The sequence below is a fragment of the Paroedura picta genome, chromosome 2, assembly GCF_049243985.1.
Source record: "Paroedura picta isolate Pp20150507F chromosome 2, Ppicta_v3.0, whole genome shotgun sequence".
In the NCBI taxonomy this organism is placed as follows: domain Eukaryota; kingdom Metazoa; phylum Chordata; class Lepidosauria; order Squamata; family Gekkonidae; genus Paroedura; species Paroedura picta.
In genome coordinates, this window is record NC_135370.1 from 136,397,696 (window position 1) to 136,541,874 (window position 144,179).

The window sequence follows — 144,179 nt, forward strand, 5'->3', positions numbered from 1 at the left end:
AGCAGCCCAAGTCAAAACAATTTTATTCCAGATAAATTTTGGAGGTGACCTGAGTATTGATAGAACTAAACTTTGAAGTTGGTTCCCTTCCATATTTCTCTTGCTTGGTAGCTTGTTGCTTTAATTGATTTAATTATCGTTCTGTTACCTACATACATAAAAATATTGTACTTCTGATGTAACCAATTAAACATTTTAAATAAATAATTCTATGCATTGCTGATACGACTGAACAGCTTCCTCATCTTATTCTTAACATTCACAATAAAGCGGGGGGGGGGGGAAGGTAGGAAATCATGACATGGTATGTTTTAATTTCATGATAAGTTTTAATCAGGTAATTGCAGGAAAACACTGAAACTTAAAACTGTTTATGATAGTATCCAGTATGACAACTTACAAGGGTATGATAACAGTTAAACTTGTATGCATATTTACATTATGTACTCAAGGTAACCAGCTATATTCTTATACATAAAAGAAATACATCTATGTCATGGAATTAAAACTAAAATCTACGTCATTTAGTAGAAAGATATAGCATTTTAGATTTTAATGGAAATAATATACAAGTGAGGCACTTCTTGAGGTCAATAGGGCAGAAAGCAAATGGCACAAAGCAAAAAGAGGCAGTGTTCACAAACAAAAGAGGAAAAAAAACCCTCTATGTACAGGTTATACTGTAGCGCCCAATACAAAATTTTTCTATGTGTTTTTGAGTTATCAAAGCTAACCACAACTATTGCAATTAAGAAGCTTTCAGGAAAAGAAAAATGCCATTGAATGCAGTGCACCAAAAAGCATATGGAAGTCTTAACCATGAGGCTGCTGATTGTAATAGTACAATTGGACTAGTTAACCCTTCTTTGTTTATTCTACTCCCAGAACAGCATATGAGCCACTGGGATATTCCATATAGAGTTTTATATTATCATGGGAGACTGAAAGTGTAATGCAAACAACTGTGCATTATTTACATAGGAGTTTAAGAGTTTACTCCACTATACACAAGGAAATATTACCCAAGGAAGAGACTGCAGGAAGAAAAACTGGAATGTCACATTCCACTGTGCAAAACATGTCATGTGCATTTTGTAATAGCTTAACTTGGCTAATGGAACAGGAGAACACAAACTCTGTGCTCTAGAACAGTGTTTCTCAAACTTTTCAAATGACTGTATTTTCCCAGATCCCACAAAAATCCAAATACAGTGTTGTGATACAAAGCCAAAGGTGCACTTAGAAACAGAACAGGATCTTTCTGAACTTTAAAAAAATCCATGCACAAGGAACCAACTTGAGGACAAAACAGCAGCTGTGTCTGAAACCCTTTCTTCCCAAATCATTTTGCTGTGACGAGGCAGTGAGGGTGCAGATCACGGAAGGACATTTAGTCCACTCAGGCCATGGAAGGTGGGGAGGAAAGCTCAATACGCCTCAGAACCCCATCCTTCTTTTTAAGTTCTGATGCATATGCCACGGTGCTTGCCATACCTAAAAAATCCCACCACAGAGTTTGACAACTACTATTCTAGGTATTTCTGCATTAAATAGCCACATATTTATTTTTTGTCACTTCAAGAATGGCCACTTTTTATAATTTATTTTTAAAGGGCGAAGTAGATCAGAAAGACAACTTCTAATTATATTGTTTTTAGACTGAAGTGTTCATATTTCAGCCAGATTGTAAATACTTCTCATGTTATGGTCTTGCACTTCCATTACAACACAACTACTTTCAGTTTAGTGGTATACGGACAGAACACTTGTAAATGGGCAAAGCAACTGTAAATGTCAAAGGATTTCTATCCCACTCCTATTCTGAAAATTTTTAAATCTAATACCAGAATGAAACTTGTTGGCTACAGATCATACCAACATACATTTTAAAATGCAATTAATTCTTAAGCTACATGATAGAAGTAATTATTTCTAAATCATTTTTGTCCAGTAGGTGGTACCCAAGTGTTTTAGCTGTTTCACCTCACATCAAGCACTCCCCCCCCCCCCCAGAATAGCCGCTTTGACCAGTCTGGGAAGAGAACATCCTCTATTTATCTTCATGCCTCCCATTACTATATCCCCTGAAAGGAATCTGAATTTACATGCCTAGAAGTAACTCTTGGTCTGTTGAACTTCCTTCTTTCCTTTCTAAAAGAGAGGATGAAAGACAAAATATGCACAAACACTACAGTCCCATTTAGAGACAAACACATGAATCCTCAATGAAATCAATGAGATTAAGTACACAATTCTGCCCAATGTCAGGAATAAGAATCAATGAAGTGAGAAATGAAGATCCAATAGTTGGCTCCAGGGATGAGAGACAACAGGTTGATGGTAGAGCTCACATTTTGTACGCTGAAAGTCCTAGGCTCAACCTCTGGGATTTCTATAAAGAAATTCAAATACTGGCTGAACCGAGAGCTTTATCCAATAGAACGTATTTTATCAGATGCGTGATTTTCCCACACAAGGATGACAGCACATCCATAGGAAAGTGGTACTTTTTTACAGCTTGATTTTTAACAGGAACACTGTGTGTGTGTGTGTGTTTGTAGACTGGGCCCATGCTGTGATCTGAAAAGTTAAAACCCAAACTTTAAAATGATACTACGTCCCCATGATAGATTCCAGGATGAAGTCTCATTCAGTTTGGCCCTTATTTAAGAACTTTAAACCAGCAATCTCGGTCTATATCACACAACTCATGTGACTAGATACTAAACCAATGCATTTTTAAAAAAAGGTAATTTGTATCTTTTGTTTTGTTTTAACAAATCAGGAATAACATTTTTCCTTAATAAAGAATAGAATTTAGCAACAAAAGGGTTAAAATACAGACTGAAAATATTAATGCACATAGTCAGTAAAATATTGACGTGTATACAATTTCATATGAAATACACTATAGAACCCATAAGTAGCACTATACTGGTTAGTGCTTGTAGGAAACTGTTAGACTTGCCTCTTCCCAAAGCACACACTCACACGCATGCACGCGCACACACACTGGTACATACATACACACTTAATACAATTCTACAGGACTTTTCTGTACAGCCAGCAAGTTCTTTTCTGGGGTTGTTTATACCATACTTATTTTGAATTAAGAATAAAACATTTTAATAACTATTATTGACAAGATACAGTTCTTAAGCCACCAAAAATGCAGGTTATTTTCCTCTATTTTTTAAAAAAGTTAACAGTCTGTCTAGGTAACCAAGTTTAGCTGAATCTATGAAGCATGAAAATCAACTAGTAGCAGCTTTCAAACATATAAACGGCAAAAAGAAACTGCTGAAGACTGCTACTGCAAGTATCATAATTGCTGACTTAGGTTATTATCCATTCAGGTTTTTTTTAAGTACAAAACTAGAAAGAAGCTCTCAACTTCTATAGTTATCAATATATTTGTCTTCTTTTCAATGTGAAATAATACTTCATGATGATCTATGTACACAATTTTGTCAGTTCAAGCTGTCATATAAATATAAATGCTTTTCTTTTAAAAAGTATTTTACAGATAGTGTTATATACAGCTGTTTAGTGTTTGATCTGGGCTTGAGAAAAGGAAGTACAGGTGAAACTCTATGAGCCATAATGCATTCAGAAAAAAAACAATACATATATAACTTTGCTAAAAATGCATAGAAATAAAAAGGTAGTGTGAGATTAACTATATAATAGTTTTAATAACAAAAGCATATTAAGGACATTTTCTAATCCCCTCCCGCATTTGCCTTCTAGAATGAAAGACTGCTTCACTGCTTTAAAGTTTTATTAATTAAAAACTTTTGTGTTCAACTATGCTATACCATGTAATAGATGACATTTACGAATTCCCCAAGATGGCAAAACACAGCCAACTGTTAAGTTAAACATACATTATTAAAATATGCTACAGTGATTTAGTAACAAAGTGAAACCCCTTTCAGTTACACAGTATGTACTCAATTTTCCCTTCCTGTGCTACAATTTTTCCTGTGGAATAGTTTTTGCTAGGCAAAACCTAACAAGACTAAAATTAATGGAAATACTTTTGCTCCCATTGCAGTTTGATGAAAAAACTGACAGCAAGTTTAACAGAATGGTGAATATGATCTTTATGACAATTACCATGTGATATTTTTTTCCTTCCCAAAATATTTGTCACCGACAATGATTTGGGGAAGAACCCTAGAAAAAAATTTGCTGGGGGGGGGGAATCCTTTTGCTATTTCAGAAGCATATATATATATATATATATTTATAAAAATAAAATGTTATGTTCTCATAACAGCATTAGACAGTTATACCTGTGCTTAACAAAACATTGGTCACTCAAGACTATATTATTTTAAAGGTTTCCTGATTACCAGAATGTATAGAGGGAACTCGATACAAAAATGTAGTTGAAGGGGAAACGAGATTGAAAATACTGATTTGTCTATGTTGAATAGAAATGCTACTAACGTGAGTAGTTAAAGATGAGGAATACTATCACGGAATGTGACTGGAAATACAGCCCATAACTGCTTTGCAATTGGAAAGGGGAAAAAAGGGTTTAATAATTCGTACCATATATTTAGTTAAATATAAACATTTGTTATTTGTACATAAAGTTGCTTCAAAAACTATTTATAAGCAATTTAGTTGCACTTAAAATCAATTTTAGTTTCTTGCAGTCACCATATTAACTTTCCTTAGTTTTAAATCAGCTTTCACTAGTGCAGGTTTAGTTGAACTTTCTGTCAAATCAATTATTTCAAAAAGCTCCACCACAATCATCTATACCACAAAATGTACACATTGAAGAAGTTGATCCCTTCTAGTTCTGACTGCAGTTCATACTGATTTCAGCTACCAATCATAAGAAAAAGGTGTTCCTTTTGCAAGAACTCCCTCACATCTTGCACCATGCATTTAAAATCAGATCATTCTTAAGTTGCATTCTTAACAGCATTCTTAAGTTGCAACAAGTTCCGCTGCTTCTTCCACAACAGGCCCCTCATCCATGATAGGTTATCCCTTCAGCTTGCCACATGTTTCCATGAGTTAGACGTATCCTGAAAATAAAGACTGGTCAGCCCAATATAGCTTCAGGCCGATTCATCCTGCAGCTTTATGCTTTCCTCCACAACATCCACAGACCTCGCCACAGTGGTGGCATGCTCTCAGCGGGAGATAGCAGCACATACATGGTGCAATGAATGACAAAGCGACAAGGGCGAGCCATCGTAAGCAGAACTTGTCATCGCTCGTGTCACATGAACAAGGGTCAGAGAAATCCCCTTCAGAGTCCGACATGCAGTGATAGAGCATGCTCTCAGCACAAAGCATGCAACTAACTTGGTATATGCATCTCTTAATAGGATCTGGAGCATCCTGACATTTGCCTCGACCATTCTCTTCGTGATTAAACCTTTCCTGGCAGTATACGCAGCGGGAACGCTCACCATCCTCTTTCCTCCGTTTTGATTTTTTTAATTTGAAAGAAGAAGGCTGAGTTTTAAGTACCACAGAACTCTTGGAGTCTTTGAGTGAATTCAACTTAGTCCCATCACCAGATGGGTACAAATAGTCTGATTTTTTATGGTCTGCTTTAGGGCACTGCAGTGATGAGTCTGCATCCTCCCTGTCCAAGTCATTTTTCCACATGTCAGGGTGCCTATAGTCTGCATAGCGGCGTATTAAAATATCACGAGGGTTTATTCGAACAATTTCCTCTTCATCCCGAAAACTGACGTTCCTAACTGACTTCAGGGGTACCTGAAAAGGAAGAAACAGAAAAACTTGGTCTTGTTTGAAGGAGCAAGAGAAATCTCTACACAAGTTGGTGATAATTCAGTAGTTCATTACGATCAAGCTAACAAACAACAATATTTCATTATTCTATTAGGTGGAATGAAAAAGTTTGTGACAAAGAAGTTCTATGAAATATATTGATATAACATAGTTGCTTACCAGTAGCTGTTGTTCATCAACAGCTTCTGTGCAGACATACATTGGGACTGTCCTTGCACAGCCCAGTCACAGACATTTTCATCCTAGCTTCGCCAAGCTAGTTCATGTATGACTTTTTGCACTTTAAGCATTATGAGTAGGAGCACCCATTTCCCTCAGTTCCCCCATGCCATTGGAAGCTCTCGTTTCACAATACACAACAGCAAACTTCTATTTACTATTATTTTAATAAATATTTTTCTTTCCCCTTTTCTGGCGAGTTCACAGAGGGATAAGAAGGAGGGAGTGTATGTCTGCATAGAAGATGTCAATGAACAACTGTTACTGGTAAGCAACTATGTTTTCATCTTCCGTCTTCCAGTGCAGCCCCACACTGGGACCATTAGTGAGCTATAACCCTTGCCTGGAGGAGAGGTGAGACTCTCATCGAAAAAGCGCATGCAGAACTGCTTTCCCCATGTCAGCCTCCTTTCTTGATATCTGGTCCAACCAAGTGTCTAATGAAGGTCTTTTCCTTTGACCTGGTCGCAGCTTTATAAATGTCCAGCAATGGGACCTTGCAATGGAATGCTGCAGATGCTTCAATCACTCAGGTCAAATAAGCATGACACCTTTCCAGACACTCAATACCGGCTACTGAATAACAAAACCTTATGGCTGATACCATCCACTGTTATACTGTCTGTGCTGATGCTGCTTTCCCCTTCTTTGGGCCCCAATAACAGATAAAAAAGGCCTAAGTCCTTTTAAATGACTTTGTTCTATTTAAATAATAATGTACAGCACATCTAACATGAGCAATTCTTTCACTGAAGGGGTCAGGAAAACCACTGGAAGAACCATTTCTTAGGATAAATGAAATGTAGACATTACCTTGGGTAGGAACTCCACACTGGTATGCAATCTATTATCAAACACCTTTTAAAAAGGAAGGTCCACTCATAGGGTGGCCAGTTCACTAATTCTCCTGGCCAATGTTATCACCACCAAAAATGCTACTTTCTTAGTTAACAGAGCTAGTACAACCAATGCTAATGGTGATTCTTCATTAAATGAGCAGGATGAAACAATAAGGACCATTGTGGGACCACCTGAGGGGTTGGAGGAAACACAAGTACCAAGAAAATTTATTATTGAATGCAGCTAATGCTGCCAAATGCATTCTGACAGAGGAGTCTGCTAACCCAGAATGCATCCAAATTAACAAATATTCAAATATTTTTCCCAGTTCACAGGTGGAAGGATACTGCTGTTTATCTCAACCCAAGTCTCAAACCTACTCGATTTACATTCATAAAAATAACATGTATAAGCTTTCCTACTCTGGCAGAGGACATGAGGAACCTCTCTAGAAAAAACACCCTCTAGGGTTGATTTTCCAGGCTGAGTGGTGTAGCTAAGCCAAATTGCAATGCCAAATGTACACTTGGAGCAAAAGGTCTGGTGTTGCTGTAACCAAATCTGGCATGGCCATAAGAATGTCCTTGGTCCTCTTGCTTTTCATTTCCCCTATCACTCTGCTGAGAACTGAGAATGGAAGAAAGGCATAGAACAACATTCCTGACTACTGGAACTAAATCGTCTCCTACTGAATCTGGACCCCTCCATGCCAGGGAGCAAAAAAATTGGAGCCTTTGTTAATTCCCCTTTAGCAAATAGGTTTACACGCGGATACCCCCACTTGTTGAAAATTTCTCTTGAGGTTAATAGGATTAATGGCCCATTGTAGTTTGTGCCATACACTCTGCTCAGAGTTTGTGCCATGGTATTGAGGATCCTGCAAAATGTATGACTGTCAGTTTGGTGCCCATGCTTAAGGTTTCTGAACAGAGGGCCCTCAAACCTGTGCCCCCATTTGTTGAAATAGTACATTGTGGCCAAGTTGTCTGTCTGTATGAGTACTGTCTTGCTATGAACCATTTTGGTAAGAAAGTAAGGGATAAATGCTAGAGGGCGTCATCCCAAGGGTCAGACATGATCCGGTGCTTGCACAGGGGATACCTTTACCTTATGAAGTACCAAAATCTTAACGTGTACAGCCCCTTGGGTTCGGATCCAGTGACTCTGGGGAGCCATCTAGAGCCAGCAGGAATGACTGCTGTGGTTGAAGTTATTAATCCTAGTAAGTGTTGGATGCTCTTCACTGACTGCCTACACTGTCCCAAGAATTGTTGTTGTTAGTTGAGAAATCATGTCCGACCCATCGCGACCCCATGGACCTTCCTGTCCTCTACCATTCCCCGGAGTCCATTTAAGTTCGCACCCACTGCTTCAGTGAGTGCATTCAGCCACCTCATTCTCTGTCATCCCCTTCTTCTTTTGCCCTCAGTCGCTCTCAGCATTAGGCTCTTCTCCAGGGAGTCCTGTCTCATAAGGTGGCCAAAGAGTTTTATCTTCAGGATCTGGCCTTCTAAAGAGCAGTCAGGGCTGATCTCCTCTAGGACTGATCAGTTTGTTCGCCTTGCAGTCCAAGGGACTCACAAGAGTCTGCTCCAGCACCAGAGTTCAAAAGCCTCAATTCTTTGACGCTCAGCCTTCCTTATGGTCCAACTTTCGCAGCCATACATTGCAACTGGGAATACCATAGCCTTGACTAGACGCACTTTTGTTAGCAGGGTGTTGTCTCTGCTTTTTAGGATGCTGCCTAGATTTGCCATAGCTTTCCTCCCAAGGAGCAAGCGTCTTTTAATTTGTTTGCTGCAGTTCCCATCTGCAGTGATCTTGGAGCCCAGGAAAATAAAATCTGTCACTACCTCCATTTCTTCCCCATCTATCTGCCAGGAATTGAGAGGGCTGGATGCCATGATCTTAGTTTTCTTGATTTTGAGTTTCAAGCCAACTTTTGCACTCTCCTCCTTTACCAGCAACAAGAGGCTCTTTAGTTCCTCTTCGCTTTCTGCCATTAGAGTGATTATCATCTGGATAACTGAGGTTGTTGATATTTCTCCCTGCAATCTTAATCTTAATCCCAATTTGTGACTCAGCCTTTTTGAGCATCCAAATTGAATAGGCAAGGTGACAGTATATAGCCTTGCCGAACTCCTTTCTCAAACAGCCCATTTCCTTAAGATAAGCAACCAGTTGCATGGAGCCAGCTTGGTGTAATGGTTAGGAGCACGGACTTCTTATCTGGCAAGCTGGGTTTGATTCTCCACTCTCCCACATGCAGCCAGCTGGTCTTGGGCTTGCCACAGCACTGATAAAACTGTTCTGACTGAGCAGTAATATCAGGGCTTTCTTATCCTCACCTACCTCACAGGGTGCCTGTTGTGGGGAGAGGAAAGGGAAGGTGATGATAAGCCACTTTGAGACTCCTTCTGGTAGAGAAAAGTGGCATATAAGAACCAACTCTTCTTGTTCTTCTACTGCCATAAATGTCTACATAAAAACAGTCTTTTCTTTAGACACTGGTACTGTAAGTTATATTACTAATAACAGAATATGTTTATAAATATAAACTTCAGACAAACGTTTTAACTTTAAAAACATTTTTCTTCTTCAGATAAAAGTTCCCTCATAGTTTCATTTGAATTCTCTTTTAAAATGTTTATATAGGCTCATAATAACATTAAAGTTTAATTTATATATATATATATATATATATATATATATATATATATATATATATATATATATATATATAACATTTACTCTCAAGACAACTTATTGACTTGCCTATGCTTTAACCCATTCTATAGTTTCTCTGCTTCTTTTCATAACACTTATGATTGTTTCTCTTCTACTTTTATGTACTCATTTTATACAATAGTACTTTGTTTACTGAGGATTTCAGGACATATGGTTTCCCATTCCTTTTTTCGAAAAATTATATGAACCTTTATGCATATTTGTATTTTGTTATTGAATTGTCTTCGGTTTGTATGAATTCATTATACCCAATGACCTTCTGAATACTATTGCTGATATTTATACACAGTGGATCTTGCCTCTTTTTCCTGTCCTATATACTGTGCATCTGCCCTGACTGCCACGAGGCTGCCAACAGCTTGGCGATTCGGCCAAATTGATTCAATCGAATCTCTTCAATTCGGCCATTTTAAAAGTAGTGACGGTCTGATTCAGACCGTTTTTGATTTGGAAACATCTGAATCGGCCCCGATTCAGACGTTTCCGAATCCTAACCGCTCATCCCTAAACTGAACACTGAACCAACTAGGAATTTCCCTGAATTGAACTGGCCAGTTAAGATCCTCCTTTCTTCCAGCCACAGCAAGCTTGTGAAGGATTAAACAGCTGGCAGCCATTAAACATGTGCATTTCACTTTCCCTCGCTTCAATGTGTGTGTGTGTGGGGGGGGGGAAGGAAGTGAAATTGATATGTTTAATGGCTTGCAGCCATTTAAATGTAACAGCTGATGGGTGAACCTGCCCCACTGTTTTAGGATGAAATGGGTGTGAGCCATTTCACCATTCTGTTTTTGTTTCCCCTGACAAGGAAGGGGGGGGGGAATGAACGGACAGGTTAAATAGCTCACAGCTATGTATATCTTGCAGCTGATGGATGGACCTATTTCATTTCCCTGTGTCCCTAACCTCTGCTCTCTATGCTCCCACCTGCAAAGGTGACAATGACAATAGGATAGTGCTTCTGCTGTGTTGGCTGCTCACCTGCAGAATATTCTTCCTTATTTTCCAACATCTCTTTTAATTTCTACTTTTAACTCGGCTTCCAGCTTTAGAAATGTTGTGTGATTATTGTTATAGGCTGAATGTTTTATGCTATTTTATGTACCGCCCAGGGTTTTGCATGGTTTGTTAGTTTTCATGATTAAATGTAATTTTATGATTTTTATCATGTTTCAACTTTGCGAGCCACCTCAAGCACAGCTCTGAAGAGACGGCACATATATGTTCTAAATATAAAAACAAAGAACATTTTGAAAAAGTGCAGAAACAAAAGATATCTTTAAATCCAGGGCCGAATTATTTCAAAACATTTTATGAAGGAGCAATATGATTACTGAAGTACCTGACGAACAAATTCATTTGTATTAAACTTCATGGGATGGAATTCATAGCCAATTACCAAAGAAGGTGCTCAGTTCACTGGCAACTAAAAGCAAATCCACAAAACCAAAGCAGAACTAACTTTTCCATAGCCGTCTAAAGCATTAGCTTATGATGACAGAAACATCTTTCACTACTAATGAAAATAAGTTTGCTATAAACTTTTAGTTTATGAGCAAAGATTAAAAAGCAAACAATCCTTTCCCATCGCTGCCAAGGGCAAAAACAAGACACTCCATTATAAGGCAGAGCAAACTTCTGCTGTAATGTTTGAGATTCATGAGTTACTTGGCTCTAAGCAATAAAAATTGTAATCGGTCACCTTTGTCAATTACCAAAATTATATAAATAGCAGGAGCATGTTCAATAGAGAAATTATGAAATACTTACATATACTTACATGTCAATTAAACAGCTATATAAACCTAAAGCTTTTGTAATTAAATGCTCTGAATTTTGGTGTAATTTGGTGTAACTCAAGCTTCTCAACACAGAAAGAAAAATGCTGGGAAAGGGAGATACAACATAATTAAACCTGGGGTGTGTTATATCTGCCTTTCCGCTTATGAGTGAACACTTGAGCTGGCAAAAGCCAAACAAAGTCTGCTGTCCTGTTTTGTGGTGGGTGTACATTTGACAATGGTAGCAGACATGGTAGTTTTCAAGGCAAGAGAATAACAGAGGTGATTTGCCATTGCTTGCCACTGAATAACAACCCTAGACTTCCTTCACGATCTCTTATCCAACCAATAACCAGAGCTGACTCTGCTCACTTTCTGAGATCTGATGAGATCTGGCAAGCTTGGGACATCCAGGCTAGCGCAGTAGCACATGGGTGATTTATATACCTAACTCTATCCACCAGTGTACATCACAGGTGAGCTATCTCAGGATAACCAAGAGAACTGTGTAGCAGTTAAAAGCACATCAGGGATGTTTCAGATTTATGACAGTATTATAGTATGTTTAAAGTTCTAAAATATTTTGAGAGAATTTTAGGGAAGGGAAACTCATTGCTTTAAATGCCTGCCTGCATTTTAGTTCCTGAAACATGCAAAATCCAATTTACCAATTATATATACGCATAACACAGAGATTTGCATTTACTTTCATTTATATTTTAGCAGCTTTTGGGCACAAGCACTGTTCAATGTTGCTTCCCGTAAAATCCTGTGTTATAGAATCAAAAGTCCACAGGTTTTGGCTTGGCTTACTGGCCAAACATAATTTGTGGTTATCAGTGAGCCCTTTGCTCCCACAAGTCCACTGCTCATGCCAAAGAACTCAGAGGAGTTTCTCACACTGCTTCTGAATACATAACATCTGCCAGGTCCAAAGCTCAGATAGTATGAGAAAGCTATTCCCAAGTTTGATGTGAGAGTAAGATTTTTTCATGTTGTGTTAAGCACCACAAACACATTTATGAAGTTCCCATAAAATACTACTTGATTGTCAAATACTGATTGAAAAGCTGTTGGCAGAGCTGCTGTGAGGTCTTGGTATGTTTATAAACATTCTAACTTCTCAGGAGGAAAGCTGAGCATAACTCCTATGAAGTGAAGGACTGTTTGACTGGTAAAAGCTCATACAATGTCTAACCCAGGAAAGGAATAGGTTGGACACAGAGTCAGAGGTTCTGGGTTGTTTAATACTGGTAATTTTATAAAGTCAATGGAGACAAGGAATCTCAATGTGCTGCTATAGCACTGAGGTGCGATATTAGTTTAGCACTACAGTGCTCAATTTAGAACGTTAAAAAAAGCCCTCCAAGGAAGATTGTGTGGCGAAAAAGGATGGGGGAAAATGGTACTGTTTTAATGGCTCATTAATGGAGGGAAATTTGCTGTATGAAGCCCCTGCCTCTGTTTCACTTTACTCAAAATGAAGCTAACAAAAAAATAACATCCGGTGTAGAATGGCAATGTGAAAATCTTCTAGGAAAAGGTAACAAAACGAAAAGTAGGAGAAATTAAATTAGGTGCAAGCCAGCATCAGAAATTAAGCAAGGGCAAATTCATGCGGAACTTATTCACAAGAGAAATCTCAATGTTGGAGTAGATGGAAAGGCAATGGGGCATTGGGAAGCAAGGTCATACAAGGTAAGAAGTTGAATGAAATTAAACACATTGAAACAAGAAATAAAATTTCTATTAAATAGTTTTCTTACTCTGGAACACACAGTAAAAATAAATCTGCGTTTCAAATTGAAGATTCATTACCTGGTTTGGCTGGCTGTGGAAGTAGGATGTTCTTGAATTCAAATCTTCAAATGCTGAGGGTCTTATACATGAACCTTTGTAAAGATCATTACTTGCTATAGATTCATGCTGGAAAAGATGATCTTTCAATAGCAAACTAGATGTATTTTCTGGAATTGCCTGGAAACAATAAACATATTTTTTGCTGTAGTTCTGATAGATCCCTATTTAAAGACATACAATTAAATTAAAATTAAAATCAAACAAATGGTACAAATATTTTAGTATAACTGTCACAAAATATATATTAGATGTAACACTGCTGTAAAATCAAAACAAGGGTTTTTTGTTGGTACAAATACGCTGGAAGACAGGACTCCTTAAAGAAATTTACTTAATGTATAGATCATAAAGACACAAATACATCCTGGTTGAGAATCAACATTGACACTAACATTGACATAGCTTTATACTTTCCATGATTACATGGTGTGAATACGGGACCACATAAAATCCATCTTTTCCTGGTTGCCTACTTATACATTTCAAAAACAGTGATGTGCAGGGAACTACATATGATCCCTTTTTCAAAAGTGGCAAGCAACAACTAGTACTAAAGCAATCTTGCAATTGGTCAGTCTCTTGGACACCAACCAACAGTAGCAATTGCTCCTGGCAGATCCCCTGAAACAATCTAAAATTCCACACGGGCAGGGCATATGTTACAGTCCCCCATCTGCCTTAAAGGTCCATCACAGCAGGCAGTGTGTAAACACTCCAACCCTTACTTGTAAACGACACTTAGGGCAAGGAGTTAACGCTTCACAAAGGCCAGAAGAGAGATTTTTAGGCCACATCTGATGCTACTACAGATGTTTATGGGTATTGCCATACCTAATGAGCAAAAAATGAATGTACAAAATCAGCTTCGCAGAAAAGATACTCATTCTATCAACTGTGCAGGTACAAACTGTAACTTTTCTTGTGCCCACCAAGTGTTTTTAGGAAGTAGGTGGTACCAGGCAAGCTTTTGCCCAGGAAGGCTTCTAGCTGACTATTGGAAATCTGATTGGTGTACAGGTTAAAACTGTTGTTTTGACAGCAGCTGCCTCCATAGCACAAGGATCTACACTGGGTGGGTTACTGATGTTAAACTGTGACAATCATTTTGAGGTTTGTTCTGCTTTCTGTGGCAGCCATTTGGTGGCAGCTATTATACTTCTATGCTCACTATGCCATGTCAGAATTAAAATTGTGCCCACAGCCTCAAAAAGATTGAGGACCTCTGACCTAGAAAATAGTTGAGCAGTGGTCACCAAGAAGACAATCTTGTACACCCTGAGCTTCTCTGAGGAAGAGTGGGATGAAAGAGACACCAGCTGTTTTGGAATGAAGAACATTCTCTCTGGGAGCATTTACAAATGCATTGGCTTAACTTTTATTTCAAACAGGATTGACTAGTAATTTCATTTCGTGCAAAATCATCTTGCATATTTGGAAAATGCTATCTACTTTGAGTATTTTCTTTTTCTCATCACCTTCTACACTATTCTCTTGCTACTAAAATTTAATGGGGAAAACCCCTTCAAAGTTGAAGCGTAAGGTATCTAAGTAAAAATTATAGATGGGGATATTAATCCATGTTGTACGAGGGAAAATGGCTGTACATTTTGGAATATCATATACCAGATTAAGTGTAGCTGTCAGATCTAACAAAGTTAAACTGTCTCCTCAAAATTAGGCTTTTCAAATAAAAGAGAAGAATTAAAAAAAATAGTGGACAAAATGCCTTTAAGTATGTGGCAGCAAAAGGTAAGTGTATATTCTTTTATATTAGACCACAAAAATGCATATGAGTTATTTGTTCATCTGCTACCTTTACTTCTCTATAATACTTGAATTTCCCTCAGTAACTGCATAAAAGTTGCCTAACTAATGTATATTCTAGTTGCATATCAGAGGAAACCTGCTTAAAACATGTATGTGCTTGTTTTTGCTATCCTAGTTCCAGAAAGTATTACAATAACAGTCAAAATTCTACTTACATATAATTTAGTAGAAGAAAGGTTAATGACACATAACTGCTTTGAACATTCAATTTAAGAGCCTGTCTTCTGAGCACCAAAAGCTTTACTTCAGATAAAGTTAGTTATTCTTAATCTACAAAAATAATATTTAAAGTATCAGATAGAATCATAGAGTTGGAAGGGACCTCCAGGGTCATCTAGACCAACTCCATGCACAATGCAGGAAATCATAACTACCTGCCTACCCACAGTGATCCCAATCTCATGCCCAAATGATCCCCCACACACACCAAAAATCTCCAGAATCCAGCCTGACCTGGAGATGCCAAATTGTATACTTCCGATTTTATTTATAAATGAATTCCCTCTGCCAAGAAATAGTGAATGGTGAGAGTCACAATTGTGCTGAACTGCAATATGGGGGACCAATTTTAACTGCCCAAACGAGCACTTGTATACTAATTATTCTGGAGACCAGAGAACACATTCTTCTGTTGGCATATAAACATGAACAATGCTGTGTGATCAGCTGAGGGCTACTGCAGGAAGTCAAAGCACTCTTGCAAAATGGTAAGCAGTTGCTGAACTATATAATCTCCAGACCCAGCAATGCTTGGGATTTGTTAAGGTTTGGTTGTCTGAGCTGACACATGGATAAAAAGATGACACCAGATCACTTAAAATAATGTGGACCTGGTTTGGTTTTGGTGAGGTGACCTTGTTATCAGTGAAATTCTGAATTCAGAATTTGACACACTTGAATACATATTTTACAATGCTTTGATAGGTTATATTAATACCATGTTTAGTTCAGCATGCATTTTCATACGACATTTTTAAGACCAGAAGAACAGCTCTGAAAAACCTGAGACACATTAAAAGGTCTCAACAGAAGCTACTGAAAAAAAGACTAAAAGAAAAAAATATGAAGCCAAATATTTGTAGAATAGATGACATTGCTAGATTAAATACTATTATATATGGTCTCTATGGTATAAACACAGAGACAGACATATATGAATCCATGCTTCTTTTGTACTGCCAAAGCAATTATGCACTGCCCACATTCAATATCCTTCAACCACAGGACTGGCATAGACTAGCCAGTATCATCTGTAAAGTAACCTACGCCAGTTTTTAATGCACAACGGAAATCTGGTTTGCTCCCAGCTGCTGGTATAATAATTACTGTCCTATGGTTGCTAAGAGATATTCTGACTTTTTTCCAAGACTATTAAAACATTTCTGTGTGCACAAGCAAAAGGATGCTGGGTAAAAGCAATAAAATGACTCCAGCTGTAGCAGTCCAGAACTCAAAGCCAGATGACAGCTGTAGAGAAAATAAAAACCAGACTGAGATTCTCTCTTCTTCAAAAGCTCTTCTCACTTTTCCCAGTTTTACCAGGATGAGGTTGGCAAGACACCCAGCTGTATGCTTCTGCAAGCATTGTTAAAACCATCCTCTCTCACGGAGTTTGTGATCTGACAGAAGGCTAAGAAGACGATACTCTCCCATGTCTCAGAGGACTCTACATATTTTCTGTCCTTTTGCTTGTTAGTACCTTTCACTAGTTTCTTTTTAAAAGCTGCCCTGTCTCCCACTCAAATTATGCAAAAATTCCCAAACAACCTTTTGTTTTAGTGATTTTTGCAGAACAGAGCAATTACTTTCAGATCTGACAGCTGTTTCCCACAATTAGTTGCACACTTTCTGCCCTACATCCTGAATGCCTTTAGAGGCAGCCCAGAATCTACAACATATTTTCCAGCCATTTAAGACAGAAAAAATTAATGAATACAAACAGCCAAAACAAGCAGAGAGTCCCTTCTGAAGGGGGGGGGGAGGGGGATGCAACTAGGGTTGGGCGCTTCGGCACCCAAAACAGTTATTTGCTCCCGACGCCATGGGGGGGGGGGAGGGAAGGACCTCCGATGCCCGCTCCCCCCCACGGTGCAGCACTGGCTGCGTTGGGAGCAAACGGCTGCTTCGGGCACCAAAGCGCCCAACCCTAGCTGCCACCCTTACACAGTTTACCCCTATGAATTCAATTCAACCAGACTTCCTACAAACTTAGGTGCTGTCATCCTCATATAAAATTTATCTATTAACTTAAACAGCAATGATAAGAGTACTGTCTTCAGACACTAAAGATTAGACACTGCTTACAACAGCAGCTAAACATAAAATATTTGTACAGATAATGTGGTGCTTTTAGACTATTGTGGCATGGATTTTTACAGGTCTGTATATGGATCAACCATCCTGTATCTAGGATTTAATGTTGGATAGGAGGCCTATGCATCACAAAGGTCATGGTGAGTGAAAGAGGCAAGGCAGCTTTCTTTCCTTTGCCTGATACAACATCCACCTAAACTTGATGGAAAGACACTGATTCCCATGGTCCACTGGGAATTGTGGCACTCACCAAGTGACTGCAGCTTACACCCATGGCATTTATACTATGGGTTCCCACAGGGATTCATTTTATCCCCCTGTACTGGTTAAAAAAAGGTACATGGAATTGCCAGATGGCACTGCCAACAGACAGATGACTCCAAGCTCTATTTCTCCCTCACAGTTGAGTTGGTAGGGTCAGGCCTGTGGAAGTTCTCAGAAAAAGCCTTGAGAAGTTTATGAATTGGTTAAGAGGCAATAAACTAAAGCTCATTCAAGACAAGACCAAACAGTATCATGGAAAAGTCTAGTAAAAGTAGAACCGCCGGGTGGGGGGGGGAGGTCCTAAGGCACATAACCTGCCATTCCAACTTCTCTCTCCCACAACACACCCACACACCATTGGGAAGGAGAGGTTAAGATCATGCCTGCATTGCTCATCCAATCCTACATCTCATCATCAATCAACATTATAGGGAGGTTATAGCAATGAGGTTCAGGACAAAGTGGGCAGAAAGCAATTAATCTCTTCCTGGAGTTCTGCAGTCTCAACTTGTGCATTGTTGAGGGAATGATCGGACTTTTATCCCTCTGTGTATCACAGTTCCAGCATAACAAAGAAGCAAAGAGGCACCAGTTAGCTTGGAATGTATTGCTATAGTGTATTAAAAACAATGATGCTAGATCAGTGTAGCAGTGCCCATCTCTTCTATCCTAAATAGTAAATAAATTTTAACAAGAACTTAAAAAAATGATATGGCTCAATTTTATGGATAAAACTGAACTCCTGTGGGAATTACATTGTTCCTATCATTCAATTCAAGGTACTATTCTCTACAAAGCCCTTCATGGCCTAGCGAGCCATGGTGTCTAAAGGACTGCCTTCTCTCAATATGCCTCACTGTGATAGCTGTGCTTGGCTCGCTCAACGTGCCACCCCAAAAGGGTAAGCAGCTGCCCACCCCAAAGCATTCTCTGCTGTGGGAGCATTATTCCAAGTTAGGAAGACGCCCATACGTCTTGCATTTCGCAGAATGTACAAAAGGGTGGGCCTTTTAAACAAGAGATCAGTGCTGTAGTAAAATGGCTGCTGTAGTTGATTTCGTTCATTTATACCCTGTGCCTTTCTCTCAAACGGATACCCCAAAGTGGCTTACATCATTCCCCCACTTTATTGTCACAATTCTGTGAGGTAAGTGAGGATGAGAGAGAGCGCAACTGGCCCAAGATCACCCAGTGAACTTCCATGACACAAATAAGGATCTGAACTGGGGTCCTCCCAGATACTAGTCCAACATTAACTGCTACTCTACTCGCTCGCTACTGTTTATTTCACTGTTTACTCTCTGCATTATCTTATTCTCACTACATAGTTTTCCAATTTCTGTAAGTTATTTAAATATTTCTAGGTTTCCTCTTCACAGTACTGTTTGAGGCGGCTTACGATTAATAATCTGTATTTCTTATATGTCATGCCTTATGCTGTTTCTATTGCATTGTTTTATATTTTTACATGAATTATTGGTATCCAACATGGGCAAGAAAGAATCAGGAATTTCAAATACAGACCATAATTTGTAAACACTGTTATGAAAACGCTGCCAAACTGCCTTGACTTTATTATCGGATAAAGAGATTAAAAGATCCTAATTAATCCTTCTACTTTTAGTAGAAAAAACTTAATCAGTTTGGTTAAGCTGAATCTTTCAAAGCGCTTTCTGTACAAAGTCCTAAAGATAGGATTGTCTTTGCTCAGAGAACTGACATACTTTTTACAAATCACCAAACTTTGTGTTTTCAATGGCACAATGTTTGCAGTGGGAAAAACAGGTCTTACAGGTCTTCCTACAATTAAGTCAGCATAACAACTAGCACCTACATGGTTTCCGGTGAGCTGCACGTGTTACATGAAAACCAGGAGATTTTTAGAAAATGATTTGTCAGTATTGGGGGGGGGGGGGCAGGTCTCCGGCTATAGTGGTAGACCTCAGCCTGGCCCCCTCCCCCCTGCCGGCCACTACACAGCAAGCTAGCAGGAAGAAATGGATATGTGTGTTCTTTGGTGTTGCACTAATGCCCTATGATTCACCACAAACTACATGGTTTAACCAGTTTTGTGCCAGCAGTCAAACTGCAAATTGGAGGAACACTGAAGATCATGTCTCTGGCTCCTAAATACTCCTGCCGGGATTCCAGTAATGGCTGGTAACCCTAGTGAAGATGCAAGTAAAGATAAGATGATGAAACAAAATAGTCATTCCATATTGGCATACCTCTTTATCTAGGATTAGCAAGGGATGTTCTACTTTATAATTTCTTTACTACTGAAATTCAAAAAAACAGAACCTTCTGGGTAATGGTGTCTTTTTTCGTGGAACAAAAAAGAGTCCTGTCAATTGAAATCTAATTTTAAAAAATGGGAAATTACTGTAAACATTTATTTTCTTACAGGCATTTGGAAACTTTTGATCACATTGGGGCAGCCATACCAAAATAAAATAAATACACTCAGGAAACTTATCCCAACATGTTCCTGAAATCACTGGCATCTTTACTCCCAACATTTTTAAGGTACATGGCTTCTGAATTTCATGCCTCCAACAGATTATAATCTTATTTTGATTTTCAGTCTAACCCAATCTATAATCATTAGCTTTAATTTAAAACCTGCTTTATCTCATCATATTCAAGGCTGCTAACAAAATAGCAAAACCTACAAGGGCAAAAATGTAAGTGTCCAGCAACCAATTAAAACTAGCACAAAATTAAAACTCATAAACAGTTTATCCCCCCATCAAATGCCCTCTTGGATAGTATTAAGGATACTTTCCTGAGTAAGGAAGCCATTTCAAAGTAGTGGTCTTACCACAAAAAAAACCTTTGCTGCCCAACAGTCTATCTAGCCGAGATTACCACCAGGACATGGCACAACTGAGGCATAGGAGTGTCACAGGAGATGTGAGTGCCCTAGGCCATGAAGTTTTTATCTTCTCCAGTCTTATTCAGTCTTATACAGGTTATACAGCTATACAGTCTTATTCAGCTTAGGGCCCTACTGATACATACGACGGCATCATTGAGGATATACCACTGTAACGTGCTCTACATGGGACTATAATTTGTCCAAAACATGGCAGCTCACATTATGTAGAGTCAATCACCATTCACATATCACATGCCAAAACCCTTTTACCAACAAACAGCTCATCTTTCTGGAACTCATGACACTTTGAATTCTAGTAGGCAATAGTAAAGGAATCTGTATATGCTCAAGGGCCATGTCTCAAATCTTTCCCAAATTTCAAAAGTCTGAGGCTTGGCTTTGAAAGTAGGTTCTGGGGTTATGTCCTAACTGAATTGTACCCCCATATGCTATAAAGTTACTCTGTATAGTTAGGTTAGCTAGACTTACAACATGGTATAGAAATTATAGTGTTGAAATATGATCTGGAAGTACGAATCCCCACACTGTCATGGAAGCCTGCTGGGTGACCCAGGGCCAGTTACACATACTCAGCCTAACCTACCTCTTAGGGCTGTTGTGAGGACAAAATGGAGGAGTGAAGAACAATATAAACTCTTTTAAGTTCCCACTGGACAGAAAGGCAGGGCATAATAAACAAAGAATAAACAAGTAAATAAGTAATAAAGAAGTAAATAAATCTAGCACTGTAGCATTCTGTTTTCCAAACATCATTGTGTAGCAGACCTATTCATACATTCACTGGGCTGGATTCAAAGGTTGTCTTCTGTTAACTGTGGAGCCTTCCTCTGATATAAGGTGCCTTCCATAAACACAAGGAAAAAGGTTTTTTGCTTTGGAAGAAGACACCACCATTAGCAGAAGGGATACCAGGTACCTGCCTAGATACTTAGACCTCACATGTCCTGAGACTGAGCCTTGATGCTGAAAACCAAGCTCCAAGTTTAAATGTTGATCATGCATAGAAGAAATGAAGCTGCACTCAGCTCTTATTCAGAGCATTTGTCTTTTTGTGTTATGCTAGAAATCTACTACCATGAATTCTGGGAATGAACTAAAGACAATAAGTTTCCTTCCATCACTCACTCCCAATGGCATTCATGCTGAGGTTCATTAGTACAGCTAGGAAAAATAACATGGATTTCACCCTTAAAATAGGCAAGTTTACAGCCCTGAGAATCAAGCAAAAACGCAGACGTCATCTCATACACACTATTATCACAAAGCAAACTTGTCTCCCTATTCAATTCCAAAAGGTTTGCAGCTCAAAAATGCAAATAAGACCATCTTCAGAATTCCTGTCATGTCTTCCAATGTAATTAATATAATGGAAGTCTAAAGCACTTACTGGAAAGCCATCTGCAGGCACTTCAATTTCATCATGTGATGTCAGACAACCTGAGATGAGAATAAGGCAAAAATAAAACCAAGAACTGTTAGGAGTTTCTGGAGTGATAGCAGTGTCCAAATAATCATTAATGTTCCATAATTGTACATAAAAGGATCTCAACTGTAAGCACTAACTGATGATGAACAGACACCAAGACTGTCCTATTAGTAGAACGCCACTATGTTAATTGCGATTTCATAGTATCTTCGTAATGATATTCTAATACCATGTTCATGCTGTGATATAATATAGAATTTTATTTTAGCTGTTTATATTGTCCCAATTAAAAAAAGACCAGTCTGGAGTCTTTCATTTGTATACTTTTCATCAGACCTCTGTCTGGTTACTGCAATACTGAACATTCATGGTGTGTCTGATACTAAATAGTTACATTACACAAAATGGGCATGATCCACGATGCATATTTCAAACTGCATCATTTCCCATACCCTTAACTGCTGCTACTGCTACTGTCGAGCATGACGGAATGGTGCTGGTACAACTACGACTTTCTTTTACTGATGGTTCAAAGTTGTATGTGCCTTACAATTCTAGAGTGAGAAAAACAGTAACAGCTACTAGAGAAGGGGGAGCCAGAACAGAACAGAACATGGATCACTCTTTAGAAAGCCCTGGATAACTTTATTATTATAGCTGATATTTATTTATTAACTCCATTATAGCTGATAAATTTTAACATCCATACCTTGAGAGATATCTTCTACAGCCCTCCTAATACCTCTATCAAATGCTCTTGCATCAGCAGGACTCTGAAATGTGAGGCCAAATTTTTTGTCATCAATCTTCCAGTGGTGAAAAGTTGGCGTAACCTTATTGTAAATAAGGTCCTTCTTCAGCGTACATTCCAAAACCACCTGGGAGGAGAGAAGAGGTGATTTCAGAGTAAAGTTTAGCAGATAGCCACACTTTATGTATTTATACAACTAGTTTATTCAACTGCTAAAACTAGTATGACACACTCCTGTTTATAAAAGTTCACGTTACCAATAAATTCAATAGTTTTTAAGGAATCAATGGATTCTTAAGCAAAAATTTTAGTTTATATAGGGTAGCTACATGTTACATGTAAATGCAAGGAATGGCACTCAAGTGCCTATTTAAAGAAACATTGGAAGAAATTTGTACCAGAGAGCCAGCATGGGACGTGAACACTTAATGCATGACCTGGTCCCTCCTCACTTTACACTGTCCTCTCCACAGATGATTTCCCCTCTCCGAGGTTCCAAATGTGTGTGTGAATAATCTTCCTTGTTTGTTAGGGTTGCCAGGTCCCCCCTCTGACCACCAGTGGGGGAATGGGGGAAGGAGCAGGGTTGCCTGTTCCAGGTTGGGAAACTCCAGCAGATTTGGGGATTGAGCATGGGAAGGACATTTACCTCAGTAGGGTACAATGTCATAGAGTCCACCCTCCAAATAAGTCATTGTCCCCCAAGGGAATTTCTGTGTAGTCTTGAAATTAGGTGTTTCTAGGGGATCCCCAGGTCCCACCTGGAGGCTGGTATCCCTATTGTTTGTCTAGAAGCATCCTGGATCTACAATCAGAGAAGGACTGGGACGTGGCCTTCAATTGCAAATTCAGTGATCATCTTGCCCCTCTGTCAAGTTTACCTACCCTTCACTTCCTCATCCCAATTTCCAATCACATTCTTTTTCCCAGCTCCTCTCTTTGCTACAATTCAGAATGACTTGAAGAATGATACCAAGCAAATAAACAGAAACATTTAGAGTACACGATTCCTTTTAAAAGTAGCATTCAAGTTCCTTTGGTATGAAAGTCCCAATAGAGAGTTTCACTTGTCTTGTTGTGGTTAAGCTGGAATATTAGACAATTAGATGTACAAGTCTCCATAGAATAAGCATGTCATTATTAAGCCAAAAAGCAAAATAAATACCACTTAAAGCCTTCTGCATATGGGTATCTAAAATACTGGAGGCTCACATGTATGCGTAATGCTGCATATGAAAGGAACTCTCCTCCTATGTTTACTTAGTTTAAAAAAGCAGCAGACCTGTCCAGGTTAGAGTGGAAGGTAATTGTTCCAAGTAGACTGGCTGGAGCCAGATCTCGGAAGGGAAGTATAATAAAGGAGGAAGCGTGCAATTATGTCAAGGGTGCTTTGTGAAGAGAAAGGGAGGGGGAACCCTTTACATTCCAACAGAGATCTAAACAAGCTGGGTAAACAAGTCTAGAAATAGTCTGTCACTCTAAAATGAAATCCATATCCTGGATGCTATCACTTTTCAAGATACCTGACAGGCTCTTTGTCAGGAATACGTCAAGCAAACATTCTCATTCATGAAGCAATACCCAGCTTTCTGCTGCAAAGTATATTCAACTAAAATAAGGTGATTAAAGGACTTGACTATGTATCATAACAATAGTTCTTTTCCACACTGGACAAATAAATCGTATGTTTGAATTGCAATTCATTTCCTTCCTTGGTCTAATCCAAATTATTTAGTTCAGTCCATGGGCTCTTATTTACACCTGGATAAATGTCACTTTAAGCTTTATTTTTAATGCTTTGAGTAGCCATGACAGCAAAGGAGCTGCTGCAAGATGCAGTGCCGTGTGTTTAAGAGGCTGAAAAAGCAAGTAAAATCATTTCCAAACACGTTATCTTAAAACTCATTTGAAAGAGAATGCACCACAGTTTTGAAGTTAACTGATACTATCAACAGAGGAACACAGCAGTACAGGCAGTCCTGCAGGTACATGGATCCAATGTCATCAAGTGAAGATAATAATTAGAACCCTAAATTGAATCTGGCACCTGAATAGTAAACCAATGGAGTGTTGGGAGAGTGGAAGTGATATATGGATTCTGCCAGGTTGCATTGCTTTGTACCAAGTGAAGTTGTCATTATGAACAGGCTAATATGGAGTGTATTACAATAGCCCAGGCTTAAGGAAACTGCAGCATAGAATCATGAGGTAAATCCAGCTGCTCTAAAGGCCATCTTTTGTCTCTTACTTAAGTTGGTAGAATGTCTTTTTTGCTGCTTGCTTCTCCAGTAATAAAGATGGATCCAGAATCACCCCAGTTTCTTAACCACATCAGTGCGATACAAATGGACCCCACGAAAATTAGGAAGCATCATGTCTTTCAGGGCCTCGGCCTTCCAAATCAACTTTACCTTCATCTTTCAGGACTCATTTCCAGATTGCTTATTCTTAGCCATTCAATTATAGCAGTTAGACATAGTTCAGAGAACCTAGCAGTAACAAAGCCAAGAAGTTTCGATTTTCAAACTGAAAACTAAAGGATTTTTAGGACTGAGATGAGAATCTGCTCTGTTAAAAATTTCCAGTTCTACCTCAAAGAAGCTTAACTGACCACAATGTTCATTTGAAGTATATCTTCATAACCTGTGTTATTTTGACTGCTGAATTTGAACAGCTTTAAGGAGGTTGTGGCTTTTTCAGCTGTTGTTGGAAACAAAGGGAAGAACGGATATGTTGCTGGAAGGAGATGAGGTATATATGGCTCTGAAGAAAAGATGGCATGAAATGAGGAACTGAAGCCAAAGACTAAATGATCCAGGCAGTATCTTTTCACTGTGCCAACAGCTCCTAAGGTGTCCCACTTTGGAAATATGATGCAGACAGACTCCCTACTTATCATAATGAAGCTAAGCTAGGCTGGCTGAAGCTGCCCTAGGGCCAAACTCAACATAATGGCATCCTTGTGGCTGCTGCCATTTAAAAATCATTTTAAAAATGGCACAAGGGTCCTATCCTGATCAGGTTCACAGCACAGCTGACTGAGGCCCTCTTGTCTCTGCCCATCATGTAACTTATCAAATGCTGAAATAGCTGTAACTTTGCTGTGGCTGTTTTGGCACCAGAAATGTTTTTTTTTTTGGGGGGGGGGAAACAATAGTGCTATGCTGCTGGCCTTATCAGGATTGGGCCCCCAATGGCATTTTAAAAAAATAGAGCTTAAAAGGGCAGCAGTGTCTTTGTGGTGGCCACAAGGATGCTGCCACATCTGGTTTGGCTCTTAGAGGTTGTCCTTTCTTCAGTAGAAAGCAAAGCCAGGAAAGTATTGGTCATCTCTTATTGTAAAAGAAGCCAGACAGAGAATCTTCATACAGAGCACATATGGAGAAACTAATTACCACTTCCTAAATTTTCCTGAAACTTCTCTTTCTCACTTAAGAAGCCAAATACAACAAAGCAAATGCTAAAAAAGACCGTATGAGGGCGGCAGCAACTTGAGACATCCATCCATTAAAACTATGAAATGTGCATTGTCATAAGCTTGGATCTTATTTTCATTGGCAAAGGGGTTTCTGTGCATGGAGTAGCATTTTCCTGTCTCCCTATCCCATTTTAGCCCAACATTACTCCTGAAATCATGTTGCAGTGGAGACCCTGTGCCTGGTTTGGGGGAAGGGTCCCATGGGAGGGGGAAAATGTATGTTTCCCATGTGTAAGTACTAGTAAAAACTCTAGTCAGGAACTAACTCATAAACTATATCTGTATTCAGGATTTTCTCAAATGCTTATTTTTACACATATCACAATTGTCATAATTCCTGTTTACATTGAGCCCTCTTTCTAACTGTGCTCTTTTCTTATCCAAGTTCAGCAGCTATTGTGGACTGCTTAAACACTATTATAAGAAACATTTGAAACATTTGAATGGGATAGTTAAGACATGCTTTATCCATTAATTCAACCTAACAGGCTTATAGTTAAGACATCCGGTTCATTTTTAATAGGGATCTGATAAAAGGTGGTTTCTCCTTTTTTTTCTGTTTTGCAAGGTACTTTCCAGCAGCACTTGAAACCATGAAAACTCTTCCCAGGCACTCTACTATTTCATCTATCCACCCTTTATCACTGTATCACTCGATACTCTACAGAAAAGAAAACTGGGGAAGTTTCCAGAGAAGCAACCATGCTACCCTGGCCATAGTGTTGTTTCTGGTGTCAACACTACATATACAAGACTGACTACTAAAGTTCCCACTGCAGGTCCACCCACTCTGTGAATCATGACAATTCAGGGCAGTGTGGGCAGAGCCAGAACAGGTGATAGGATCCAGATGGAAAACTCCCAATGAGTGGTTTCCGGTAGTTTCAAAAGATGGAAATGAAAGACATGACAAATATCACATATCTAAAACCGGCTGCCTCCACATCTTTCTCCCCCTTTGCTGATGGCTTGATACCTTTTACTACTATTTACAGATATAGACTATATATGCAGCAGCAGAACGTGGTATAATCCTGAGGGAATAGAATGGGCTGAACCACATCAGGTTGCAGATGAAGAATACTAATTTCTCCCGACATTAAAAAAAAATCCTTGAAAACCTGAAATGAGTATATCAAAACAAAAATTTCTAGCATACCCCTCTTCCTGTTTTGCTAGTGTTCTACTTGCAGGGAGCTTTCTCCAGTCAGGGGGTGCTACAAATGTGAGTCAGTACTGCAGCCTGAAGTGACACAATCTACTGGACCACCACACCAGTCTACTGCCAATGTAGGTCTGGTCTCAATTTCTACTGGCATTGTGTCCCAGCTGCCATATTATTTTTGATATTTTACATGCATGTACACATGTGAAATAACACAAACGACAGCATCTGCATCTCTGAAAGCTGAAACTATTTTAGGCAGCAAGTAATGTGCAGTGGGCCTGAGGGGCAGCAGGACTATTATACAAACTGAGTTGACTTTTAGTCTGGAAAGCAGTTCCAAAGGTAAGTTCTTATAGAACATTTCCATTTACAGCAGATAGGAAGAACTAGTGGCATGTACTCAGAAGGGCTAACAATACCTAGAATGTATGATCAGATATCACACATTCAAGAATACCAATGGGGAAAAATTATATTGTGATCTGTCTCTTCAATGGCATTACTGCAAAATAAGAGGATAAGGTGTTTTTTATGAGGGAATATGTACTAAGCTCCCAATCTGCAGTTTTACGCTCCATCAGATCATTTAGATATAAACTGCTTCAGCAGGAGAGCATGTACAATACTTCCTTCCTTCCACTGCTTGCAGTAAACAGAGCACTCCTACACACCTGAGACAGCAGTTATCCTTGGCTTGGTAGAGGGAACAAGCTAACCATCCAAGGTCTTTCTATCCTTCTCATTTGTCCAGCAGCAGCTTCTCTCCCCTGCACTTTTCTCTCTAAATTGTTAAGGTAAAAGGAAATGCTGCCCCAAGAAGGGGGAGAAAGGAAAAATCCAGAAAAACAACATGCTTTTCTTTGACATGGAAATACTCAATGCTGCTATTAGGGTGACTAAGAGATGGCTGTTGGGTGTTCTCTTGACTGTGTACATGGAACTAAGGAAGCACTGCAAGCACCTGTGAAGGACTACAAAATTGGGTTTGAGTCAACCTACAGTGCAAAACAAGACAAAAAAATATGTTTGTATCCACTGGGAGTCCTGGTAGGATCTTACAATATGCATTTACATAAATCGTATTTGATAACCACCAGGTTTTTTTGTCCGTATAAGCAGCCATTTCACTGCTAAATCTTAATGTATAGGCAGTCATTTCACTGCTAAACCTTGTTGTGCATACAGAGACCAAACAGGAACAGGCTGCTCCATGTCATGGAACAGGACTTTGGAAAATTCACTGGGGAAAGTAAATCTAACAATTCATAGCTCTAATGAAAAATCATCAGTCCCATATCGTTATAAAGATAACATCATTTAGGAGTTGCTGTACTGGGACAACAAACACAGGAAACACTCTCACAGGATAGCTCTACAAAATAAAAAAAAGATTTCTAATCCAATTTAGCTTCCATGGGGAAGAGATTATTTAGGCGATAAATTATGCCATTTGCTAGGTAGCTGGGGGACCTTTAAAAAGTTATATTCTTTGGGACCTGTTTTTCTGTGTGGGTTTTTTTTTTTTTTTTGGTGTGAAATGCATGCCAGCAGGGTCTGATTTTTTCCGTGGGAAATACCCGCCTAATAAGCCTCTGCCCATGTGGCTAGGTCATTTACTCAAGCCATGTGGGAGCCATTCACGGAAAAATGACTCCCTTGCAGTAAGGATAATATTTAAAATGCCAGTGACTCTGTTGGTAGTTGTATCCAATTGCATAAGAAGCAAGAATGGCTAAAGAACAGTAATTGGAATCACATTTATGAACAATTCCACACCAAAGCAATAATTGGCACAATTGTGTTGGATTCCTGGAACTACCCATTTCATCTTTCACTCTGGCAGAAAATCTTTTTCCACAAAAAATTAATCTCATAGGCATGTTCTATTTCCCACCATGCAGTTTTAAACCTGGAGATTATACTTAAATTTCCCCAAATAATTGAAAGCTTAATTTGAAGTAGTCTAGACTCAAAAATCTAGCCTGGCATAACAATATTGCAGTTTAATATTAGCTTCTTATGGAATGTATATTGTAAAATTATTGGGAGGTTCTGTAAGATGCTTTGGCACCTCTTAAAACTCTGAAATGGAACATATATTTTTTAAATTAAATGAAATATTCTTTATTGCCACAGTTATTTGCTACTTTTAAGGATATTACCAAGCAACATGAAGCTGTATCGTAAAGGGATCGTCATTGCCACCACAATCAGAATGTATATATGTATTTGTTTCCAAATGCTAATCCATTTCACATTTTTTTAAAAGACATAAATAAATCAACTAAATTTAGAACACTCCCATCATAAGTTTGTTTAGAAGATTAACAGGGAAACTGTAAACAGTCATGCCCTTCTAAGGCCAGTGAAATCGATAAGTATAGAAGGGTGTAACTGTTGAGGACTGTAGGGTAGTTCTCAAGAATATGGATTTTCACTTACACTACAAAAATATATAGTCGCTTTTTTACCGTTTTATCCCTGAGACGCTCCCCATGTACAAGAAAATCAGCACAGCCATTTTCTTCCTGGTGGATGACTTTGAAAACGGTGACACAGCTTAGTCCACCCCCTCCAAGTGGTAACCATCCACCACTTGAATCATCACGGGTCATCACCACTGCTCGCACACGGGCATAACTATTACTGAAACAGAGGAGAAAGGGAAAGCAAAGAAATTAATTTTTCCCAAGCTATACTGAGCCACAGTGCTATCATTTGCATTATTCACTTTCTTCAGCCAATCTTGCTAAGTGCATGATCCTCAACAATGTTTAATTTACATTCTACACTTCTTCCAACAACTTCAGTTGGAGTCTATCTGGCACATGTGATTATGCAACAGCCCAAAATTCTATATGATTATAGTATGCCAAAATCTAGGTGACAGACAACAGAGGATGAGTTTTCAAGAGACCACACTAGGTAAGTAAAAAGAAAAAAAATCAAAATTTTTCAGTTCAGGTCAACTGGATCTGAAAAAATTCTGTAAGTCTGAAAAATCCCAGATCCCAATACTGATATGGTATTTGGACTGTGGATTTTTGTGAAATACCGATTTTTTCAAGTCCAATAGATCTGAGAAGAAAAACACTGTTTTTAGAAAGCCTGGAACTGGTTTGGCTTTTCCTGCAGTACAGTTCAAACTATATTTCAGGAGAAGCTAGCCACAGGATCTGTGTGCAGCAAGGAGGTCTCCTCGCTGTGCACAGACATGGCTGGGAGGGCTTCTCTTGTGGAATGGTTCACATTCCCAGGTTCTCAGTTCCCACCTCCCCAGCCAATCTTGGGCTGGCTCCTCTCGCAGTTCAGTTTAAACAGAGCTGTAAAAGGAGCCAGCCCCAACAGAGGTGGTGTGGAGCTCTCATTGACACCCCAACTGATCTTCTTTTGCAGTTTGGTTTGAACCCCAGCCCAAATCGAGGTGGTGTGAAACTGTCAGCTCCCACTTCCCCAGCTGATTAGTATAACTGAATATCTCCAATTTAAGCAAAAAAGGCTTTTATTTGTGCTCAGCTATATCGGTAGCTGATCAGATTCTCTGTTCTGTAATTGGCTTAAATAATACCCAAAGATTTACCAGTTAAGTATTTTTTTCAGCTTGGTTTGTGCCAAATGCCCACCCATATGTGGCACTTATTCTAAATGTGCAGCAGAGATAAAGCCAAACAATTTATTGACTTAAAAGTCAGAACACTGTGACAAATCTAGTCTGCCTAAATTTGGCTGCAACTGTCTCACATTAGAATGTGTGGCAAGGCAGTATTGCTCAGTTCTGGTAACCATGGCAACAGCAGTGCCTGAAATGGTCTTGTTTGCATTCAACTGCACACTGTCTAATCTGGTGTGAATGGGTCCAGATTGGAGCCCATTACCCTACCACGCAAAAACATGAACTAAGTAGATGACCATGATTTTTTTTATTTGTTTCTCAAAAGCAGACACTTAATCTTCCCAGTACGCTTATTGTTACTTGCACTTCTGTTTTGAGAAATAATTACGGAGTTCCATGTCCAGAACAATGAAACACAGTAACCGTTGGAACTACCACTGATTAAAGAAATTTTAGGCAATTAATTGCATGATTTTTAACCAATTATCCATCCTTAGAGTTTGCACATGAATAAAATAACAGTTCTGAGGGAGAAAAGCATTATGTTAAGCATTCTGCTAAGATGGGATATGCATTTGTAATTGTCTGCAGGCACCACTTTAGAAGATGCATTCCTTAAGGCATCAGAGAAGGAATACCTCTTCTCCCAATATACATTCCACCCAGAAACTGATTCCTGCCCCCCCAAACATCTCCAATTAAGAAGAATTTTTCTAATATTTTAAATGATTTTTAATGAATTAAGCATTGATTCATTGATGAAATACCACTGTAAATATCTGAGGCCACTTTCAGGATAGATGTCACAAACATCCAACATTCAGGCAAAGGATGGTTAATGGGCTCTCCAATAGTACCCTTACTCCACAGGAGATCACTAGTGCTTTTATCTGCACAGCAGCAATTCTGATGAGTTAAGAGCACCTTAGCACCAAGCCAGCATGGTGATGGTTAGAGTGTCAGACTAGGATCTGAGACTAGGCTTGAATTCCCACTCTGCCATGGAAGCTTGCTGGGTGGCCTGGGCCAACACACATACTCTCAGTTTAACCTACCCTGGAGGGGTATTGTGAAGAAAAAATGGAGGAAATAAGAACTATACAAGTCAATCTGAGATTCCATAATGGTATAGTATATATGAAGTCACTAATTAAAAGATGCTTGCTTGCATATTGTGGAAGCCCCTCCCAAGCACAGGTCCTGTGCATTACAGCCAGTGAGGTCATGCATGCTACAAGCAGAAGAGGAGTTGTTTTTTATACCCCACTTTTCACTATCAAAAGGAATCTCAAAGAGGCTTACAATCACCTTCCTTTCCTCTTCTCACAACAGACACACTGTGAGGTAAGTGAGGCTGGGAGAGCTCTGACAGGAATGATCTGTGAGAACTGGAAATGCACAAAACTCACATGAGCAAGTCAGTTGAGCCAAACACCACCAGCCAACTCCAAAAGTATGCATTTCCTAGCTCTACAATGTGCCTTTTTATTACACACCACTGCAAACAAAACTTCAGTATTCTGTACTCATCACTGAAACTGTGATATCTAATTTCCAAGACAGTCTAGCTATTGCTGGAAGGTAAAATCTAGAATCAGGTTCTGAACATTCTAGACAGAATGTCATCCCTGATCCATGTCTATTATTATCAGGAAATTTTTCCAGGTCAAAATAAATATTTGAGGTAAAAAAGCCTAACACTCTCCTTTATTCCTCATGCAAGATTAGAAATGGGAAACATGTTGAGATCATAGTATAAGACATCATGGGCTAGAGCAGTGGTCTCCAACCCCCGGTCCGGAGACCGGGACCAGTCTGTGGATCAGTCAGTACCGGGCCGCGGCTCCACCTCGTCCTCCTCCTCGGCTGCTACTTTGGGGGCTGCCCTGCCACTCTGCCGCCAGCTCACCTTTGGTGCTCTCCAGCAGCTGCCATGGCTGGGGCTTCCCCCTTGGCGTGGCACTGCGCAGCTGCTGCTGACAGCACCCCCCAGTGGGCGGCGGAAAGTCAGGGGCACTGGCAGGAAAGCAAGTGGAGCAGGGGCTCAGGTGGCGGTGGCAATATCCCTCGGCAAAAGACTACCCCCCCCCGGGCCTCAGTAGAATTGTCAAGCGTTGACCGGTCCCTGGTGATAAAAAGGTTGGGGACCACTGGGCTAAAGCATTGATGAAACAGTTAACTGTTCATTTACAGTGCTTGAAATCTCATTTACAGTTTGATATGTTAACATTCTTGATAACTGAAGTCCTGATATTGTTAGACCTACTTCAAACATAAAATCTTTTTGGACAGACACTGTTACTAGTTAATTGGAAATGCCAGGTGCTTTAAAGATATATATATATACTAGTAAATAAGCCCGCTGCAGGCTTAATGCAGCGGGCGCTAGCGGGACTGGCGAGGAATGTCAGCGTGGAAATGGGGCATGTAAGCGCGGAAATGGCAGCGGGCGGCGTCAGGTAGGCAAGCAGGAAGGGGGGGTGGGGCGGGAGGAGCTTTGCGCCTTCCGATTAGTGAGGCCGGGGACAAGGGACCAATTGCGACCGCACTGCGCGTGGCTCACAATTGGTCCCTTGCCGCCGGCCTGACACTCGGAGGTGCCGCCGGCCTGACACCTCCGAGTGTCAGTCCGGGAGAAGGGGCCTATGGGCACCCTTCCCCATCACGGACAGGGTCCACCCTCGGGGCCCTTAACCGATTATTTAATCCGCTCCGCTAGGAGCGAGTTAAAGATTCTTATTTCAACTTTAGATTACAGCTAAATGTTTGGAATTATGTTCTGTAAAAAAACGTAAGCAATGTTTTAATTTTTCTTGTGCATTCAATAGTCATGGCAATACTTGTTGATGTTTACTTTGTCATCTGGTAGGTTCCTAACCAGAATATTAAAAAAAAAATTAGTGACAGCCCGACTCTCACAAGTTATGTGGAACACATATCTGCCCAGGAGTTCCTTGGACCCCTTTCCCCGTCTCTCAGACACACAAATACACAAACTCCCCCCCACCATTTCCCCTTGCCCTCGGCCCCCTTACCTCTCGCTTGCTTGATCTCTTCCCTGCCCCCCCTCTAAGACACACACGCACACACACACAAAACTCCTTAACCCCCTCATTCATCCCCCACCCTTACCTCTTTCTTACCTGAAATTCTTCTTAGTCCCTTGCCCCTTCCTCAGAGACACACTCAGACTCATTTCTCCCACTTCCTACAGCTGACAGTAGGCAGCTAAACGTCTGATCTGCCTCTTCATACCTCACCTTCACTGACAGAGGTACCAGGAATGCTGAAATGTTCATTTGCAGGTTTTTATTGTATTACTGATTATAAGTACTAATTTTTAATTAAAGCATCCCAAACTACTGCCCTTGATTTTAGGATGACTGTTGGACAGTGAACGTTAAGAAGACAAAAATCAGGGAAAGAGTTCATTAGAGGTTAGGCTTTTTTTTTTGGGGGGGGGGGGTGCCATCAAACCATCTCACAAATGGCCCAGAAATGGTGTTAAGAAGCCGAAGTCAGATACTTCAGTTTATATGAAGTTGTAGGCTTTAGTACACAAAAGCTTATCCTGAAATAAAGTTTTGTTATTAAGGGGCTCCAAGACTTCTATTTATTTTTCTAACCACTTCCCTGGAACTCTTACTACTACTTCAAAAATGCATGGACATAGTTAAATACATGAAGTGCCTGCCAAGGAGAAATATGTGGGATGATGTAACGTTGCATGTGTGTTGAGGTTCATGCTTGATGACCAGTCACCAAAAATCAATCCAGCGTTAGATACTGCAATCATTAAGTGCATATCTAAGGATAACTAGAATTTATCTTCTGGAATATGTTCACAGTTAAATACTGCCACTTCTTGGAAAACAAAAACTGTCCCTAAATGTTTATTAATTTGAACTACATGCTTAATTTTGTATACCCTTCTGACATCACCACAAACTGAAGAGGAACTCAACAATCCATAACAACAGAAACATGAATCTTTGAACAAATGAAACACTAAAGGCTTCTTCTCTAATTAAATCCTGCTAATTAAATTCATCATTGTGTAGAATTAGCTTACATTTAAAGTAGGCACTTCCTTTAAGGAACAGTAAAAGAACTGTAGTCTGTATCTTTAAATATTTGGACTGTCAAGAGAGTAAGGAGAAAAGGAGGAACAGAGTAATTCAATGGCTTGGTAGAGCTTTAGAGAAAATTCAAATTTGTACCAAGAGACTTCAAACACCATGTGTTCTTGGCAAGTTTCCCTTTGCCTTACTTTTCTATGAAGAGAATGGTTTCTCTTCTTCTAGGTTTGCTACTCTACCACACTATACAAAATCACTAAAGAATCTCCATGAGCTTGCAGTTCAGAATCCAATACAAAGTCAGCTCTATATTGAGCAAGATTAGAGAAGACACTATGTTCAAAGAATATCAGATCCCCCAATCCCCCACAAAAAGTTATCAACTATACAGTTTCCAAAACAATACTAACAAAACAATACAAAACCTGAAGCATATCATTAACTGATTAGTCTGTATGAATAATTTCAAATAAACTTACAGAGGAAAAATAGTAGGAACAATGGTAAACATTAAAGTGTAACACACCTCTTAGATCAATTAAAATAATGTTATTATTTTAAAGGAAAGTTTCAGTTTTTGTTGACAATTACTTCAATACAATGAATTAAAATACATTTTAATTTCTATATGTCTATGTTTAGTTAACAATACCAATAAAGGTATTTTGAGTTGTTTTGAAATTTTAATTGATATGAATAAATAAACTTTATTTTTATGTCCCGCCCTTCATAACTCATAGAATAACAGAATAACGGAAATAGAAGGGTCCTTCTGGGTCATCTAGTAAGTCTCCGCACAATAAAGGACACTCACAACCCTATTGCTCATCCACTGTAACCTGCCCCCCCAACCTTCACAGAATCAGCCTCTCCGTCAGATGGCTACCCAGCCTCTGTTTAAACATTTCTGAAAACATGGAGAACCCACCACCTCCTGAGGAAGCCTGATCCACTGAGAAACCACTCTAACTTTCAGGAATTTCAGGAACTTCTTCTGGATGTTTAGACGGAATTTCTTTTGAATTAATTTCATCCTATTGGTTCTGGTCCGTCCCTCCAGGGCAAGAGAGAACTACTCTGCTCCATTCTCTATATAGCAGCCTTCACTGCCATCTCATAAGCATTCATAAGTGACTTATATGATGCTCTTGACACATAATCACAGGCTTCTCACAAGAGTCACTCTAGATGTCTCCAACTTCTCATTCTGCTTCCACAGCTCTGGTGTTTACCAAGGAGCTGGCTATGGATGGGAGAAGAGAGGGTATTGGGGAGTGTTTTTGTCAATGGCTTCTGAGAGTCAGCAGCATCAACCCTCCACTAAAACACTGATTAAATTGCAAGGGGGGACAGCTGGTTCCCACAGAGCATTCTAGAAACCATTTGGATCCATAAGTCTGCTCTCCACCTATCCAGGGAGGGGGCAGCATATCAACACAGGGTTGCAATGTGAAATGGTCCGACTAGTAACTCAGAAAGTAAATTTTCTGATTAGTAACTCAGAAAATAAATTCAGGTGGATAGACATGTTCGTCTGAAGCAAAAAAACAAAACAAAAAACCAAAAAAACAAAGTCTGATTTCATTAGCACCTTTAAGAACAACAAAGTTTAATTCTGGGAATAAGCTTTCATTTCTTAAGTATGTAAGAAACACAAAGTTCTTTGAATATAAATTAACAAATCACTAAACATTATAAAATTGAACTTGTGTGCAGCAAATTCACTGATTGGTGACATACCCCAAGGGATTGCCAATCAGTCAAATTGCACTCTGCCAATGAGGGCTAATCAGGTCAAATTGTGTGCAGAAAGCATAAGAATACAGAACACAACTCTCAGTAGTCCCCACATCTTTTCTCCTTTTTATTATTTTTTCTAGGGATGATTAGACAAGCTATTCTTAGTTTTTTAAAAAATGAATAAAAACACAATAACAGATGCCAACCACCATGAATGAAGAAATATGATTTGCAGTTCAGGTCCAAATGGCCACATATTCTTCTATGCAAGAATACTAATTTAGTGAGATTCATTTCTGAACTTTTGGAATCAGTCTTTTAAAAAGTAGACTACTAATTCTCCTTTTCTAATCCATACTGCTTAACAAAAAGGACATGCTCCCAGTTCCTCTCTGGCAGAATGCTGCAAACCAACATCAAGGAAGTGGGACAGGTTTAAGTACAATATGTTCTACTAGCAGTGACCTAACAATACTTGCCAAAAGGAAATTCTAACCTCTGACCAGAAAATGACAATCCCCTCAAAAAGATAAACAATGCAACTTCTATTTAAGAAAACAAGACATTTATTTAAGGAAGATGAAAGATGCATCCACTGGCAGCCTTGCAACAACAGAAAAAAAGCCATCTATAAACCTGCATATTTGGACAAAATAGGTTTGTGTTAGCTGTTGGTGGGGGCTTTTTATTGTACAACTCCAAGTTCAACATTAAATGCTTTTAAAAACAATAAATCTTGAGAAAACAATTCCCAATCACATTCTAGTGTGACCAAGGCTACACTTAGGTATCTCAATGAATCCTACTTTGCTTAAACCAAGGTTTGTGTAGCAATATGTTATCAGCCTAAGAGATATAAGCAACACTTTTGAATATAAGATTAAGTATGATGACTGATCAATATTATTTTAGAATCTTTTTGCTTATTTTATGCTGCTTTTTCTCCTGGCACATTTTTTGGCCTTGTTTTACTGCTGTTGTAGGCTGTCAGAAGCAGGTGTTGGATGTGACATATACGCTTTCTGAATGAACAAATAAGTAAATGGCTATCATCCTTGGCTTCAAAAAATTGGGACAGCCACTGGAGCAGCTTGTTGGAACTTTAAGCAAAGATCACTTAAAATCCAATGCTAGGCATGTTAATTTGAATTAAATGCAATTCACTGCCATATTCCTAAGTAAGGACGGCAATCTTATCTATTTATTAAGACAAATTGTACCCCGCCCTTCCAAATCTGCAAGGAATCTCAGGGTGGTCTACAAACATAATTAAAATCTGTACATCACAATATTAAAAACAGCAATTACACTGACAGATCACAAACATAAAAATCAGACAGAAAATCGAATAAGCAACCCAATCCCACCAGCGTAAGAAATTCAAACTACAGAAGCCCACTGAAACAGAACATTTTTAAGCTGACAGTGGGACGTGTACAAAGAAAGTGCAAGGACACTTCTCTTAGAAGGGCATTCCCACAAATCCTATTTTACTTCTGAGCACATATGCGTCTGAGAAGCAATTGTTTTAAAATAATATCATTACTTTCTATTTCTCTTCCTGTCAATGAACTCTGAATTTTATAAGTCTTATTACCATCATAAAGTTTTATTATGGTTCTATGTACTATAGATCACTTATCTCCAATATAAAGAGTGGCTCCTGTTCCAATATGGCTGCTGCTATGGCAGCAAGGCTACACCCAAACATGGCCAATGTAGATTAAACTTGCAGCTATGCTTGCACACTACCCTTGTTCTTCTCATTGCTTGACGTGCACAGAGCTCCATTCAAAGCCTCTTAAATTGATCAAGCTCCACGTCACTGTGGCATCTGACTATAAGTTTCTCAGCAAACTGCTGTTTGTTTCCACTTCACAAACTGGAATTCTAAACGGGGATAAACTGAGGTTTGGAATTCTGGCTTATGGAGACTCATGTCCAATGAAGGTTTGATGAAACCAGCAAGTTTTGAATCTAACACTGTGTATAGAGGAGGATTAGAGAGGAGTGAGGGGAGAATGCTAGCAAGCTGTTTCTCACAATATATGTCTATAGGTAGAAATAAAGGTGACAGCATCTTCTCGACTAATATAATCAGCCAAGTACAAGTATAGTTTGCTGTAAGTAAGACCAGAGGAAGTAAACCAAACTATTTAAGAGATGTGTTTCTTAAAAGGTTTCCTTTTACCTTTTAGCATAAGCTTTCTTGTTATGCCTCCTAATTAAAATATCCTTTTAAAATACTGACAGTTCTGACCAGTTATTCTGGAAAAACTTGCCCAGTAATTTACCACTATGCAATCAGTATAATTACTCCACTTGTACCTCCACTTCTGATTTGCCTGAATAAAGAAAAAAAAGAGATCAGTAGTAAGAGTAGAACCCCAGATTTAGAAACTGCTTTAAGATTCAGTTGTTCCCCAATTCTTGGCCAATATGAAGTTAAATGGACACATGCAGATCTGAATGCAAACTGAAGAAAATGAAAACCTTGTCTTTATCAGGGGTGTGAATGTGGCACAGCGGTAGAACATTCAATCCCTGACACCTTCAGTTTAGGATCAGGTAGTAGATGACGTAAAAGACCTTGAGATGAAACCCTGCCAGTGCTATTGCGAGTGAGGACAGATAATCCTGACTCAATATAAAGCGGCTTCATGTGTTCAACTTGTGATCAGCCTACTCCTCCGATGGAACATGATATAGGACTTAAAAAAAAGGATATTCCTGATCTTAATGGATATCCCTGATCCTAATGACTCAATTTATCAGTTCAAGCCTACTTAATCTGCCCTTTTAGTGAAGCACTTGCACATATGCAACTTGTATAGGAAAACAAAATAAATGAAAAGTCACTCAGAACACATCACAAAAATATTTTAAAGCTCTTCCCAAGCCAACAGCCCAGCAAGACAGGCCGGCAAAAGTAGCTTTTCTAGCCAATTCACCTAGTTGATGACAAGTACAGGAATGCAGCCTTAGGCAGATTTAACTGAAATTAAAGCGAGTTGACATTTTAAAAAAATGTAGTTAAACTCCACCCAGCATGGAAGGAAAAATACAATATTCTCCCAGACCTGGATGGAGGGAGAACTCCCTTCCCTCTACTTTTGATGGGAGGAAGTCTAACTTTTTGGTTCCAGAGGGGAGGAATTCTCTCATCTCCCCTTCAGTTCAGAAACTTCCTTAGGTCCCATGGCCCACATGATCTGAAAAACTTAGAAAACACAGCAGCATAACTCAGCACAGACTAACACCCCATCTCCCCTCTTTTTTTATTATTATGTATATATTTGATTTCTATACCATCCTCCCAGTGGACTGGCTCAGGGTGGTTTTCTGTAACTCCTGTATCTCTGTGATTCCTTTTCTGGGGGTGGGCCTGGATCTCCACACCACCTCCAAGGAGAATGGGCCTTCATGGTAAGTATCAATGTGCCAGTCTCACTTGAAAGGATGTGGAGACCTGAATGAGTGGGGATATAACAAAGCATATTATCCTCAAAGTGAGTTAAAAGCCCCCACCCTTAATTTTCTTGCACTCTGATGCAGGATTCGGTAGCCAAGGGCTACTTTGTAGTACTTGACTACTTTGTAGTAAATGTAAAGGTAGAGAAGCCTTCAGTACAAAGCTTCAAGAGTCATGAAGGGGTCAAAACTTCACCTACAAAACATAAAAGCAGATTACATTCAGGACTTGGCCAACAGGGAAGCAGATTGGCTTTCCAGATTGATCCTGGATTTGAATGGTCTTTGAAGACATGAGCCTGTAACCAGTTGATAGATTCAGTGGTTTTGGACTTATTTGGTTTCAGGAGCAATGAGATTTTTTCCAGGTACCTCTGTCCCCAGGCAGATATGTACACCTTCCACCAATCCTCACAGAGGGCTTTTTCTATCCATCCCCTCTAATACCAGCTCTAACTTGATGCCTTCACATTGAAGCCTTCTTAACCTGACGCCCCCCTGTGTGTACATGGGTCTTGACTCACACTTGGGCCTTGTCTGACATATTGTCACTTCTGATGCCCACAGATGAGAATTCAATTACTGAAGGAAAAATGATGGTCAACAAAATGGTTCTCAAATGTAACCAATTTCTTGGCTTGGAAAAATTCCTAAGGGGCCATATCCCTCACACACAAGTTGACTCCATGTGAGTTCCTCATCCTCTTGGCTGTCATCCATCATTACCACCAGCTCTGGTGTAGGAAGAACAGATTTGCCTCTCAAAAGGTTGCAGGGGTTGGTCGACCAAATTAAGGATGATCTCACTGGTTCAAAATCAGAATTTTCCAATGATGCTTTACTAATATTGTTGTCTTCCTGGGAAGAATGAGACACTGCAGATCTCTCAAGTGTGGTTTCACCCATGGGGCCATCTCAATGGTAGAGATCATATGGTCCAGGAGATTCAAAAGGAATAAGATGCTCAGGTAAAGGTAAAGGTAAAGGTATCCCCTGTGCAAGCACCGAGTCATGTCTGACCCTTGGGGTGACGCCCTCTAGCGTTTTCATGGCAGACTCAATACGGGGTGGTTTGCCAGTGCCTTCCCCAGTCATTACCGTTTACCCCCCAGCAAGCTGGGTACTCATTTTACCGACCTCGGAAGGATGGAAGGCTGAGTCAACCTTGAGCCGGCTGCTGGGATTGAACTCCCAACCTCATGGGCAAAGCTTTCAGGCGGCTGCCTTACCACTCTGCGCCACAAGAGGCTCTATAAGATGCTCAAGATATGCTAAAATTTGCTGAGCCATGGCAGTTATTCCTTGCGCCTAGTCCAGTGGAAGGAAACATTTGCCCTCTGATTTGTCTATCACTGCCTCAAAATGAAGTAATACTGGTGTGGCTAACAAGTAGCTCTTCTCAAAGTTCAGTGAACTCATGTCATCGAAGAAGCATTATTGTTTGCAGCAGGTCCTTGGCTCCCTTCTCTGTGAACAGAGAGCTCAGCCAAAGGTTATATAGATAAAGGTAATGATAGAGGCCACTCCTCTGAAGAGTTGCCACTAATGATACCATCAATTTGGAAGACCTGGGAGCTGATGACAGATCCAAATAGCATAATCTGAAATTGGAAGTGCAGGTCCCAAACTGAGAATCTTAAAAATTTCCAATGTAAAAGTCAATGTAAAAGTGAACATTCAGGATTTCCACAATGGATTTGAAAGGCCCCATTTGGTGATCAGTCTAGAAACTGTGGGCCCAGAATAGGTTGCCATTTCATGTTCCTCTTTGGAAATCTGAAAAAGATTTGACTAAATATGTATACCATACTGATTTAGATAGTGGCTTCTATTGTCCCAGTTCCAGAAGCTGTTAGAACTTGAAGAACTCATTCAAATATGGCTGATTGGAAGGAGGTTGCAGGACCCTCTTGGAGGAGGTGAGGTGAACTTAAGTTGAAGATCCAAGAAACTGTCCAGATGACCCACTGATTCTGAATACTATACCCACTAAATCAGCTTCCCATCCCCTTGGGAGAGGCATCTGATCTAACTTGTGCATCTGGTTTTAGCCTTGGAAGGTCTTTACTGGGTATCAACTGAATGGAAACTAGATGGTGAAGTTTGAAACCTGTAGGAGGTCTGTAGTGATTCCAGAAAAATCTGCTGTAGATCTATGGGTTCCTAGAAGATCCAAATGCCCTAGAGCACGGGTAGTCAACCTGTGGTCCTCCAGATGTTCATGGACTACAATTCCCATGAACACATGCCAGCAAACGCTGGCAGGCTCATGGGAATTGTAGTCCATGAACATCTGGAGCAGTGGTCCCCAACCTTTTAATCACCAGGGACCGGTCAACGCTTGACAATTTCACTGAGGCCCGGGGGGGCGGGGTAGTCTTTTGCCAAGGGATGTCGCTGCTGCCGCCTGAGCCCCTGCTCCACTTGCTTTCCTGCCAGCGCCCCGTCTTCCCGCCACCCGCTGGGGGGGCTCTGCCAGCAGCAGCTGCACAGTGCCACGCTGAGGGGGAGCCCCAGCCATGGTGGCCGCTGGAGAGCACCAAAGGTGAGCCGTGGCAGAGTGGCAGGGCAGCCCCCGAGGCTGGATATATATTGGATATATATATATATAGGATGATATGCTCATATATGCTCATGTCGACCTGCCCCCCTCACAAAATGGCCAATGATGGGCCTGGAGGGGGTGGGAAGGGGAGGGGTCCCAGGTGGATATGTATACAGCTATGCATCCCAGCTATATTTTGCATGATCACACCACTTCTACGGGTTCTTGAAGTCTGAAGAATGTTTCTGGGGTTTCTCAATGGAAAAAAAGTTGAGAAAGGCTACCCTAGAGCCAAAAAGAAGGAGCCTGAAGTACTCTGAAGGCCTCCTTTGGATTAAATCAATTCATTCCTAATATTAATGTGTTAAAATCTTTATAACATAAATTACCAACCAAGACTACTTCTACACTTGGAAACTTTTGTGCAAGTGAGCCATTTCTTTTTTTGCATTCAGCTGAAAATGAAACAAACAAAAAAAGGGGGGGTCACGAAGTACTAAGTATAGCATGATATTCTTCATAACAATATACCAATGTCCATCTCAATTAGCAAAATTGCACCAATATGTTTATTAAGAAGTCCCACATTTCACTGCAGTTTTCTTTTTGTTCATTGGTGTCGCAGCCTAATTAGTTAATTCCTGTTCTCTGCATTCTTCAATCAAGTGCTAATCACCAGTTCTTACTTATTTTGGGTAAAAGAGGGATTAAGTACTGCTTTTCACTTTGCAGGCAAAGCCACTTTTTATTTATTATTTTTGTGGTGCTATTTTGAAATTACATTTGGTGCTATTTTGGTGCTATTTTGAAATTACAACCATAAAAAAAATCTGATGGTGGTTTTGTTTGAAAAGTTTTAAATAGCTGTATTTTAACATGCTTCCCATCCCCCCAACCCCATGAAAAACAGGGAATTAAGAATGAATGCAATGCCTGGAACTGTGTAGAATGAATAGGAAGTAATTAATTAAACTGGACAGAAGGTGGGTAAAGTTAAAGGAACAGCAACTCCAGAAAATCTCTGTTCTGACTGTAACCTGATGCGAGACAGTCTCTGATAGCACTGGGAGATTAGACAGACAGACAGACAGAAAGAAGTGGCTTGACAATCTATAAATGTATAAATTACTGGTTAGCATTGCAAATTCATTTTATTTTATTGTTTAACTTTTTTTAAAGTCACAAATTAGGACTAAAAGATAACAAAAGGTAGTGGAATGTGTTATCTATACTATCTGCTGATTTTTTCCCCATTAGAAAACAGGGTTGCACTTACCTGTAACTGTTGTTCATTGATGCCTTGTGTGCAGACACACATTGGGACTGCACACATATAGGCCTGCCATGGAAGAATTCTCCAAGCAAGCTCCAGTAGGGAGCGCTTGCATCATCTAAACTAAGCATGTGCCCCCAGTTCCCCCAATCCAAATCCATGGTTCCTTTTGGCTGAAGCCCACAACAGGGTCAATTGGAGAGAATGTATGTCTGCACACAAAATGTCAATGAACAACAATTACAGGTAAGCGTAATCCTATTGTCATTTTGCATCTTGTAATGCAGCTCCACACTAGGACCATTCCAAATTGACCCTCTTTTCTGTCCTGTAGGTCCAGAGTATAATTGCTTGATAAAAAATATCCTTGGAGGACCAAGTCGCTACCCTGCAAATCTCATCCAACAGCAGCTGGTGAAGAATGCAACAGACACACCCTAAGCTCATAAGGAGCAGGCCTTCGCCTTTAAGGGGCACAGGAGGATCACTGCTCTATGTGGTTCTAACAGCTGCACCACTCATCTGGCTATTGATTGTGGTGATGATGCTTTGCCCTTGCTTGGACCCCAATAACAAATAAAGATCATTGTTTTCCTAAACTGTTTCATATAGGCTTGATATCAGGAAAAAAGTTTTCACAGTCAGAGTAGTTCAGCAGTGGAATAGGCTGCCTAAGGAGGTGGTGAGCTCCCCCTCACTGGCTGTCTTCAAGCAAAGGTTGATTACACACTTTTCTTGGATGCTTTAGGATGCTTAGGGCTGATCCTGCGTAGACCAGGGGGTTGGACTAGATGGCCTGAATGGCCCCTTCCAACTCTATGATTCTATGATTCATATTGTCTAAACCAGTGTTCCCCAATCCCTGGGCTGCAGCCCAGTACCGGGCCATGGAGCCCTCGGTACTGGGCCTCGGGGGGGGGGGGGAGGGAGGCACAGGTGCGCCTCCCCCCCCCCCTGCAGCACTCACTGTGCCAGGAGCAATTGGCTGCTTTGGCGGCCAAATTTCTCAAGCCTAGAGGAGAGGCCCAGGGACTACGGGGGGGGGGGGAGAACGGGGCGAAGAGGGAGAGCGGCACTCACCAGCGGGAGCAGGTGCAGAGCTGCCACGCCTGTGCATTTATGCCCACGCCTCCCCCCCTGCAGCACTAGCATGTATGTGAAGATCAAAGCCCCTTGTGAAAAGAAGCTAGTATTGCCAGATGCATTTTAACTGACACTATTGAAGAACCAGGGTAATAGATATTCTAGGATTTCTCCTATAGGACAAAAGAAGGGGGCAATCCCTCTGACTCTCACCCAATTCTCAAAGTGTACCCATTCCAGATTGTATGCATATCTAGTCAACCCCTTATTGGATTGTATTAAGACTTCTCGTATTCCCCTGCACAAGGGTTTAGGCTTGGCAAGATTCCCCATGTGCTAGGTAAAATCATGCCAAGTCTACCTGATCTGGTGACCTAAATTCTATCAAGTTGGGGAAGAACCCAATACCTGATGCCTCACTTGTCTGTGTAAATGCATGTACCAGTGTTGGTGGGGCCATCTCAATGCTACTAGGATGGCATTGGATCAATCTAGGTGTAGTTTCCGTATCGCTCATGGAAGCAACTGGAGTGGTGGGAATGCACAGAAATTGGACCCTGCCAATATGAACTGGAATGCATCTCCCAGCAATACCTCACCCCTTCAACCCAGGGAACAAATATTCAAGACTCTTACAAGCTGGCAGAGGCACACAGATCTCTCTCAGGAACTCCCCAATTATCGAAGACCTGCCCTAGATACACTGGATTTAGGACCCATTCATAGGAAAGAAGTTCCCCTTTGCTCAATCTGTTGGCTTCCACATTTGAGTTTCCTGCTGTGTATAGCTCTCAGGTCTAACCCTAACCAAAACGCCTTCTCCCAATTTTGGAGAGCCTTTTAGCATAAGAGGTTCCCCATTGTTTTTTCAAATAGAAGACTATATAATGCTTAATTCCGAAAGGTTGACATGACATTCTTTGTCTCAATGGTTCCAAAGCTCTTGGACCAACTGACCCTTACAATGTGCACCCTAAACCCAACAGGGAAGAATCTGCAATTAGACTACCTGGGGAAACTAGATCCTGAAGAGTATTCCCTTAAATAGATTAGAATCCCTTCACTACCAATGCAGAGATTGAATAATGACTCTTGGGACAGAAAACCTCTTAAAGGGGCTATGTCAACGGGGATCGAACTGACTAGGATCCATCCCTGTAAGCTTCTCATATGTCATCCAGCTTACTGTACTACCACTGTCATTAAGGCTATGAGGCCCAATAGGTGTTGAAGGAAATGGACCAGTTTCGGTCCATCTGTGGCACCATAGAACTAATTGCTATCCTCTTATCCCTAGGAAGGTGGCCTTAGAATCTAGAAAAGCTCCAATAAATTTTGCTGATTGAGCTGGAACCAACTTAGATTTACTTCCAATGTGGGGATGGACTACAAGACCAAAAATGAACTGCGTAAAGTAACCATGACAGGGCCAGACTTAAATGGATAGTGTGAAAACAGGTGAAGTCAGCTGTGTTGGCCCAAGTAAAATCCATACAAAACACAAAATTGTGTTATAACACAATCAAAATACAGATATTTTCAGGTCATGCAAGCATTAGGTGTAAAATATTATGGAGGTTTGTCATTTTGAATTGTCAAGGGATTTTCATCAGCTTTTTAAGAATCTGCTTCTGTTTCTACCTTTCCAGCAGACCTTTCAAGAGATTCTCCATTGGTACTGGTGACAACCTACACCAAGGTCCACACTGAAGTTTAAATTCTCAGATCAGTCTCCCTGTTTTATTACCTTTATTACATCAATTTATCTAAGAAAGGCTGACTCCTTCCTTTATACAAGTAGAAGAAACTTCAGAGCTCTTACCTCTTTGTAAAGTGGATTTCAGTTATCACTAACTTGTATAACAGCAAGGGCTGATCTAAGCACCAAATATACCTGATTAAACAAGAATCATGCACCACTGTAAAGACTAACACAATTTTATTCCTTCACTAGCCTGAAAGCCCACTGCATCCAGGAATGCAATGGACGCTAGCAGTGGGAACTCCCAGAAGGGGCTGCCGCTGTCCGACCTACCCTTGTGGCTTGCGGCAGGGCCGACAGCTCGGCAGGTGGGTGGCAGGGTGGTCAAGCGGGGCATCAGGCTGCTGGCTAGGGCGACAGCTGCACTGAGGGCCATGACTTACTCATGAGTAAACATTCCCAGGGCAGGAGCCATGACTTCGTCTTATTCCCAGGGTAGAGGCTTTTTCTGGCTGTCTGCAAGCAATTTGACCTGATTGGCCCCCATTGGCAGATTGCTCTCTCCTTATTGGCAGAATACCCCAAAGAAGGGTCAATCAGGTAGGGAGTGAGTTGGCTGCATGTGAGTTCAACTTTATAACGTTTAGTGATAGTGATAAGCCTACTTTGTCAGATGCTTCTACTGGATCTTCACTAGGCAGTCATTTATCTATGAGGCTATGAGAAAAAAAGAAAACTGTTCAATGATGAGGATCCATAATATGCACCTGAAAAATTGGACTCTAGTTCATAAATGTTTACATTCAAATGAAATACCATTAGTCTTTATGGTACCATGAGACTCCTGTGTGTTTTTCAGCAACATACTAACATACTACTTGAGGATTATTAAAAAGAGAAGGGGGAGTGCAGAAAAAGGAGAACTAATTATTTAGATGATAATTGTTACTTTTTTTTAAGGGGAGGCCTTGAATCACATACAGCAGTAGGAAAGAAGATCTCCAGGTATTTTATCTGCCTTAGAAATTGTAGGTGCAATGTAAGGAAGAGGCAGGAAATAAAACAGGTTCTACTGGGTTCTACTGGCTAAATTAAGCTGACTGGCATATTAAAATTTGGTATTCCTGTTTCTTCAAAGACTTGATAAAAGCTTGATAATATACAATTTAAATAAATGAGCACAAATTATTATGCAAAACCCTCCAAAATGTTATTTTAAGATAACTGGGTCCCCACAGTTTAAACCTACTTTTCCATCTTCATGCCTGCTTAAAGAATACAAGGTATTATTTGCATGAACTTCCCACATACCAGGAAATACACACCAAACTAAACAGTTGGATGCAAACAGTCAAATATAAATAGTGTAGACATTATCATATTGTTTACAGAAACTATATTATATACTATGGGTTAAAAGTGCCTGAAATATATAGATCCTATAGTTTTTTGGCTTAAAACAATATAATTGGGTTTATGGTATTCTTGATATGATCCATCCATTTTTCAACCATTTTATTAATTTCTAATCTGGGAATGAAATCTGCTGCTGGGTACCACAAACCAGTACTTCAAGAGTAGGTGGGACAGAAGCCTCATTCTCATCTTCATGATTCGTCTAACAAGGACTGGATCCATGAATGTCACTCTTCCCTCCCATTTTTTAAACAGAAGAACAGTCTGAAACAATGAGAAATAATCTAAAAACACCAATAATGGAATATCTGATGTCAAGACCAGCCAAAATTCCTTTAGATAATAATCCTTTAAACCGGTGGTCCCCAACCACCGGGCCACGGCCCGGTACCAGGCCGTAAAGGCCCTGGCACGGGGCTGCAAAGGCCCCGGCACCGGGCCGCAGCTGCCTCTCCCCGCCCCCCCCCCCGCAGTAAGAAACTTCCCAGGCCGCAAGCAAATTGGCCGCAAAAGCAGCTGATTAGCTTGCGGCCCAGCAAGCTTCATTTTGTGGGAGGGGGGAGAGGGGAGAGGGAAGAGGGGTCACGCACATGCAGTTGCAAACGTGCATGCGTGGAAGTGCTGTGCATGCGTGTTTGCGGCAGCGCATGGCGCAAATGCGCATGTGCGGCCGCCCGATCGCCCTCCCCACCAATGCCAGTCCGTAGCCTTAGAAAGGTTGCGGACCACTGCTTTAAACTCTTCATCAGGATAGATGTTACATAGTGATGGAGTGGTTAGACTGTCAGCCAACCTGAGAAGATCCAGTTTCAAATCCACACTCTTGCATGAAAGTCTGCTGACTGCCCATACACTCATCCTAACCTGCCTCATAGGGCTGTTCTGTGGAAAAAATGGAGGTGTAACGGTGTACGTGTCTTTGGTTAAGGAAGGTGGGATAAATTAAGTGAATACTAATAAAAACAGAAACTAGTGTAGTGCAAGCTAAGATGATGAGCTCACTTTCAGGAAGTCATTATTTTCTCTGCAGCAGTTTCATACCTGTCCTATTCAGTGATATGAAGCGAAAATAGTCCAAAATGGAAATTTTCCATTCCTAAGAATTAGTACTCATTTTGCCATAGCATCTTGATTTCCCTATCATACAACCTGACAACCTAGGACATTAAAAAAACAAACAAAGACTGCCTCACTGGCAGTCTTCAAGCAAATGTTGGGTACACACTTTTCTTGGATGCTTTAGGATGCTTAGGGCTGATCCTGCGTTGAGCAGGGGGTTGGACTAGATGGCCTGTATGGCCCCTTCCAACTCTATGATTCTGTGAATAATCTTCATTTTGGTTAATCTTCATTTAAAGCACTTGGGTATGAACACTTGCATATGGAAAACGAGAGCAGGGACAGAAGCATCAAAAAGACTTTTGCTTCAGACTTTGTATAAAGAGACAGTTAAAAGAATCTGGACAGTTAAAAATCATGGAGGGAGAAATATTTTCCTACACCATTCACTTCTCTGATAAATGGTTACATGATTAAAAAAATAATAGTACAGCAGTTATAGTCCTAACAACCAAGTGCAGAAGTTGCTTTTGACTCATGGTGACCCTATGAATTAATAGCCTTGCTAAGGACTTGCAAACTGAAGGCCATAGCTTCCTTTACTGAGTCAATTCATCTCATGTTGTGTCTTCCTCTTTTCCTGCGGCTCAAATAGAGAACTTAATTCATTTTACTAGTTTAAATCCTGGAGTCTTCTGTAAGAATCAAAAAACTGTCTTGAATTGCTTTCTAGCCATAAGCCACTAGACCAGGCGTTCTCAACTTTTGTACAGTTGGGAAACCCCAGAAACATTCTTCAGGTTTTGAGAAACCCCAGATATGACGTGATTGTGTGGAATAAGGTTGGGAAGCATATCAGGTCATATCACCTGCTAAATTTTTAACAAATTTAAATAATGTATTTAAAATAATTAACTCCCAACCATTCAGGATACCCTTCCGGGGCCATCAAGTAACCCCAGGGCTTCAGGAAACCCTGGTTGAGAAAGCCTACACTATTATGTTGTCGTCATCCCCCTTTTACTCACAGGCTGGAGCACGCTGAAACATTTTTCTATATTTCCATTCAGCATTACTCACCATGGCATTCCAACATCAGTCACAAAACATGCACTTATTCAAAGACAATATGCCTGAAGTAGAGTCCTTCTGAAATAGGGTGACAAGCAATAAAAACCTACACTGGGTTCATTTCATGTAATCCATTTCAGAATATATTAAGCAGCACTATTCAACAGTGCTGATGATTTGTCCCTGATTCATCCCTAACAAACTCAGGCAGGGGAGTTATCAGTTTTACCACAGCCCTGCCTGTTTTATTTCTGAAAAGGAAATGGAGGTTCAATCATCATATAAATAAATGTACAAACCACCTAGATAATCTGAAGTGAATGTCCACTTAATTTAGTATTTCAGTTGGATCTCTACAATGATCTACATAACAAGGAAACACATCAGTTTCAGAACATACAATATATGACAAACAATATTTAAATTTTAAAGTATACAGCATCTGCTATACAGAAACTTACGCACAAACCTAGTACAAAAAAACAGGAATTAACTTTTCCTGTTTATTGCTGTACAGTTCCCATGACACTTGATCGCAATGCTGAATATGTTTAGCTGGTTTCCTGAAACAGCACAGAATATAAAAAACTAATTTTGACTGGAAATTAAATGTAATGATTATCTATAATCTATCATCCTATTGAATTGCTGTTTGCCATACCAATAACTGCCACAATATAAATTGTTTTAGTTCAAACAAAAAATCTACAAGACTCTCAAGGATTCTGTCCAAAACCCTCTTCATACCACATCTGATCCTTTCATAAATTACAGTAGGGGGTTGGGAGCATTGCTTCACAGTAGTGTATTAAAACTTCAACACATCTGGTATGCTCCTTCATTCTGAGAGACGAAAGGAAAACTTTCCTGCCAGTGAAATTTGAAAGGGTGGAAATGTAGAGATATCTGCGTTCACATTTCTATTACCAGAATTCATTATATACAGCAGTGAATGCTGAGATAGCATTAAAGGTAAAGGTAAAGGTATCCCCTGTGCAAGCACTGAGTCACATCTGACCCTTGGGGTGACGCCCTCTAGCGTTTTCATGGCAGACTCAATACGGGGTGGTTTGCCAGTGCCTTCCCCAGTCATGACCGTTTACCCCCCAGCAGCAAGCTGGGTACTCATTTTACCGACCTCGGAAGGATGGAAGGCTGAGTCAACCTTGAGCCGGCTGCTGGGATCGAACTCCCAACCTCATGGGCAAAGCTTTCAGGCGGCTGCCTTACCACTCTGCGCCACAAGAGGCTCATTATCAAGTGTCTAATGCATTTAAAAAATCCACTTTTACTTACTATTTAGATTTTTTTTTAAATGAAACATTGCTGCCATTAAAAATTGCTTTCTACTTTTGGTTGCACCCCTGTTGGAAAAGCTCATGGAAGAAACTGGCAGAGTGGATTATTCTTACCCTGCAAGGTCTGAAAACTGTCCATGGAGATTTGGGGCCCTTCTTTAAAAAAAGGCACCTTAAAATGTAGGAAGAGGGTGTGCCCTTAGCTGACAGCGTAGGGAAATGGACAACCTGCTTACCTATTCTACTTTTGCTGATGGTGGAAAGCTGTCAACCAGCAGAAGAAGCAGAAAAAGTTTTACCCAGTCACCAGTACTTACTGTGGTCCCTTCATGTTGCAGTGTATTCAATTAGACTAGGCTACTGACCATCACTGGAAGAGTCTTAGGTCTTACTAAGTGCAGTCCCCACAAAGACCAGGAAACAAGTTACAGGCCCCCACAGGTGAAAGTTCTAGATCTTCTCCCAAGGCTACAAAGAAACGGGTACTGGTAATTGGGGATTCCCTGCTGAGAGGCGTAGAGGCTGAAGTGTGTAAGTTCATAGACCATACTTGTTGTATCGAGAGGTCTGCTGCCTACTTGGTGCACACATCAACGATGTCACAGAATGGCTGGACAGGCTTATCAAGCCCACAGATCATTACCCCTTTCTTCTCATCCATGTAGGAACAAATGATACTGCCCAGCACAGCATGGAATATATTAAGAAAGACTTTATGGACCTGGGGGCAAAGGTAAAGGACCTGGGAGTGCAAACTGTATTTTCAATCAGTTCATCCTGTAAGTGGCAGTGGCTTAGGAAGAGAGAGAAAAATAATGCAAGTAACTGACTGGCTACGTCACTGAAAGGTTTGGATTTCTGGATCATGGTCTACGATATCAATATGAGGGGCTACTGATCAGGAGACGGAAAAAGTATTTTTTTGAGAACCCTTGCATACCTGGTGAAGAGGGCATTAAACTAAATCCAAAGGGGGAGCGAGACGTAAATCGAGAACCTGGTGTGATGGCAAGAACTGAAGATGAGAAGATTGCAAATCTACATGACCAAGGAGGTCCCTTCCAACTCTATGATGCTATGAAAATCACTCTACCAAAGCCATCTACAACTTTTCTATAGTACTGAAATCAATATGAACAGGCTCTCTAAAGGACCATAAAGCAATTTTCAATATCATTGTCATAGCAGACAACAAGAACCAGCCTTGTTCAAAGAAGCAGCTTCTGAGAAGATTTCGAAACTAGTATTCATTATATACAGCAAGGTCGCTGGGTGACCTTGGGCTCGCCACGGCATTGATAAAACTGTTCTGACCGAGCAGGAATATCAGGGCTCTCTCAGCCTCACCCACCCCACAGGGTGTCTGTTGTGGGGGGAGGAATGGGAAGGCGACTGTAAGCCGCTTTGAGCCTCCTTCGGGTAGGGAAAAGCGGCATATAAGAACCAACTCTTCTTCTTCTTCTTCTAGTAATGTGAAAAACTGAAAACATAAAAAAACACATTTTTCAAATGGTCGGTTTACGGTTCCACAATTACCTGTGAACCAGATAAACTAACAATTTAATTCATGAATGGCCTTGTACATTTCAAAACTAGCCATACATCACTATCACTATAATCACTAATAAACATTATAAAGTTGAACTCATGTGCAGCCAACTCACTCCGTACCTGATTGGCCCTCTCTCAGAGTATGCCACCAACAGGAAGTGAGCAGTCCGCCAATTAGGGCCAAATAATGCTGATGTGGTAAGAAGTCTGTTTCCCTTTCTGTATGGACACCACCTTGGTATTGCTGCAGTCTTTCCAAGACCATCACAAAAAACAAATTTGAGACTAATGGCATGGAAGATGGGGAAAGTGTAGACAAGGCACAGAAGTACCATGAGGACCAAGCTATACAAATTGCCAAGAAGGGAGACACTCAGGTATTTTCTACATGGAGAGGTGATTGTGTGGTTAATAAGGTTTGCAATTTGAGAAGAGAAGAATGCCTTTGTTTTTTGTGTTCAGTGTGTGTCTGTAGGTAGACGGGAGTGCAACACAACCCTCTCCATCCCAAGCAGCCCTTTACTCCAGGGGAAAAGATCTCTGCAATCTGGTTTTTATTTAAGTTTTTATTCTGTGGTTTCTCTTGGTCCCACCTGGAGGCTGGCACCTGGAAAATTAGATACCTCCTCAAGATATTGTGGGTCCCCCACATCGATATATATAATTTTCAACAGGGCTTATATGCAGATACTTGTCTGTAAATTATAGCCATCTAGACACAAAACAGGCATTTTTACAAGCTTGGGAGACCTTCCAGGTTTGTCGAAAAATCTGGAATGTGAAAAAATGAAAGGGATTAAATTCCTCCAAATATGGGAGTGTTATCTGTATGCGCACATATTCGCTGCCATCAGTTGCAGCAGTATGAGATGGAAGAAGTGGAGTCTGCTGCCTGAGTAAGATAGGGAGAGGCACTTCTGCAGTTGGGGGGGGGGGTGAGCATGAACTGCTTCTTTTCTTTCCCAACTGCTGTTGAGGAAGCAGTTATACAGGTAGGAGTAGGAAGAGCTGGGTCGACCTCTGCCTCTACTGGCATGTGCTAGAGAATCATACTTGCCCCCTGACCTCCCCTTCACCATGAACAGGCAGCAATGCAGGCAGATGGGATGGAGAAGCAGGAGATGACACTTTGCAGGAGGGCACACAGAGGAGCAGGAACTATTTCTGTTGCTCCCTCCTATCATGTAAGCCAGGTGGGCAGCTGAGGGGAGTAGGAGTGGCAATGCAGGCAGGTGAATGAGTGGCTGGCCTGGTAGGCAAGTTGAGGGAAAGGAAGGGACAAAAGCAACTACTCATACCAATGGAAATACAGATGTCACTGGATATGTGACAGTAATGCTGAAGGTGTGGATTCTACAAGTAATTTTTCTGATCACTGAGAATTTTCTTAGGAATTCTTCTGTTGACTAATATGACAATAACTGTAATGCCTACACCAAAACTGGTGTTGATTGTGGCACTTTCTCCATCCCAATCAATCACAACCACCTGAAATAAGTATTGTGCGGAATTTATAGTGCTGTTGCCTAGTAGTTACAGTTTTTTCTATAGTCTGGGCCAAGCAATGTAGTTAGCCTGATTAGAATTGAAACTCCAGGCCAGGGGGAAGGGGGGGGGGTTTCCTTGGTGGTCAGGATCAAAACAAGCCTTTTATTACACATTTAACTTTTAGTTAGATGTGCCAGCCTCAGGAAATAAAGCAACTGAATCATATTCTAGACTGGGTTCCGTTTAAAAATTAGCATTTTTACCTCCTTTGCGCTGAGAAAATTTCAGTTTGGGGGGGGGGAGAGAGAAGAAAACTAAATTTATTCTAGGAAACATGATCTGTGATGGTTTGTTTAGGATACAGAAATATCCTGCCTCTTCATAGTCCTGCTTGACAACATCACAAACATTAAAAACAAGCCATTCAACAAAACATTTATAAAACGGAGGCAGATCATTTAAAAACTGGAAATGTATGACCCACAACTAAAACTCTTGGCAGAAAAAGATGTGTTTTTACACTGTACCGAATGGAAAGTAAATAGATGCTAGGCAGCCCTTAAGGAGAAGTCAAGGTGACACCAGAGAAAAAGCTCTCTAGTCATCACCTGCCCCATCTCTGAAGGGGACAATAGAGAGTAGGGTTTAACTGGGGGCCTGGATAGCATGTGTAAAGGCAGGTCAAATTTCTACAGGCATATTTGCCTGGTCCACTTCCATTTTTTTAAAATGGATCAGAGGCCAGCAACAAACAATCACTGGGCAAACACACAGCACCTGAGTATGCAAACTTCTCTTGCTAATTGTCCCTCCTGAAAGGCGTTAATAGGAGTGTAGATACAAGATCGTTCCCTACATGGCTTCCACATACCTGCATATTAAAACTGCACCTTTTCCCATTCGCTTTTAGATTACAATAAAGTTTAAATGTTACATTCTATGCTCTTTTCAGACAAGTGGAACTCTAAATAAAGCTCTCTAGTTTAAATTCATATTAAAATAGACAAAACTATCTGATAGTTTGATGAGAACATTATTTTTCTTGGCTACTTACAGTTAAGCTAGCAACAATTCAAAATATTGTAGACATAAACAAAGGTTAGCTTGCTAGGAATGGTTTCTCAACAATGAACTGCACAGAAGTGCCAGTTTTCATCATTCATATAAAACAAGTATAATAGGTGTGTGTCATGCAATAGATAGAGGGCTCTGGCCTAGCAATTGGGTCATCCAGGTTTAAAGCCTCAGTTCACCATTAAGCTCACTGAGTGGTCTTTGTCAAATCACTCTCTTTAAGTCTGTTGAAAGGAGAAGAAAGTAAGGCACTTTGTTCAATAGTAGTATCTGGTCAGTGTTTTATTACTAGGGCTTTCACATGAGTAAGTACCTGGTAGACATGCTTAATAAATCACAAACTAAAAAACAACCAGTTCTGCACCAATTTTCCACTACGCTTGCACAGTGACTGAATCTTAGCCTCTCATAGATAACACCTACACATTAGGAGGTGTTTCTCTCATGAGAACTATAAGAAGAAATTATAGCTTCAACCCACTCCTACAACAATTACTTTAGGAGCTTCAAGGAGTAAACAGCCATAAAATTTAGGAAACTAGGTGGTCAAGTTGAGGATATGTACATTTCCACACACACTTAGCTAATGGCAGCTTTAACAGGATGCAATAGATTTTTTTTTTAATCCACCAGGAGAAATTACTGACTGAATTCTGTATTAGCAACCCACGCAAGCTGACTAATGGAGTTATATTTGTCTCATATGATAGATAGTTGCCGAGGCTATCTAATGGCTTCAAAATGAAACATGAATAGCAAGCACTGAGAGGGTGAATAGAAAGATGTTCCGTTCTTCAGCCACAGAATCCACTCTTAACACGTCTTTGAGAAGGTAATTTTATCTATTGTTGCCTGACATGCAAAGTTACTCAGGAATAAACCTGCTTCAAGATACCTGTAATATAAAAAAGAATTTCTGAGCAGAATAAAGAATAATCTAAAGAACAAAATGCAAATTTTAAGAGGAAAAAAGACTAAGATTCTATTTAAGTCCAAGCTTTCTAAATATCAGAAACTAGGGGCAAAGCCCGTTGTATCCAAGAATACAACAGGCGCGAGTGCTTGGCAGTGGGAAAAGGAAGGGGAGGAGTTGTCCAGTCTGTAAGGGCATGGGGTTGAATGTGTGTGTTGTGTGCGAGGTTGCGGTGGCATGGTGGCAAATGAGGGTACGGATGTGGAGATATGGGTGTCAAGAACCTTTGGTTAGGAATGTTCATTGAGTGTGGAACAGGACTGTCCTTTGGGAATAGTGGATACAGATGAGCTTTCCAGAGCCATGTCTTCAGATATGTGAAGGGAAGATCAGACTGGAGACTCTTCTTAGGGGAAGATTACATGGCAACCAATTCCTCCCAGCTCTGCATGATTTCCCTTCTTGTGTGAATTAGACCACAGACGCCGAAATGCCCCTCTGCCCTAATACACATGGGGTAGTCACAGTACACAGGTGTCCACCCTGTTCCTTCTTCTCAGTTTTTTCACTGTTGATAAAATGTTATATGGGCACATGCTTCTTTCATGGTTACTCCTTAGAAGAAGAATGAATTTTTTTACCCTGTTGTTTACTACCCAAAGGAGCTGGAAATACAGCTCACCTGCAGTATAAAGATCAGTTCCCCAGGCAGAAAGGGCTACTTTGGGCAGGGTTGTGGTAGAGAAGAAACATTTAAGGCCTCCCATACAGGTTGTTGTTGAATTGAAAAACTTGAGGCCTACTGCACAGGGTTGTTGTGCAGATGAAAGAGGAGACAAAAGAAACTCTGCAACAGCATCCAGTTTTGTCTGCAGAATAACACTGTGCAGTTGGCCTCAAATCTGCAGAGAGTTGCAAATTAGAAAGACACATGGCATGGCTGTGTCTAACCCCTGGCCAGAGCAGTATTTTAAGTGAGAAGGGGCTTTTCGGTGGCCTCCCTGTCAGAAGGAGAAATCCCCCCTCAAAAGGCCTCAGGGCCGGTCAGAGGCTCCTCCTCAGCAGGCCTGAAGAGGGGGAGGGGGAGGGGGAGGGAGCGCACTCTCCAGCCTCCTGCCAGCTCTGTCAGGGTTCTGAGGCAATTTACAGTTGGACTCAGCCCACCCCAACCCTTCTTACTGTTTTATTAAGAGGGACAGATTATTAAAAAAACCTATACCATTAATTGGGGAAGGCATTGGCAAACCACCCCGTATTGAGTCTGCCATGAAAACGCTAGAAGGCGTCACCCCAAGGGTCAGACATGACTCGGTGCTTGCACAGGGGATACCTTTACCTTCATACCATTAAAAGCTTTATTTTGCATGCCACATGTCATTCTTATCATTATTGCTGTGATTCAGCCTGTAGGCACATTTTCCACAGTAACTTTTCCATTTGCACCAAGACGTAAGCTTAAAAGAACAAAACAAAAAAACCTACTCAAAAGTAGAGATGTGAAGTCTTCAGGGGGTAGAGGGTGGAGAACAATTTGTGGACTTATTTTTAATTTTTCCAAAGGAAAAATGGACATGTTGGGAAGCAAGGAAAAATGAAATATTGACTTTTTTTTTTGAATGAATGAAAAACCAAGAACAGGCTTTCCCTATCCAAAATGTACATATTTCATACATGAAGGTTTTTATGTAAGAATCTACAGCATTAGAGAATACTGTGTATACTGTAGACCAGGGGTAATCAAACTGCGGCCCTCCAGATGTCCATGGACTACAATTCCCAGGAGCTCCTGCCAGCGGATGCTGGCAGGGGCTCCTGGGAATTGTAGTCCATGGACATCTGGAGGGCCGCAGTTTGACTACCCCTGCTGTAGACAGTACTCTATCATATTCAAATGCTACATCTATTTACAAGAATCTTTATTATTTTTCTGTTAATAGAGCATTACATTGTATTTCAGCATAATACCCTGTAGACATATTTATATTTATATTTATATACATTTATTAGGCTATGCTTGTTTTTCAGAGATGGGCAAGACAGGATTTTTCAGTCTGCTTCTAATTGAAGTGTAAAGTTGATTTGTTGATTGCTGCACTGTGTAGGAAAATCTATAACAAAAATCTTAGAAGATCTAACCTAATTGCTTAAACAGATCTACTGATGCTAACAGGAAGTCCCACAACAGAATTGTACCTATGCAATAACAACACTCACCTGCCTGGCTCTTAGGACATGAATTATGCAATCCTGAGAAAACTTTCTCCACTAAACAGACCTGAATAGCATTCTGACTAGACAACTTCACGACTGCTCTTTAAAACACCTCTATTCCTGGGAGGAAGGCTCTAGATCACACTTTCTCAACCAGAGTTTCATGAAATCCTGGAAGAGCTTCTTGAATGGGTGGGAGTTCATTTTATATATAAATATATTTAAATGTGTTAAACATTTATCAGGTGATATGATATATGGTATGTTGACCCACCTTTCCCAAAATGGCCAATGATGGACCTGAAGGGGTATGGTTAGGGAAAGGCTCCAGGTGGGCGTGTACACAGCTATGCTCCCAACCATATTCTGCGTGACGGCACCACTTCTGGGGTTTATCGAAGCCTAAAGAATGTTTCAGTATATTGTATTATTTTCCCTATTGTCAGTTGCCGCACATGCACTTTTTTGCCACTAGGTGGCGCTAATGCACATAGCTGCCGTGCGTACGCATTTTTGCCAGCAGGGGGCACAAACATGCGTGCGCGGCAGCTCCGCGCGTGCGCATTTGCATCGCTGGTGTGCCGGCGGCCGCACCTGTCTCTTTCCCCCCCTCTCGCTGCGGGGGGGAGGCAGGCGTGGCCGCTGGCGGCCTGGTACCATGGCCTTCGTGGTCCGGTACCAGGCTGCGGACCTGGGGTTGAGGATCCCTGGTCTATGGTATCTGCTTGCAAATTAGCTGGGATGGGCAAACATGCTTTAATTCTCCCCAGTGTTAAATGTCACTTCCATGTCTGAATCAAAAAGAGCACTTCTCTCCCTGCATGAATGATGGGTCTTTTTCAAAGCCAGGAAAATATATAACTCAAAACTTTACAAAATAATCCTTCCTTCTTCTGCGTACCAAGTAACATAAACCTTAGACTATGCCTCCTGGCAACAATTCTTACAAATGCAGCCAGATTCTTATAGGTCCACCAGTAATGCAGACACAATACACTCTCTCTTCACCATCTCAACTGGTATAGCCCTGATATTATTTCATCTTTGCCATATCTGTACAAGAAAAGACAGGAACTGCATTATAAAGAGGAACCCATAGGCAGGATCAACTTGCACAGTAAAATGTATGTTTTCTTAAACTGCAGTTTAAGTGAGACAATCTTCTGTGAAAAGGTATTCAATGCAAATAACAATGTAAAAAGTAATCTTAGTTTAAGTTAACATAGTTTTTGCTCCCATGGAGTGATGACCTGACCAAAAAAGGGAATTAAAACATTTTTTTCAAAGCATTAAGAATGTGTTTATCTACCATTTTAAACTAAATCCACAATGTTTATCATAATGTAAGATTTAATGCAGTGGTCCCCAACCCCCGGTCCGGAGACCAGTGCCGGTCCGGAGACCGGTGCCGGTCCGCGGATCAGTTGGTACCTGTCTGCGACTCCTCCTTGTCCTCCTTCCTGGCTGCTGCCTGGGGGGCTGCCCTGCCACTCTGCCGCCAGCTCATCTTTGGTGCTCTCTGGCGGCCACCATGGCTGGGGCTCCCCCTCGGCGTGGCACTGCACAGCTGCTGCAGGCACCGCCCCCCAGCAGACAGCGGGAAAGCAAGTGGAGCAGGGACTCAAGCGGCAGCGACATCCCTCGGCAAAAGACTAATCCCCATCCGGGCCTCAGTAAAATTGTGAAGTGTTGACCGGTCCCCGGTGATAAAAAGGTTGGGGACCACTGATTTAATGCATATTTTAATTGCTAAAACCTCTTTACTTCTGCAGGTCTTTGGCACAGACATAAAGACACCCCTCCTGAGTTTGTGTTTTTTATTACAGTTTTAAATAATTATGCTGTTTCTGAATAGGGTGCTGGATGTAATTATTATTGTATGAACTGTTTTGAGAGCTTCTGGAAGGTCAGAGGACAGGAGGAAAAAACTTCAGCCCCACTGAAATTGCAATATTTCAACAGCTAATTTATTGTTTCTTAATTTGATAAGGTTTAAGAAAAGAAAAATTAAAATACTATATTATGTTAGTGAACATGAGGTATACTTTCTTAATTAATTTAATCCTACCTTTTAGTCTAGGTACCCCCCCCCTCCCGCTCTAAACCTCTTCCTCTTGGCCCACTTCCCTTTCCGACTCAGTCTCTATTCTAAGGTAACTGCATCCAGTGGCCAGAAGCTTGAACCCTTGTGTTCTTCTCAATGAACTCTCTTATTAAGATTGTGAGCCATGCATTGGGAAGCTTAAGCCTTGTTGAGTATTTATAGGCTTACAGCCACATTTGCACACATGCTCTCCCCTACAGGGAATTGAATGCTCACCCAGCATGAGAAACACAATTCATTAACAATAAGTGCAATTGCATGCAATGCTTCCCCTCAGTTTTTTTTTTCTTTCAAAACCAGAAACAGCTGCAGGCTTGAGCATAAGACTGGAGGAGGGGCGAAAAGGCTGCTCAACCCTTTCCTCTTCAATTGTTCTCCCCCCTCCCATACTCAAAATTGCTCTTCCAGTTGCTTTTCTGCTTGCAGGGGAAAAGATACACATAGCATTATCTTTCTCCCCACTGGAAATCAAGGCAGCTGTATGGAAAGGGATTTTGAATAGGAAAACAGACAGCAGGAAAAGGTTTAAGCTGCCTTGCAGCTCCATGCAACTTTCTGTATTTTTTAAAAAAATCAGTAGACATTCATAATATTGAATTTTTATGCATTTTAGTTTCAAGTAGCAATGCTATTTAACAAGAAGCAAGTTTACTGAATTCAGTGCAATATTCTTCTGAGAAATATACTTATAAGAAGAGCATTCTAAGTGTTTGAAGTTAAAAATATTTGAAAAATAAAGAAAATAGCCAGGCCTAGCAGCCATTATTTTATATAGCCTTGGCTGAAATATTTTGATTAGATGGTGCACACTGTATCTTCTCTACCACCCAACCAGATGGTAGGTCTGCATGGTCTAGTGAATTGTCAAAAGTGAGGGGGGGGGAGAGCCATGAATCACTGCAGTAAACCATAAGGGTGGAGCCTTGACGTTTATGAATAGGAGAAGCCTTTGCCAAGTCTTCTATCATGAATGCTAAATCGGGAGACAAACAGGAAATAAGATTAAACCCAACACACAAGTCATGGTTTGTTCCCTACTTTAATCAGGGAGTAAGAATTCAATATCTTGTACCATATCTTACTTTCAAAATGGTTACAGGACTCAGTAGATGTACCCTTAAACTGATTTTCCTGTTCTGTGGAAAGGCACCCAGTCCTCAGCATTATTAAAACACATTTTTTAAATCCTGACTTTCTTCAGAACCCCAACTAAGAGGTACTAATATGCAGGCTTATTGCTATATTTGAAAATACTGGGAATTAGGATGGGAAAATGATTTTATATATACTGGCTATTCATGTAATATGAAGAATAAGTATCTGTAACTGCTCCTGTGGAGCGGTATAAATAAAGCCCTAAGGGCAAGTTGGGAGGAGAAAGGGGCGGGAGCCGTCCATGATAAAAACTCGGAGGGGCGAATCAGGAGCCGCAAAGCTATTGTAAACTGTCCCAAATCTGCTTGCAGGGAGGGGAAGTATAGAAATTATGGAATTTAGATTATCATGAATTGTATCTCAAGGGCTATTTCAATGTAGCAGCACTGAATCTGATCTGCACTGGCAGCTGCAAAGTACTTTATAAATAAGATGTAGTTAAAAGAACTGAAATTTTAGTACACAACACAGCACAAATAGGGTGTAATCAAAAAATATACAGCTAAAGGTAAAGGTATCCCCTGTGCAAGCACCGAGTCATGTCTGACCCTTGGGGTGGCACCCTCTATTCCCTTCCCCAGTCATTAACATTTTATCCCCCAGCAAGCTGGGTACTCATTTTACCAACCTTGGAAGGACGGAAGGCTGAGTCAACCTTGAGCCGACTGCTAGGATCTAACTCCCAGCCTCATGGTCAGAGCTTCAGACAGCACCTTGCGCCACAAGAGGCTCTTTTCCTGGGCATAAGCTCCCTATAATATACCTGAATAGAAGATTTCTGAATAGACCTGGTTAGGATTGCCAGGACACTTAATAAACAGCATGTGAGGAGATCAGAGAGGGAGTAAAAATGCAGAGCCAAGCTATGAAGGGTTTTAAAGGTTAACAAATCAGAGAATGAATTGGCCATAGAAGCAATAATAGTACTGCAACCTTGATGTAACAGTCACTTCTTGCACTAGTCTTTAGAATCATAGAAGGGACATAATGGAAGGGACATCATCGGTCATCTAGTCCAACCCCCTGCACTATGCAGGACACTCACATCCCAATCGCTCATCTACTGTAACCTGCCACCCCTTTGCCTTCACAGAATCAGCCTCTCTATCAGATGGCAATCTAGCCTCTGTTAAAAAATTTCCAAAGATGGAGAACCCACCACCTCCCGAGGAAGCCTATTCCACTGAGAAACTGCTCTAACTGTCAGGAACTTCTTCCAAATGTTTAGATGTAATTTCTTTTGAATTAATTTCATACCATTCGTTCTAGTCTATCCGTCTGGGGCAAGAAAGAACAATTCTGCTCCATCCTCCATGTGGCACCATTTTAAATACTTGAAGATGGTTATCAGATCCCCTCTCAGTCGTCTCCTCTCTAGGCTAAACAGACCAAGTTCTCCCAACCTTTCTTCATACGTCTTGGTCTCCAAACCCCTCACCATCTTTGTTGCCCTCCTCTGGACACTAAGAGTACAATCCTAGTCAGGTCTATTCAGAATCCTGTTCAAGTCTATAAAATGGTGCTTATGCACCATGTTCTTATAACTGCACTTTAGAAGTACCCTATTAACCAAAATATGGGTGATGGTGGCCAGATCCTTCATGTTTACAAGCATCTGCTGGTAGACCGGTTCACTTACCACCTTCCTATCAATCAGTAATAACAAATTTAAGTTTACACCCAGGCTGTATAACCTTACTTGTCAGGGCAAATACAACCCCTTCCCTATAAACATTAAATACTTCAAAAATATTAGAACCCACTACTGTCATCTTAAACTAGTCTGGCTTCAGGTTGTTTCTCCAAGTGACTAAACCACTGTTTCCAGAAACCAAATGCAAAACTACAAGTGGCTCCCCAATTGCTAGGATTACTAATAGGCCGGGGGCCATTGGCATAATGTCAGCAAACCACTTCAAATTACTACCAACTGTTGCACCCAGCAGCTTCATATAAATGTTAAACCACAATAGTCCTTTGAGAGAAAATACAGGAATACAGTTACTGGGATATTTTACTTTTGTTGGGAGTTTAATTTCATGGTTTCACATGGAAGTGATAATTGTTCATTACATCAAGCTGTACTCCTTCACTGCAGAGCCCAAATTTAGGACTGGCATAAACATGAGCCTCAAGTAGTTAATGTGCTTTTGGGGAAGGGTAACTGTGGTTTGTTTTTCTATATGAATTGGAAGGTTCCTTTTTACACTAAAATGTTATGTATTAACCATTAACATACTGAAATATCAGATGGTGAAGTCATATTAACATAAAGTTGACTGTTGTTGAATCCTCCAGACAGAAAATTTCAAATTATTTTTCTTTTCTTTAAATTGTCCTAACTCTGTTCTTTCCTCATCTATATTGCTTCTATTGTAATCTGAGGAAATTGTTGTCTTTTGTGGAAGCAATTTGTTAGTAGTGATGAAGACGATGTTATCCCTTCAGTCGTGTCCGACCCTTAGCGATTATATTTCTCCATTAGAAATAGAGAAAATAGTCTTTTACCAATTCCATTTAATATGTATAAAAGCACTTAAAATCATCATGAACTGTACATGAACTGTCCGTGTTCCTACCCGCACACTCACAATCTGTCTGGAAGAAACAGGGAAGTGGAATCGTGTTTCAAGAAGCAACTCATGCTTTTCTGACATAGTCTGTAGAGCCAAAAGAACCTCCATCACAGTTCAGCAGTCACCATATGGCTAGCTGCAGTAAAGTATCTCTTTGCAAACTAGTTGTTTGATTTACAAAGTCATAAACTAATAATCAAAAGAAAATATATTGGAAGTGGCCTTATGAGGACTGGGTATGCTTCAAAACAACTGGAATATTGAGAGTAGTCAGTTAAAGACAAAGGGTTGCGGTAGAGAAGAGAAAGAAATCAACACGCTCAAGCCCTTGGGAGTTTAAAGTACTCTAAAACAGTGGTCCGCAACCTTTTGGGGGTTGCAGACCGGGGGGGGGGGGCAGGACGATCCGGGTGCTGCACATGCGCGGCAGCACCTGCGCAAACGTGCATGCATGGCAGGTCCGCGCATGTGCGGACCTGCCGCACAGGCGCGTTTGTGCTCCTGGTGGGGCCGCAAACGTGTATGTGTGGCAGGTCTGCGCATGCACAAATCTGCCGTGCACGCGCACTTGCAGACCCACAGGGCGCAAACGCACATATGCTGACCTGCTAGACACAGAGGATAGCTATGGGGGAGGATTTATTGTTTTCCTTTGTGGAGTCCCGCAAGGAGCAGTACTCTCTCCCATGCTATTTAACACTTAATAGAACCTCTGGCACTGCTGGTCAGAAGCTATGGGCTGGGTTGTCACCAATATGTGGATGACACTCAGCTCTATCTCCCCATGTACGATCACCCAACCTCCCTCCCCTGGATACATTTGCCAGATGTTTGGAAGCCATGGCTGAATGGTTAGAGCAGAGCTGCCTGAAACTCAACCCCTCCAAGATGGAGGTCATGTGGCTGTGCAGGAAAGGGGCAGGACAGAAGGCATTTTTACCCACCCTGGTGGGGCACAGTTTAATATTGTGTTCACTGCCAAGAATTTTGGGAGTGATACTGGAGTAAGAGTACCCTTTCTCTGGAGGCCCAGGGCACAGGAGTAGTCTGCATGGCATTTTACCATCTGCGCCAAGCAAGGCTACTAGTGCTCTACCTCCACCCAGACTGTCTGGTCACAGTGACCCATGTGAAGGTCACCTCTAGACTAGACTTCTGTAACTCACTCTATTCTAGTCTACCATCATCCTTGAAACTGCAGCTGGTGCAGAATGCAGCTGCTAGGGTCCTCACTGGGACACCTTGGAGGGCCCTAGGGAGATATGCCTGGTCTCAACCCAGGCCAGGGCCTTTTTGGTCCTGGCCCCAAACTGGTAGAATGAGCTCCCAGGAGAGCTGAGGACACTGATGGAGCTTTCACAGTTCTGCAGGGCCTGTAAAATGGAAATTTTCCACAAGGTCTTTGGCTAAGGCCAAGAATAAGATCTATCAGGCTCAGCATTTACATCGAGCAATCTCTCCAAGGTGGATGGCTGCTGGGTGGGGAAGGAGATATGGGATTATGTCGCCATCTGGGTTATATTTATTTTATGCGGAGCTTTTATGGGGGAAGGGTTTCATGGGGTTTATATGTGTAAACCGCTTCAAGTCCATGGAGACTGGCAGATTAGAAATATAATAAATGCATGAAGTGCCACCCTCATAACTGCACTGTTTAATGCTAAGATTACTGTGGTGTTTTGTCATGCAAATACTATGTATTTTACTTCTGCTTTAATGCTGACTTTCCATGTGTTGTTCTGTGATCTAAAACTTATGCTTGTGAAGCAAGGAAGAGGGGGGCTGGAAAGGTGAATGAAGTATGTTATGATTGGATAGCAGCTGTATTCTTGGGCATGAAGTTGACAGGGTGGTTCCGAGAGAGGCGTAGTGTGAGAGTTAGTGCTGAATAGCGTTGTGTGGAGGAAGGAACTTGAGTGACGTGATGTACAGTGTGAGAAAAATCTGTGTTCTGTGTGGTAGTTACTAGCCTGTATGGCAAATTCAAAAATTAATCTGTGTGGAAGTTATTAATCTGGCTGGCAAATTGGACAGCTAAGCTTTGTAGAAGCAATTGGCCAAAGTGGCAAATTAGAAAATAAACTTGTATGGCTAGGTCTACTTAAAAGAATAATTTTGTTTAGAATCACAGAGTTGGAAGGTGCCTTACAGGCCATCTAGCCCAACCCCCTGTTCAATGCAGGACCAGTCTAAAGTATCAAGGATAAGTATCTGTGTGAGGTAGAACACACATCACATCAGAACACTATGTAGAGGTGCCATTACAGAGGTTATTTATTTATTAGATTTCTTGCCCGCTGCTCTCCAAATCATCTCACAGTGGATTACACTAAAAAAATAAAACCCCACATAAATTAAAACATTAAAAACACATACTGGGTTCACATAGAGAAAGATCAAAAGCATTAGAATTACCTTATGTGATACCTATTCTAAGTTGGAGACCTGCAAGGACTCATGAGGGGAAATGTTAGTGTCATGCAACTACTTAAGGATCTGTAGATTGAAACAGATTTGTTTCCCACTAACTGAAAAGTCACATTTATTAATGAAAGTGAAATATCTCCAGCCCTTTTCAAAGTTATTTAATACTATCAATGTACTTTATATTTGACTAAGATAATTTTCTGTGCTTTAGCAATACCATTTAATTCACAAAAGTACGACCAATAATGAACCCCAAGACGTCAAACACTAAACAGTTTAACAATTCAATCTGCAGCATTCTGAAAAGATTTTTCATTTATTAATACTGTCATTGCTTCTTGTACAATAAAATTCATAATCAGTTTAGCTGTTTAGGCATTCATTAATCTTATTTGTAAATCATTCCTCCTGAATTATTGATTTGTCTCAGATACTTTGGAATTAAAAAATTATGTAACCCAGGATTAGTTTTGCATTGTTACAGTAAAATATAAGACATTATCCAAGGGTGCCAGTACCAACTACTGGACCTCCACAACCCCTGGTCCCCCTATTCCATTTCTTTGCAGCTGCAAAACTGCAATTTGTTTGCCTGTAATCTTCAAATGATCAAGTAGCAACAGGAGTTATGAGGAGTTTTCCTCTCTCTCTCTCTGGTCAGCAGTGGGAATTCACTAAAAGAGGGAAAATGAGCAGGCAATGGCAAAACCATCCAAAATCCAGAGCTAGTACTTGATTAATATAGGCTTAAAGGATATACCATGTAACCACTAATTAGAAATGCACTGTAATTCTTTTCAATGCTAGACATGTAAATATCACAGATTTCTACCATAGTTACATTTGCACAAGATTGGGAAGCAGACAAAATTATTCAGTGAGTAATTAAATTGTGAGGAATTTACTGCCAGTGGATGTAGTGATGGCCATGAGTACAGATAACTTTAAAATGTGTTTAATGGATTCATGGAGGATAGGTCTACCAGTGCATACTAGTCATGTTAAATAAAGGGAGCCTCAAATTATAGAAGTAGCAAGCCTTTATATACCAATGGTAGGATGCAGCGTGAAGGAACAGCCTTGTCTTTTTTACCTTGTTTGCTGGCCCTGTGGCATAGACGGATAGAAGAGTTGGAAGGGGTCATACAAGCCTACTAGTCCAAACCCCTGTTCAGTGTAGGATCAGCCTAAAGCATCCATGATAAGTAGCTTTCCAGCTGCTGACAACTGGTTGGCTATCTGTATGAAACAGGATGCTGGACAAGATGGATCAATGGTCTGAACCAGTAAGGCTCTTCAGATGGTATGATAGATCCCTTGGGGTATATGACAGTATTTTTTATTTCTCCACAAAGAAATCATTCAAATGTATTTAGCTGGGGGAAAGTCATATATGGAGTTTTTGCCAGTGCACTGCCACATACACGGTTTAGTGAAACTTTTGGGACAAAGATGGAATGTTTAAGTTAACTTCAATTAAAAACCAGGGTGTTTTGGCCTGATACCTATAGAGTGAGGTAGGCTTTCTAAATGTCCTACACAGAGCATGATCTGATTTAGTATGTTTATTTTGACTGGTATTTAGTAAGTATATCCCTATGAGTATAGCCCCAAATCCAATTGGTGAAGGGAAAAGTTATGTGTCCCTGAAAGGGAACAGTAAGAGGTGTCTGTGGAAGGAGCAAAAATATTTCTGAGAAGAGTGTCCCGTGGAGAGAACTGGGTAGCCTGAAGAGAAGGCTCGAGAGATCTATATCAGGAGCAGGACAGAGAGCCAGCCAAACTGCAAGGCAGTCTAACAGACATCATAGAATAAAGGCTATTGCCACTGTGGTTCCAACTATAAACTGTGCTGTGCCTACATTTGAGCTTTGTGCATGCATGTGTCCCACTTTAGCATACCTCCCCTGATAAACCCTATTTCTTTTTGAGTTTTTTGTGACAGGTAAAAGGTGATTATGAAGCTTAGGGAGCTGGTTTGAAATGGTATTTTCCTTTATCTTGCTTACTGATAATTCCCCCATGATTAGTAATAGTAGTAAAAACCAGTTAGAGGCATTACTTTCTCTTTTTAAATCCCCCCCTTCATTAACTAGCCTAGGTCCCATATTCTCTTCCCTCAACTGGAGTTGGAGGAAGAAAACTGGAGTTAAAAAAACCTGGAGTTTAAAGTATCCCATGTTTATTACTACCATCACATAAAATTAACACTTGAACAGAAATCTTTTTTAAAAAATCAAGCGTGGTCTAAATGTTATGTTCAAACACACTATTATTGGAACAATACTTTATAAAATAAGACAATACAGCATATACTTCTTTTACATTATTTAAATTCTAAAGCCAACCCAAAGCCCTGAAAGCTGCAGAGATACTGATTTTAGCACAAATTTGAGTCCAGTGGCACCTTTAAGACCAACTCTTTTTTTCTGGATATAAACTTTCATGTTTATGCACATGAAAGTTTATACACAGAATACAACTTTGTTCATCTTAAAGGTGCCAAACCCTGATTTTAGCATTCAGAGAAATATGCACAATATGCCATGGTTGTCCATTTCAACCTTTCTCAGGAGGTCACAACAGCTTCACTATCCCTCTTCATAATATCTGCATTACTTGTTAATTTTTTATCAAGCTGGTAAAAATTCTTTCCATCAACTGAGGGTAGTTGGATTCATTAATAGAACCTTAGAATCTTGCAGCTGTGCTGCAGACTAACTGAGCTACCCTCTGAAGTCCTGGAACACACATTAAATTAGAATCATAGGGGAAAAAATCTATCTTTGGAGAACTCATATGATGATAGTTGTAAATTTCCTGCATTCTGCAGGGGGTTGGACTAGATGGCTCTGGGGATCCCTTCCAACTCTATGATTTCACTAAAATAAAACACAGCCAGTCCAAAATCCCCTTCATATACTAAATAATATTTATGAAACACATGGTATTTTAAAATGTAATGGCTGCAGTAGCTGCATGCACTTGCAACAAAGTGAAGAAAAAGGTGCCAAAAGTTAATGTGGTTAGCAATTAAAACACGTTATATAATATGTATAATGTATGTATGTGTGTATGTGTGTGTGTGTGTGTGTGTATATAGATAGATATATATATGAAAAATAGCCATGCTGTAACATCCTGTATCTTGATTGTTTGAAACTGTGAAGTCCCCAACCAAGCAATATCAATTTACAGACCACAAGACTTCATGAACAACATAAACCTTCTTCCACCTAAATATTTTTATGGTAAGCATCTTTAAGGGCATTTTGCTTTTCAGCGCCCCAGGTAAATTCTTAACAGAACTTATTTTTGTAAATCCTACCTTACCTGACATTGGCTTCTTAACCATGCAGACATTTTCAGATTGCCATAGCAACATACCATGAGCATAGGTATGTGTGCATAGTTTTGAAAAAGATGTTTAAAGCATAAGATACAGCATATTTCACTTCACAGTTTAACTAAGAGGGGAGAAAAACCTCCACAATTTAACCAATTCAGTAAAACAAAACTTTTAGTAATACTACAATCATGTATATTTCACTGTAAATTCAATTAGATCAATGGGTTTATGCAGTCACTCTGCATAGAACTGCACTATTTTTCTACCTCTAAGGAAGTTCAGTTGCAGGGATAATTGATGCCGAACTATAGTTAAAGGCCTATAGTTAATTCTGTGTTACATTTTTGAACTCATTTTTTTCTTGCTGAATGCCTAGTGCTCAAATACTCTTAGATCTGCATACAATGATTTACTGACAACCTTTGCTTTGCTTAAATGTTGAAGTCAATGACTTGATAATACTGCAAAACTGGGCATTATTCAGCTATAAAAGCATTCTAAATCCAAGCAAGTACTTAATTTGAGTTGGATTGGTCTGAATATTGTTTTCAGGGCCATCAGAGAATTCAACGTCTTAATAGTTTTGCATGTTCCATCTTCAGCAGAAGCAATGGGAGCTGTAAGAATCTTTTCTGTTGGTAGCATACTAAATCAACAGATCCAGAGCTGGATTTATTGACATGAAATTACGAAAATCATAAAGTACCGGCGGGGATGTGATACAGCCTTTTAAACATGACATGGCCGGGGGGCTTAACATGAGCTTGGCAACAATTTTATGGTTTTCGTACCTTTATACAGCTGTCGCTGTATAAACAGAAAAGGCTAAGGCCTAAGTGGGTGGGGCCAGTCCAGGTGAGGGCCCAACCGATTGAGCCCTCACCAGGACAGACCAGAGTTCCAGCCAGTTGGGAGGCGCAAAGGCAAAGTTCTGACAGGGCCCGCCCACCCAGTCCAGCCAGGGGCAATCTGGAGACATCGCTGCCAGTCTGCCCCTGACCACCACAGGGAGAGGAGGTCAGTAGGGCTGCCAAAGGGGATGAGAACGGAGGCTTGGACAGGCTGTGACAGCCCTTTTCGCTCCAAGGCTAACTGTCCTAACTGTCATGTCCAACTGTAACTTTGCCTCAGAACCCTGACAGAGCTGGCAGGAAGCTGATAAGTGTGCTTCCTCTCCCCCCCCCTTCAGGCCTGCTGGGAAGGAGCCTTTAACAGGCCCTGACTGAGTGGAGGGAGGTATTTCCAAGAGCAACGCAGGGGAGTCTGAGGGCATGGGTGTGAGCCTTCCTTTTGAGGGTTGGCTGACAGGGAATCCACATAAAAGCCCCTTCTCACTTAAAATACTGCTCTGGCTGGGGGTTAGATAGCTTTTTCTGACGCACATGAGATTACAGAACTTAATGATAGCGAAGGGACATAACATAGGAATTGGCCACCAAAAAGGATAAAATTTACACATATTGGTTGGAGCCATAATTTACAGATCCCACTCAACCATTCAGCTACACATTATAGAGAGTTCTATATAGGTATGTTTCTATATAGAGTGTATTATCATAATCTTGACCACTGAGGAAGACCCGGAAGGGTCGAAATGTGTTTGGTCCTTGGTTCTATGTGCTGTTAGTTCGGTTTAGTTTTTAAGAAGTTTTTATTCTGTTTTTAATTGTGTACTATAATAAATAATTAACAAGTTTTACATTATTTTTATTGTTCAGCTCAACTTTTGAGTTCCTACCTGTTAAGGTTGGGTTTTGTTCCTTTTTTGGTTTAGCACTGGGGGTTAGACACAGCCAAGCCATGTGTATTTCTTCTTTGCAATTCTCTGCAGATTTGAGGCCACTGCACAGAGTTATTCTGCAGACGAAACTGGATGCTGTTGCGGATGTTCTTTTGTCTGTTTCATCTGAAAAACAACCCTGTGCAGTAGGCCTCAAGTCTTTCAATTCAACAACAACCTGTGTGGGAGGCCTTAAATGTTTCTCCTCTACCACAACCCTGTCCAAAGTAGCCCTTTCTGCCTGGGGAACTGATCTTTATACTCTGCAGATGAGCTGTAATTCCAGGAGTTCTCCAGGTCCCACCTGGAGGTTGGCTACCCCTGGGTTGGAAATATTCTTAGAGGTTTGGAGGTGGGACTTCAAAATCATACAATGCTTCAGAGTCCAGCCTTCTAAGGAGCCATTTTTGCCTGCAGTTGGGAAGGAGTGGTACAGGTGCGTCCCTCCTGGGCTATGGGCTACGGACAGCCCTTACCAGCAACTGTTTGTATTCTGGGGTGCAGACAGACAGACCAGCATCAGTCCTGTGAGTCTGGAAAGTGCAGGAAGATATAAATAAATATTTACAGCCTGAAACTGTAAATAGTTAACGAGTAAATGGCTGGAGAGACATGGGAACTAAAGAGACTTTTTCAACCTTAGCCTGGCAAATAAAAAAACAATATAAACTTACTAAGGTCAAGACTGCTGTGCACAGAGAGACTTCCTCTTAGGGTTGCTAGTTTCCATGTGAGGCTCTCTACCCTACCTCCCTCATGCGGAGTCTGCTAAGAAGAGAGGAAGGGAAGACGATTGGAAAATGCTTTGGGACACCTGAGGCCTGCTGGGTCACTGCTGCCCATTCCCAGTTCTCTCAGACCTCTCACGGCCCCATATCCCTCACAGGTGGGATATTGTGGGGAGACAAAGGGAAAAGGAGTTTGTAAACCGCTTTGAGACTCCTTTGGAGAGTAAACAACAAGGTACAAAAATCCAGTTCTTCTTCTAAGGAGCAACCATGAAAGAAACATGTGGGCACATAACATTTTATCAACAGTGAAAAAATGGAGACAGAAGGAACAGGGTGGACACCTGTGACTACCCAATGTGTATTAGGGCAGGGGGACATTTCGGTGTCTGTGGCCTAATTCACACAAGAAGGGAAATGACGCAGAACTGGGAGGAATTGGTTGCCATGTAATCTTCCCCTAAGAAGAGTCGCCAGTCTGATCTTCCCTTCACATATCTGAAGACATGGCTCTAGAAAGCTCATCTGTAATCATTATACCACAATTCCCAAAGGTCAGTCCTGTTCTACACTCAACGAACATTCCAAACCACAGGTTCTTGACACCCATATCTCCACACCCATGCCCTCATTTGCCACCCCACCACCACAACCTCCCACACAACACACACATTCAACCCCATGCCCTTACAGACTGGACAACTCCTCCCCTTCCTCTTCCCACTGCCAAGCTCTAGCGCCCATTGTATTCTTAGATACAACGGGCTTTGCCCCTAATATATATATATATATATAGTATATAAATCATGAGCTGTGCCAGTCTAAATACCTGCAACCCACTACAAGCTGCATACTTTCAGAGGTAAAAAGACCAATAGATCCTAAAGTGCCCTTTTCTATATTGTGTGTGTTTGTGCACACGCACAATACAGAATATTTGCAATGTAGATCGAAAGCTATTCAACAGAAATGTACTGTTACCCTATATATCTTTATTACAAGCCTCGAGAACATTGACTTCCATTGTGCCTACAAATCTATCTGGGGGAATGGGGGGAAGATGTGTGCAGAACATCCAGCATTCTACGGGAACCCTGAGAACATAAGAAGACCAAAGTCCCTTCAAGGACAGAATTCTGTTTACACACTGGCCTGCAGGAATCCCACAAATAGAAAGATGGCAACAACATTATCCTGCCTATAACTCTGTATAATAATGGGTTAATTATTTGTGAAGATGTGACAAATAGTTCCTATTCTTCTTATGCCATGTCAGAAGAAGAAATATACATTATTTTTCATGGCATGTTTGATACTGAAAAACCCATGCCTCCCTGCTCTTATGACATGTCATTAGTTTGAACAAACTTGCTCCCTCCTCTGAGGCAATGCTAATAATAAGTAACTATACAGGTACATATTATTGAGCGTTTTGCATAAGTTGTGCTTGGGGGATGGTTTGCATGACTTTTTTTCTCAACCTCACTTCAACAAGCCTTCAAAACTGGGGGTTCCCATGCAGCATAGAGGGTTTCTAGCTGAAACCTCTCTATATAACTCAAGAGGAAATACAGCCAATGACACCACTTCTCAGAGATAAATCTGATAGATTCAGTCATAAAGCTTTTCATAAGTACATTAAGTCACATTTCCCTCCCATTATCTGAGAGGCGGACACGTTAACCACCAGTTTCCTCCTTCTCGGTTCACAAGCTGCTGCATTTAACACTTCCCTACTTATGACAATTCCTAACCATTTCCTGGTCATCACAATGCTCTTGGTAAGCCAGCTAGTACATACAGCAACTTCAGCTCCTCCATTTTAAAGTACTGTTTGCTGCACTCCAGCAAGAGCTTGTAACATGGCTGAATAACAGCTAAAATGTTATCTGTTTATACGCCTTAAAATCTGACCACCATTTCACAATGTTACCTTGCCTATTTGACAAGGGCTCTAGTAACTGGTTCAGCCCAGCTCACCCAGCAAGAATATGAAACATGGTATCTAATGCAAAAAGCTATCCAAGAACATGAGCTTTTTAATATGTTATTTACTAGATATTATCAGGGGAAATGTACAGACAACATTTTTTTCAAAAATACCTACATTATAAAAAATATCTAACTAGGGTTTGTTAGAAACAAGGAAACAAGGAATTTTCTATACCCCTTGGCTCAGGTCCTGCTTTCCTTTTTCCATTCATCCACTGTTTTCTTGTTTTCTGTCAACCTGAACTACTCTTCAATAATTAAGAATTACAAAATATTCAAAAGAGGATTCCCAAAACCAAAGTATTCTGCCTACAGACAGCCCAACTGCATTTAAACTGCAAACAGCAGTTTTAAAAGTGTTTTAGAAGGATTGTTTTCATAATCTAAAAATGCAATAGGAAGTCAACGATTACCTTTACAATTTTTCACTTCAGGACAACCACAGAGGATTCTATTATCTTATGGTTATTATTTTGGAAACATTTTAATAATAACCATTGGGGGTTTTGTTTTTTTAAACAGAAAACCCTCTAACAAAAAAATTAGTTGGATCACAGTGAGGAGGTAAAAAATGTCATTTGCAATGTAATACAGACACTATATTTTATGTCTTGGGAAGAGACAAAGGAGAATCAATTCTTAAGGCAAGCTAAGAGCCTGACTGAAAGGCTTCTACAGGAAACACTTCCATTAAAGCTTGCTGTCTGGAATGTATCCAGTTGATCAACATGATCCCTGCAACAATATTTGCAATGATCTCTCTTAAAGGACCATAAGGTTTTCAGCTCTCTGCTTTGTTCAAACTAACCCCAAAACATTTGGAAACTTTCCTACTTTTAATGTTAACACATAGTCAACATCTGTCTAACACATGATTTTCATGGTAAAAATTTCATACATTTATATCATGTTCTAAGAAGCACCAAACAATCTATTTTATCCCAACAAACTCACTGAGATAAGACAGAATGAAGGACAACGACCCACTACTCCCATTCTAGGGTATGCTTAAAATTGTATTTCTAAGTTTCCTGTTTAAAAATGCTGAGTTCATCAGAATTTCGGGAACTTCACAGTTAAATATATATAAAAGCTTTATTAGTTTCTTTACAACAGGCATAATTTAGAAAAGTAGCTACAGGTGTTGGAAAGCCTACCCTGTGGGACCACCTTTTTCCTTATATAATCCTTATAATATAATAAATTGGCCCCAGCCTGGTGGAACAAGCTCCTGAGGGAGATCAGGGCCTGCAGGTCCTTAATCAGTTCTATACGGCCTGCAAGATGGAGCTGTTCCACCAGGCCATGCTGCCAGGAGGAACTGGAAGATTGGCTTCCTTCTATTATTATTATTATTATTATTATTATTATTATTATTATTATTATTATTATTATTATTATTATTATTTTAGATTTATTTCCCACCTCTCCCGACAGGCGTTCTAGATATATTTCCCGCCTCTCCCGACAGGTGTTCTAGAGAACACTTCCATCTGACTATTTCAGATTTATGGTTTTAAAGTTTTAAATTAAAGGTTTAAACCAGGGGTAGTCAAACTGCAGCCCTCCAGATGTTCATGGACTACAATTCCCTTGAGCCCCTGCCAGCGAAGGCAGGGGCTCATGGGAATTGTAGTTCATGGAAATCTGGAGGGCCGCAGTTTGACTACCCCTGGTTTAAACTGTATGTTCATTTTATTGATGTGACCTGCTCTGAGCATTTGGAAGGGCAGGATACAAATAAAAATGAATTATTAATATTATATTATATAGTGCATTTTTATTTAATAATCTGGGATCCCGGTATCTATGGAACCACCTCTTCTATTACGACCTCAGAAGACTGTTAAGATCAAGCAATCAAAATCTGCTCAGGCTTCCTTAACCAAAGGTAAAACTAGCCTCGATCAGGGTCCTGCCCCAAGCTTGGTGGAATGTTCTCCCTAGTGAGATCAAGGCTTTCTAGGACCTTCAACAGTTCTAGAGGGCCTGTAAGACCAAGCTGTATAACCAGGATCATGGTTAAGATCAGGAGTAACATTACGAAAATGCTGGCCTCCTGATGGAGAATTCCCCCTATCGACCGCAGACTAACATCAGCCAACCAAAACTATAAATATAAGGTTTTAGCATAATTTTAATAATTTAAAAACCTAATTAATTTAAAGGTCAAATTACTGTATGTATTATATTTGCATTGCTTTTATCTGATGTTACCCTGCCTGAGTCAACCAAAAAGAGTGAGATATAAAAATAGTTGTTATTATTATTATTATCTCATTATTATTAGTAATAATAAAAATGCTGTACTCCAGTTGATAGCTCCAAAATTGTTTTCTTAGGATACATATAAAATACTCCCAATTGACCATGAAGGGTTTTCACAAAAATTTGGGGCTACTGCAATGGTTTGAGAGATGGCTATCTATACAAGAAAATATGGGAGCTAATGTTTTTTTTAATTTAGAGAGGTAAACAGGGACTACTATCTACCAGCCAAGACAGTGTGAAGCCTGCTACAGCTTACATTTATTTCATATATATTTATAACTCAAATTTCCTTCCCTAAGGGGACCCCAAAATACTTCTAAGATTATGTGCCTTAATTTACTCCCTCAACAACAATCTTGTAAGGTAGGTTAGTCTGAATACATGTGACTTTCCTATGTACACTTCCAGAGTATAGTGTAAGGGTAAGAACTTGAGTGTTCCATGGTCAAGATGCTACTATCTACACCATGCTGGTTCTCAAAGTTTTAAAGGTTATACTTGTATTTAATTATACCTGGAAAATGTTGCTAAACGTGTGGCTGACAACGTGCAAATGCAGCCTTTCTTCATTTGTTACAGAATTCCTCCTAGGCTGCTATAAAAATCCCTGGTATCATAAGTGGCACCACAGCAGCAATAAAAGAGCAGGGGTCAGGAGACTTTGAAAATGTCATCCTGTGCTTGATTCACACTTTTTCATCATGACAGAGCAAAGTGAATTTCAGGGCAGTTCAGGACTACCATTGAGAAGAATCCAGTATACAAAACAGCCCACTCTGGCCTCCATGCAAGACAGAATTTGAAGCAGGGCAAGAGAAGCACATGCCTTTTACAAAACTGGATCAGCAGTTTGGAATCAAATGTTTATACACTGAGATATCATAGGATAGAAATCCTTTTTTTAAAATCCCAGAAAGGTTTCAGACATAGCTTCCATGTTTAAAAATCAATTTCTTATGCAGCAGCATCAAAATAGGCAGGCCACTGAGCACTCAAATTCTTCCAGCACTGAAAACCTCATGCATTTCCCACCAGGTTACATAAGTTGTACAATGACATGTGGTCATTCTTACACAGCACAGCCACAGAACATTGGATGGGTTTATTTTATTCAGGGCTTCAGTTTGCCAAAATCTGAAAATTCATACACACCCTAAACACCCACAAACAAAAAAATCCCATGCAGCCTTAATCTTGTATAAAAATGTCATTAACTTCAAAATTCATTGATATCACATTCTTTGAGATATAGCAACTCACCTCCTACATCCCTTTTCTATCAAATTAAGTGATCTTAACCCACAGAAATCTTCATGTGCCCTTGCCAGCTGCCTAATGCTTATTTTTCATTGTTTTCTACTCTACTTTTTATGTTGTTTATCAGAAACTATTTCCCTCTCCTAATGAGTTCTCCCTTTGTTTGGAATTCTACATTTGTAATTCACGGGGTTAAGCTCTTAAAATACTATTGTGCTTATCACCCTGCATTAATTGCAGTAAATTGCAGCAATCATATTTTTACAGTGCAAATCCTATGCAGAATTACACCAGTCTAAAGGTCATGGAAATCACGGGTTTCAATCGAAGAAAATTCTGCATGAACTCAGTCATTTCAATGGGCTGAGACTTAACTGTCCATAGACCTGCACTACGTGTCTCCTTTAACCAACCGGCTTCTTAAAAACAAAACAGAAAATGCCAATTCTTAAAATTAAAAGAGTTTCAATTAAAACCTCTGTATATCGGCTGTTATGATGCAAATTAAGAACCTGTATGCTTCCCCTGATTGTACATATCACATGCAATTTACATACAGGGCATTAAAGGATGCATACATATCAAACAGGAATCAATTATTCTACATGGTAGGGTTTATTCATGTAAACTGTCCCAAATAGAGGCTAGAGATATTTATTTTGAACACAGGTGCGGCTTTAATAAAGCTATATATATAGCATAATCATCAATGAATATTTATAGCAACATAGACTGGGTTCTTCAGCAAATTCACACTAAGTACAATTTTCATTTTTTTGCTACAATAATTAGCTTAAATGTGTAGTCAAGAGGAAATATTGGGCAATCGACAAATTCAGAATTAACCGTTCATACTGCAGTGCTAAATTTGTCTCAACCAAAATATGAGTATGACCCAGAAAATAGCCCTGGCACTAAACCACTAATATGTCTGAAGGCACCCTACCACTAGATCAAGTGTGGGCCTCAGGCTCCCAGATTCCCTTTCCAATTCCTCTTAGGACAAACAAACACCACCATCTCTCTCTGGGTAACAGATCATATCTTCTAGCATGTTCCATAATGCAGCCCTAGGGAACAATCCTTTATTAAAAAGCAAGGTATCTTGCTTCACTAGCAGTCTACTATTCACCGAAAGGAGAAGAGCCAAGACCCCACCCAGCATCTCACGGATTAGAATCTGAAGTGCTAAGAAACACCAGAACAGGCTTAAAGTGTAAAACAAATGATGAAAGATTTTACTTCCTCTCTAGTACTAAAATATTTTTAGGAATAATGTCTAGGCTAATGCATTTTACATAGATGGAAATATAAGTACTTTATTTTTTTTAAGCAGCTCTTATCTTTTTGGTGGACTCTTACGTGCCATGGAAACAGCACAAGTCATAAGACATCCAAGAAAAAAAAAGGGGGGGGGGACAAAACCCTGCACACAAATTGTAGGTAGCCCCACAGCCTGAAGATGGTTTATTAAGCTCATTTGGATCTGCACATTGTGGGGCCCTTTAGAAGTCAAGATGTCACACAGTCTGAAGAACTTCCATTACTTCAATTAAATCACAATGTAAAATATTTACTTAGCAAGAAAAGAGCCTTACAAAATGGTGTAAATTAAGCGTATATAGAATAACATGCAAAATCACCATGCAGATACACATTATAATAGCTTCTCATTAATTATTGGATCATCCACCTAAATAAAACTGCCACAGTACTTTGATGCTTCCATTCAAACAGTTGAAACGTATATAATTGCCCCAAACTAGGGGTGTCAGAGGAGGAGGCAGGAGAAATATGCCAGAAGTACTTCAGAAAAAAATTGCAAATGTCTGCTAATTATGTGCAAGTTAATACATGCAGAACATTTAAAAAGCCATAAGCACCTTTGAGTGCTGTTTTCTGTTGTGCAAAGAAATTGTTTTAAGAACAGCAAAAGTTGAGCTGCATAAACACAATGTAAAAATTTTTACTGGTCTATACCTTCCGAAAGAGGAAAACTGGAGGGAGGGGAGAATTATTGAAAATGAACTGTGCAGGTTGCCCTTTGCATGATTACACATTCAAAAAAAAAAAAAAGTAATACATGTCTCTCATTTAGACTGTGTTCAGGCAATAATTTCAGCTGCGAAGATCTAGATTTTGGTGAAAAATTGTACCCAGCATAGAATGCAAATAGATGGGAAGAGTAAAATAATGCCCAAAATATTTATAATTAGAATGACTAGATGGCCACATTTTAGGGAAAAGCTACATTTTAATCACAGGTGGTACTAGTTGTATTTGTATATTTGTTACTACATTCATTTCTTAAAAATACCGAATTCCACACAGAATGTAAAATATTTGTTCATTATCAAGAAGACAAAAAATTCAGAATGTGATCAGACAGACTGATAACACATTTGGAGAGGTAACAGAAACTGTTAAAAGGATGTAGAAAAGTATTCTAATGTTTTCTTCATTAAAAGGACCCATGTACGATGACAGTATAAAGTATGAAAAATAAAAAGGTAATATAACTTGAATAAACAGGAGCACCTTACATATCGTAACTAGATGTTATCACTTTAAGTTACTGACAATTGATAAATTTCTGTTAAATCTATTAATGTCTACTTCATCTTTGTTCAAAAAGCGTTTATAATTCTCTTTGCAATATTTATAAGCGGGAGGCCCAACAACAGACATTCAAACACTAACTACACAATTCCAGAAAACAAATTTAGTCTTCCTTTGCAAGTAATGGACAAAATATTTTCATACTGATTGATCCAACAACAGAAAATGTGTAGGTTTTAAAGATTAGTCCATTTCTTTAAAAAATGCAACATATAGTTCAATTTGTTGTGAACATTTTCTTGACTGGAGACAAAAAGCAAAAGGCTGCAAAACTGCTTAACAGTGCAAAATGTCTATACATTTCCAACTGTCAGATAATCCACTCTAATAACCATTTTTAATTGTTCTACGAAGATACATTTTATAAATACTGGCCCCCGATGTGCCCAATTACAAAAATGAAACTGGTAATTGAGAAACTTCATATTTAAACACTACTTCTCAATCTTCATTCAAAAAAGTACTGTACATATTTTGGACAGCAAGATGGTGTTTCTTCATGTACCCTGTCACAAGCCTATGTCTTTTTTCAAAGAACCAGTCTAATCTTAAAGTTGCTCCATGTAGACACAGTGTATTGCACTGTGAATGGCCAGCCAGGTATTTTATGAATGGAGTAGATCACGTGCTCCCAGCACTTCCCCAGCCGATATTTCCCACATAACAGTGTCAACAAGCTGGGAACAGCATTTTTCGGTACAATACGCCACAAAAACCTAGCTCTTGAACCTGCTGCGCTCTTCAATCCATTATGCAATATTCTTTCTCTTTGCAAAGCAGGTCCGCCCGAATGTCAAAGGTAGTGAATGTTTAATTATTTTTTTATGAATGAAGACTGTGGTATGCAAATTAGAGCGATTCACAAAAAAAATATGGCGGCTGTTTCTTTCTCAGTTCCATGGTACTGCAGCAGTTCACCTACCAACTAGAGCTCGGTGTAATGCTTTGTACTTTATATACTGCCTTTCAGATTTGTCCCTGCTACATTATGTGATCCTGGCTTAAGAAGGAGGATTTTCTTTTTAATGAAGTTGGATTTTTTTTACAGATCCATTTTAAGGAATTGAGGTTTTATTTGACGGAATTTATCCAAGTGACAAGTGTCCCCTTCCCCACCCAAACCGGGATTTGCTCTTTACCATACAAGTTAATTCACTGGAGACTATTACAAATAATGCCTGTATGCTAATTCCACCCAGTATGAGTTAGTCACAACTATTGCAAACTCTGTCCGAGCAAGTGACTAATTTGCAACTCATTCTGCAAAAAAGAATAACCTCTGACAGGGCAGGGTTCAGGAGTCACCGGGAACGACATTTTTCATTCTTTAGAGGAAATTTTGGTTTTCAGGCCAAGGCATGCACACTTCAAAAATATCGCATATGTAAGGTTCGGGAGGACTCCATTTTCACAGTTATTTTGAAAACTGTGGATACAAAAAAGCATGCCCCCCCTATGGATTTCATCCAAGCTCAGCACATTAAAAATATTAAAATATTCTTTTCATTTCCCCCACCACTTCAGAAGAAATCTTAACCGATCATTAAAAAATTTAAGCGAGGGGGGGGGAGAGGTTTAGCACAGTATTTACACTGACTGACTCATCCAATTAAAATTCAGGGGCAGTTTCCTACAGGATGAAGCTCCCCCGCGCTATTTTTACATGAAACATACAAATGAAAAGATTTTATGACTTCTCCAGAATCTGGCATATTAAGGGAGCCGAGGACCCGACACTCCTCATCTCTCCAGTACACTGCTGAACAGTTCTCTCTCCCCCCCCCCCCAATACCTTGGACCTGCAGTGACCATTCACCCCTCCCCCGAAAAAAAGCCCCAGATATTCATGAAAGAGAATGCCTTCTGCATTTAGAAACAAGCTACTCAACACAAATACAGGTAGGCAAAAGATCCGAGAGGCCAAAAGCAGGGCAATTAACCGGCGGGGGGGAGGAGAGGAACCATCAAAGGACGCAAAGTCTCCCTTCCCCTCGCCCCACGAACCCGAGAGGGAAAGCGAACTTACTCGTTGTTAGAATTCGCCGTCTCTTCGCTCATTTTCTTCCTCACCGTGATCCGAGCTGGAGATGGAGCAGCACCGACGCAGCCAGGGCGCAGCAGGAGCTCCCCAGAAACCTCACCATTGTTAAACCCCCAGAGCTACCCCCCACTCCACACCCTTCCGCCAGCACGGCCTCGGCCCTCGGGGTGGCCCCGGAGCAGCAGCACCAGCAGCTTGCCGCTTCTCCCCCCGTGGCCCGAAGAGATCTGGTCGATCCGAGTCGGACGGATGCCTCCTTAGGCGGCGCCGACCACGATCTGAGCGCCCTCCGGTCTTCCCTTCGGCCGCTGGCGACTAGAGGAGCCTCTCAGCTGCAGCCCAGCTCGGCGGTAGTGTCCTTGCGGTGCTGCAGCAGCACCAAGAGCCCCACATCTCCCGCTGCAGCAGCCCGAGCTCACAGCGGCCTTCGCCTCCTCGCCTCGCCTCTCCCCTCCCCTCCTCCCCTCCCCTCCCCTCCTCCAGCAAGTTCTCCCCCTTTCCACGCTCCGGGGCAGGAAGGAAAAGAACAGCGACAGAAATTCCTCCAGACACCAGCAGCGTCCGCGAAATCCAAAAGAGAAGGGGGGGGGGCGGGACGCGCAAAGAGAAAGAGTCGAGAGAAAACAAGAACCGTCGCCCGCCCCCAGAAGCGAGCGGGAGCCGCACGGGGAGGAGGGGGAACTAATTCAGCCGCAGGCGGAGAGGAAGAGGGAGGAGGGAAGGTGAAAAGGAGAAGGAGGGAGGGAGGGAAGGAGGGGGAGCTGCCAAGCAGCCCGGAGGTTAGCGGGGGGAGGGCGGATGCGTCACGGCTGGTGGCGGAGGAAAAACAAGCCAAGAGGACAAGTAGGCAGAAGACCCCCCCCTCCTCCGGAGAGGGCGAGCAGCTCAGAAGCAGCGCCCCATCCCCCAGCGCGCCTCTCCCCGCTCCCCAGCGCAGGAAAATTGGGCGGAAGTGTTGACTTCAAGCTCCTTCCGCCGCTAACTCTCCGAGGAAAAGGGAAGGAAAGGAGGCCCGGGCGGCGAGGCGCGCTTTGGAGTCCTTGTCCCAGAGCCTCAAGTTTGTGTGCAGAGCCTCCCTTCCCCTCTCCCACACAGCCGCGCTCTTAAGCCGCTTCGCGTCAAGTAAGTACTTGGGCAGGAACACGGCAGCTTCGCTCCCGGCCCATTCCTCTCCTCAAGCAGGAGGACATTTGAAGTCGCTCGGGGGGCCGGATGGCAGTCTGCCCTTGCTTTCTCTCGCCCCCCCCCCCCCATCTCAGGAATTCCCCTTCGTTTGCACAGCAAACCATCTTCAGTTATGGCAACAGCAGTTGCACGACAGAGAAAACGGTGGTCTCCCCCCCCCCCCCCCGTGCTGTTGCGGGAGCTTCGCTGGCCGTACAAGGAGGTGCAACAGCCACGATGCTTGGAGCCGAAGTTAGAGGGACATCTGAATTCACTTGCTCGGCCTCGCGGGAAGGCAAGGAGTCCCGTCCTTTAAGGAGGTCTTTCCTACAGGGGAGCAAGATTCTCACGTCTGGCGACATGTAGCGCACGCGGCGCGAGGGTGGGAGAGAGCTTCTCTTCCCGCGACTCCCTCCCCCCAAGCCTGAATTCCCGCCACAGAAGCGGAGCTTTGTGAAAAGCGTCCGTGGCCCTCCCCACTCGCGCGCAGATTCCCGGACAGTTGCGGGAGCCATACACGCGCCCCGCCAGCGCGGAGGGATACGGTGCACTGCTCTCACACGCTGGCGCGCGCACACCGGCCTCTCTCGTTGCGTGTGTGAGTGCGAGAGAGTTGCAGGAGAGCGGTTGCTTCCCAGTCGTGTATTCGGCCAGGGAGTGGAAGGGAGACGGGCTGAAACATGTACCCTGCGCTTGCAAAGTTGGCTCGCTTGTTGCTACTGTTCTCTTTCGCCAACGCGCGCGCGCACACACACACCCCTCCAAGGGAAGGCGCGGAGCTTTTAAGTGCCCTAGAGGCATGAGGCATGCAAGTTCTCTGCCTACGCGCTCTCTGTTCTAGAAATGCACATCCTGGAATCCACAAGCGGGCAGCCTAAAAGGAGAAGAACCCCTTTAAGGTATACATTTCTGGAGTCTACGCTGCTGCGAAAGGGAAGACGCTTGCAAGGGCCGGCTTAGCAAAGTAGCCCCCCATCCCCCCTAAACTAGGGCCCTACTTAAACAACCACTCAGGAATAAAAATGTAAATGATCAATAAAAGTTAACTTATGTTTATCTGTACCTCCAACAAACTCAGTGTTTAAATATTTAAAAAAAACATGCAAAGATGAATCAACACACCTTGTCCATTCAGGTTATCACAAACTACCAATTCATACAGAATTAGCGTGGACCCTGATGTTCGAGGGCCCTCCAGACTACTGTCCAGCATGCCCACGCATTAAGACAACTCTGCTTGCAGTCTGAAAGTAAAGCGTTGGTTGCAGTCTGGAGAATGCTTGTGTCCTGGTAAAATCAGCGTTGAGTTAACTCCATAGGTCAGGCATTCATTCATAATTTGCCAGCAGTTTGCAGCAAATACACATTCAATTCAGAATATTTGTCAGTTTCCCTTTACCTGCAGGTATTAAGGCATTCCTTCCTCATTTATAGAAATGCCTATGGATGCTGATAATGGACAGTTCCCCGGGAACTGAAAAATAAAAGCAATTTTATGGCGTGGTCTGAAATACTCCACAGAAGTTCTGTCCTTAAAAAAAAAAATCCCACCCATCTATTGGAATTCAGACATCATAAGGTGTGTATGTGTTTCTACACTGCTACTTAGCATTGCTAACCTTCAAGTGGGACCTGGAGATCTGGAATTACAACTGATTTTTAAAATAATAATTAGTAGTATTGGTTTTTTGGCCGCTGAATGAATGGATGATTTTTAGTTGATTGGCTAGTTTGATTGAAATTGTTATTTCTTTTATTGGGGTTTTTATGTATTGGGGTTTTATCTTGTTAGCTGCCACAAGCCCTTGTGGGAGTGGTGGGATATAAATGTAATAAATAAATAAATAAATCTTCAGACTAATGCTGTTTCATTAAGGCTTAGTGTGGGAACTTCATTCATTGCAATACATGCACTAATAAGTGAATACACTATTGCAATTTTGGCAGCCTTTGGAAGAGAGCTAATGACTGATAACTAGATACCTTATTTTATTAAGTGACTCTGCTACTTTACAGCTCTTGAAGCTTTTATTGGCTGCTTATACATATTTTATATGTGTTAAGAACTGGTGTGTGATAAAACCAGACCTTTGAAGAAGGTCCTATAAAGGCCAAGACACGTTGGTCTACTGGTTCATATAGAGCATAGCACACTGTATATATGCTTTTAATTCCTAAAGTTTTTTAAATTGTGCACAATAAAAGTAATATAATTTTAACATTTATATAGACATTCAACCCTTGAAAGTCCTAACTGTCACTGGTTGGGGTTTATGGTTCCAGTACAGAGATCAGTTCCCCAGGAGAAAATGGTAGCTTTGAAGGGTGAATTATCTGGTATTATAACTCACTGAGGTCTCCTCATCAGCTCCCCTGTCCCTAATTTCCCAAACCAGATTTAATAACTCCACTATTGTTTGCTGTGAGATCCAGTGCACATTTACTCAGGAGCATGCTCGGCTTTATTCAACTAAGCTTCCAAATGTGAAGAGAATTAGCATCCCCCATGCTATACAGAAATCCCCCAACTTCACTCACTTAGGTGGATTTAGGCATGCCTAACTCTTCAGAAGATCCAATTGTGCCTTTAGCAGTTGAATGTAGTTGAAGTATGTGACAGAGGACATACAAAGTTTGAAAGTAAGAAGGAAATAAATAGTACCTCCCTAACTCTATTTTGGATTTCAGAATATAAATTAATATATGATCGAAAGCTTTTGTGGAGGTGGAATGGTCTAACTTGACCAGAAAAATGGGAAGGCATGCCTCTTTCAAACTGTTATTAAATTGGTTTTGTTTGCCCACTCAAGAAGCTATCTTTATGTCTACAATTGTATTAGCATAATCTTCTGAGTAGTACAGCAGTCCAAGATGATGCAATAGTAATAAGACTTGGCACTATAGAATACAGGCTACCTAAACATTTGACTCTAAACCTGATAAGTTCCTTCTGTCCTCAGTAGTTATTTATCTATTTGAAACTTTTTAAAAGTTGCTGTTCCACCCAACTTTGTATTCCCAAGGCAGCAAATAAAATATACAAATTTGGGTAAAATCACATTAATATATGAAAACAGTTAACACAAAACAAAAACAGATGAATGGGAGGAAAGGTCCATAAGACTCAGGGAGGGAATGCCAGATAAAATGGAAGTCTTCACCTGCTGACGAAGACAAGGATAGAAGGGAACAGATAAATCTTCCTGCAGAGGGAATTCCATATTTTTTGTGTCATCATGTCTTTGAATGTGGTATTGAATAGCTGAGGGGTCTATAATTAGCATTTCTGGATGTGCTAGACCAAAAATTTTAAAAGATTATTTATTTGAATACTTCATTTTTATCCACTGAGTGTGGACTCAAAGCAACTTACAATATGAGAAAACAACAGACCACTGAATACTGAAAATGTACATGTCAACAACTAATCCACATTGGAGGGAAGAGGAACAGAGCAGGCAATAACAACTGCACCCTGATAGCAACAGTCTGTCAGCAACAAACTAATCCATAGTGGAAGGAAGAGGAATCAAGCAGGCATTAAAAACTATGCCCTAATAGCAACAGTCTGCCCCAGGTACTTCTCTCTTGATGAAACAGCCTCCTCCCAAGAGAGCCATCTTTTTGTAGTGGTTAGGAGCACAGACATCTAATCTGGTGAGCCAGGTTTGATTCCCCATTCCTTCTCCACATGCAGCAAGCTTGGGTGACTTGGGTCTCGCCACAGCACTGATGAAGTTGTTCTGACCGAGCAGTAATATCAGGCTTTTCTCAGCCTCACCTACCTCACATGGTGTGTGTTGTGGGGAGAGGAAAGGGAAGGCATAAGTTGCTTTGAGACTCCTTCAGGTAGAGAAAAGCAGTTTCGGGGACAACTGGGGCTCTTCCTCTGGCCAACTCTATACTACTCCGCGATCATACACCTATGATGGTTTGATTGTAGATTGGGGAAGGATTGGGGATTATGCCACTGTTGTATTGGTTTTTATGGTATTGAGGATTCTGTTTTAATGGGTTTTTAATTAGTTTTTCATGTGACCCGCCATGAGCCTACGGAGAGTGGCAGTATATAAGTCGAATGAATGAATGAATGAATGAATGAATGAATGAATGAATGAATGGCTATAAGAACCAACTCTTCTTTTAATCCTCAAGGGACTGAAGGGCAAGAGCAGAGCAGGTGGTTAGGAGTCCTGTTCCTGATAGCAACAGTGTCTCCCCAACATTTCATCATTGAGTGTTTCCGCATGGGTTATTTGCCCTGGGTTCAATCCTGTTGGGAAATATTTATTTATTTATGTATTCATTCATTCAATTTATATAACACTCCTCACTATGATGCCTAAGGACAGTGTTGCCCTGCTTCCCCATGACATGGTGGTACATTTGTGTTATCTCCTGGGGTTTTGAGTACCTTTTATGTGATCTTTTCCATACCGGCTTTGCTACAAAATTTTGTGAACATCACAGCAAAGCCTGCTGGGATGTTTATATGTTCTGTATTCTGCCCAAAAGATTCTCTTACTTCCCAGTTTTCATTGTTTAAGAGTACATCTCTGTCCCTGTTTGTTGCAGAGATAAAAGGGGAAAGGCATATCTCTACAATAAAATGGGCGAGAGAGACATACTTTTTGAAAAATCAAAAGCTAGGCATTCAGAGAACTTGATACATAAACTGTTATTTAATTGCTGGATTTTAAAAAGGCCCTGAAAACCCTTGGGGTGTGGTGTGGCTATGGTGGCTGCCACTGGCAGACTGAGGAAGGGAGTTGACTGAAACCTGTCCTGTGGAAGCCCTTTGCTGCTGCAGGTCCAGCAGCAATGGGGAAATTACAAAAATCTGTCCTCAATACAAAGTCCTTAAAAGAAATGGCTGTGGTTAGCTATGACTGTTTTCAGTCGCAACACCAAACCCTCAAAATAATTTCAGTAAATTTCAGTTTCAAAATAATCTCAACAATTTCAGAAAAGTTTAACCAAGGGCAATATATTCTCCCCTAGTGCCAGGTATTACGAGGAGAATGGGCACCTCACCATTATGAGGTTTCATAAATGAATCACACATTCAACAATAAACCAGTGGGTTTTGTTTACTCATATTTCACAGCTTTGACAGAATTGAGCTTTTTCACTTTCACTGTGTGTAGTAGTTAAACATTGGTGGAGGACTCTAATCTGGAGAATCAGGTTGGATGCCTCACTCCTCCTCTACTTGCAGCCAGCTGGGTGACCTTGGGCTAGTCACTTAGAGCTGTTCATGTGGAGTAGTTCTCTTAGAGCTCTCTCAGCCCCACCTACCTCACAGGGTGTCTGTTGTGGGGAGAGGAAGGGAAAGGTTTGTGTGTCACTTCGGGACTCCCTTGGATAGTGAAAAGCAAGGTATAAAAAGCCAGCTCTTCACTTTGCTGCATGACAGAGTTTTAGCTGATACAAAAATTAAGGCTGTATCACAGGCAGGGGCTTACCAAAGAAAGTTATTCACTGATGACACCTCTCTTTGACTGTTCTGCACACACTTGGGTTTGTATGTGTATAAATTCAGATAGGTAGTCATGGTGGTCTGAAGCAACAGCAAATTCGAGTCCGGTTGCACCTTTAAGACCGACAAAGTTTTATTCAAGGCATAAGCTTTTATGTGCATGCACACCTTCAGATACCTGATGAAGTATGCATGCACACAAAAGCTTAACTGAATAAAAACTTGTTGGTCTTAAAGGTGCCCCTGGACTCAAATTTTTATCTGTACGTAGTGAGTTGTCCTTACAGTTCCAGTGTGGCAGCACAGTTGCATTTTATGATGTTTACCTGTGAAATTTTGATGTTGACAACCTGTAAGGCTTCTCAGTGTTAGCAATTAAATGGGGAAAGAGAAATCAGCAGAAGATAAAATTCTGATTGAAATCAAAGTGGTTTTACAGTGTATCTATCACCAAGACCCCCTTTGTCTGATGAGTGATATATGGGCATGAGGATCGAATGACATAGCCAGTGCCACATGCCTTTATATATGAGATCAGAATTTCCTGCCCCTGGTGCTGTGCCATTGGAATGCTGGGACTGTGGAACGGAAGGAGGAGGTGGGAAGCAGGTATTTGAGGCTGCCCATGGACTGTGGTGGAAGTGTGTTGCTAACTACTGCTCTGTAATGTTATACTATCCACAGGATAAGCCCAGAGTGGTCATGGATTCTTCCTAAACTCAGCTTGCAGTGTTCCACCAACACAAATGGATCATTATTACACTTGCATAATTTCTTTCCACCAGCCTTGCATGGCATTCTGGTGACATAAGGAAGAATAAGGAGGATTCTTTTAAGGATGGGATTGTTCTCTTATTCTACTAAAATATTGTTGTATTTTTTCATTTTGCCTAGAAAATCATTGTGTCATTCTGACACTAATAAAACTTGGTGCAACAAAAAGTGAATATCTTATCTTACTGCTACTCTGCCCTCCAGGATTTGAATATTTATTTTGTTTAAATATGGAATTGTTAAATGTGTTCCATAGCTATATCAGTAATTTCTTGAATGGAAGATGTGAGACAAACCTAGAGAAATAAAAGTTGCAGACATGTTGAAGGCATGTGAAAACACCCAGGGGGGGGGGGGACACAAAATATTTTGATTTAAACTTCAAATATATAGTACACCTTTATAGATTTAAACTACTGTAGGAACATACTATGAATCATTTAAAACTTAACGTATAAAATAGTAGCATTCACATACATATGTACTCAAACAATATGGGTGTGTAATCCTGTTTATGAAGTTAAATTACAAAGTACTGAAAACTTTGAACTGTTTAATAGTGCATTATCAACACAGGCATTAAGCATATGAATCTGATGAATCTGATTAGAAGCAAATATTTGCTTCATGTTATATGTTCCTATATCATAAACTGGAATTATCTAACGCCCAAGATAATGTCCCAAGAAGCCCCAGGCTAGCCCGAACTCATCAGATCTCAGAAACTAAGCAGGATCAGCCTTGTTTAGTACTTTAATGAGAGGCGAACAAGGAAGTCCAGGGTCACTATACAGAGACAAGCAATGGGAAGCCACCTCTGTTCATCTCTTTTCTTGAAAAACCCAGAAGGTTGCCATAAATCAGGTGTGACTTGATGGTTCTTTCCACTTCCAGAGCTGCAAACTGTCTCTCAAACAACTTCTTCCTTCTGAGTATATTAAAAAGCTTTTTATGCCTTCCAAAAAAATAGATATTTCACAGTTGTACTCAGTCCTCAAAAATTTCAGAGCTGCCAGAAAAAAAACGACAACTCCCTTCCCCACAATTGTTTTCTTTTCCCCCTGAGTCTAGGCATACATCCCTTCCTTGGTGTTTCAGCTTCTGCATTTACATAGTCGTTTTATTTATGTATGTAGATGTAGATCAGTAGTTCCCAAACAAATTTTAGAGAAGTTTCTATTTTCTGTTCATGACCTACAGGACCATATAGTCCTAATGCAGACATCATAGTTATTTCTGTTATAAAATTGAGCTGATTTTCACTGTTTCCTAATATTAAAAGATTACATCAGAAGCGGAGTCGGCACCATTCTGCATCCATACACAATAACAGCCATTATACAATTCATTTTAAGTTGAAAATCAGTTCAGGTTGACATTTTCCTACATTTCTATGAGCAGCTGTTAAAGTTATTCCAAGCTCCTTCCCAAGGTCAGCTAACTGCTATCTACCTATAAGTCAATAAACAAAGAAGTTTCTTGCTATCTACATCCTTTTAGATCCATAGGAGTGATTACTCAGGGCCTTTTCGCACGGGGATCTTTGTTGCAAATTGTTTGCGGAATGAAAAATCGCCATTTAAAATAGTGGAATTCGTCGTTATGCATACCTGCCTTTGTAGTGGAATCAGTTGCGTTTTTTAGCGTTTCCCACAGGCTTCCGGTCTCGGCAGAAATCGCTAGAAAGGAAGCGCTATTGCCAAGCTCGTCCCGCCCCTGGCCGTCAAGCAGCCAATGGGCAGCCGTTAGCATGCTCCCAAACAGCCCCTTTCCCTTTAAGAAAGGTTTAAAAAAAAAAAAAAACAGACCCAACGGAGAGACCCATCCAGCTGCCTAATGTGAGCTGTCGTTTGATTGTATGATCGTTGGCACGCTGCCTCGAGTGATAAAAAAAAAATCCCCCCCCCTCTCACGGGCCCGATTTTCGGCTGCATTTATGTGTAAAAAATAAAGGGACTTTATTTCAGCAAACGGGCTTTTATGTGGTTTGTGCTTAGTGACTAAAGGTGAAGGACTGAAGCCAGGGAAGCCTCTAAACAGAAAGAGGCTCGCTGGTGCGTTTATCCCCGCTCGCTCGGAGAAAAAAAAATGGCGATCGCTTCGCCGGAAGTTTGGAGGACAGGCTCAGGAGGAGGGACTTTGAAGAACCAGCAACAATGGTAACGCACAGGTCTTTAGCGCTACTGTTGCAGATTGGTTGCAGGAGTGTATCGCTATCCGGAGGGTGAATCCACTTTTCTGGATTCCCCTGAAAGCGCTACAGTGCGGCAAACCAATTTCATTCCCTTCTCCCAAGACAGTCTGTGGCCCCATTCTTCTTGGAAAACTCAGAGGGTTTCATTTTCCTGTAGCCTGTACATACAAAAGACTCAGACCTCCACAATACCCTCATGTTCCCTCACTGATCACTAGACCCAAGTTTGAGAAATGCTGATATTGATCTTTTTTCTCTCTCCAAAACTCATGTACGGTATAATAGAAACATTAAAAGAGAATTGCAAATAAGCACTAGAAAGCTTAGAAAAACAAAGATAACATATTAAACACACAAAATAAATAATTACAAAAAACAGGCAGCAGTTATATTTTTAAAATGTCATGGGGCAAACAAAAGAAAAGCTCTCTGAAACACAAATGCCTTGAGTTAACTTGGCAAACTAGCGATGACTTGGTTTTTTTAAACTACAAAGAATACATGGGAAAATCAAACTTGTCTTGCTTGCCATAGCCATTTGATTTCGAGTCAGGCACTCTCACTGATCATATTCAGGGGTTGTTTGAAACTGAAAATTAACTATGTTGGAAAAGGTTTTCCATCTGTGCAGCTGGCAGTATTCTGTACAACTGCAAGTCAGGTAGTTGCCATTGGTTGATATTTACCATTTATCTTTATAAAAGGTTTATATTTGCACTCTCCAGAATCTAGCCAGGGTAGTCGGCAGTATAAAATATGAGAAATGCAATTAAAAACAACTTTGCAAGTAAACAAACAGAAGCAACAAAGCCCAATTAAAACAGCAACCACTAAAACCAGCCATATAAAATAAGCATACCTATATATACTCTGCTCTCTTTATTTCATCTGGAATTTATGCTCATGAGCCTGTTGGAGGCCAGCAGTGTCTGTGTCTTTAATTAGAATCATAAAGAGTTCGAAGGGCCATATGAGCCATCTAGTCCAACCCACTGCTCAGTGCAGGATAAGCCTAAAGCATCCTTGATAAGTAGTTGTCCAGTCACTGCTTGAAGACCGCCAGAGAGGGAGAGCTTACCACCTCCTTAGGCAGCCGATTCCACTGCTTGAAGTACTCTGACTGAAAAAAAGTTTTTCTTAATATCTACTGTTCTACATATACTAGTTTAAACCCATTACTGCGGCGCCTATCCTCTGTTGCCAAGAGGAACCTTTCCCTGCTCTTCTCAAAGTGACAACCTTTCAAATACATAAAAAGAGAAATCTTTATCTTCCCTCTCAGCCTCCTCTTCTCCAGGCTGAACATTCTCAAATTCCTCAGCCTTTCCTCATAGGGCTTGGTCCACAGGCCCCGGATTATCCTTGTTGTTCTCCTCTGAACCCTCTCAATTTTGTCCATATCTTTTTTGAAGTAAGGCCTCCAGAAAAGTACTCCAAGTACAGTCTGACCAATGTGATATACTGGAGGACTATGACATCTTGTGATTTTGATGTGATGCCTCTGTTGATAAGACTGTATTCGTCTTCTTTACCACCGTATAACGCTGTCTGCTCATATTTAGCTTACAGTCCTCAAGTACCCCAAGATCTTGTTCACACACATGTTGCTACCCAGAAGTGCATCTCCCATCCAGTATGCATGCCTCTCATTTTTGTGACCCATATTTAGAACTCTGCACTTATTGAATTGGATCTTGTTCTCATTTGCTCACTTTTCCAGCATGTTGCACTCATATTTCTAGCTTCTGTTTATTCACTACTTCTCCCAATTTAGTGTCATCCGCAAATGTAATGAGGATTCCCGCTATCCCCTCATGCAGATTATTTATTAAAATGTTGAAAAGTACCCGACCCAGTACTAAGTTTTTTGGCACTCCAGTGGTCATTTCAATCTGATGAAATACCAATGACAACCACTCTTGGGTGTGGTTTCTAGCCAGCTCCCTATCCACCTAACCATCCAAAAATCCAGTCTACAGTCCTCCAGTTTACCCATCAGAAAATCATGGGGAACACTGTCAAAAGCCTTACTGTAATCCAGGTAAACAGCACTGAGTTTTCACAGTCTAATAAGCTTGTTACATGGTCAAAGAAGAAAACCAGGTTGGTCTGGCAGGACTTGTCAGAGGCAAATCTGTGCCGACTTCCCTGGATTAACAAGTTGTCATTCTGATGTTTGCAGATCACCCCCTTTAAAAAAATAATAATTTTCCCTGCAGACTCACTGGCCTGTAGTTTCCTGGGTCATCTCTCTTTTTTGAAGACAGGGATAACATTCACTCTCCTCCAGTCTTCTGGTATCTCTCCTGTCCTCCAAGAGGTCCTAAAGATGATGGACAAAGGTTCTGCAAGATCTCCAGTAATTTCTTTGAGCACTTCTGGGTGCACACTATACAACACTTTACTGCATGGGAGGCTCCATGTTGGCCTACCTCCTGGTGTTTGAGGCAAAATACTCCCACACGGGACCATTTTGCCTGTTGCACCTCATCTGCCCCAGATTAGTGCTCCCACATGAGAGCTAGAGCAATGATGTTCTGCTGTGCTGCAGGGTGGCAGAGGCCTTTTAGTTTTTTAAGTACATGGTGTTGTGGTGGATGCAATACCATTTTCCTAAACAAACAAGCAAAAATGCCCCATCACAGCAGAGGGGTATTTTTCGTCTCTTCTGGGACACCATGTGTTAGATGAAGGTGGTGAGGAGCTGAGCCTAGATGGCCCTACTCTTCCTTTCTGGACAGCCCTGGCCCGACATAGGGCAAAAAAGGGAACTCTGATTTATCTGTGTTCCCTTGCCCCAGGGCAACTGAGGACCTGAGCCAGGCCAGGCCTGGGACAGCCCCAGGGTGGCACCGACATTGAGCAGAACTGGGAATTTGTCCTGCCACTAGACAAATGGTGAGTTGGGGGAAATTCCTGGTGTGGAAAAGGACCCAGTGCAGCCAGGTGCCTCTCAAAAACCCCTCTGTCCATGTTAACCTGCCACCTAGACACTATACGTTGCCTACCACCATCCCTAGATGTGTCCATATTCTTCTGGGAAAACACAGTGGCAAAATAGGTACTGAGCCTTTCTGCTTTCTCTCTGTCCTCTGTCAGAGTCTCTCCATCTTCACCCATCAGCAGGCCTATTGCCTCCTTTACCTTATGTTTGCTCCTTATATATCTGAATAAACTTTTCTTGTTATAGTGGGCTTCCCTGGCCAGTTTCAGCTCACTCCCAGCATTGGCCTCTCTGATAACTGACCTACAGTTCCCAATTACCTGCAGATACTCTACTTTAGAGGTCTGTCCTTCCCTCCATTTCTTGAACATTTCTTTTTTCTTCCTTAGCTCCTCCTGAAGTTTTCTATTCATCCAATTAGGCTTCTTGTACCCCATTGCTGTGTCATTCAGGCCCCTTTTATCCCACTACCACCATTTATGTCTCTGAGTGGTCATGGGAAGGCAGTTGTGACCTGGAGGGTGGGCAGTCATAGTAGGTTGGGGAGCAATTGGGATTTCACACTTACCACCACACAAGTAGGAGGCTGAGTCCATCAAGTTGCTTCAAAGTAGTTTTATTCAAGGATGCGCTACACGTGCTTTTTGCTGTGGCAAGGAAGCAGTGTGTGAATGTCCTGCCCAAACATGCAAACCTGTCTCAATCTTCCAGACCACAACACCATGGCCCTCCAGATTCACCTTAACCACCACAGTATGTCTTCTTCCCCATAAACAGCCTCACACAATATTATGGGTGTTCAGCGATGTCTGCCCCACAAGTGTAATCATTGCTAAGGGCCATTCCGCATCGGGATCCATGTAGCAAATTGTTTGCTGAACGAAAAATCGCCATTTTAAATAGTGGAATTCATCGTTATGCATACCTGCCTTTGTAGTGGAATCCAGTTGTGTTTCTATAGTTTCCCACAGGGTTCCGGTCTCGGCAAAAATCGCTAGAAAGGAAGCGCTATTGCTGAGCTGTGTCCCGCCCCTGGCCGTCAACCAGCCAATGGGCGGCCGTTATCATGCTCCCAAACAGCCCCTTTCCCTTTAAGGAAGGTTTTTTTTAAAAAAACACACACACCCATTGCAATGAATATGCGTTGATTCGTTGCAACGGAGAGACCCATCCAGCTAGCAGGTGATGTTTGAGCTGCCGTTTCATCGTTGCCATGCTCCTCCCCGAGTGAAATCCCCCCCCTCACGGGTGCGATTTTCGGCCGAAAACAGTGTGAAAAACAAAGGGTAAATAAACCAGCAAACGGGCCTCTGCGATGCTTGTGCTTGATGACTTTAAACAGAGGGACTGCAGCTGGGGAAGCCTCACTGGGTAAACGAAGGCTTGCCGGTGCGTTGATCTCCGCTCGCTTGGAGAAAAAAAATGGCGATCACTTCGCCGGAAGATCAGAGGAGAGAGCCAGGGGGAGGGACTTTGCAGAAACCGCAACAATGGTAATGCACAGAACTTTCCCGCTAGTGTTGCAGATTGGTTGCAGGAGTGTAGCGCTTTCCGGAGGGTGAATCCACTTTTTGGGATTTCCCTGAAAGCACTACAACGAAGCGCTTTTTGCGGATTGGTTTCAGGCGTGTTGCAGATTGTCAACGACGTTGTGCAGAACGGCAAAACTGTAGCGATTTCAATTAGTAACCATTGTGCTATTTTGGATGAATGTGGAACGGCCCTAAGTCTTCCTGTGCCTGGTTCTTCACCCGTTGTTGCCTGGTGTCCCCAGATGGCCACGAGACCTGTGTCAGCACTTACCCTGCCAATGCACCACAGTCAGGTTTCATTAAATTGAGCCCCATTTCAAGTACATGATGTGTTGCTTTTGCACACGCACAATTGGAGACCTTCATGAGTTGGCAGGATTCATCATGTTGGTATATACTCAGAATTAACTGGATTCAACTACAGTTCCCAGACAGAGGCAGTGCAAGAACATATGAAGCATTTTTGACTCACTGAACATGAACACACTTGATAGGCAGGGGAAATTCTGAGACAGGTAGGCAAAAATGTTTTATAGCCATAGTGCAAACAGCTATAAAACTCAAATATTAAGACTTCGTTCCACTTTGTTTAATTAATACCTTTAGGAGGACACACATTTATGATATCACCCTGTTAAGAAGGGAACTATTCCAAATTATTTTGCCATTTATTTGGGCTGCTGATCATAGTTAAGCACCTAAAAATCTAGTGTCTTTAAAGGAATTTACAGTGCAATCCTCATTGATTTCATTAGACTTAAGTCTGAACAGGATTTCACTGGTCAGTGTCTAACTATGAACAGGGTTACAACCTGAGTATTCTGCATCTTAAAAAAACAACACAGTCTTTCCCTCCCTGATGAAATGGAACGGTCATTGCCTGGATCCCACTAATACGGATTTATCTGAATTGAGCTGCTTATATTAGTAGTTCAGCAATATCTGATCTTGTTAGCTTGTAAACAAGATTGCTTATAAAAATATGTTCTATGTTAAGAGCATTGTCTACTTAACAGTCCCGGTTTGACACCAAATATTAGAAATGTTTCAAATACAGAAATGACTTTTTATATCATTGACCCTGTACCCTAGCCATCAACCATCAATTACAGTAAAAGTGATATAAAGAGGACAGCAGCTATGCTAAGTCCTATGTGTTTTTGTAAAGTGCTGTCATGTCACAGCCAAGTTATTATGACCCCACAGAGTTTTCATGGCATGAAACTAAGAGGTAGTTTGCCATTATCTTCCTCTGCATAACAATCCTGGAATTCCCTTGTAGTCTGCCATCCCAATATTAACCAGGGTTGTCTCTGCTTAGCTTCTTCAGTCTGACAAGAGCAGGCTAGCCTGTGCCAGCTAGATCATTCTAAGCCTGGTGTGCGTGTTAAATCATGGACTCTGGCAATGGCACCCAAGTAGCATCTGTATCTGGCTTATGCTCATTTTCTTTAGTATTCCAATCACAGCTATCCAATGCCCCATTTCAATCAGCATTTTAAAACTGAACGGAACTTTTATAGCCTCTTTTGTATAAGAGGAAGGAACAAGGGATTGCAGAGAATCGTAATGTTAGGGCAAAAATCTCTTGCACATCTCTCTGGCATTTCTGAATAAAAGATTCTACCTCATTGCCTGCGGAATACTTCAGCTGCATGCTGTTTTATTCAAGTCCGGTGTTATTGCCCTTTCAGAGAGGGGAAAGGTTTGCCGTTCCTTAACAGTGCAATGAGCCTCTTGTGGCGCAGAGTGGTAAGGCAGCAGACATGCAGCTCTGCCCATGAGGCTGGGAGTTAAATCCCAGCAGCCGGCTCAAGGTTGACTCAGCCTTCCATCCTTCTGAGGTTGGTAAAATGAGTACCCAGCTTGCTGGGGGGTAAATGGTAATGACTGGGGAAGGCACTGGCAAACCACCCCGTATTGAGTCTGCCATGAAAACGCTAGAGGGCGTCACCCCAAGGGTCAGAAATGACTCTGTACTTGCACAGGGGATACCTTTACCTTTACCTTTACCTTTAACAGTGCAATAGGGAAAACATATATCTTGGAAGATGTAGGTAACTACTTGTCTCTTTGTTTCCAGCAAGGGTACCTGAAACATGCCACTGGTAGACAGGACAAAATACTGTTTCCAGGTTGGTTAGGAATTAGTGCAAGGTATGGTCTTGGGGCAGCTGCAGGTTTCTTGGACACAGGATGCCCACGATCACCTCTGCCATTGTGCCTTGCTCCCCACCCACCCTGATGTAGTGTCTGCGCCTTCATTGTAGCGCCTTTTCCTTAACCCTTCAAGTTGTAGCTATGCTGGAAGATGTAAAGCATGATTTTACAACTCACAATGTTTAAAATTCTCTTTATATCACCTTCTCCTCCCCACTTCCTATTTTGTTGTTGGAGAAAGCACCATAAGGAACACTCAGCCTCCAGTGTAGATCAAGGCACGTTTAAACTTTACTCAGCAAAGAGCAGCCACTTAATGCCTAATTTTTACATGAAGAGTTCCAAAAATAAACAATAAAATAATGCTGATGAGTAGCCACCATTTATGGCTCAAATGTACAAATCACTCAACCCTCTGCCATCATACAGACATGTTAATTAAGTGTTTCACTCAGACATCTTGTTAAATGAGGGCCTAGGCCTATAATTAGAGTCCCTTGTGGCACAGAAATGCTGTCTGAAGCTATGTCCATGAGGCTGGGAGTTAAATCCCAGCAGCCGGCTCAAGGTTGACTCAGCCTGCCATCCTTCCGAGGTTGGCAAAATGAGTACCCAGCTTGCGGGGGGGGGGGGTAAAACGGTAATGACTGGGGAAGGCACTGGCAAGGCCACCCTGTATTGAGTCTGCCATGAAAATTCTGGAGGGCGTCACCGCAAGGGTCAGATATGATTCGGTGCTTGCACAGGGGATACCTTTACCTTTAGGCCTATAATGTTATGGGGGTTTTAAGTCTAGACCAAAGTAAATATTGTAGTACACTGAACATAGCATGTTTGGGCAAGTCTAGCGAACATCTTGAGATGCCTAATCATTGGCCTGTCCACTCATAATGGAATAGCTACTTTTATATGCACAGTTAAACCAACCTCTCCGTTGAATTAACCTGACAAAAACAAAACAAAGCAACCCCCTCCCAATACTTCTCCAGCAATTTCATCTGTAGCTGCAATTTTCAAATGTATCACTTCTTTGTCCTCCAGCGTATAGATCGCAACTGTCACTGAGTCACACAGCTCGCTTTAGGCCTACAGCCAATGCGATTACAACATCAACTTGTGAACCATCAAAAAAAAAAGTAGTCTTTAGGTCCACTAGAGACATGAGCTTGTACACCAGGCTGACAGTGTTAAATAAATGTTTAACAATGTCAAATAAAAAAGAGGCAGTGAGACTGCTGGCTGTTCAGAGCTGTCACAAACGAATGGGTCCTTGAAGCAGGTTTACGGCAAGCTGAATACACCAGCGCAGAAGAAGGCACTAGGACAGAAACTTTCACCAAGAACGAGTCTCACAGCAAATGTTATGGACAGAAATAATGAACCGCTTTAAATGCATTTTCAGATCTGCTTGTATTTTAAATAAAATGAATGCCCTCTGTTTGGCAAGCCTGATGCAAGGCTCGAGCCTTTTTGTTTTACTGTTTAAAGAATAGATTCAAATGGGTCTGAAGTAGCACAATAAAATCAGCGTCCAGTAGTACTTTTAAGACCAACAAAGATTTATTCAAGGTGTGAGCTTTCGAGTGCAAGCTTTCTGAGGAAGAGTGCTTGCACTCGAAAGCTCACGCCCTAAATAAATCTTTGTTGGTCTTAAAGGTGCTACTGGACTCTGATTTTATTGTTTAAAGAATGTAACCTGGCTATTCAGAAAATATCTCTTGAGACTAGATAAGGTGTTCTTGGTCAGGGAATAAAATCACTCCTTTTTATAAGAAGCAGCTACCTAAATAGCATTTGGAAGTGAGTAGTTCTGTGACATAGTTTGGACTAAGCCATAAACAAATCCCATAGGGTTATATGCATTTATCATTTTCATATGACTTTTTAGTGCAGAGTGATTTGAAACCCTTCTCCACAATCCTGTGACACAGATTTTGCACGGAGCACAGCAGTTTGGCAAGGGCCTTCTATTGAGTATATACCTAGACAGTAGAGCTTTAACTGTGTTTGCATATCACCAAATCCTCAGTTTAGCTGGTGATGGAAAGCCATCAAAGGACTTGTAAGATGCCTTACGATTTAATAAATGAAAGTTATTGCAAATGTCATTTTCAGTGTATTCAGTTCCGTATGTTCTATGAAAAAAAAAATGAGCCTCAAAAACTCAGGTGTATCTGCAGTCTTAATCTGCAGTCTGACTAAGCCTTTGTGGGTTTAACATATTAATAAATCTTGCCGTTCTTCACAGAAATGGCAATCATGAATGCTTAGATTGAATTCTAGTGCACCCAGTGGTTGTCATGCAAAACTTCTAAGCCCACTAAGGCTGCAGCCTGATATGTATTGAATCACTGAATGGAATAGGATTAATTTTTCAGTTAACACATTTAGGACTGGGCTACATAATTTGTGTTTGTACCACTGCCATTTTGTTTACTGACTCAGTGCACAGAATTGCCTTTTCATGAGATTTGAACCCCTCCCCCCCATTAGACTAGATATGTTGAAGTGGTAAAATGGCACAGTTCAGGTGAAAGTGTTCCTGAGGATTAATAGATTTCTCCTTTTCAACTAAACTGCTAACCACTGTAGTGATTCATTCAGATAGCCTATTACTATTTTAGAAATACTGGCCAGTCAAAAAGTATACTACTGCTGTTGTGATCTGGGATATTGACAGAGTGGTTCCAGTTACTCACTCTAAAAAAGAAATTGAGACAAGCATAACACAGACCATATGGTTGGAAAGGTGCTCTGGTTTTGGTGGAATTATTCCACTGCTAAGTTGTTCATCGCTTAAATGTCTGCAGAAAGCTTTTTAAAAAGGCTATACACTAGTCTCAGACTTTATACCTGGCTGTTAAATCTAGTGGGCAAGTATACAATTACAAAGTCGATGTAGAAATGCTGTAACGACAAATTAGTAGAATCCATACCAAGATAGTTATAGTGTCAAAGGGTTTAAAAGGCTTTACCACCACTAACTCTTTATTGACTTTTAAGTCCTTCAAAAGTACATGCCCTCACAAATGGGACCCCTTTTGATGTGGCCACTGAGGCTTTGAAGGAAATATGGAGGCAACAGAGGAAAATAAGGGGAAGGGGGAGATAAGCAGGAGAATGTAGCAGGAGAACCATTAACTGGAACTTATATCTACCTTTCTGATCAAGGTTCTGTTGGGAAGAGGACTGCAGTATAGCTTCCAAGTCTTTCCTTTCCACAACTGGAGAAAGGAAAGGGATTAACATGCAAATAGTATCATCATATTATCACCATTAAAAGCCAAGTTGGCCAGATCTAAGGATACTTAAAAATCCTGTTATTGGAGCTGTGAACAGGCAAGCCAGATCTTTCTACAAAGTTAGAAAAATCCAATAGGTTTGTAGAGAAATGCAAAATCTTAAAAATATATATACACTAGGACCTTTTCTGCATGAGGGATTTGCTGCAGCTCAGTGATTGTCTGGTCTCACAACAAATACACATTTCCTTATGACTTGGATGCCAGTCTGTGGCGGTTCCAGGGCTGTTGCTATTCTGGCCATCAGCTGCCCTACAACAAGGAAAAGTGGAAAAATGCGCAGTCCCTTTTTTGCTGCAGTGAACATTGTGCTACAAGTCACAGCCGGGGAGAGAAGAGGCCCCAGCCAGATATTGTTGCATATAGTCTACCCTCTGAAGCAACTATTTTCTTCAAGGGGATACATCTATGTTGTCTGGAGTTCATTTGTAATTCTGGGAGAACTCTAGGCCCCACCTGAAGGCTGGCGATCTTAGGTCTGGCAGCGACCTTTGGGTATTTGATACCACCTGATATGCATGACTCAACTAGGCCTGACAGTATGCTGTTGTTCAACAGCAGCTATCCTAATAAAGCCAATATGCTGTAGTGGCTAAAGCTTTAGACTATGCTCTGGGACACCCTGGGTTGAATGGAAACTTCCTAGGACCGTTTATGCACTGGAAGTTTCATGCCAGGCTGCAGGCTGAAGTTTTAGTCATGGTAGGTTGCCCCACCTCTTCCTGCACCCACATGGGGGAGCATTTGGCCTGGTGCACCTCATCCGCCCCCGATTTGTGCTCTTGCATGGGAGCTGGGGCAGTGAAATTCCCAGTGCATAAACGGTCTAGGTGATTATGGAGCAAGTACAATCTACTTCAAATATTTGTTGTGAGGTTAAAAAAGGAGAGAGGGAAATAATGTGAGCTGCTTTGGTCCCCACTATGGATAAAGGTAGGTTAAAAATGAAATATATGAATAACAAATGTGAAGGTGGGAAGCAGATTAAAGGAAGGTTGGTGAAAGGCTGAGAAAGATAGAATGAGACAGGAGAAGAGGAGAGGAACTGGAAAATTGGGGTACCCTCCCTAGGCCTTTAGGGTTCCGTATCATGTAAGTGGGCCTGGCCCAGTGACCAGTATAACACAACTGGGTCACAGTTTTTTCTAGTTGCTGGCTGCTGGATGGTAATGGGGAGGCAGGGAGCTGGGCAGATAAAATGAGTGTTGGAAATTACTCTCTTTTAAATCTCAATTCACTGTGAGTTTGGATCTGTGCCTCATCCACAAAGGTAACTAATAACTGCATACTTTCAAAATGCGCTGTTACTCTGCAGCTCTATTTCTCTGGAGGAAATCAGGACCAAGCCATGTCCAAAAGTCCCAACAGTGGTTATGGACCCAGTTTATCTTTTGCTCTGCAGAACATGTTCTCACTCGAGAACATTTTTGAAAGCAGGTTAACTAAACTCACAAGAGGCACTGAGATTTGTTTTTGCCTCTGGAGAGCTGAATTAAAAAAAAAATCTTTGTTTTGCTGCTTGGAGGAGCTGCTGAAAGCAGAGAGAACTGTATCCAGAGGACCGATGGAAGCTGACCTGGAAATTAACTGCTGTTTCTTCCTGAGACAGAGCCAATAAGCAAGGATTGGAAGATGGCTGGTGAAAATGCTAATGGAGCATTCTACCAGAAGCAGAAGGTACAAATGGAAGGTACAGGGGGACTTGCAGAAGTGCATAGGCTTGTTGGCTACATTAGAAGTCTCAGACTATTTGCAATGGAGGCATCTGGCCTTGTTAATGTTTGAAACACTAGATTTAAAGCAGAGAAGAGGCTCCACAGAATGATGTCAGTAGCAAGCAGCAGTTTTAAAAGAGATTTGGAAGGCAGCTCACAAGAAATATGGTCAAAGCTGGAAAGATGTTTTGGGGTCCAATGTCACGGAAAATTTTTTTTTCTTTTAAAGAAGTTGTTTACTATGAAGATTTTTTGAGGATGGAAGCATGAGGGAGCATTTGAGAGAGCTGATGGACACTGTTTCTACTTTAAAAAGTGTTGGACAAGTTTTTAGTGATGAAGTTATAATCTCTGCCATTTTGCTATCTTTGCCAAATAGTTATCAAGCTCAGGTCACAGCTTTGGAAACTGTGCAAGACTGTGGTTTGGAATTTGTGCTGACTGTCTTGGTTGATGAGTAGCTAAAAAGGAAATGTGTTCTGGAAAGCAGAGTTATGCCTGCATCTGCTCTAGAGGTGAAGCAGAAGAGGGGTGATTTTCCCAGTCAGAAAAAGAGATACTGTTTTTCTTGTGGTGGAATGGACCATGTTAATCAGGATTGCAAAGCTAATAAGTCCAAGAAGATCCCAACAGGCAGTTTCAAGCAAAGATCAATCCCTCATTTAGAGGAAATAAGGAAGGGGTTAGAATAAGGTGACCAGATTGTCCCAATTTTGGAGGGACGTCTGGGGGCACCTGGCAAATTGTACTTATGTTAAAATTTTTTAAATATATATTACGATCCTATTTTTGCGTTCTATGCATTCTATGAAACTTTTTGTTGCTCCATATAGACCAACATTTTAATCAAGAAGCCCCCCCCCCCCCCCAGTCAATGGTGTCTCGCTTTACCAATGTTAAAATCTGGTAATCTTAGGTTAGAACCTATATAACCTTTGTTAAGAAGAATGTAGGAAAATCAGATAGTCTAATCCTGGATTCAGGATCTGAACTGCATCTCTTCAATAGACCAGAATGGTTCAAGGAACTTTCTACTTGTGCTAAGAATGTGGTACAGTGCCAAGCCAATAAGAACGCCTTGAGTGTGCAAGGGAGAGGCAGAATTTACCTCATGTGGAAGGATATGGATTGAGAAAATGTTGGACTGTGTTTAAAGGATGTCCTGCTTGTTCCTGGGATCCAGGATAATTTAATTTCATGTAAATGAATTATAAATGCTGATGGAACTGTAATAATGAAAAAGAATTCCTGCCCCATTTTGTTTGAATAACTGTAATAGAAAAATTCCCCTAGAGGAAGAGGGCAACTTTTTTGTCTTTAAGAAAATGGAAGCAGGACATGTGAAGCGAAATCTCAAGAGAGATTTTCTAGGTGACCAAGGGCCCTCTAGTGGCAAGGAATTCTCCAGTGGCCAAAGACCCTGGGCCATTTCGCACAGAGCTCAAAGTTGCTATTTGGTTGCTGTTAGCGAAATCGCTACTTCAACTAGCGAAATGTAACTAGCTGTGCCCGTAACGCACAGCTGCGGTTTTTGCGGAATTTAGCACTTTCACTTCTCGTCACTTTCGTAACCCACAGGCTTCCGGTTCTCCGTCTTTTCGCTACAAAGGAGGTCCCTTTTTAGCGCTTCTGGCCTCCCGTGCCCGTCAATCAAACTGCGGGCACACCTTTGACCTCGACCCTAAAGCCGGACTTGTCGGGGTCCCCTTTTTTTTTAAAAAACCTTGGGAAACCCGTAGCAACGCGTTATCGTCAAATCATTGGCGCCCTTGGAACGTGTTTTCTATTGTTTTCTATGAACCAGAGGTTGATGCATTGATATGTTTGAAAGGTTAATCCCCGCCCACAGTACACGCCCACAGGTTACCTGCTTATATGCACCTGGGCAGACACGCGGTCGGCCTCTCTTTGTTTGCGTAGCCTACTGCCCGCAGCACAGGTTAACGTTGAAATGGAGAGGATTATTGTTCAATTGTTGGCTCGGATGATTGCGTTGGTCCAGCGTATCCGCACCACTGTGCAGCATAGGAGGGCTGCTTCAGAGGAATACCGAGAACGTATTGCCAGAGCGATGACCAGCAGCACAAGACGTTCTCAACGGGCAACCATGGCGGCAAAGAGGCACTGGCAAGCTCTGGCAGAGGTCCGGTTCCCCCCCCGGTTCTGGGCGGACGAAAGATCCTCTGACTGGTGGGAAAATTTTGTGTGGGCTCGCTGGGATGATGACCACTGGATTGCCAACTTTAGAATGTCTAGGGGGACATTTTTTGAACTCGTGGAGGCTCTACGTGGACGCATGGAGAGGCAAGTCACTGGCATGCGGCGCCCCGTGCCAGTGGAAAAAAGGGTGGCGGTCGCATTGTGGTACTTGGCAACCCCTCAGTACTTCCGGACAGTAGCCCAGCAATTCGGACTCGGAGTCACTACGGTTGGCGATATCCTTAAGGAGTTCTGCCTCGCCATGGAGGCGGAATTGTTCAGCAAAGTCGTGTGCCTCGGAGACCGGCTTGGAGCGGTGAGTGTCATTCGATCCCCTTTGCCCTTTAAATTTTTTTTCTTGTTTGACAGGTCAGCAACGAAGACGCGATACACCCCACGCTGACATGCCATGGCTTATATTCTTTTCTTTCCCTTATTCCAGAGTATGGACGGGTTTGCCAGGCTTGGATTCCCGCATTGTTTTGCGGCCGTCGATGGAAGCCACATCCCTATCCGTGCCCCCGGGGGAAGCATAAAGGAGTACGGTAACAGGAAGGACTTTTGTTCTGTTCTCCTGCAAGGAACTGTGGACTTCTCCGGCCGGTTTATCGATGCCGAGGTGGGGTGGAGTGGCAGGAGGCATGATGCCCTTGTTTTCAGGGAATCCAACCTCAGGAAAGCCATGGACGAAGGGGTCTTTGTTCCAGGAAACCCCACCGCCACCATTGAGGGCATGCGTGTGCCGGCGTTGGTGCTCGGTGACGGAGCCTACCCATTACGACGCTGGCTCATGACTCCCTACAAGCGGCCAAGGACAGACGTGCAGAGCCACTACAACCTCAGTCACTCCCGGGCAAGGAATGTAGTGGAGCGTGCCTTTGGACGTCTGAAGTCCCGGTTCCGTTGCCTGATGTCCCGACTCCATGTGCATATAGACAATGTGACTCCGCTGATCATCGCGTGTGTCATTTTGCACAACATATGCGAGGACAAGGGACATAACATCCCCTTCCCTGTGGATGAACCTGATCCTGTGGTCCTTGAGGACACTCAAGACATCCCTGAAGCAAGGAGAAAAAGGATCTATGCTGAGGGGTGCAAGGTTCGGGACGCCATAGCCACCCACATCTACAGAAACAGGAGGCGTGTTTAATTGTTTTTCCCACTCTGTTGTTGAATAAAGTTTGGTGTTCTTTGTTTAACCTTGTCTTGTGCGGTTTGTGTACTTTGCCTGCAAAAAAACGGGGATTCTCTGGTCGAAAAGCACTTTGACAGCCCTAAATGCTAACTCCCCACTGAAATTGACACACACAATACGGAAGCGCTGAACGGGGAAAGTTCGGGGAGGCGGGTAGCCAGGAAGTATTGGCGACCCCTGTCAAACCGGAGGATCAATCCACTTATGTTCCAAGGAATAATTTTATTGGTGGGCAGCTTTGATACATTTAAAATAGGGGTGGTCGATCGGAGCAACGCACGTTCGTTCCCTAACTGTCATTCCGAAGATGCCGAAGCCACGGAAGGGCTCCTTCTGGCAGCGCGCCGAGGCTGAGGCACTTCTGGAGCTAGTGCTCCAATCTAAAAGTGTTGGCCGCCTTATGGCCAGCACCCACTGCCACACCAAGGGTGCTTACCTGGTGTTGGCATCAAAGCTGAGGGAGAGGGGCTATGTCCGGACCTGGGAGCAGGTCCGGACAAAATTTAAGCGAGTGAAGCTGGACTTCCTCAACAGTCTGGAGCAGTGGGGGGGGGGTCCCGCAGCCAAGCGGGAGGACGGTCTTCCACGACCAGATGGTGAAAATATGGGAGAAGGCTGGGAAGCCCCCCCTGGAAATGAGGAGGCATATGGGTAAGTGCTGCCCTCGTTGTGTTTTGCCCTTAAACATGCATGGCATGACTAGCTGCCTCTTTCCCCTACTGTCCCCAATGAAATTCGAGAAAGTACTTAGATGCTGTCAACCCCCTCTGACTTAGCCCGCCAGTACTGTGTAGAACCACTTTGGTTATGCGCTTTGACTCTAACTGTGGTGTGTCTACCAGCTGTGTTTCATCTCTGGTTTGTGTGCTTTTAATTATGATTTCTCTTTTTCTTTGCCCAGCCACACAATCACCATCCAAGATGGCAAAAGCACCTGAGCTTGAGGAGGGGGAGGAAGAGGGACCTTCCACCTCGGGACAGGCTGCAGGTGAGAGTTTTATGTCTGTGCGGGAGACCCATGTGTGTGTTCCCCCATGGAGCAATATGGGAGCCTGCTGTGATGCCTCCATTTTAAGTGCTATTAAATTCTTTGTTTGATTTCTATAGCAGAAACTATGGAGGCAAGGCTGCGTGCCATGGAGGCCAGGGTGGCTGCCTTAGAGGCTGAAGTGGCAGACCTGAAAGGGGAGTTAGAGCAGCAAAGGCAGCAGAGGGAGGCGGAAGAACGTAGGTTATGTTCCCCACTGCCCAACTCTTCTCACACTGTGGCTACGGCCACCAAAAAGTGTATGCATGTAAACTAAAAAAATTGGAAAATATGTCTGGCACTAATGTGTACTTTTTCTCCCTCCCCACACAGTTAAGAAGAAGGAGGACGAAGACCTCTTCCGCCGCAAAGTGCGGGGGACCATGGGACGGTTGTGCAGGAGAGTGAGGGAGCTGGAAGGGGCTGGGGAGGGGAGCGGTGGGACCTAAGTTTTGTTTTCTTTTTGTGTTTTGGGGTGGGGGGTGTTGGGGGGGTTCCCAGTTACTTAGCCCATTTTTCTATCCCTGTTAAATATTTGAATTTGTTAAAAAAAAGTTGGCTTTCTTGGAGGGTGGGGGTGGTGGTGGGGGGGTCCAAGTTACATTCCCTTGTTTTTTTCCCCTGTTGAACTGTTTCTGAAAATAAAATGTTGTTGTAAATTTCCTGAAAAAGACTCCAGTGTGACTCCTTACACTCGCACACCTTTCACCCCAAACTCCTAAAACACCTTTAACCTTTAAAACACCCTCCAACCTCCAACCCACACAACGGTGCCAGAATAGGCACAATCACTAGAGAGGGTACACAGAGACAGAGTCAAAAACATAAACTTTATTGAACAGACAACAGCAAACACAGATAAACAGACAAAATGGCCCAAACTAGGAGGGGGAGAACTTGTCCGCGGGTTTAACGACTCTCTTCCCGAGAACAGTCCTCCTTCTCGTTTGGGTCGCGGCATTCTGAGAGGGGGTGGGTGGGGTGGGTGCTGGAGCTGGTGGGGGGGTGGGGTGGGTGCTGGAGGTGGTGGGGGGGTGTGGGTTGGGGGGGGACGTTCACTGTAATCTGAGGAGGGGGGGCCGCCTCCATAACCGCGACCGCCCTCTCCATCAGCCTCCTTATCATTCGAACTTCCTCCACGCTTTCGCGTAGTGAGTTGTTCGAATCTCTAAGGATGGCACGGAATTTTTTGCCCTCCTGGGCCACGAGGGAGAGCATCGCCTGGTCTGCAGCAGCGGCACGCCTGGACTCCTCCTGGCAGTGCTCCAGGATCCTTTCTCCCACACTAGTCAGGACGGAGACGCGCCGCAGCCTGCCGCGTTCCCTGGCCAGCCTCTCCTCAGCCGGGAGAGCGCCCCTGGGTGGTGAGCCAGCTGGCTCGTCGTCTTCAGAAAGGACCTCTGTTGGCAAAAAAAGAGAAAAAGAACTGTTAGTAACAACGAGACAGTCAAAACCCACCCTGGTGCACATGGTGGCCTTTCTTGGTTACATATTGTTAAACCAAGACTCAGAACAATGCCAGGGGAGCACATGGTTATTGTTTGTTTGCCCATGGTGGCCTTTCTTGGTTACATGTTAAACCAAGACTCAGAACAATGCCAGGGGAGCACAAAAATGAAAAGGAAGCACACAGTTATTGCACACAGACATTGCCCTGCAGCCATGGCTCGAAAGGAACAGTTCATGCTCGCTCACCATCTTGTATCTGTATCCTCCTGCGCAGGGCAGGAGGTCCAGCCACCCCACGCTCCTCCTCCTCCTGTGTCCCGGGTATAAAATCTGAAAAAAGGGAAAAAAGAACATGATTTAGGACCAAAGTGTGGCAAAGCTAGCTTCAAACCCTAAAGCAGCAACGTTGAGGGACTATCTTCTGTCTCTTGGCAGTGCTGCTGCCCTGCACAAACAGAAAAGCACAAAGCAGTTAAACCCCCCCCCCTTATTGCAACTGATACTTACCAACATTTGTGGACGCCCCAGAATCACTGTCCTCTGCTACTGCTGCAGGGGACTCTAGGACCACCGTCCCAGGCATCTGTGTCTCTGTGGACAAGAGCAGAAAATAGTGAAAAAGGAGCAAGCATACAACCTGAACCACACAGCAAGCTCCCAAAGAAGTGGCTAGAGCACTGCAGAAGGCCTATGGCTGAGGCATGCTGCAAAACTGTTTGGGTTGTTGTTTAAACACAACCGTTTTAAAAAGCCACCCAAAGCAATCCACAAACATCCAAGCATAGCATGCGTTGCAACGAACACAAGGCATACAATAGTGAAAAAGGAGCAAGCACACAACCTGAACCACACATCAAGGTCCCAAAGTAGTGGCTAGAGCGCTGCAGAAGGCCTATGGCTGAGGCATGCTGCAAAACTGTTTGGGTTGTTGGTTAAACACAACCGTTTTAAAAAGCCACCCAAAGCAATCCACAAACATCCTATCATATTATGCGTAGCAACGAACACACGAGAAAACGATCCCCAAACGTCAGAACACACATTTGCTCAATATAAAAACAATAAAATATAAAATAAAAAGAAAATTACTTACCGGAGGCAAGGGGCGTTTGCTCAGGAACCTCCTCCGGCTCCCCAGGAGCGATGGCCATCAGGTCCACCGTGACCAATTCCGCTGGTCGTTGCTGGACGGGGGGTGGAGGCCGAAAGCTGGACGAGGTGCCCTCGCCGGGATCCTCCTCAGCGGGTGGTTCCTCGACCGGGGCAGCCGGCTTCCGAACCACCTTAAGGCTCCTCCCGACGCGCTTCGGCCTGCCGGCTCCTTCCCCGTCTCCGTACAGCTGGTGCTGCTCCTCGAAGTAGGGGCAGGTCACCTTTTCGTTGCCGGAACCCTTGTTATGGTTCACGGCTCTCATGTATTCCGCCCGCATCGTTTTGGTCTTCGACCGGCATTCAAGGCCGGTCCTGTTGTGGCCCAGGGCACGCATCTTTATGGCCACTTGCTCGAAGACCTCCCTATTCCTGTGAGAGGACTGGAAGGCGTCCTGGATTTTCTCCTCCGAGAAAATCGCGATCAGGTCCCTGATCTCCGCGTCCCTCCAAGTTGGGCCACGGCCGGTTGCAGGGACGGACGAGGCTTGAGAAGAGGATTCCATGGTGCTTTCGCTAGTAGCTGAGCAAAATGGTGGTGCGAGGTGCAGGGTGCAACGGATCATATACCTTCCCGCACACAAAGACAAAGGGACTAGCCGGCTCCTGATTGGTAGAGGGCAGTAGGGGACACGCGCATTGGCCACATTAGGTCACATGCCACGTTCAAAACTCCTCGCGCGGGAACAGGATCTGCTCCTAATGGCCAGATTAGCGCCTTTTGTTTGACTTCTCGCATGCGCTGATTCGTCCACACGCGGGAAGAGCAGTTTGAACATGCAGCGGGAGCCATTTTAGTGAGATGTCCGCCATTACAAAAACGCATGCCGGTGTAAAACCGAGAGCAATTGCAGTGGTACGCGACAGTTCCCCAATAATATTCACCAACCAAAGCATAAATCAATGACATGTAACTGGCGAACGTTCGTTGTCACGCTCAGCGGACAGTTTTTTAAAATGAACGGCGGACGGCGACTCCGCTTGCCGGAGGTCTAGCCGCCGATGGAAGGGGTTGTCCGCACCCAAGCACAACCACGCACCCGGAACCACACAAAGACCCACTACACATAAACCGCCCCTCATGCTAGAATCATTTCTATTGAACCCCTCTAAGCTAAACTGGAGAATGCGAGCGGCGAACGTTCGTTGGCACGCTCAGCTGAAAGTTTTTTTAAAATGAACGGCGGACGGCGACTCCGCTTGCCGGAGGTCTAGCCGCCGATGGAAGGGGTTGTCCGCACCCAAGCACAACCACGCACCCGGAACCACACAAAAACCCACTACACATAAACCGCCCCTCATGAAATCACCTCGAATCATATCTATTGAACCCCAGTAATCTAAACAGGAGACTGCGAGCGGCGAACGTTCGTTGGCACGCTCAGAGGAAAGTTTTTAAAAATGATCCCCGTACGTTGACTCCGCTAGTACTGGCCTAAGGTAGACGGGGTTTTAAGCTATGGGCAAATGTTTGGAACGTGACGGTGTGTGCCACTGTGCTTTTGGAAAACTATTGTGGTGTCCGGGCAGAATTTCAGAAAGTGATCTTGCTTGAAAGCCAGTCGCTGTCTCGTTGCCTCGTAGATCCCCGCTCGCTCGGAGAAAAAAGATGGCGGACAGTTCGCCGGAAGTTAGGAGGAAAGGCTCGGGAGGAGGGACTTTGAAGAAACCGCAACAATGGTAACGCACAAGTCTGTGGCGCTACTGTTGCAGATTGGTTGCAGGAGTGTATCGCTATCCGGAGGGTGAATCCACTTTTCTGGATTCCCCTAGAAGCGCTACAACGAAGCGCTTTTTGCGGGTCGGTTGCAGGACTGTTGCAGATTGTGTACGACGTCGTGGGTTATGGCAAATTTGTAGCGTTTCCAATTTGCAACCATCCTGCTACTTTGAAGCCGTGCGAAATGGCCCCCTATATTGGCTGGGTGAATAAGTGCAGCCATGAAAAGGCCTGTGCAGATGGCATGCTGCTTTAGAACACAGGTCTTATGATTCTGTGAAGAGGCTTCTGAAGGACTGTGATGTGTCAATCATTGAATGTAAGGCTAGCAGCAGGAGATGTGAGATCTGTATAACTGAAAAGGGAACTGCTCCAAATGATCATGGAAACCGCCCACCTAGTGATTTAGAGGTGATGGGTATGGTCCACTCAGATCTCATGGGGCCCATAGAAGCTGGCAGCAGTGGGCATCATTATGTGATGTCTTTTATAGGTGCAGCTGAAGGTTAATTCCTGAAGTCCAGCGATGAAGCTATCTGGCGTATGTCAAGAATAAGTTATCTTGCTCAGTAAAGACTATTCACCGATAATGGGATGGACCCTCACTACCTGACTCTTGCTGGACTGAAGCCATGAACACAGCTGCTTATTTGTAAAATAGGGCCCAATTCAGGCAGACACAGAAGACTCCATTTGATTTGTGGCATGGTAAAAGGCCATGGCTGAGACATTTGAAAGCCTTTGACGACAGAGCATTTGCCCTCATGTTGATTTATTATGTTGGTTTTAATCCATTGTTAATTCTTACATATGTTGAGCCATTCTGGGAAGGCGGTATGGAAATTTACAAAAAGAAAGGAAATGACAAGTCTCAGAGTTGAGTTGGGAATACTAGTGGGATATCCTGAGGGCTACAGGATTATGGATCCCAGGACCCATGTACTAAAGCAACTTTGTGTACATAGACAAAAGGATTGTACTGCGAGCTATTATGCACAACAACCTTGTGAGGCAGGACAATCATTACGATCCTGAAGTGCAGATCAGTGGTGACACAAATGGGATGTCACAAGGATCACTTCTACACCAATGCACATTCCAGCCCTACAACCAGAAGAGCCCTCACAGTCTGAAGGGATGAGCCCCCTCCCACCCAGAAAAGAGGAGGCAAGACTCTCAGACTCAGAAGGGGAGGAATCAAGGGAAGAAGGAACAGATGCTGAACCTGAGGAGGCATACTCAGAAGGGGAACCAACGCACTCAACCTCAGAAGTTGCACCCAGGTGTTCAAGCAGGAGGAACAAAGGAGTAATGCCGATGAGTTATTCGGTGAATTCCATAAGAATGAAACCACCAAGAAAGATGAGCAAACTGACTGTGCCAAGGCTAGCACCAACACTGAATGAGGCATTGATACTACTGGCAATATCGGCCCTGTAGAGATGATGACGACCTACATGACTGTACTAAAGCAAGATGCTCTAGCAGGACTGTACTAAAGCAAGCTGCTCCAGCAGCTGAACTCTGAGAAGACTGCAGACAAGAGCTATCAATCTTCTGTTGAAGCAAGGCTTTTCCTGAGATGAGACTGATCCAGATCTACTGCTGAAGCAAAACAAAGATGGACAGTCTCAATTTATATTGACCAGTGAAAGTCATGTACGGTTTAGCTGTCGAAGCAAGGATGCCGCAAAGGATCTGATAGCTAAATTGAATATCAAAGTTAACTTTGTAGCAATGCATGAATATCTCTATATAGTGTGATTGTTGTTTATTGTTGTTAATATGTCTTTTTTAAGTTTCCATTTTTCAGATGCTGTTTTGATTCCAAATTACTTGCTGCTTGAGAACGGGCATTGTTGGAATTGCAATCAGCAAATAACTTGGTGAAGACAGCCTTGAAGGGATGTCATTAAAGTGCTTAAGCTGAGCTGTACCTGTGTGCTCAACTGTGATACCTGATGGTCTCTCTGGAATTGCAATGGAAAAATCCCAAGCACATAGCTAGGATTCCCTTTGTTTAAGATGGGCTTCTGCTCACTTTCTCCAGGAAGAGCAAATCAGTGTGTACCTTTGCTGAAGCAAAGAGCAGCCATTTAGGCTCAGTGCCATGTCCATCTGCTGATGTGTGGCATGCAGTCTGCATGCAGTCTAGCCACATGAGGCTTGCAATGTTTTTATTGAATTTGCACAGTTATATTTTATTGCTTTTATCTTGTTGTGAGCTGCCTTGGGCAAACTGTGTTGGAAGAGGCGGGGTATGAATTAAATTATAAATAAATAAATAAATATTATATATTTGTGCAAATAATCTTTTACAGTAAAGTTTACTCTCTTTTAAATATCTGGATATGTGAGTCTGGATCTGTGTCTCATCCACAATGGTAGCTAATAAATGCACAGTTTAAAATACTCTGTTACTCTGCAGCTCTATTTCTCTGGAGGGACTCAGGACCAAGCCAAGTCCAAAAGTCCTAACAGGCTGTTAAGTGGGAAGGTGGAAAAGTGTTAGCTCCAGATTAGAAAATTCCCAGATACTTGGGAGCGGAGCCTGGGGATGGTTACGTCTGAGGACGGTAGGAACCTCCGAAGATACAAATCCTCTCTGCAAAGCAGCCATTTCCTCCAGGGGAATGAGGGTTACCAACTTCCAGGTGGTGGCTGGAAATCATCCAGAATGTACAACTATTCACCAAATGACAGATCAGTTTCCCTGGAGAAAATGGCTTTGGAATGTGGATTGTATGGCATAATACTCTACTGAAGTTGCTTCCCCTCCTAAGGCTCCACCTCCCCCACATCTCTAGGAATTTCCTAACCTGGAGCTGACAGCCTGAAAAGGGAGCTAATCTTTGTAGCTGGGAGATCTGTTGTGACTCCAGGAGTTCTGCATGCCCAAAATGAAGGATGGCAACACTAAAGATAAGGAAGCTGGAAAAAGGGGAAAGCTATGGGGGCTTTCAAGAAAGGGAAGGAGGAAATAGTGAGGGCCAGTGAAACTGCTTGCTTGTATATTCTAATAGGGAGGTTGGGCAGATCTTAGGATACCTAAATCTAGGGACTGGAGCTATGAATGGAGAAAACAGATCTTTCTACAAACCTGAATAACACCCCAGGTTTGCAGACAAATAGAAAAGCTAAAAAGAACAGAACAAAACAAAACACTGGTTTATTAAAAAAAAAACAAAATGATAAAAGGAACTCATGTAGCATTAACAAATGGATTCCTTCAGTGGCCATTGCTAGAAAACCATACCATTCCAAGGCTTGGTTTCTGTAAATAAGTTAAGAGGGAGACAGGGGTTGTTTTGGAATTTTGGGGAGGACTGTTTTGGACTTTGAGGGAGGCCTGATAGCAACTAGGCTTGCTTCGGAGATATTTCGATCAAATCAGTCCGAGGTGCAAACTCCTGCGGGGCAACAGAGCCAAAGCAGCTGTCCAAGGCATGCTTCAGCTTGCTTTGGTGCCCACCCTGGGCCTGGAGTAATGCCCTTGGCCTCTTGCCTATCCTGAAGGGAGGAGAGCGAGAGCCCCACCCTCACCTGCTTCCTGCTTGGACCGCTGCCGCCACACACTTACCTGTGGCTGGCTGGTTCCTCAACCCCCATCTGGACTCAAAGGGAAATGCTCCATGGCTGCCACCTCCCGTCCCAAGCATCGCAAAGTAAGTGTGCTGTGGGGGGAGGGAGCGTCCTGCTGGATGTCAACACAGGACACTCACCAGCAGGATGCTTCCCCGTGTGGGGCAGGCAGGATGCTCCCCCCCATGACACAGCCATGGAGCAGTTCTCTCTGAGTTTGGACAGGGGTTGGGGAACCAGCCAGCCACAGGTGAGTGCATGGAGGTGGTGGCTCGGGCAAGGAGTGGGCAAGGGTGGGGCTCTAGCTCTCCTCCCTTCAGGGCAGATGAGAGGTCCCGGGCAGAGATCTCAATGGCCGAAGCACTTTGGAGACGGCTGAAGTGCTCTATCCAAAACCTTGACCGAAGCAACCGAGCCTACACCGGTCCAAGGTGGGTTCTTTTGAACCCAAAGCAATCTGGATTTTCCTTTGAATGACTTGATAGCACTTGACTTGCATGACAGGCCTGGCTGCTTGCTACTCTTCAACAGCAGCCACCTGATAAAAGTCAGTGTGGTGTAGCAGTCACAGCTTCAGTGTAGAGTCTGGGAGACCCAGGTTTGAATCTCCATCTGACTGTGGAAGCTTAGTGGGTGATCTGAAGCCAACATATACTTTCAGATGAACCTACCTCATTGCGGTGCAAATAAAATGGATGGGCTGGGGGGGGGGGAGAAGTAAGTTGTGTTGATCCCCACTGTGGACAAAGGTGGCGTATAAATGAAGATTAGCTATATTAAGTATAGCTAAAGATAGATTGGCCAATGGCTAAAAAGGAGAGAATGAGATACGGAAAAGAGAGCAGGTATGGAGTTTGAAAAGAGAAGGGAAAGAGGAAACAGTGGGGGGTGGGGATGCAGGGAAAAGTAATGTTCCCCTCCAAGTAATTAAAGGTTCTCTGCCATGCAAGTGGACCTGGTCAAATGGCTGACACCTCAGAACAGGGCCATAGGTTTCCTAGGCAAAAGCTGCTAGATGGGGGAGAAGTAAAGCTAAATATGTAGAGTCAGATAAAGGTAGGTGGTCTGTTGCATGGGAAGGAGAGAAGGAAACAGGGAAAAGGGGAGAGGCTGTGAGGGCTCTCAGGGAAGGAAAAAAGCAAATGGGGGAGGGAAAAATCCTCCCACAAGTCCTTGTGGGTTCCTACTTGTTAACTAATTATGGATATAAGAAAGGGCAAAGGTGATCAATTCATGAAAGTCACCTACCTTAGTTTCTAGGGTTACAGAGTTTTTAGTTGCTTCATGCATGTTAGTAGAGTGGTATTCTGGAAAATAATTTTGTTTTCTGAGCTATTGTGCCTTGCTAGACAAGAATTTGTTAATGCAAGAATGATCTTCTGGTTTGCAGAAATCAAAGAAATGTACAAAAATTCAAGCCAAGGCATTTTGTTGTATTTAAATTAGAAAATGTTTCAGTAATTTTAACATGATGGATTGGACCCAACAATCTATCAACAGAAGGAGCTGATTGCCTCAGGTTTCCCACTTTTCCTTCCCACTACGAATATCTTCCAGCTTTCTTGGGAAAGTTGATCCCTGGGGTCAAAGGACCGACATGGAATAATAGCCACACATGTTGGTGGCCCACAGTGAGGAGGGGGAAATAATGAAATCACTCTTTCCACATCTTCTGTCAGTGGAGTTGCATTGATGGAAGAGGACACAAATTGGATATGCTGAAATTATACCAGAGCAGAAAGGCAACAATTTATTTTTCTTTATCATGCCACCCATATTCTATCATGCACAGCTTTCACAATGTGCTTGACTGGTGTGTTACAAGTTTAATTGTTCAAAGCAGGAGCGTTGAGAATCCACAAGCTGATGCCAGTGCAACTTGGCTATGGAAGAGTTGGAAGATTAGCCTTTATTTAGTCAGCTTATTTTTAAAGAAAACTTTCAGATGTTTTAAAAGCTTTCAGATCCCACAATGCTTTAAGAATTATAATATATCCAAAATAAAATAACTTATCCAGGCCAACTTCTGGCTGCTAGTTTAATGTTTGTTGAGGATTAAGAAAACTTGAACAGACTATGATGGCACAAGTCTTCTGTTCATATTCTGCCTATCAAAGGGCTATGGCTGCTGTTTAATTTGTTGGTCCATTAGTCAATCTAGCTCAGAACCTTCTCCAGCAGAGACCTTTTCCTAAAATCACATATCAGAGATCCTTTTACTGGAGACACCCTGGCACTTTCTGCATGCAACCTAGGTGCTGTGCTGCTGAGTCACAGTCCCTACAAGGAATTAGATAGGTCTTTTTCAGGCTTTTTATTATTGAGAAACCCCTGAGACACTCTTCAGCTTCAATCAACCCCAGAAGTAATGTGTGAGGATCTTTAATTACTCAGAAAAGTGCACCCTTGACTTGAAGCAAAAGATTTCATTTATTGAGTAAGCAAGGAAATTCGACAAGACATTGTCAAAACTGAGGAAATAATCAAAGGCTGTAGCGGATCACCCCTCACCTTGCGCCGCCCCCCCCCCCCTTGTGAGAACCCACACAAATGCAGGAAGACTTCAAAGTCTCAACAAACAGATAGGGAGATCCCCAGGTTGCATTCCAGTGGGGAATGAAGAGGGATGGGGAAGAGATAAGAGAAGCAGGGAAGGAGGGGACAGTGGGAATGCAGGAAGAAGCATAAGGGCAATAAAACGGCCAACAGGTTAAATAATATGACAGATCCCCATTATGCCTAGCAGTCTAAGTAAACAGCAAAAATCATGGCAGAAACAACAGATTCTGAAATCTGTCAGCTCCAGAATTAGCCCCCCACAGCAATGGAATTCGGGAAGGGCTTTAAGGGATTGGTTGAGTGAAAGTCCTGGACAAGCCCGGGTACCTGAAAGTGGGCAGCTTCCACCCACTCTTGATTCCCAGTGGGGATCTCTTTTGTAATCAGCTTTTGGCACTTCCAAGGTGGCTACAATGGCTAGTCTGCCTGGATATGGGCAGCCCAAGCTTTTACGTCTGGAGGAATATCGGGGCTGCGGACCCAAGTACACGCAGTCAATCCATTTGTGTGATAAACCACCATGAAGAGGGGCATTCTGGTGCTTGTGTGGACTCCATGTTTATATGCAAATTCAGTGAATGGGGTTAGATTGATCCAATTGTCCTGTTGTTAATTCACAAAGCACTGAAGGTACTACTCCAGTACCAGTGGGAGAAGTAGGACACAATGCTGACCTTTCTCCTTGTGTTGTGTTTGGCCACATCAGGGTTGGGGGCATGCTAAGGTTCAGTTTTCCAACCTGTACTGGCATGCCTTCTGGCTGTTTCCCTTGTGTACCGGGCTTCCACATTCTCCCCAATCCAGAAAAGTTTCCACTTTTCCAGCAAGATGGACCCTCCCCATGAGGGTGCTGGGGTTTGTTAGCCCCATCCACTGCTGCAGGAGATCAGGGCACAGGCCCTCACAGAAAAACTGGACTTATGAATGAGGTGCCTCCCTTTTCCACCTCCTCCAGACCCAACATTAGTCATTTGGGAAGGGGGTAAATGGGTCAGCATAACCATATATGGTCATATCATCTGATAATCTTTAAAAAAATTAAAAACTATATAAAACATTAATTAACTCCAACCCAATTGGCAAAACCCTTAAGGGGCCATTGGGAAACCCTAGGGTTTCATGAAACCCCTTTTGACAAAGCCTGGATTAGATCCATGATTTCAAGCTCCATGATTTTGGGCAGAAGGATATCAAAGACCTTGAACGTAATTTTGGAATTTAGAACTTTGACCCTTTTTGTGTCAATAGATTAAGAGAATATGTAAACAAGCAATTTCAGACAAAGTTGAAATGTATAAATGGAGGTTCTGAAAATATTAGGCATCAGTAATTGTGCACTTTTAAAAAATGTCTGCTTCTTTCCACTAGATAGTGCATGAGGTATACACTGATCCCCATCCCACTGTTTCCTGTGCATCTACTGAAAAGCACATTCACAGGGGCTCTTTTTCCAAGTCAGAACTTATAAGCTATTATTTTTGCCACAACTCTTCACCCACTTGTGAATGGATAGCATTGTATAAAATATAATGAATTTGAGCACTATTTTCTTTGGGTCTAAACCATGGAGGCTTGAGAGCTTGCCCTGAAAAGTGAAGTATCAAGTTTTTAATATGTGTAATAAATATAACACAGAAAAGCTGAAGGATATCAATAGTGGCCACATTATAATATAGAGCTCTTCTAGAACCTGTCAGTATACTACTGAGTTTACTAAAGAGGATGTATTATAGTTTTTGATAAAGACTAATATTTCAGCATCTTGATTAATGTTGTTGTTCTATGAAACAGTAGTTGTTTTGACTAGTTCCAAGCTACCAAAAACATGCAGGTGAAATCAGCTCACCTAAATCCTTCATGCTTAATGCAGAATTATGGACTCCATTAAGTATAAATGATCTATTTGGAAAGGCAGGATTCCAGCAAGGCTTCTAATTTTTCCACAATGACTGATGGATTTGGAGCACTCTTCAAGGTTGGCTGCCTAATGCTGAGTGTTTAGTGAGAGCCAGGCTACCCACCTTGCATGAACTTAATAATTATCTGTATTCAGACAGCATCTCCTGAAATTTCTTGAGCAGCACATGTTTAACTAAAGTAAGGTTTCAGAAATGTCAGGCTTGAGGACAAAGCAAAAACATGTTTTTTTTTCACCTCAGAAGGTGAAGGAATAAGGTAAAAGAAATGTTTTTTGAATCATAAAAGTTGATTATGTCTATGGATCTTCAGATATCATCACTGACCTGTTTTCTGTGGGGCATTCAGAACAGGGCAGTCCTAGATTGGGAGAGTTGCAGGGATAGAACAAAACGGAATTAGAAAAATAGTAGAAAGAACTGCTGAAGGTTGGGATTGTGCTTTAGGGTATGCTCAGCACACTTCCTGTTTATGTTTCTTTTAGTATGAGTTTTTGCTAATTGTTTGCAAATTGTCTATCTACATAGGATTGCCAACCTCCTGGTGGTGGCTGGAGATCACTTGGGATGATAACTGATTCCAGGCTGCTTTCCACTCTGTGCTATTATACCCCGTTGTAGTCCCTCCCCCTCCCCAAACCCTGCCCTCTTCTGTCTCCCTCGATCTGTTAGCATGGGTAGGCTTTTTCAGTTTCATTTTGCATACCCCCTACTACTGTTATTGGCCTTCCTCCCAGTCTTCGTAATGTTTGCGTTTTTATTGCATTATGTAATAATTTCAGTTTTGGGGGTAAAATATTTAAAGTTTTATGCTAAAATATTTAATTGTTATATGTATGCCACCTTGGGAACCTTGATTGGGTGGAAAGGCAGCATGAAAAATTTAAAACTAATAAATAATACAGAACTTCTTAATGAAGAAATATAACTAGTGCGCAGTAGATGCTGCCCATCATTGCCAGGCATATGTCTGTTCAGTTCTCCGTGGTCATATCCAGAAAACATTGTTTTCAACACTCTAAAAAATGTTTCACTTCTAGCATGCATTTGTTAGCCTGCCTGCATATGCCTCTCACTTTTTCTGTCCAGAGCTTTTTGTCAAATAGTTTAACTAGGTTTCTGTTAGACAGGGTTGCCCCTGGCAGGAGACCAGGGTGTGATCCTCACAAGACTTTCAGCTCTGTCTCTTCCTCGGAGTCAAACAGTGTTGCCCCTGGCTGGGGCTTGACACTCTATGCTGTTCTGGTTTTCTATCCAGTGCTTCCAGCTGGAAGGGGGCAGGGGAGAAGCCAGTCAGAACATCCATTCCATATGTGAGTGGGGCCTTCAATTCCCATCCTCCCAGGAAGAGTCCAGTGGCTCACCTGTTGGACATGACATTTGTTAATTCTACTGGCACAAGATAGCTGCAGTTTCCTGGCTTGGTTTCCATTCCGGAGATACCCAATGATTGTACTCCAAGAGAATTTCTAACTAAAGAGGTAGGGCTCAGCAGGGCTCAACAAAGGGAGAATGAACAGCACCTGGAAAGGGGCGCAGTCTGAAGAGGGCACGAGAGTACAAAGCCCAAAGGAATACTATAGGCTGTGTGTGTTTTAGAAAGAGACGGAGGAGACTGAAGGCAAGCAAGGAGAAGATTCCAGACCTGTGTCAGCTTCTGACTTGCTGCGCCTGTTGGCCCTTAGCAAGTTTCTATCCCTAGATAATTCAGGCGAGAACCCTGGTGACTACTGGTTCTAGGAGCAGAACTGAGGTGTTCACTAAAGGAAGTGAAATGGCTATCTGATGTCCATCTATTTGCTGGATGGAGGCTCAAAGACACAAATGTTTCTTTGCCATGGATATGTCTCTCCATAGCTAGAAGAAAGGCTGCTGTTGCATAATTTGTATTAGCCACTTATTAACTGAAATGCTTCCTGACAACATCTTGTATTCCTTTTGAACATAATGTGCAAATTCTCATACGAAATAAAAACATCCTGTGCAAAGAAGAGTGTTACTGTGCTTATGACTGCATTGTAAAACTTCCTTTACTATTCAATGTTGTATTTGATGTAATGTCATGTGAAGAAATCCGTGAGATAAATCTTTAAACCATATTTATTGGATATCCTTCCTGTAGAAAATGCTCAGGGAAGTTTGGGACGAGCAAACAAAAAAGAGCTGTACTTCTGGAGAAGTTTCTGTTTGAGACACACACATCTGTCCACCATCTGGTTAAACTGAAAATGCTTGCACAGGGTCAGTATAGAAGGAAGATAAAGCCCACATGGCCAAGAATGTTAAGGCCATATTTATATGTTTTTGAGCTGAATGTCAATGGCTGATTAATGAATTATTGAGACAATATGGAAAAATATCTGGGGAAATTTAAAGCCTTGGGGAAATGACATGAATTCTGTATGGCCGTACTGGAAACCATAAAGCCTGTTGTCCAAGCAGAAATTACTCCAATATATCCCACCCACCCCAAATATTTTTGCCATGTGTTTCTATGGTTGTTACTGAATACACTTTTATCAGCCATTTTGCTATGACTTAGATGCTACATTTGGTGCACTTCAATCTCAGGATGCTATTGGAGTTCAGTCTAGTCCTAGTTGTAGGGATGACTTTAAGCTGGTGAGGCATGTGAAGCAGACAAGCTGCTCAGAAGTAAGTGGTCCACCACATCTAGACTTTACTCTTGCCCTTCATGGCTGTTGGTTTCAAGCCAGGCTTGATTAGTTGAATGGGGCCACGAGGTAATAAATGTCTCTCAGCAAGAAGCTGTAATTCTCGCTGTCTTGAAAAAAGTGGCTGTGCAACCCCTTCTGAAGAAAGCATCTCTGGTCCCCACTACCTGAACAGCTCCTGCACAGTTCATCTTTGGGCAAGGTGATTGAGTGGGTGGTGGCCATGCAGTTTCAGGTATTTTTTTTTAAAGAAGATGGGCCTGTCCTTGTTCCTGAACCAGAAACTGCAGCTGGTACAGAATGTAGCTGCTAGGATCCTCACAAGTACATCTTGGAGGACCCATATCCAGCCTGTGCTGAGGCAGCTACATTAGTTACCAGTTGCAGCCCGGATCACGTTCAAGGTTTTGGTGTTAACCTTTAAGGTCATCCACAATCTGGGCCCTTGATATCTGTGGGACCACCTGTCTACTTATGCCCCCCACAGAGCACTCCCCTCTGGGGTTACTAATTTGTTGGAGGCTCCTGGCCCCGATCTGGTGGAATGAGCTCCCAAGAGAGCTAAAGGCCCTTATGGAGCTGTTCCAGTTCCGCAGGGCCTGTAAGATGGAACTCTTCTGCCAGATCTTTGGTTGAGGCTGGGACAAGTAGACTTGGGCCTCTCCCTGAGCAAGCCAGGCCATCAGGCTATCCCCTTGCTGTGAGATTTTTTCTATGAAGCCTGTAGGGTGGAGAAGAATTTATTGTCGCCACCAACCATAATTAATGGCTTTAATTTTAAATGGTTTCCATCATCATGGTATCTGTTTGAGACTATCAACCGGGGTGGGGTGGGGGTAGATCTGAAGCCTCTTTTTTATCTGAGCATCCTTGGAGAAATTACCACATGAATACTTTTTAGAACATTTCCCTTGTATTTGAACTCAGAAACCTTTATTGGCATAATATTTCCCTATATTTGCATTTAACCTTCTTCCAAGAGACTCAGAGCAATAGTTTAGTTTTCCGGACATCTTGGAAGTAGGCTATTCTCAGTAACAGTGACTTACAAAATACTGGACATTCTCTTTATTATATTTCTTATTTGGAATAGTAGATTCGAATAATAATTGTAATATAATTATTACAATTGTAATTGTAATATAATTGTAATATAATCGAGCCTATACTTCAACAACTCAACTGGCTCCCAATTGAATTCTGGATCAGGCTTAAGGTTTTGGTTTTTACCTTCAAGGCCATATGCGTCTGGGCCCAGTGTACCTAAGAGACCATCTCTCTGCCTATACCTTCAAAAGAGCATTACACTCTGCCACCGCCAACTGGCTAGTGATCCCTGGCCCCAAAGAAGCACGTTGGTCCTCAACGAGGGCCAGAGCTTTTTCTGTCCTGGCCCCCACCTGGTGGAACAGGCTCCCTGAAGAGATCAAGGGCCCTGTCTAAACTCCCAAAATTCCACAGGGCCTGCAAAAGGGAGCTCCTCCACCAGGCATTTGCCTGACACTGACAACAGGTCCCCACTCAGACATCCTCTCCAGGGCCAGAACCAGCCTGTCCTCTTTAAGGACCTTAGCCAAGTTACATTCCTATTATTATTGTTTAAGATCACTTAAATTGTGTTATTTAGATTATTTTTGTTGTATTTGTTTATGTTTGCTCCATGTATCCTCCATGTTGTTTGTAAACCACCCTGAGCCATATGGAAGGGCGGTATAGAAATAAAATAAATAAATACATAAACAAACAAACAAATAAAATAATGAATAGTAGAATGTAATGTAATTTGGAATGTATTTCTTTGATCTAGGAACAGAGGAGACATAACACTGCACAACCAGTCACCCCATCTTAAAGAAAGGGATGCTCGAAAGGAGACAGATGGAGTGTGACAACAGTGTCTCAGTTAATTTCAGCATTCTCTAATTAAGTAGGGTACATTTACACATCAGTCTCCAATTTTGGTATATTTATTTGCTTCACTATGCCTCCCTTGCAGAATTAAATTCAAACAAATGGTAACCTACAAACTAAGTCTTTTATTCCTGTTTGGTCTATGCATCTGTTAAACATCTTTACTACGTTGTATGCTAATTTACTGCTCACCTATATGTATGGATTGGTAACTTCCATTTCACTTTATCTGAAGGAGTGTGATTACACATGAAACCCTGAATAAAACTTTGTTGGTCTTAAAGATGCCACTAGACTTGAAATTTGTTCTAGTGCTTCAGACCAATACTGCTACCCACCAGAGTCTATCTACAGTCCAGTTCAGTGAGTTACACAGCTGAGTAGGGATTTTCGACATCCAAATGTTTGGATTTTCTATATCCAAATTCAACACATTGATCATTACCTCACACTACATACAGGCGTTTTTATACGTATTCTGAAAAACAAAAGAACAGCGTCCAAACCTGGGAAGCCTAGGAAGACTAGCATACTGCTTGGTACTTTTGACAATAAAATTCAATGATAAACTGCTCTTCCTTGTCTTGGCAAAGACACGTTTTGTAGATCCCACATGAGACTGTAATATACACAGTCAAGGAAACCTACATATGCAACTGATTACATCAAAGACATGGTAAGGGTAAACAGAAAAGATCAAATGTTGAAACCATATGATGCCACAAGGAAAAGTATGGTTTGGTTTAAAGCAATATGGTGTAGTTAGTCATGTACTTTGCTTTTGTATACCTAATATAGAAGCCAAAGCCTGAAGTACACTGGAGTTAAGATATTTGTCTTTCTCAGTTTCCTATTCCTGTTAGTATTTCCAAACTATTATATTATGTGTCAAGCAACATTCAGCAGAACTCTCTTCCCCTTATCCATTTAAAGGAACATCAGACCAGATGGTTCCCCTTCCTCTGCAAACACATTTTGTGGCTGTAGTGTTACCTTCTTGAATAAGAAGCTTCCCTTTGCCTTAACCTGGGAACTGTCCTCTTTCAGGACTTCAGGCAATGGGTAGCACAGACCTCATTGAGTACAGTGCTCATCCCTACTCCTGTCTAGGGATGCCAGTCTCCATGTGGGACCTGGGGATGTCCCCTCATCTCCAGACTACAAAGATCTGTTCCTATGGAGAAAATGGATGATTTGTAAGGTGGGCCATATGCCATTATATCCCACTGAGGTCCCTTGTCCTTCCCTGGCTCCATCCCTAAATCTTCAGGAGTTTCCCAACCTGGATGTGGCAATCTCCCCCCACCCCTATTCTCTGATAGTGGCTATGGGGGACCTGGCAACCGTATTCCTGTAGATTCTGTGAGAGAGGCATGAGATGTTGCATGCCCCATTGGGCGGAGCTGTGGGCCTCAGTTTCCTGTGCTCTGTGGCCTAGAATGTTGCTGCTGGCCTAGCATAGCCAATACTTAAAGAATTACTTCATTAACATTTTCCCACAAACTTTGGGCTATAGATCTCAATGGTATGACTTACCATATAAACAGTTTTCTATCCTAAAAGCTTGTTCATTGTCATTTTATGACAATTTCTATATGGATCAGAGATTTAGGATTGCATATTGTAGAAATTACATTGCTTGTAAAAGTTTCAGAAACTATTTCTATGAGTGTGGAAATTATTGCAAATTATGCCTGTATATTGCTGGTACTTTCTCCCTGCAGCTATAAAGGCACATGTTGTGTGGAGAAAAAAATGGTAGCAAAAATGACTGGAGACATTTTCTTCCTGAGATGGGACTCAAGGCAAAATTGGGAAGATAATGGAGTTCTCATGAATTGTTTTTCTTTGAAGCACTGAGCATAGTGAAGCCGTGTGTCTACTCCATCTGTTCAGCAGCCTCTTTTTCTTTTTGGTCACGTTGTTTGTAAGATAATGTTTTCATTAAACATTGATACATCAGAATGAAGCTTGGTACACATATTCAGGGAACAATTCTTTTTGAACTCCAACCTCAGCTCAATCTCCTCTCCCTTAGTCAAAGGGGACAGGAATGATAGAAAAGATAATGCAATGCCAACTCTGCTTCTGAACTGACAAAACAACACACATGCTGTATATAATTATATATTACACAAGTGGGGGAGTCAAGAGGAAATGTGGAGGGCATTATATTACCCTGTCACTATTTTGTCCTGTCCCCTGATGCTTTCCTTTCAAAGCTATAGCTGAGTTGCAAAATTCTGGCTGCCAGGTGCCCTGGTTGTGCACTGAGCCAGGCCAGTGGCATGGTGGGAAAAACACGACATGTATCTTACTTTCCCCAAATACTCCTGTCCATATGATTTCTGCTTTCCCTCCTCCTCACAACCTTTCTCTGCTTCCCCTTTTATTTCCACACACCAACCAACCCACCATATATCTGCCCCCTATTTTCAGCTCTATTGATATTTAGTTCATTTATACCCTGCCTTTGTCTGCAATGGGAACCCAAAGCAGCTTATACCATTCTCCTCCATTTTATCCACACAAAGAACTCTATGAGGTAGGTTACACTGAGAAACATGACATCCAAAGTCACCCAGTCTCAGGATGTAAGTATTTTGGCATGTTAAGAATTAAATATATTGATGATGCTGAAACCCTTGTACACCCCACACCTATTTTCAAGAGTGCTAGGAATGAGTGATTGATTATTTATTATGTTCATTGACCAACATCAAAGTATCTACAGACCACATACATTGTTATAGCGTTTTAACAGTCAGGACACTTGGCATCGGGGAGTAAACAAAGGCACAAAACATTGATACAGCATTTTTACAGTCAGGTCACTCAGCATCAACAGTAACCAAAGATTTCCGCACTCTGCTGGCAGTGTAGCAAAACTTCGCCACCATGTAAGAAACAGAATTATCTTTATCTGCAAGCAAGATGTTAATTAGATGATCATCTGTAAGTCCAGGGAACCTAGATAGCAAGGGCAAGATTAAACAGCTTCTGGCAACCTTATAAAAGTCACAGTATAATATAATGTGGGCAATCAATTCAATTGCACCTGAATTGCAAGGGCATAGTCTATAGGCACATGCTGCAGTCTTCCACTTAGCAGTGCTAATGGAAATGCATTGAACCGAGCCCTCGAAAAAGCCCATCAAAATTTAGTAAAGGTGATATGTGTTAGATATGGTGCAGTAGAAAATCCCTCCCACGACTTTAATAACCTATATGGGCTTGGGAGTAGGGTAAGGTGACCAGATGGTCCCACTTTTGGAGAGACATCTGGGGGCTCCTGGCAAATGGTACTTATGTTGAAATTAAAAATATATATATTACAATACTATTTTTGCGTTCTATGAGCTCTATGCAACTTTTTGTTGCTCCATATAGACCAAATTTTTAATCAAGAACCCCACCCGGTCAATGGTGTCCTGCTTTACCAATGTTGAAATCTGGTCACCTTAGAGTATGGCCATCTCATTTTGCAGCTCAATATCCATAAGTCATTGCTAGACCACATGTTTGCTTGCCTGTGCCCCATTTCTAATAGATGATCAGGAGCTAAACCAATTTTTAGAAGTTTGTTAATTATTTCTGTACACCAGGTGGGTTGTGGGTTAACTGACAAGAAAGAAGGAATAAGGCCTACAAGTTGAAGATGAATATTTAGCCAATAGTTAATTATTGTTATCCATGCCCTGGTCTCTACTTTTATCAACCCTGCGTCCTGCCAGAGATCTACATTAGCTGTACACCTTGGAACATTAAAGAGGGCTCCTAGAAAACCTGCTTGAATTTTCTCTAAGGGAGCAAAATTGGAGTAAGGGCCTAATTGGGCACCATATGTAGGTTGAGCCAGTGATCTGGCTGAAAACAGTTTGATTGCAGCAGGAATGTTTAGTTCGATAGAATCTTAGTTCGATAGAATCTTAAGAATCTGCACTCTTCTGAGCAGCGTCAGCTACTGAATGAATATGAGCAGTTTGCTTTCCATTATACTGGAAGATCACACCAAGATATTTGAAGCATTTAACTTGCTCAATACGATGTCGGTCAATATGCCAAGTAAAAAGTTTTGCCCTGTTGTTAAAGCATATAATTTTTGTTTTGGTATAATTGATAACTAGATGTTCCTCCTGGTAATGCAAAACCAAAACTTCCAAGGCCCTTTTCAGGCCTATTCTGGTCTGTGAGAGAATTACTGCATCATCAGCATACATAAGTATGGGTAACCTTTTGTCTAGCAATTTAATTAAACATGGTCTTAAATAAAACAATGGACAACTGTCTCTAAAAATTTCCAAGTGAGGAGGCCTGGTGTCCCATCCTGGGGAGGACAGTCCATAATTGAGGGCTTGCCACTGAAACGTCCCTATCCTAATACACCCACCGAAACAGTTTTTTTTGATGGGACAATCAGAAGGGCCTTTTCTTCTAATCTTAATTCCCAGATAGGAATATACACACATTGTACATACATTGTATATGTGAGTACAAATAAGGATACTTAATAAACTGCAACTTTATGCATAGTCCCACTATAGTTACTCAAGTGAAATTTGCCATCATATAACACTTTGCAGGTTTTTAGCCCTAGTGGGTTGCGGCAAAAGAGAAAACGACTGCTCTTGTTCTCCTCTATTTTTATTGTGTTTTGGACACTAGCTAATCAAATGACCAATGCTGTTCCTTCTGTTCCTGAAAGAGGAACTTCTTCTTCAGTGTACATGTGACTTGAGTGATATTACTAAAAGGGAAAGCTCAGAAGGCAAGTTAGATGATGGCCTATGGATTGTGTGTGTCCATGCATGCACTCATAGGGAGAACTGTTCATAGATTTCTTCCTTCCCACAGAGAAGAAGCATTAGCTGATTTTGCAATATCATGCCCACTTCCTCTCATTCATGTATCTGAATATAGAAAGCGAAGGTGGGATGTGAGAAGGAACATGATGTATATGGCCCCTTGTGGGGGTTGAATCATCATGAATTTCTCTGAAATACCATAAGGAATCTATAGATAACTCTGCAATACTGCACAGTATATTCAAAGCATATAAAAATCAATCTGTGCTATGAGTTGCTGTTGGTGGAAGCTGAACTCAAAGAAATTTACTTTAACGTTTTGTCCTATTATTTTTGCTCCCCAAATTCACAAAACATACTTGTTCTTTAACACCTAAACTTACTGATTTGACTGGATATTTCAACAAAATAACTGTTTGGGGGTGTTAAGAGAAAACATTTTTCTTTTTTTGTTTCTCTCTGCTACGGAGTTTTCTAAAAAGAGGAAGACGGGTGAGATAATTACTGAACAGTATAAAAAGGATTGAGACAAAAGTTAGGATGAGATTAATATTTTATCTCTGTGTCCTTTCAGTATGTTTGGCATTAAATTATTATGGCTTCTGTGAATTCATTGAAATACAATGGGGATTTGCAACAAGTTATTCAGAAACGTCTCTGTATGCTGGATGGGTTCAGGAAGGTAGATGGTAAAAATATAACACAAATCTACAGAGGAATTGATTTTGCTTATCTTACATAGGTGGACATGAATATCTTAAACATGATTGTGATTATTGTAGGTTTAAATGGATTGAGTGGTAAGGCAGCAGACATACAGTCTGAAGCTCTGCCTATGAGGCTGGGAGTTCAATCCCAGCAGCCGGCTCAAGGTTGACTCAGCCTTCCATCCTTCTGAGGTCGGTAAAATGAGTACCCAGCTTGCTGGGGGGTAAACGGTAATGTCTGGGGAAGACACTGGCAAGGCCACCCCGTATTGAGTCTGCCATGAAAATGCTAGAGGGTGTCACCCCAAGGGTCAGACATGACCCGGTGCTTGCACAGGGGATACCTTTACCTTTTTTAGCATTCAGTGGACTGGATTCTACATAGACCCCCCGCCCAAAGATAACTGGTAAGAGAAAATCAGAGACCTCCTGTAGGAGGGGGTTATGGAAAATCATTCTCTTGCAACTGTGAAAATCTATGCATGATACAAGTCAGAATTGATTTTTGCTATATATTCCCTGTCATGTAAGAAGATCATAGCCTGATGAAAAGTGCTTGCACTCAAAAGCTCACACCCTGAATAAATCTTTGTTGGTCTTAAAGGTACTACTGGACTCTGATTTTATTGGTCTCAATTTATGTACAGGTAGATTTCTGATGGAACTGAGACACACGCTGTCCGCAGTGATTGAACCACGAGGATTATGTGTTCACAAAACAGAATAAAAATACAGAACATGGATATCTTACCAGTATGGAGAGGTCTGCTTTATCATTCCCCCCATCTTTCCCCATTCCTGCCCTACCACCAGAAAATAAACACATTCATCTGTTTTATATAGGGTCACTGGACGCTGGAGATGGGAGGACACGTGCGAGGACAGGCAAAACGCTATCAAGACTGTTGCATATTTCTTCTTTCAGACAGGCTAGCCTGGGATTTCACCTTGTTGTACACCGCAACAAGAAACGGGAAGCGGATTCTCTCACTTTCTGTTATTGCAATGGGGATGAAAACTCATGCCAACCCCTGGAGAGCCACAGGTTGCTGCCAACGTCATGAGGAAGCAACATTAAAACCTGCTAACATTAAAAGATCTGGCAGGGGCAAATTTCTTGTGCAGAAATGGTCTTGTTCTTCTGCTTCACAGGGGCTTACCTTACTGGGTGTGTCTGCCAATTTCATCCTCTAATGATAATTCATCATTCCAGACTGATTCAGGGCTGCTCAGAAGAGGAACCTTGGTGTGTGTGTAGGGGAGGGGGCAGGAAATTATACATCAGGGTTTGAAAATTCAGAGAAAATCAACTTTTTTGATATCAAGATGGTTTAATTTTAATAGAGATTATCTGAAGTGCTGATTTGTGCTGTCATATGAATCTACTGATACTAGGGACGTTTCTGGAAGCACTGTTCCATGTGACTTCACTGTCAGAAACAGAGGCAGTGCCAGCCTTTTCCATGGGGCACTGAGGTCATGGAAACCCATCATGAAGAACATCTATCTTGCTCCTTGTCTAGGGCCAAGCTAAGGCAGCTCTTTTCCAAAGAGCTTTAGATCAGACTTGGCTGCTGACTTTAAACTTCTGGTCTTACTCTTGTTTTCATCTGTTCTGATAGGTCTTTTTTGTTGTTGACTTCTGGTTTTGTGTGATTTTAGCTTTTAGTTTTGTGATTTTTTTCAGTTATCCACCTTGAAGGCAAATTAAAAAAATTTCATGAGGCTAGTTGCAAGTCTGCTGCCAATGCTAACTTGTGTTAAAATCAGAATGAATGTTAACATGACGTAAAATATATTTATGCAAAACAATTATGTACTGTATTTTGTGAAATTTGTTATTTAAAATATTTTGTGGAAGGATTTGCATTTCTTTGGGCAGTAACATGGAGTTTTCCTTTACATAGATGTTAGACAATACATTTTCATAGACAATCTGCTTTCTGCTCCTGTACAGCTACATTTCATAACCATATTTGCTATAATAGAATTCCATGATGAAGTTTTGTCTCCTTCCCAACATCTGAATGATACTTATTGAGGATCACAAATTAGATTTAACATGAAGATCAGTAAATCTTTGGGAGCCATCTAAAGAAGAAGAATTTGTACAATTTATAAAGTGCTTGATGACTGACTCCGGAAATGTGTGGTACAATCTGGTTTTGTTTAGAATGAAAGCAAAGAGGGTTTTTTTTTTTTTTACATCTGCAAAATAATGATGCCTTTCATGTTCTCCACAGTTGCTGTGAGAGATGGGGAATCCTTAATCTAAATGTTTTATGAAACTCATTCATGACTTTTGGGAAAATAGAATGGGTGGCCCCACAGGATTTATCACTTAGGTAGATCATCTGGCAAAGAATATGTCAGTTGAACTATTAAGAAGATGGAGTAGGAATTATTAAGGTTTACTTGCTTTGACAAATATACTGAATTCAACAAATCTAAAAAGTAAACAAAATATATGGTTAAAGAATGTTGGAATCAAGGAGCAAACATTATACTCTTTTGGGTGGAAGAATGTATGTCACAGGTTAATTCTGCACGCATTGGAGTACGCTTTCATTGTACTTTAGACGTAGAATTTCCTGCTTTGCATAGAATCATAGAATCATAGAGTTGGAAGGGACATCATGGGTCACCTAGTCCAACCCCCTGCACTATGCAGGACACTCACAACTCTATCACTCATCCACTGTAACCTGCCACCCCCTTAAGCCTTCACAGAATCAGCCTCTTCATCAGATAACTATCCAGCCTCTGTTCAAAAATTTCCAAAGATGGAAAACCTACCACCTCTCAAGGAAGCCTGTTCCACTGAGAAACCGCTCTGTCAGGAATTTCTTCCTGATGTTTAGACATAATTTCATTTGAATTAATTTCATCCCATTGGTTCTGGTCCATCCCTCTGGGGAAAGAGAGAACAACTCTGTTCCATCCTCTATATGGCGGTCTTTTAAATACTTTAAGATGGTTATCAGATCCCCTCTCAATCATCTCCTCTCCAGGCTAAACAGAACAAGCTCCCCAGCAATGTAGTCACTTGGAAAAAGATATAAGGTTGGTCTGACACGACTTGTTCTTGCGAAACCCATGCTGAGTCTTAGAAATCATAGTTCTCTGTTCCAGCTGCTTAAGGACTGACTGTTTAATGATTGGTTTCAAAATTTTGCCAGCTACAGATGTCAAGCTGATGGGTCAGTAGTTATCCGGATCCTCTTTTTCCCTTTCTTAAAGATGGGAACAATATTCGCCCATCTCCAACCATCTGGAGGAAGAATTCAGCAGCATAGGTAAAAATCCAGCAGCAAAAGCACGTTTAAAGTCCATTATCCACCAAATTTGAAATGAGCCTAGGTTCAAGTGACAAAATCAGCTGAAAGCCCAAATGCTGTTTGATAATAGGAGGTACTGAAATACAGCATGAGGCATGCCTTGACCACAAACTTTTATCAACTTAGAATAACTGTCACAACTTCCCCCAAAGTATCCTGAGAACTCTTGTTTGAGAGAGATCCTAAGGCTCTTCCTCCATGAAGAGAGAAGATTGTTTAGTTTATAGTGTAGATATGCCACAGTGTATGCAATGTTCTTGGAAACCTTCTGTTCAAATAGAAAATGTGCAGGAAAAGACCAGGGAATTATACCAGTATCATCATCATCATCATCATCATCATCATCATCATCATCATCATCATCATCATCATCATTATTATTATTATTATTATTATTATTATTATTATTATCATCATCATCATCATCATCATTATTATCTTTCGATTTATTGCCCGCCACTCCCTTACGGCTCGTGGCAGGTTACAACATTTTAAACACCCCAATAAAATCCATTAAAATCCCTCAACAACAATTACAATATAACATTATCGGTTAGCAAGCTAACCTGGCAAGATAGGCTAATCAACCTCCCCCTCCTACTACAAGCAGGTGGAGAGGGGAAACTGATGGTACTAATCCCCAATCTCAATCCCAGGTCCTGGGTCCCGGGTCCCCGGGGGGGGCATAGATGTTAGCCTTGGCCTCAACTGTAAACCTGGCGAAAGAGCTCCGTCTTGCAGGCCCTGCGGAATGATGGAAGATCTTGCAGGGCCCGCAGCTCTCCCAGGAGCTCATTCCACCAGGTAGGGGCCAGGACCGAAAAGGCCCTGGCTCTGGTCGAGGCCAGGCGTGCTTCCCTGGGGCCAGGAACGACCAGCAGATTTTCTCCCGCAGAACGTAAGGCTCTGCGGGGGGCATAGGGCGATAGACGGTCCCTCAGGTATGTGGGTCCCAACTCGTGTAAAGCCTTGAAGGTTAAAACCAAAACCTTGAACCGGATCTGGGCAGCAATTGGCAACCAGTGCAGCTGCCTCAGCACTGGCTGAATGTGGGCCCTCCAAGGTGTACCAGTGAGGACCCTGGCAGCTGCATTTTGCACTAGCTGGAGTTTCCGGACCAAGGACAAGGGAAGGCCCGCGTAGAGCGAGTTACAGAAATCTATTCTGGAGGTGACCGTTGCATGGATCACTGTGGCTAGGTGTTCGGGGGACAGGTAGGGCGCTAGTAGTCGGGCCTGGCAAAGCTGGAAAAATGCCTAGCCCGCTACTCTTTTGACCTGCGCCTCCAAGGTCAGGGAGGCGTCAATGATCACACCCAAATTCCTGGCGTGGGACACGATGGTAAGGTACGTCCCTCCCAGGGTGGGTAAACGCGCTTCCTGTTCCCGCCCCCTACGTCCCAACCACAGGACCTCCGTCTTGGAGGGGTTGAGTTTCAGGCGACTCTGCTCGAATATATCCTGAATATATGAATCAAGTACTCTACTTGTTAACTTTCTATATCCCCCTAATGTTGTTTTGTATCAACATAACTAATGTCTTGCCCTGAAAGAATAACAATTTTGTGGTCTAACCCAGGGATTTCCAACCAGGGTTCCAGGGAACCTTGGGGTTGTGTGAGAGCTCCCCAGGGGTTATGCATCCTTTCCCAGAAGTTTGGATGGCCACTGACATCACTGGAACCCACTTCCCTTATTGTTCTGGTATCTAGTCACTTTCTCCACAATGGAAATTGTAAATTATCAATAAAGTACTAAAAGAACTTGCAGATGTAATCTCTGAACCTCTGTCAATTATTTTTGACACTTAGAGAACTGGTGAGGTGCCAGATGACTGGAGGCAGGCAAATGTTTTCCCCATCTTCAAGAAAGGGAAAAAAGGAGGATCTGGGTATCTGTAAGCTTGACATCTGTAGCTGGCAAAATTTTGGAACAAATTATCAAACAGTCAGTCCTTGAGCAGCTGGAGCAGAGAGCTTTGATTTCTAAGACAGCACAGGTTTCGCAAGAACAAATCATGTCAGAGCAACCTTATCTCTTTTTTTCTGAGGAAAAGTATGGCTTAGCAGCTTAGTTGGATGTGTATGTGATAATTTGGCTGTATATGTGACAACACAGAATCAGGACAATCAAAAGTGGCTGTTACTGTTACTCATTAATTCTCAGTCATGTACAGAGGTCTTGCAACATGGTTGCTGTGTGAATGATTTAATTGTTCACCTAGATATGTGATGGAACCTCAGCAGTAAAAGTAGGAAGAGTTAGTATGTAAGGCAGAATGAAATCTGTTGGCTTCTTTTGAATCAGGAAAACAATGGTTATCATGTAACAATGGTTACATGATAGCAAAACATCTCATCACAGTCATACATGTGCTGTTCCAACGACAATTGAGACATGCACCTCTTTTGTCAAAAGTGGACATTTTATGCACCAACTATGATGTGGAGTGCAGGAAACTGACAGACATATGAAATGTGATACAGCCAGGAATAATCACTGCTGTTGTTTCAGTGGAGACTAGCTGCTCTCATTGGCCATTGTGATTCCCTTGACTGTTCAGATATGGCACTATTTTCGACTTCATTGTCACTGAGCCCCTGAGAACCACCTCCTTGAAATCCTGGTTCTTAATACTAGTTTATTTGGGCAAAGAGATGTCTCATTCAATTAAAGAGGATTTTGCCTTAGTGTGGTCTCAAAAACACCCCTTTTGAATATACAGGAACCAGAAAATATGAAGTTCCCAACTGCATGTCTAATTTTTAGTGAATTTCTCTATAGGGTTTTTCATGAAGAAGCTTAAACTGCCTGAAATACTGAAATAAGTCTAACAGATCAGGGGGATTTACTAGCAAGTAAATGAACTCAAAAACAAAACCCAGCAGAAACTGAAAGAGGAAATGAATTTAAACATGGCCCTCCCCCTGCAGAAGAAAACTCCCTATAATCCACCAACACCTGGAATGTAGTACATATCTAATTACACATGAGGGACAGAGCTTGTTCATTTGGCTTTCTATATACGGCCTGTAGGTTAGAGAGAGTGAGTGGTACTCTGCAATTTCAGTGATTGTTGTCTGTGTTTACCATAATTACAGAGATATTTTAGACTTCCGTGTTTTGTTAGAATCATGATATTGGGCAGTGAATAGCTGAAACCCATTTTAAGTAATCTGTTATTGTGGCCATATCCTGGAGAGCAGTTGATACTATTTTGGTAACACTTTGGTTAACAAGGACTAGATAGACTTACACTCCTTCACTTCCTGTCTTAAATCTGTCCACTTTGAAAATTGGCAGGAGAAGACAGAACATTTTAGAATAGTACATTTTAATATTACTCTGAAATATTTTAAAGTATATGTCTCAGATTTTTTCTGAGAATAATTTTAACTTTCCCATCAAATGCAACCAGGTTGCAGACCCTTGCTCCATCTTCCTCCTTTATTGCGTTCTTCCAGAGCTGTCAGGCTAGAGAATTGAGGGAAAGAGACCCAGCGCTGTGGGATAAATCTACATACTAGAAATTCTTACTGGAAGTGACAAAGGGTATCTCTCGGAATCTTTGGAAACTCGGTAGTAAAACCATGATTTCTCTGGCAATTCTTTGACCTATCATTTGTAACTTCTCATAAGCACTTCTAGTAAGTACAAGAGACCACAGTCCTTTTTTCTTTTAAAAAAATCTGTTGCTGGCACACCTAGCCTCAATGGGGAGTGGGACTTGATGGAAGGGGAACCCTGCTCTACTGAGGGATTGGCTGTCCTATCTCGCCACCATGATTCATGGATTCCTCTTATGATAAGGGGGGGGGGGAATGAAATTGCAGAGAATGTAAAAAAGTCAATGAATATTCATTAAAAATGCAAAGCATCCAGTTATGTTTTCTTACTTCTTACTAAATACTCAGTTATTGTAGTTGCTTAAATACAGGTTACATCTCTGAAAACAAATTACATCCTGGGAAAGGTAGTTTGGTGAGTGTCCCGAGAATTCTTCACAGAATTGTAGAGAAAGAGAGACAGCCATACCAGTTTTTAGTCCATATCATCATTTTCTTGGAGTTATACTTTTTGTAAGATCTCTGTGAAAACAAGTCGCTTAGGGTACATAGTTTTATCTAGTCACGCATTCCAGATCTTTCATGTGTTACAGAATTGTGGGTGTACTCCAGTTGCAAGACTACAGAATTTAAGAACAGGGCACAGCCAGAAAAATAACATGACTGTTTGTCCAGTATACTTACTTTTCAGTGGATAGGCATAAGTCACATGATGCTGGAACCTTGACAAAACCAAGGACATCTGGATGAGAGAGTGTAGAATTCCTACATATGCCACCTTAAGTTGCACAGTGAAATAGAAGATGTCAATCTAAACAAATTGGTGTTGGTTGATCTTGAATGGCTGTTGAAGAACCTAGGTAGAGAGTGGTAGACAGCAGGCTAGAATGAAGAGATGGAAAATTTTTAAACAGCTGTGACCATGTCCTAAGAAATCCATTCCTGTTAAATACATGTAGCAAGTTGGTTGGGGCTCAGGCTACAATCTTAAGGAGACAGTTCTGGGAGTAAGAGAGGACCTTACTCATTTAAATCTCATTTAATTCTAAGTAGACCTGCTTCAGATTGCTCCCTCCATTGTCCCTCTGCAACAGAATTAGGCAGGACTAGCTTTCTGGATAAGTGTTTGCCATTTTGTATGAATAAGAAATGCAGGCTGAGATCCAGAAACTGCACAGTTAGTTCTTCATGTCCAAAAAGTCTTTGGGCTTGGATATCTCAAACAGCAGCTCCTATTTGCTACATGTTCAATCGCTTTTGAAACGAAGGGAGTTTTGAAAGCATCTTGTGATATGGCAAGGAATTTGCTGTTCAAACAATCAGAAGTAGGGGGAAAAAATCCCACAAGGTGTGCCAAAGCCCAGGGCCCAACCAAAAGTAGCTTCTTGGATTCCTGCCCTTAATATATAAAGCACAATTAATTTGTTGCTTCTTTCTGCTCAAGAAATGTGCTGACATACTGGCTTATTTTCAGCATGAGCAAGACTTTTGTGACTGCACAAGCAACCCAAATGTTTGCTTGGACAGCAGTTTATTAAGGCAGACCAAAGAAGTGTCATGTGACTTGGGAGTCTTCTGCAGCTTTACTAGAGGTCAGAGGGCACACCCTTGGATCACACAGAGGAGTTTCCTGCAACAGCAAATGATTTGTTGTTGTTGTTTTCTCATACACAGTGATAATTCAGTAGAGCTGTATTTTGGGGAGTGGGGGAAGAACAAATTGTACCCAGCTAGCTTAATAGAACTGAGCTTCCACCCAGCCTTTGGGAAAGGATATATACTACTCATCTGGTATATGAAACATTGTTTTAAAGTAGCATACTCCAGGGGATCAAATTATTCAGGAAGGAAAAAAGAGAAAGAAACACCAGCCAAGGATTCAGAATAAAAGCTACAGCTGCAGGAAATGAGCAGCGGAAATAAAGGGGGGAGGAGGAACCTGTGCTCCGTTTCAAGAGTGGTGAGTGATTTCAATTTAAAATAAGCATTCAAATGTCCTGTGGAAGAGATAAAACTTGGTGCAGTTCTATGAACTCAAAGAAGAGTTACACAGTCTAGTAAAGTCCAGAATGTCCAATGCCCATTTTATGTTATAGCAAGCTGCTACTAAAGTGCTATGCTTTACAGCAACAAGATGTTCCTGTGTATTGTGCTCCAGCACCCTTCCTCACTTTCCTGGCAATTCTTTAGTCTAATCCAGCAACTTTACACGCATGGCTTGATAGGAAAGTAACCCTTGCAAATTAGAAACTCAGATAGCACATTTTCATAAATATCCAGATGTGGGCTGCAGCTACAACAGTAGTCCCTTTAACTGAAAATGGTAATAGAGGTCTGACTTCTCAGACCTCTATTATGGATCAATCATCAGAAAGGCCAAAGCTGAGAGTGAGCTAAGATTGGCCAGGGAAGCTCATTGTAACAAGAAAAGATTTTTCAGTTATGTGAGGAGCAAACGTAAAGTAAAGGAGGCAATAGGCCCACCGTTGGGTGCGGATGGACAAACTCTAACGGAAGATGCAGAGAAAGCAGAAAGGCTTAGTGCCTATTTTACATCTGTTTTTCCCCACAGGTCAAAGGGTTTAGGCACATCTAGAGATGGCAGAAGCCAAAGGATAGTGTCTGGGTGGCAGGTTAACATGGATAGAGAGGTTGTCAAGAGGCATTTAGCTGCACTGGATGAGTTCAAATCCCCTGGGCCGGATGAAATGCACCCGAGAGTGCTCAAAGAACTTTCCAGAGAACTTGCACAGCCCTTGTCCATCATCTTCGGGACCTCTTTAAGGACTGGAGATGTCCTGGAGGATTGGAAGAGAGCAAACGTTATTCCGATCTTCAAAAAAGTGAGGCAGGATGACCTGGGAAACTACAGACCAGTGAGTCTGACCTCTGTTGTGGGGAAGATAATGGAGCAGATATTAAAGGGAGTGATCTGCAAACATCTGGAGGACAATTTGGGTGATCCAAGGAAGTCAGCATGGATTTGTCTCCAACAGGTCCTGCCAGACCAACCTGGTTTCCTTTTTTCACCAAGTACCAGGTTTGCTGGATCATGGAAATTCGGTTGATGTCATTTACTTGGATTTTAGTAAAGCTTTTGACAAGGTTCCCCATGATGTTCTGGTGGATAAGTTGAAGGACTGCAATCTGGATTTTCAGATAGTCAGGTGGATAGGGCATTGGTTAGAGAACCGCACTCAAAGAGTTCTTGTAAATGGTGTTTCATCAGACTGGAGAGAGGTGAGTAGTGGGGTACCTCAGGGCTTGGTGCTCGGCCCGGTACTTTTTAACGTATTTATTAATGATCTAGATGAGGGGGTGGAGGGACTACTCATCAAGTTTGCAGGTGACACCAAATTGGGAAGACTGGCAAATACTCCGGAAGATAGAGACAGAGTTCAACGAGATCTGAACACAATGGAAAAATGGGCAAATGAGAACAAGATGCAATTCAATAAAGATAAGTGTTAAGTTCTGCATCTGGGTCAGAAAAATGAAAAGCATGCCTACTGGATGGGGGATATGCTTCTAGGTAACACTGTTTGTGAACGAGACCTTGGAGTACTTGTGGATTGTAAACTAAACATGAGCAGGCAGTGTGCTGCAGCGGTAAAAAAGGCAAATGCCATTTTGGGCTGTATCAACAGGAGCATCACATCAAAATCACAAGATGTCATAGTCCCATTGTATACGGCAGTGGTCAGACCACAGCTGAAGTATTGTGTGAAGTTCTGGAGGCCTCACTTCAAGAAGGACGTAGATAAAATTGAAAGGGTACAGAGGAGAGCGACGAGGTTGATCTGGGGCCAAGGGAACAAGCCCTATGAAGATAGGTTGAGGGACTTGGGAATGTTCAGCCTGGAGAAAAGGAGGTTGAGAGGGGACATGATAGCCCTCTTTAAGTATTTGAAAGGTTGTCACTTGGAGGAGGGCAGAGGAGAGGACACACAGTAATGGGTTTAAACTTCAAGTACAACAATATAGGCTAGATATCAGGGAAAAAGTTTTCACAGTCAGAGTAGTTCAGCAGTGGAATAGGCTGCCTAAGGAGGTGGTGAGCTCCCCCTCACTGGCAGTCTTCTAGCAAAGGTTGGATACACACTTTTCTTGGATGCTTTAGGATGCTTAGGGCTGATCCTGCGTTGAGCAGGAGGTTGGACTAGATGGCCTGTATGGCCCCTTCCAACTCTATGATTCTATGATTCTATGATTTTTGGGTGGTTTCTTTTGAGCATTTTTCAAAAATATGTGTCTGCCCTCCTGTGCTTTAAGATCATTCCCAGAGACTCTTCTCTGACTACAATCAGGTTGGAAGGGGAAAGCGTCAGGGCCCTTTCAGTGATCCTGTAGGGATGGATGTCTGGCTTCCCCCTTCTCAACTTTACAACTTGTTCTAAGGTTAAGACTATTGATTTGGGGCCTGACTGAAAATCATTTTCCTTTGTGTTCTGGGCTTGCCGACAATGTGGCTGCTGTGTACGTGGATTAGTGGGAACCACAATTCAAACATCAGGGACTCTTAATGGTATTGACCAGCATGCAGGATCCATCCTGCTACTGGATCATTTAAGTGGTCCACTCATAGAATCATAGAATAATAAAATTATAGAATCATAGAATAATAGAGTTGGGAGGGACCTCATGGGTCATCTAGTCCAACCCCGTGCACTATGCAGGACGCTCACTTCCCAATCACTCATCTACTGTAACCTGCCACCCCTTTGCCTTCACAGAATCAGCCTCTCTATCAGATAGCTATCTAGCCTCTGTTTAAAAATTTCCAAAGATTTCCACCACCTCCTGAAGAAGCCTGTTCCACTGAGAAACTGCTCTAACTGTCAGGAACTTCTTCCGGATGTTTAGATGGAATTTCTTTTGAATTAATTTCATCCCATTCATTCTGGTCTGTCCCTCTGGGGAAAGAGAAAACAACTCTGCTCCATCCTTCATATGGCACCCTTTTAAATACTTGAAGATGGTTATCAGATCCCCTTTCAGTCGTCTCCTCTCTAGGCGAAACAGACCAAGCTCCCCCAACCTTTCTTCATATGTCTTGGTCTCCAAACCCCTCACCATCTTTGTTGCCCTCCTCTGGACATGTTCCAGTTTGTCAACATCCCTCTTCAACTGGGGTGCCCAAAACTGAACACGTGAGGCTGAACCAGAGCAGAGTAAAGCGGTATCATCACCTCCCGTGATCTAGACATGATACTCCGTTTGATACAGCCCCAAATCCCATTTGCCTTTTAGCCACTGAGTCACACTGCTGATTCATGTTCAATGTATGGTCTACTGAGACTCCTAGATCCTTTTCACACATTCTACTGCCAAGACAAGTCTCCCCCATCTTATATTGGTGTATTTGGTTTTTCCTACTTAAATGCAGAACTTTACATTTGTCCCTATTGAACTTCATTTTATTCAGTTTAGCCCACTTCTCGAGCCTATCAAGATCATCCTGTATTCTGTTGCTGTCTTCAGTTGTGTTTGCTACCCCTCCCAGTTTAGTATTGTCTGTAAATTTAATAAGTATTCCCTCTAATAAATATGTTGAACAACGCAGGCCTCAGGACAAATCCTTGGGGAATTCCACTTATCACTCTTTTCCAAGAAGATGCTGAACCATTAACAAGTACCCTCTGGGTACAATTTGTCAACCAGTTATTGATCCACTTGACAGAATTAGGATCCATACCGCATTTTAACAACTTACCAACAAGACTATCATGTGGAACCTTATCAAAAGCTTTACTGAAATCCAGATAAATTATATCCACGGCATTCCCCTGATCCAGCAATGTAGTCCCTTTCTCAAAAAAAGAGATAAGGTTGGTCTGACATGACTTGTTCTTGCGAAACCCGTGCTGA

At 41.8% G+C, this 144,179-nt stretch overlaps 1 protein-coding gene across 1 annotated transcript; it reads right to left on the reverse strand.

Annotated features, from left to right (window-relative positions):
- Positions 1-309: 309 nt before the first annotated feature.
- On the reverse strand, positions 310-84,039 carry SPRED1 (sprouty related EVH1 domain containing 1). Its single transcript, XM_077322961.1, has 6 exons — positions 83,233-84,039; positions 29,833-30,007; positions 22,674-22,842; positions 21,926-21,975; positions 13,194-13,352; positions 310-5,751 (listed from the first exon to the last, which is right to left on the reverse strand). The coding sequence occupies exons 1-6, from the start codon at positions 83,262-83,264 to the stop codon at positions 5,092-5,094; spliced, it is 1,245 nt and encodes a 414-aa protein (XP_077179076.1). The 5' UTR covers positions 83,265-84,039; the 3' UTR covers positions 310-5,091.
- Positions 84,040-144,179: the final 60,140 nt, after the last annotated feature.

What these genes read in the sequence shown, in the direction of transcription:
- SPRED1 (XM_077322961.1), bottom strand. Translation starts at nt 83,264, where the DNA reads ATGAGCGAAGAGACGGCGAATTCTAACAACGA. An exon ending in ACGGCGAATTCTAACAACGA is followed by an intron (nt 30,008 to 83,232) that starts GTAAGTTCGCTT and finishes CCTCTGTTTCAG; the next exon opens with TAATAGTTATGCCCGTGTGC. An exon ending in TCCACAGCCAGCCAAACCAG is followed by an intron (nt 5,752 to 13,193) that starts GTAATGAATCTT and finishes CTTCCTTTTCAG; the next exon opens with GTACCCCTGAAGTCAGTTAG.